This window comes from Patella vulgata, chromosome 4 (genome assembly GCF_932274485.2).
Source record: "Patella vulgata chromosome 4, xgPatVulg1.2, whole genome shotgun sequence".
In the NCBI taxonomy this organism is placed as follows: Eukaryota; Metazoa; Mollusca; class Gastropoda; family Patellidae; genus Patella; species Patella vulgata.
In genome coordinates, this window is record NC_065882.2 from 16,827,226 (window position 1) to 16,936,534 (window position 109,309).

The 109,309-nt window shown below is 33.4% G+C and overlaps 6 protein-coding genes across 8 annotated transcripts; 3 read left to right on the forward strand and 3 right to left on the reverse strand.

The window, feature by feature from the left end:
- Window positions 1-201: 201 nt before the first annotated feature.
- On the reverse strand, window positions 202-6,359 carry LOC126818637 (uncharacterized oxidoreductase YjmC). The gene is made up of 10 exons (XM_050546161.2): window positions 6,075-6,359; window positions 5,239-5,427; window positions 5,036-5,097; window positions 4,350-4,403; window positions 3,816-3,911; window positions 3,347-3,482; window positions 2,942-3,060; window positions 2,389-2,484; window positions 1,723-1,833; window positions 202-1,363 (listed from the first exon to the last, which is right to left on the reverse strand). Exons 1-10 carry the CDS (start codon window positions 6,331-6,333, stop codon window positions 1,307-1,309), a joined length of 1,179 nt encoding a protein of 392 aa, XP_050402118.1. The 5' UTR covers window positions 6,334-6,359; the 3' UTR covers window positions 202-1,306.
- A 190-nt stretch (window positions 6,360-6,549) lies between these two features.
- On the forward strand, window positions 6,550-50,609 carry LOC126818587 (general transcription factor 3C polypeptide 3). Of its 2 annotated transcripts, XM_050546058.1 has the most exons (26): window positions 6,550-6,658; window positions 8,105-8,279; window positions 8,602-8,784; window positions 9,091-9,125; window positions 9,696-9,819; window positions 10,491-10,567; window positions 11,222-11,336; window positions 11,875-12,041; window positions 12,466-12,553; window positions 13,666-13,724; window positions 14,397-14,503; window positions 14,958-15,045; window positions 15,552-15,698; window positions 15,949-16,129; window positions 16,845-17,006; window positions 17,691-17,783; window positions 18,411-18,490; window positions 19,035-19,139; window positions 19,971-20,057; window positions 29,467-29,565; window positions 32,867-32,942; window positions 33,994-34,118; window positions 34,567-34,654; window positions 34,976-35,046; window positions 37,231-37,342; window positions 48,421-50,609. In XM_050546058.1, the coding sequence occupies exons 1-25, from the start codon at window positions 6,563-6,565 to the stop codon at window positions 37,339-37,341; spliced, it is 2,739 nt and encodes a 912-aa protein (XP_050402015.1). In that variant the 5' UTR covers window positions 6,550-6,562; the 3' UTR covers window position 37,342; window positions 48,421-50,609. The 2 variants fall into 2 exon arrangements, with proteins under 2 accessions (XP_050402015.1, XP_050402016.1); XM_050546059.1 differs by lacking the exon at window positions 29,467-29,565.
- Window positions 50,610-51,870: 1,261 nt separating this feature from the next.
- On the reverse strand, window positions 51,871-65,636 carry LOC126818631 (protein DEK). The gene is made up of 11 exons (XM_050546153.1): window positions 65,548-65,636; window positions 60,686-60,902; window positions 60,286-60,441; window positions 60,006-60,082; window positions 59,280-59,374; window positions 58,155-58,297; window positions 57,298-57,491; window positions 56,469-56,648; window positions 55,770-55,853; window positions 55,330-55,398; window positions 51,871-54,984 (listed from the first exon to the last, which is right to left on the reverse strand). The coding sequence occupies exons 1-11, from the start codon at window positions 65,587-65,589 to the stop codon at window positions 54,973-54,975; spliced, it is 1,269 nt and encodes a 422-aa protein (XP_050402110.1). The 5' UTR covers window positions 65,590-65,636; the 3' UTR covers window positions 51,871-54,972.
- A 216-nt stretch (window positions 65,637-65,852) lies between these two features.
- Window positions 65,853-91,638, forward strand: LOC126818662 (E3 ubiquitin-protein ligase RNF144A). Its single transcript, XM_050546198.2, has 9 exons — window positions 65,853-66,019; window positions 75,114-75,278; window positions 77,446-77,550; window positions 78,642-78,702; window positions 81,142-81,260; window positions 82,374-82,468; window positions 83,274-83,418; window positions 85,264-85,353; window positions 87,722-91,638. Exons 2-9 carry the CDS (start codon window positions 75,141-75,143, stop codon window positions 87,863-87,865), a joined length of 897 nt encoding a protein of 298 aa, XP_050402155.1. The 5' UTR covers window positions 65,853-66,019; window positions 75,114-75,140; the 3' UTR covers window positions 87,866-91,638.
- Window positions 91,639-93,498: 1,860 nt separating this feature from the next.
- LOC126818636 (ribonucleoside-diphosphate reductase small chain) lies at window positions 93,499-97,538 on the reverse strand. Of its 2 annotated transcripts, none has more exons than XM_056100122.1 (7): window positions 97,345-97,538; window positions 96,771-96,866; window positions 96,128-96,421; window positions 95,742-95,875; window positions 95,289-95,517; window positions 94,918-95,136; window positions 93,499-94,003 (listed from the first exon to the last, which is right to left on the reverse strand). In XM_056100122.1, the coding sequence occupies exons 1-7, from the start codon at window positions 97,396-97,398 to the stop codon at window positions 93,848-93,850; spliced, it is 1,182 nt and encodes a 393-aa protein (XP_055956097.1). In that variant the 5' UTR covers window positions 97,399-97,538; the 3' UTR covers window positions 93,499-93,847. The 2 variants fall into 2 exon arrangements, with proteins under 2 accessions (XP_055956097.1, XP_050402117.1); XM_050546160.2 differs by having other exon boundaries at window positions 93,502-94,003; window positions 96,774-96,866; window positions 97,345-97,537.
- Window positions 97,539-97,892: 354 nt separating this feature from the next.
- LOC126818671 (O(6)-methylguanine-induced apoptosis 2) lies at window positions 97,893-104,700 on the forward strand. Its single transcript, XM_050546218.2, has 7 exons — window positions 97,893-98,184; window positions 99,734-99,855; window positions 100,270-100,368; window positions 100,652-100,834; window positions 102,654-102,768; window positions 103,542-103,645; window positions 104,632-104,700. Exons 1-7 carry the CDS (start codon window positions 98,082-98,084, stop codon window positions 104,698-104,700), a joined length of 795 nt encoding a protein of 264 aa, XP_050402175.1. The 5' UTR covers window positions 97,893-98,081.
- The last annotated feature ends 4,609 nt before the right edge of the window (window positions 104,701-109,309 follow it).

Sequence of the window (109,309 nt, forward strand, 5' to 3'; positions counted from 1 at the left end):
ACAGCGATGTTTCTGGCTATGCACATTTAGGATGGACCTAGGTTTTTCAATCCAAACAACTAGACAATACCGGCATTACCCCTGACATATATTTTTTTATATCAAATTATTTATAGAAAAAAACACATTGTAATCAAATTTTATATTATTAAAACATACATATACAATAAAAAATTTAACAATTGTAAAATATTATTTTGAACAATCACTTGAATTATAAATCTTATTATATTATCATAAATATTATTTTGAACAATCATTTGAATTATAAATCTTCCATTCATGAAAATACATAATATATAAAAGCATCTGTATTTCTACTTTTCAGGAATAAGAGAGATATATTAACAGCAGCTCATACTCTATTATTAATAAAATGTTTACCAATAGCTGTGTATATAATATTAGTCACTATTGAGAGGTATCATTTATTTGTGTGGACCGTTTTCTCACCTAAAGTTTTATATGAAGGAGCATTACTATTGTTAGTTTCTGTGTTTGTAATTATTTTATTAATTATTTCAGCATGTAAATCTGAACATTTAAATATACACTACAAATTAAAATAACATTCTGAAGAAAATATATTTAATTTCGATGTATATTGTTGTCACCTGTATTCATCGAACTTTCCTTATGAATACAGCTCTTGTTGCATTTTTTTCACACCTGCCGTTTTTGTAAGAAGAACCTGGTCACAAATTTCAGAGATATCTTTGGACTTATGAAATCTTCATAGAATTTTGTTAAAGCACAGTGGGATTGTTGATTAGAGTACACAGCAGAATTTTGGATTATAAATTTCAAATACATTTAATTTTTTTTCTTTATATCTTTCTGGTCAGAGTTTAGGATTGTAAATTTCGAACAAGTTTTGCAAAGTTTTTTTTTCTGTTCACATTTTTAGTTTTAAAACCTAGTACAGATAAGTTCATATGGATTTTCTAATAGTGATTATATTGAGCATGGATGATTTTCCTGCGGGGGGCTGTACATAGGGCCTGACATGCCCCTGTATATGTTTATGCAATTTACATCTTGAAAAGACCAAAAAATAGAAATACTGTTCAAGTATATACATACATGTACATTCAATCATCAATTATTTTACTTTACTTTAATATATTAATTGTAAATCTTTCTCATACAGTTCAATTATCTGTGATAAATATTGGGACACTTTTGTCATATACATATTTTTTAATATAAATTGTTTATTTTTTGTATAGCAATAAATTTGTTTGAAACCCTTTCCACAAATTGATTTATAATTATTTATTATATCAAAATGACTATCAATCTAAATCTAACTATTCTTAATTACATTCATTTCCATTACTCCTAATTTCTTGGCCAAATCAATCTGAAATACAAAAAGAAATCATTAATATCATTTCTGTCCATGGAGGAACATCTTTCTTTTTAAATAGATATTCTAAATTGCAAATTCAGATTTTTCTTGCACGATGAAACCACTGCATACTTTGTAAATTCTATTTGAAACTTTCGGACAAGGTAAATATGCTATTTCTTGACATTTTGGCATTTAATTTGCATTATAAACCCACTTTTACTTTGGGTGTACTGTCAAATCTGGAACTGACCGTTCTGTTCTTGTCAGCGGGTCAGTGTTTGAATTTTCTATGATTATTTTACATATACTATTATTAATGTTTTAAGTATCACACCTTTTAAATATTGAAACATTGAAGTAATACTTACACCAAATTGTATTTGGTTTGGATGATAGGGTATTCCCCCTATTTTATCACAGTTAGACATATGTTGTGTTTCAGGATCACCTGCTACTAGGACCTTATCTTCACCTTCTGCCTATATAGTATAATAGTCATAAAATAATTCCATGTTAACTTACAGTTTTTATTAAAGAACTGGCCACTTGTAATTGATTCGGAACCGCGGTGTCTCAGTGAGTAAAACTTTGGCTTGCTAACCTGAAGGTCCTGTGTTGTATCCTGGTGCTGGCTGAGTAAGTTCATCAAGGGACATTATATAGTTGTTTAAATGAGACGAAAAACGGAGGTCATGCATACACATTCGAATGCACAGAAAAGATCTCTTGACAGTTGGAATTAAATATAAAAGTAGGCTGTAGTGCTGCTGCACGGGCAAAATTTCCCTTATAGCACACTGTATGACTTAATCCCATTATCATTAGCTCAGTCGGAGTAGAAAATTAGGACACTGAACCCCATTTCATTGTCACTGATTAGTAAGTGATCTAATGCATGCACTCATAAGGACTGTTATCTATGACAATTGAGAAAATTGCGCAGTGAGTATTATGGGTCAAAATACTAATTCAGCAGTGTTTATTTCGATCCATAATGTGGTGGTAGGACCAGAGTTAAATTAAGGTCAACTTACTGGTTGTAATGATCTACATGTGTTTATTAAATCTGACATTCTATCTTCAAAACCTGGAGCAAAAGCATTGGGATCAATGGCAACAAAACACTGACCCTGAAACAAAATTAAACAAAACTTAGACAAACACTGAATAATAAATCTGTTCATATCTTTGTTTGATAAAATCCTGAACCCTGATTAGGACAATTCAGTGATTAAATTGCTCATTAAAATAATGTTTGGATTCTGCAAGGCTGAGGCAGTTAGTATGGTGGCTGACTAGAGTATTTTTAAAAGAAAAACTGATACTGATACCCATAAGAATTTGTGCTGTTAATACACCATGTCTCAATGACATGACACATGAGCAGGCAGTCACAACTTGTATGAGCGTGTAGTCATATAGACAATCTATCGTCAAAAACAGGGTCATACCTCCTCCCTAAATACAGCTGTGTCCCTATTGTCACACCTTCCTATGACCATAACTAAAGAGTAAGAGTCACTGCATGACCCATTTGGAGCAGTTATGGCATTATTAAATGTAAGTAGAATTTCTTGCTGGTCTTACTAGATTAGCCACTGTGGTTGTGTTTCTCCATTTTCTTATATTTGGACCATAAGTAGAACCAGATAATATACCACAGAATATTTCTACCAACATTGCTAGTCCATAACCTTTATACCCCCCTACAAGTAGAATAATTATAGTAGAAACAATATATTAGATGTTATGATCAAATGCCTATAATTTACTAAATGACTTTTCTAAAAGGTGCCTTTCCCGCGTACATTTGCACCCCATGGGTGTTTTTCAGGGAATCCAGTTTTTTCCTGATAAGATTTCTTTCCATATATACCAAAATTGCCATACTTTTATTGGAAATAACTACCCTATAAATACTTTAATCATTCTAGGAACTAAAATAATAAAACAATGATATTATTTTATTTCAAAATAACCTAATCACCTAACCTGTTAATTCTGAACCTCCTAATGGCATCAGACCACCACTTTCTAAGACTGGTTTAGGGTCGTTGCATTCTTTGCCACGAGAGTCTACACCCCAGCTATTAGGAATATTGATTCCCTTTCTATCATGAAGCTCAATCTGTGGAAAAAAAAGAGAGCGAGTTGGTAACAGACAGTTTATCAACAACACCAAACACTTGGGAAGACTTGATCAGCCAGCTCTCTGCTGTAATGATTCCAAAAGCTGGTGCTACCGGCAAACAGGGCTATTACTCCATTTTTAAATAAACCAACCACACTTGGGTCACCCAAGGTCATTACAAACTTTCAGTAGTTTATATTCCCTTGAAAGCTAATCAGATATAATGAAACTATTATTCTTAATAATAAACTGTATATTCAGGAGGAAAAGAGAATTTAGCAAATTAATTATAATCAAAGGGTTGAATTTAAACATTTTATAAAATTTTACCTTCCCTAAAGCTGCTGTGGTAGTTGCCATATCTAACACAAAACTATCTTTCCCTGCTGGAGCTGCTAATGATATTGGATTGGTTCCTAGAGTAGGCTAATCGATAAAATATGCAGTATTAAATTTTACATTTTCGTAATTATATAACTCCAGCAATTATTTACCTGATAAAAGACAGAGAAATGTATAGTTCTGTCAAATAGAGTCAAGGGTGGTGGTAACAACTTGGGGCAGGAGTGGGGGGCAGCTTTTCATTTCAAAAAGGACTTTTCTTGAACAGAGGTAGTGACAATCAAATGACAAAGTTTGTTTGCGAGCAAACCAGTTAGTGGTCTGGTGAGTGCACACTGCTGCCCCTGTGCTTATGATGCCCCTGAATAGAAAAGCATAGTAAAATTTGCGATTTATGTCTGCATAAGCCTTGGGCGATAGAACCTTGGAGATGTAATAAATTCATAAATTGCAATTATATCTGATAACGAAAAAATAAATTACAATATAAATGATATAGACGAATAAGCAAACTGACTTTACCTTTACTGCTCTTGTTGGCACAGATAGTGGGGACGTATTGGTAAAAGACATCCCCTAAAATTTCAAACATTTAATATCAATAACATATGGTAGGCATTAAAACCATAATCATCACTAATTTCTATAAAACAAATCAAATAAGAATTATTATAACTTTACATAAATAGGTCAACAAAGTCCTGGACTCTTGACAGATTTATATGTGGCTTAGATGCACAATGGCTTTGTCTTTATGTTTCAAAGGAAAAATAGCATCTTATTAAAGGGGAAATAGGCAAGATTAGATAAAGAGTTGACAGTTCTTGCTATAATAGTTAAAAAATAGATAATGAAAATAGAATATGCTTAACAAATTGCTTAACTCTGAACCAAGATATTAGCGACTGAATTTAATTAGGCTAGTTTCGATCGTCATTACCAAAGTTAATTATCCATCTTTATGTTAAATTATCCATCACAAAATGTATTCAAATCCACTAAATATCGCAAGCTATCGATGGCATTGAGAGTTGATTATGGTCTGGATAAGTTAATTAATGTCTGATTAATGATTTAGTTAACATTTCAGGCCTAAAGAAAGACCTGCAATAGGCAGATTTAGTTCTTGCATAATGTATGTATATGTCTTCAACTATAAAGTCTATGCCTTGATTGTGCAGAATTTAACCCAATATGTATCAACTAACCAATAAACCTTGTTTAGAAGCTTCCATTGCATAAAATCCTGCTATACCATAATGATTGGAACCTGAAATGATATTAATATTAAATATGAGAGATGAACTGGAAAGAAAAGTGTTTTAACAATATCTTGATATATTCATTTTCAGAATTGCCAGAAGAAGTACATTTAAAAAGCAGGCTTTAAATAAATCTGTGACAACAATACCTTTAGCAACAACCCAACCAATTCCAACATTATTTGCTTTTTCAATGGCAACGTTCATTGAGAAATTACCAGTGACAGGTCCAAGTGTATTATTACCATCGACTAATGCTGTGGCAACGGTTTCCTTAACAATACTTGGCTCCTTATCATTACATGTTGTACCAGTTTCTATATCTTTTACATACATATCTACAAATAAAAACCAATATTAACCTTCAAAGATTCCAAAAAGTGACAAAAGAACCATCAAAACAAGTTATGGATTAAATTTTGGAAAGACATTAAACATGTTTCTCGTCCAGGACATTCTAATGACCATATAAAAGTCAGATAAGATGACAATCACAATAGGCCTACTGGTAGCGCTTCATTTATATCAAAATGAAATGAAATGAAATGGGGTTTAACGTCCTACTTTTCTGCTCCGAACATGGACTTAGAGACGGACAAACGCCATACAGTGTGCTATAGGGGAAATTTAACCTGGACAGCGGCACTACGGCCTACTAGCTCTTATATCGAATTCCAACTGTCAAGGGATCTTTTACGTGCAGGCCAATGTGTACATGGGACCTCGGTTTTTCGTCCCATCCAATTTAAATGACTAGACAGCTGTCCTTGTCAGGCCCTCCGTCCTGCTTCACTGACAAGGAGGAACCACGCCAGAAAATCTGGAGGAATTTTCTCGGCCAATGCAATCGAACACCGGACCTCCAGGCTAGCAAGCCAGCGTCTCACCCACTCAGTCTAAAGTTAAACGTGCGTGCATGCTTTTATGTTACTCTTTTATTTACATGCATCTAGAAGATAGCTACAAAATATTTAATGGTATGGACCTAGCCTATTCAATCCATGGCTATAATGACCCCTGTAGTCAGCTGCAACCAAATTTGTAGCCAAATATTTAGCATGTTTAGAGCTCGTTCCCACTTTAACCATGCATTCTTCGATAAATCTCTGGACATCCTTCAAAGGCACTCTGTCCCATGAGTTGGATACTTCAGCAATATTACGGTGACAACCCTTTAGTAAGACATTATCATTAATTTTCCGTAATATTATTTTGACATTTCGAGAATAACAAAAGGTCGACATTTTGTTCAAGGGGGATAACTCTCAAAACTAGACTTTTTAATCTAAGATTTTGTTGTCCTCCCAGTCCTATTATGTACTTGTTCTTTCGATTTCAGTTAGATTTTCTTTTTTCAAACATCACAATATACACGAGATACATTAGATGGAGTGGCATTGTAAGATTAATTATTTTAAAATCGCATATCATTGCGAGTTATCTTCCCGTGGACGGTAGCCTTGGTCAACAAACATGGCGGGAAGCGAAGACTCCGAAAATTTATTTCGAAATCTGGAAGGTGCTATTTCTCACCAACAACTGAAAGAATGGAAGAAAATGCAAAAATCGGTACCTAAGTTTATCCGCTGTTACATGCATAATCATTTCACACGAATTGCAAAATGCCAAAGAAATTTACGCAGACAGAAAACAGATCGAGCGAAATTGTTATCACGCACCAGTTTAGTTTCACATAGAATGTAGAAACAATCCTATCACTTCTCGCCCTAGTACGTTGACCCGACTACTTTTGACTTCAACTACTAACCCTAACCCTAAGTAGCCGGATCAACGTACTGCGCCCACTTCCTTCCGTTCCAGTGGTAATTTAACCAAAAAAAACTCAAGATCCTAACCTAAACTAACCCAATATCTCAAGATCCTAACCCTAAACTAGCCCTATTAATAAAAGGGAGTCAAGTCAACCATCATAGAACATGTAGGCTATTTGTCTGCGATATCACCTCGGTGGAAGCGGGTGTTAAATAAAGCTATTTCACACACACACACACATAATGACCACATAGCATATGGTTATGTAATTGGAATTAAATCAAGTTTCAGCCTCACCTGAAAAATCTGAAGTTGAAGTGTTGATTCTGACAAAATTAGTCAAGTTCCTCCGGACCATTTTCCTGCATGGTTTCCACTTATTGTTAGTGGTAGCCTACAGGACAGAGGAGCGGGCAGATAACAGTTCAACAGAGTCTAGTCATTTGGATGGGACCCAAACCGAGGTCCCGTGTACACATTGACGTATGTACTGGTACATGAAAGAAAAATCAGCGGTTGGAATTAGAAATAAAAATGGACCATAGCACTGATGTCCCATCAAAATTTCCATCATAGCACACTACATGGCGTAAACCCGTCTTCATTATCCCACTCTGTGCAGAAATTTAGGACGTTATAAAACTGATTTCATTGCATTTGTAATAATATAGCGTGGTAAAACGTTTAGAGGCCAATTGTAGCTAAAACATACAAATCAGAATTTACAACCATTCTTGTATCTACAAGAAGGTATAATGATTTGTCCTGCCAATGGTTGAATGAATTTCAAGTTTTATGTCATGTTTGACAGGCTTTTAAAATGAAGACTGTCCTAACTCACTAATACATTGAATTTGTGATTAAATTAAGATCCAATCAGTCTTTACACCATCATACCCAAAGTTTCCACTTTGCATCTGAAATTGAAATTGCTTACTATTATATCATAATATATAGAAGGTATATCACCGACAGAAACAACTTCTGTACGAATTGATATTAATTGAAGCAGGAATACAGGGTTTTAATATACATTGTCACATACAGTATCTATCGAATATTCATTATTTTAAAAAAATACAATCAGAAATGGTAATCTAACAAACTGGAAAATGTCACCCCATACTGACAAATGTGCTTCAAACAGTTATGTCTTATAATTGCAATCAATAAACTCAGGACAACATTAATTATTTGTTCCAATATGATTCATATTTATTATTTATTATATATTTATTTCAGTGTGGAAACCTGATTGTAAATTCGGACGAGGAGGAAGATGAAGAAGAAAGTATGGTAGAGATGTGTTTAGAAAGTTTAAATGTGCCTAGTTCAAGTGTTGTGTCATCAGATACACCAGGATCAAGTCATGATTTATCAGCAGTTGGATCAGATATTACACTTCAATATCTTACAGGTAATCTGATCGGTGATAGCTCCTGATATATGCAAGATCTACTTATTTCACCCCCCCCCCCCTCTAAATCCACATGTCTCCTGTTTTTAACCAAAAATACAGGCATATTGTTGTCAATTGTTGAGTACAATGGACCCCAAATTTTGGTCATGTTTTACTATTTGAGTAAATGTGTATATCAGTCAACCATTCATTAATTATAGGACCGCACCACAAGCCAAACAATACCGATAAGACAAACCTGTGGACACACAGACAATGCAAGAAATAAATAACAAATAAATTTGCAAATATTATTAAAACAGTTTTTTTTTTTTCGCAGGTCAAATTACGTTTGAAGAATTTAGTGCTCAGATGGAAATGAAACAACAAGAGAAACAGGATTCGGTAGCGTTCGATTCAACAGAAGTTGGTGCTGAAGAAGAAGTATCAAGTGAAGATTTAAAGAAAACACAACAAAAGGAAAATCAGGAGAATGCCTTCATACCACCAAATGTTTCTAAAGGTATATTTCAAAGTGGACCCACAAAATGATGAATGCTCTTTTATGTTTTCAAGTTCCTATGGGGATATTGCATTGAATGTTGTGGAATTGAATTTTCTCATTAAGTACTTGCATTTAAAAATATGAGACAGGTATATTTTGCAGTAAATTTACCAATATGATATGTTGAGGTATATTTATTTATGGTTCTAAGTATGGATCATCAGAATGGTTTTTAAAAGTGAGAAGCTTAATTTTGTGTTTATAGACTCCACTAGTATATAGGAAATAAATAGATTGATACGTTCTCTGTTCCCTGTTTTTCAGTTCAAGCCAAAAAATCTCCAGTAAAATTTAAGAAGGTAAATCAACATATTTATCTCAAGGATACTGGAATCGCTGACAGAGTGTCTCTGGTTCAAACCCTTACTTGGAGCTGAGAAGAACCTATGGGATTTTTCCAAGTACAAAAGTCTTTACTCCCATTTGGGGACACAGTAGCTGAGTGGTAGGGTGGTAGAATGTCATGGGTTTGACATCATTCTGATGCGACGAAAAACATGGATCCACCTGTGTACATATCAGCAGGCATGTAAAAGAATACATGACAATTAAAAATTGAAGAAGTCTTTTCCAAAACTTTTCCCCTCGCATTGCACACATAAACCATCAAAATGAAAATTACATGTTAGTTTTAAAATAAGCAAAGTATTGTTTGAACCCCAATCTGCTCCATTTCATTCCTAATTTCCATTTGTCAACAGTAACATTGGCAAAGTGTGTTGAATCATGTAGGGCATGTAAATAATGCCTTGGTAGTTGGAATTTTAAAGACACTAAGCAGAAATGCTGCTCTGAAAAAAAATGTCACCCCTCTGTCCCGAGACAATTGCCTTTCTATAGCTCAAAGAAATGTCTTTATTTATGAACAGCCACGTAGGAAGAAAACAGACATACCTAAGAGCTTGCATGGATTAATGGGTGAAGCTAACTTACAGTTTGCTAGAGGGGAACATGATGAAGCTATTAAAATGTGTATGGAGGTCATACGATTGGGTAAGTGTTTTAACTTTTATTAAAATGTGTATGGTGATAATACTAGTTTGTAGGTGGTTTATCTGTTATTAAAATGTGTATGGTGGTAATACTAGTGTGTAGGTGGTTTAACTGTTATCAAAATGTGTATGGTGGTACTACGATTGTGTAGGTGGTTTAACTGTTATCAAAATGTGTATGGTGGTACTACGATTGTATAGGTGGTTTAATTGTTATTAAAATGTGTATGGAGGTGATACAATTGGTGGTTCATCTGTTATGTATTTGTTGTGGGTCTCTTTTGCTGCAGTAGATTTGTCAGTACATCAGCACTTTAGATCACAAGGTCTGTCATCGAGTCAAGTAACATAGTTTCCATCCCACACTTCTACGTGACAAGGAGTAGGGTGGCCTGCTTTCTGGGTCTTCTCTGGCTCCTCTAGTTTCCTCTCACTGCTAAAGACCCTAACATGCATCAAATTATTGAAGTACAATTGTACCGTAATGTGTTAGTTCCGAAATAGCCTAGTTTGTGTTGAGTGAATGTTGAACCCCATTTCTCTCTCTTTCTCAGTACTTACATTCATCGTAAACTACATGATACTGGAACAGGTTTTAGTTTGTACTTTTGTACTGTAGAATAATTCAAATTTTTATTAAAATAATGTTGTATTATATGATCTTTGTTACAGCTCCAAATGCTTACCTACCATTCCAGACATTAGGTATGTTATATGAAGAATTAGGTAATTCAGCTAAAGCCTTACAGGTAATTGTTTTAAATATATATTCAGCTACAGCCTTACAGAGAGAGAGAGAGAAATGGAGTTTAACGTCCACTCGACACAACTAGGTCATTTCGGGACTAACATATGGTTTAATTTTATTTCAATAATTCGCTTGCGCATAGGGGTCTTTAGCAGTGGGTGGAAACCGGAGTACCCAGAGAAAACCCACAAGGTTGGACAGGCGACCCTACTCCTTGTCACGTACAACTGGGGATTCGAAACCACGCCAGTCGACTCAATGACAGACTTTATGATACAGCGCGCGCACGCTAACCATTCAGCCATCCAACCCCCCTAAAGCCTTACAGGAAATTGTTTTAAATATATTAACAAATTATTTGAGACTTTTCTTTTATTTCTGTTTTGTGAGCATTACAGCATACACAAGCTAAGGTATAAACTATTTGGGATGATTTAAGATCAATCACAATTATAAAAACCTGATCAAAAAAAGTTGGTTTGATGCATTATGTGTAAGTTCCATATCTTATAAATAAACTGCTTTCAGATAATTTACCTGATGCAACTAAGTCTGGGTACATAATCCATTGACATGATATTAGCTACTCCTTGTGCAAAAAAACCCAACAAGACTGGGGACAATGATGGTCCTGTATTACTTTTGTTTATTTTAGTTTTATTTGATTGCTGCACATCTGTGTCCAGATGATTCTGAAGAATGGGTTAGACTAGCTGAAATGTCTTTAGAGCAAAATGACATCAAACAAGCTATTGCATGCTATGCTAAAGGTAAGTTAATGCATATATAAGATGGACAGGCAATACCCTTGTGGTCTTCAGAAGTTCTGATTATCGTCACAAGAAAAGAATTGCCATTCATTGTGTTTACTGTATGCGCAATTCCTCACTGGTGATACACAGTTCCTTTCTAGCGATATACAGATTTTACACTTTAAGGTGGCACTTGCTTGTTTATATCAACTGCAGATGATGCCAAATGTTGAACTATTTTCAATTCATAACATCCTTATATTGATACTGAATGGAATTGGGCCATATTGGACTGATATTAATTTTAAAGATTCAACTTTTACAATATTGTAGTTGGCAAGGGATTCAAAATCTCTCAAATAATGTCACTCAATAACATTAACAGAGGTACTGAACAATATTTGGACCGATATTCGTTTTGGAGATTCAATTTGTAGTTTGCAAGGGTTCATAAATCTCTCTAATGATGATCAGAGGCTTTAATATCTATGTTGGTCAGGTGAAAACTGAGGTAGAAATCTAAGGTAAGAAAATTGATAATTCTTTATTCTTGCAGCTATCAGATTTGCACCTGGTAATATGGAATATGTTTGGCAGAAGTGTAGTTTACATGAACAACTAGGAGAAACTAAGAAAGTTTTAGAAGGTTATCAACATATATTGAGACTTTTACCTAAAACAGAAGGGGAAAAATATCTACATTTAGCCAGAGATATGACAAAGGTAGGCCTACATTGGTTAATTTGTATATATGCAATGATTTATTGTAAATGAGACGTTAATACAATTTGTACAGCTCTATTTTTACATCAAGAGAAACTGGAATAAGATCAACAATTTAGTAGTTATAAAAGAAAATTTTTATCATGACAGGTAAGGGGGAGGGAAACAACACATCTGTTTACTTGCTAGATCTGTAATAAAAAAAAAGGTTCAAAGTGTATGCCATTACATGAATGATGTAAAAAAAAGTTAAAACTTGTGTGTTTTGGGAGGAAGTAACACTTGAAATGTAAGGATAAATGAAGATTTTTGATTTAATAAATCTCCATAGAACTTTTTGAAACTTTGACAGTTTTGTGGTCCAAAGTATCCACCAATTTAAAATAAATTTTGTAAGATTTAATTCTATCCAATTGTTTTCAAGACCTACCATGAAATGGGAGAAGAAAAGATAGCAATTGATATCATGACAAAAGCTTTTGAAAATCATCCATCACTTCTTACTGCAGAGGGTGAGTAATAATATAGTTTAACCCTTTGCACACATGTATACAGATATGTTTGGATTTAAATGTTATGTCCTGTGTTGAACCATTGCAAAAGCAATAATTAAACAGTACTGTTATATTTTTGCTTTAGCTTTGCTCCATTGACTGTGTGACATCAAGAACTAATTGTTCAAAGGGTTAATATGAATAACACTTACCCATTTTGATATTGGGGCCAACATATGATCAAAACATAGATTTTGATGGTGTTTGTATCTTAGTCATGAGCTCAATCCTTTGACAAACAGTGTGTCACCTGCTTAATTGTATGGATATTGCCATATGTTAGTCTCAATATGTTATATTAATCTTTTGGAGGCATTTAGTACCTGGATAGAGCAATAAACTATAACACATACTCTTTTGATCTTGTTGTCGTGCATGGTTTCTGATTTGTTGTTATTGCTTGTCTATATATAATTTAATCCTTGAGTGGCATTTAGCGATTGAGATCATTTGTGCTTGATAACGATAAGAGAATACTTGTCGAAACGTCGTGCTATACTTATAAACCAGTGATTGTATTTCCATATAAACTGGGGTTTTTTTTTTTTTTTGGTTTTTTTTTTTAATATATATATATAATTTGATATACGGCCCCTATTACTTGCTCACTATTTTACTTTAACAATACTAATTAGTTAAATGTGGTATGAAGCCTTCTTAAAACCATTATGGTATATAGAGTTGTTTCCCTTGTTAATAAAAGACCTTAGTGCCTAGAGCATTCTGGGATTGGGTGAACTTTAAGATGGATGTTTGTTTAGATGGACGGTTATAAATAAAACCAATCCAGGATAATCCTAGGATAAACACTCAACACAGCAATAATTGCCCTTTACATTTGTTACTGTAGTTAGTTGACAACGTTGAGAGAATACTCTTCGAAACATCGCCTAAATAAATCAGTAATTGTTCTTCCATAAGTATGTGTTATAATTTAATGTTATATGTTATATCTCATTTTTCTCTATAGCTCTGTCTATAAAATTGGTTGTAATAGTATGTGAAGGTAGACCACAACAAACATATTGTTAGTCATCATGTAAATTGATAAATCTTATTTATATTTACAGACACTAATCTACTGTTAGAACTGCTCATCACTCATCAACAATTCTTTGAATCTGTTCAGGTAAGATGGTTGCACCATACATAAAGGCCACACCCATTTGAACTTTCATTCATCGATTAATAAAAGACGCCGAAGACCTAAACTAGACCTACATAAATACCCAAAAGTTTGTTTTTTGGATGTTGGTCGAGAAAGTTCATCCGGATTTTCTGGTGTGGTTTCCCCTCATCAGTGGTGCAGGACGGATGGCCTGACAAGGACAGCTGTCTAATCGTTATAATGGGGTGAAAAAACTGGGGTCCTGTTTACACAGCACAGTGCACGTAAAAGATCCCATGGCAGTTGGAATTCGATATAAGAATAGGCTGTAGCACTGCTGTCTGGGCAAAATTTTCCTCATAGCACACTGTATGGCGTAAGCCTGTCTTCATTAGCCCAGTCGGATCAGAACAAAGGGATGTTAAACCCCATTTCATTTCATTTGTTTCCTGGATTCCTGTAAATAAAATATTTAATAAGGTTGAACAGTGTGTAATTAGATACATTGTTTCAAGCAATTGTGGCGGTTCCATGAAAATAGAGACTGGAAATGAAATATTTTGAATTTCAGATGTTAGTTTGCTTGCTAGAAACAGGAGACTGAAATACAAGCAACAAAATTTTGGGAGTGGCAATTATGACAATAAATTTAGTATTTGTTAATTTGCAGAGTTGTTTTTCTTTTTATTTTAGTTGATGGTTCGTCATTGTGATGTGGAGATAACTCTGTCTGACCAAACTTGTTGGAATAAAGATAACGATATTGAAAAAGAAAAACTTGAAGAAAATCCACCTACAAGGTAGCTTATGTTTTTCTCTCTAAATCTCTGAATAGTTTTATCATGTCATTTAAAGAGATATGGAATTATTATAAATGTAGATTTGAAATTTTCTATAAGAAAAAGATCTGAAATTGAGTGGAATGCATACTAAATGTTCATAAACAAGTTACCATAGTTAAGATTTTAGTTCTAAAACAAAGCATTTGTACTATTTTTTGCTTAATTATGTAATTTCATTATTTACGGTATGTCAAATGTAGACTAGTAGACTATGTTCCGAGTTGTTAAGTACTTCATCACACTTGTTTATTTAATTGTAATGTAATTGTTTTTGTAAAGTGCCACAGAGCAGTCAGAATTTCTAAATGTTCTGCATGTTTATAAAATGATTATTATTTCTAATAACATTATTGCCTTTAAGTTTTGTTATTAATTTCTTGTGTAACTATAATTTTTCCCCTCTATATTCCAGTTGTATGATACCTGATCTATTAGCAGTAGATCTACAAGCTAAGTTGATTGTTTCATTAATCAGGTTGAAGTGTCTCGATGTAGTCAAGGTAAATTATAAACATATTATATTAGCAAGAGCTAAATCTGCCTATTGCAGGTCTTTCTTTAGCCCTGAAATTTTATACTATTAATTAGACATTTATTAACATAAAAAGACCATAATCAACTCTTGATGCCATCTTATGTGTTCGATTTTCACTGGATTTGAATCCAATCTGCTGCGCGACACTCATTGATGATTAAATGCAAATATGGATAATCAAGACTATGTTTTTTTTTATCATACCGACTTTAGTAATGATGATTGAGGTTCTAGTATCTCGGTTCAGAGTGGAGCAATTTGACTAAAACTTTCAGCACATCCCCTTTACATTATCTAATTTTTAACTGTTATAGTGAGATTTGCCAGCTCTTTATCTAATCTTCCATAATGCCCCTTTAAAATATAGAGTTATAGAATTGAGTGAAAACCTGAGTTAATCAGGACAATCGCTGTCTCCACATGTAGTGGTCTTTATTAAAGCTATGGCTATTGTGTTGTGTTATTTTACAGTCAATAAAATGTTCCTTGTTTGAAGAAACTGTTGAAGAAGTTGGAGATCTATTTTTAGATGTAGCAGAAGCCTATATGGAAGTTAGTTCACATCAAGATGCTATACCAATACTGCAAGATTTAGTCAAGTCAGTTAATTTTAACAAGGTAATTCAGTGGAGTCGTCTAACATTTAAAAAAAAAAAAACCCCAAAAAACAGATAAAAGAAAAATATTTGAACAAGAATTACAGTTACTAGAAATGGAAAACTATTTGAGGATTTTTGTTGAAACGAGTATTTAAATAATGATTTAGAATATTTGAATTGTAAGATCAACTTTTGATTCGACCATTAGCACAGTTTTGCTTTTAAAACTATCTCAAAATAGTTTTAACGCTAAGTTTATCTTTTTTTAGGCAGCTGTATTTTTGAGGTATGCCGAATGTTTAAATTCTATAGGAGATTTACAGGCAGCCGTAGAGGCGTATACTAAAGTAGTAGAATTAGCACCGGCACATTTTGGAGCTCGTGTATCTTTATCAGCTTTACAACAACAATTGGGTAAACATGAAGAAGCTGTACAGATATTATCTAGAGGTTAGTCCATATTACATGATATATCTATTCTTTAACACACAATTTCCTTTTGTGGTTTTCACTTGTCAGTGGTGCAGGACTGAGGGGCTGGCAAGAAACAGCCTCTTGTCATTCTGATGTGATGAACAGCCAAAGTCCCATTGACAGTTGGATTTCGAAATAAGATTAGACGTACCGATAGAGTTGCTCTCAGGGCGAAATACCCAGTTTTCATTAGCTCGAATGGAGCAGAAAAATACGATGTTAAACCCCATTTCATTTCATTTCCTTTGGTTTAACTGGTATAAATGTTTACATTTTGATCATTTACCTTGATTGTCAAGACATGGAGCCATTGTGGCTTGGTCAGTGGGTGTTGGCTCACTTTGCAAGAGTTTCCCAGCTTGCATACATGACCATAGTAAATCTACATGCCATTTAATTAGAATTTCGAAGACAAAAGTTAGAATTTGAAACAATAAAATTAAGTTTCTAGTTTTTGTTTGCAAGAACACTTAATAATATGCTAAAATTGTTGTATTATTTGAAAAAAAATATCTTATCTTGCAAAATTATGTTAAAGATGAATCGGCAGGCACATTTGAAGTGAAAACCCTGGTCAAGCCTATGTTTGTATATAATACATGATTATTTTTGTTTTGGATATGAAATATAATTATTTTTGTTTCTATATTTTATATAATTATTTTTATTTTGTATATGATTGTATTTATAGAAGAACAAGAAGAAAGAGAATTATCACAAGAAGATCAAGTTTTACTTCTACATAAATCTCATTTACTCTACTCACAGAACAGATTCGAGGAATTTTATATCTGTAGTAAAAAACTTCTATTTCAACATTTCCGAGAAGTTTATAGTCCAGCATTTATGAAATGTAAGTTCTTTTTTAGTAGCACATTAATAGTACGGTATGAGAAGGAAGGTAAATGGGGTTTAAATAAAATGAAATGAAATGGGGTTTAATGTCCTACTGTTCTGCTCCGAATTGGGCTAATGAAGACGGGCATACACTATACAGTGTGCTATGAGGGAAATTTTGCCCGGACAGCGGCACTACGGCCTATTCTTATATCAAATTCCAACTGTCAAGAGATCTTTTAGGTGCACGCCAATGTGAACACGGGATTAAAGCGATTGTAATCATGCACATAAGAGATACAAAATGTTTTTTTTGTACTCCACTCAACCCAAATGAGGTTGATTTGGGACTAACATAGGAACCTGCAGCTGGAGAAGAAACTTGATGACCTTGATAAAAGCACATAGATAGGCAGGTGATCTTACTCCTTGTCATGTACATTTTTGGGATCAAAACCAATGAATCATTGACAGGCCATATGGATATTTGAAGTGTGCAAAATAAACTGCTTGGATGCTCTATGCACATGAGAGATCCTTGAATTCAAAGAAGAGTTGGCAAATTGTCCGGCATTGCATACATGTAAATAACAACACAATAACAAATCCATTTTACTCAAGGAGTTAAACAGCATATTCCATACTAGGCTCAAGATCCAAAACACTTGCCAAATGTTTACTGTGTGCTTCAATCTTTCAGTGGTGTTTTCATACAGAGCACATAAACACAGAGCAGATGCATTACGAGCTTATATCAACTTTCATCAAGGCCAATCATCTCTAGAATCATTCTGTAAGTATATACTTCCATTTCTCTAGAATTCTTTTTATTCTAGAAATATAGTGTCCTTTCCTTTAGATAGGAGTGATTCTGTTAGTACAATATCCTTTCCTATATATGGGAGTGATTCTGGTAGTACAATATCCTTTCCAATAGATTGGATGGTAGTACAATATCCTTTCTTATAGATAGGAGTGATTTTGGTAGTACAACATCCTTTCATATAGCTAGGAGTGATTCTGGTAGGACAATATCCTTTCCGATAGTTAGGAATGATTCTGGTAGTACAATATCCTTTCCTATAGTTAGGAGTGATTCTAGAAGTGCTGTATTTTGGAGTGCCTTGTCTTCTAATATACAAACTATTTCTAGACAAACTAGGAAATGATACAAGCTAAATATTAATTCTTTACAAACCCACAAAATCCCTTTCCGGTTACATTCTATTCAATTTTGGGGGGATTCAGGATGTCTCTGAATGCTGTTTAAACCCATTTGCTGTTTCAAATTGCAAAATTGTCTGCCTCAGCTTAGTGCATTTAGTTTAGTTTTCATTTTCAATACATATTCATTTGAGATGGAATTTGTAAAAATTAAATTTGTTGACAATATTAAACTAGATATATATTATATTTATAGTAAACAGTACATCAAGTAAGAATACAGCTGACAAAACAGCAGAAGTTACATCAGATGATATGTGGGGTATTTATCTTAAGGTAATAAAAGTATTCTGATATCATTTTCCGGTTTCCTCCCACTGCTAAAGACCCCTATGCGCAAGCGAATTATTGAAATAAAATTAAACCATATGTTAGTCCCGAAATGACCTAGTTTGTGTCGAGTGGATGTTAAACCCTTTTTCTCTCTCTCTCTCTCTGATATTATTCAAATAAAACTTACTGGATTATGTCCCCTTAGACGACAGATGCTTTTCTAATTTCAGTATCGGTTACATGAAACCTTGTAATTCAAAGTTATCTGCCCCTTGACCACAGATTTTTAATAACATGTCAGGTAGCTATCTTAAAATAATGGAGCCGCTCCTCTAATTCTAGTATTAATATATCATTTAAAACATTATGATTGTAAGTTATCTTCCATTTAACTACAGATAAAGAACATGTTTCTAAGAAATGAAATGAATTGAAATAGGGTTTAACGTCCTACTGTTCTGCTCCGACTGGGCTAATGAAGACGATCATACGCCATGCTTTAGAAAATGATAATGTTTTGAAATATCTTTATGTTTATTTTTTTTAGCTATGTAATGCATTATTAGAAAGTAATAGATTAGAAGAATTATTAGAAATAACAACTCTAGGATTAACTTGTCCACAGTTTATGAAAGATGAAGAAAAAATCAGGGTAAGTCACAGAATCGAAATGTATTTTAATAGTCGATCTCATATTTTGTTATGAAATTTAATTTCACGAATATTGACAGCATAAGTTAATAATCTCGACATTTTTACTCAAAACTCAATGTGCGCTGTTAAAATAAAGGTTTGTAGTAATTGCTGAAGTCAAAATATGTTCCTGTGATTAACAGAACATATATTTTTATACGCCCACATTTTCATGTGGAGTATATTGTCTCTAGCCGTCAGGCCGTCCACAATTTATTTGTGGACCCTCTACAGGTCACAATTTTATCAGATTTTGACAAAACTTGAAATATAGGTTTATCTTGAAAAGATCCAGGCTCCTATTGATTTTGGCATGTATTGGACCTGGATTATGGTCCCTGATTGTACAAAAAATCATGTTTTTAGATTGTGGACCTGTTAGAGGTCACACTATTTATCTGATTTTGATGAAACTTAAAATGTATGTTTATAATCCACAGACCTCTGTTCCTTTTGATATTTGCGCATATTGGACTGTAACTTCCTGGATTATGGCCCCTGATTGTACAAAAAAATCATATTTTTTTTTGTTCGTTCTCTGTCCACCTCTTGCAAAATGTGGGCGTATCTTGCATGGCAACTGCTTGTTATGGAGAGCAATCACTAGTTTTATTCTCAAAGCATGATGTTTCGACATAGTTTTATTCAGCAGCTACACAGAATTACTGGCTGGTCCAGCAACTGTTATACTTTTAAGAGAGAGTTGCCTTCCCTCCTCTATTCCTATGTCTATTATTACTTTTGTTATAGGAAACCGAGTTAATGAATCTTAATTTTTTTTTTAATATAGGAAACAGAGTTTATGTGTCTAATTGCTTGTATTTTAAATAAGAATGGACAGTTTGCTTATGGTTTTGTTAAAGATATATGTTTAAAGGTAAGTTGTCATTACTATTCGATCTTCTTACTAAATGTCTTTGATTTTTAGCGAAGCTGCACTGGCTCAGTGAGTAAGAGTTTTTTTCTTGGACTTACGAGAACCCTTGACAGTTGGAATTTGTTATAAGATTAGGCCGTAGCGCCTTTGTCTGGGCAAAATTTCACCCATAGTACACTGTATGTTGTATACTCATCTTTATTGGCGGAGTTGGAGCAGAAAAGTAGGATGTAAAACCTCATCTCATTTTTAGCTGTTTATTAATATATGAATAAACACACATTTAGTACGAATGTATATCGTTTTATCACCTGTGTCCAGCATTTGTCCTTAAGAATGAGAAATAAATACTTTTATATATCACTCTTTTACCACTTTTCAATGATAATTGTCAATTAATTGCTCGTTATTAGGTAAACAATAATATGCCTTGTTAGAATGTTTACTATATTTATCACCTGTTTATCACTATTCAATGTTAATTGTCAATAAATGACTCATTATTATTATTATTTTATTGTTAATATTATACATACATTTCTTTAGAGCCACTTCCACAACAGTGTTCAGAAATGATTTGCAATATAATACACACAAAGATATGATAAAATACAGAAATGACAAAAGTTAAAATCTGTCAAATATAAAATATAAAATATTGAATAAATTTGATAAATATATATATAAAACAGACAACATTAGGAGCCAGTTATAAGCTTTCTTAAAGGACGCACTACTATGAATAATATAAGGAATTAGCCAATTTCTTACAATGTACTGGAAAATTCTATTTATAGTATAAGCACCCGGTAGCTAGCATCTGAATGGCTAGCCAAATATTACCAAATATCCCTCAAATTTAACCCAATACTACCAAATTCAACCACATGCTACCTTATTATTATCCAAAACTCACAGACTTCTTCAATTGCTTCGAAATCAATGAGTTGATTCCTATAAAGAGACAAACATTTGAAATATCTGTTTATAGTATCAGTGATAAATGGAATGGCTAAGAAATGAATAAATGATTTATTTTAATGAAACAAACGTGTTGTTATTCAAACATTTGAACTTTTATCTCATTTTTTGGCAGTACTGAACCATTAATTTATGAAAATAGATTGTTTTTTTGATAGTATTGGTCAATATTTCTAAGTATGGATCAAGGGAGATAACTGTATTAGTGAGATATTGACAATCACATTTGCCATACATTTTTTGCAAGTTTTCAACAAATTAACTCAATTTTTATGCGTCCACATTTTCATTCGGAAGTATATTGTCGTCGGCCCAGTCTATCCGTACGTCCATCCACAATTTGTTTGTGGACACTCTACAGGTCATAATTCTTATCCAATTTTGACGAAACTTGAAATATAGGTTTATCCCCAAAAGATCTCAGTTCCTTTTGAAATTGACATGTTTCGTATCCAAACTTCATGGATTATGGCTCCTGATTGTACGAAAAATCACATTTTTAGCTTGTGGATCCTGTAGAGGTCACAATTTTTATCTGATTTAGATGAAACTTGAAATGTATGTTTATAACCCAAAGATCTCTGTTCCTTTCGATATTCGTGCATATCAGACTGCAACAACCTGGATTATGGAGCCTGATTGTATGAAAAATCACGTTTTTAGCTTGTGGTTCCCCTAGAGGTCACAATTTTTATCTGATTTTAAAAAATGTTTAAATATATCAGTGTTACAACCTAATGATGGTTTTCTGAAAATCGGACCGAAACTGCTAGACAAAATGGCCGAATCCTTGTACGCAAATATAGTGTGAAAGTATGTAATACCAAGGTTGTGGACCCTCTAGAGGTCAGAATTTTTATCTGATTTGGATGAAACTTTGAATAAATGTTTGTATCTCAGAGATTTCGATTCCTTTTTGATTTTCGCTCTTATTGGACTATAACTTCCGGGATTATGTCCCCTGATCGTACGAAAAATTGCTTCTTTTTTTTTTAGCTTGTTTTCTGTCCATCTCTTGCAAAATGTTAGCGTATCTTGCATGGTAACCACTTGTTTTTATATAATTGAAGTATTATATTACTTTTTCACAATAATGATCTAGTATTTAATTAATATTGGGTGGTATTGGGTAGTATTGGGTGAAACGTCCTGCCCTGTTTTGTCTGCCACGATATTATCGCATCGTTAAAATGTTTATTATACTTATCATAATCATACATTTGTATTCACCAATAAAAATTTTTTTTTAACAATTACTTTCTAACAAACTAAAAGTGAAAATATGGTTGTTTTTCCTGTATGTCACAGATGTAATAGTTTGAGCGATTGTGTGGTTCTTGTTGATATATGTTAGTTGTTATACAAAATGTAATGGCACGACTGAGCATCACACCTTTTTTGGTGTTCTAAAACTGCAACATTTGCAATGGAAAATTATGTACCAATAAACTTACCAAGTATTAAAAATTCTATCGAGAACTTGACATTATTTCTCTTTATGACAAGTTAACTATCTCTGTGAATTTAAATAAAATTGATCAAGAACTCTGACTATTTGAAGAAAATGTTGTTGGTCAAAAGATGACAGGGTGCTAAATGACAGATGGAATGAATGGCAATATACGACTACGTTGATTATGGGAAGACAGAAAAGCCTGTAGGATATTTTCTGTGTATGTATGCGTGAATAAGGGAAGACTATAGTATTGAATATAGAAATCCATGACCATTTAGAGAGCCAAACCAATCTGATTAAAGTACTGGTCTATATTTCGTTTCGTTTTTTTATAATTTCGATGGCCTACACTACATGAAGGTCTGACAAGTTATAGTGGGAGTTCATGTCAGGGGTCAAACGAGTGGTTTTTGACCCTATGACGTCAGACATAAATTAAACTATCAGCGTTGATGTTTCTAGTGGTTTACCCACAGTTCTGTGCACCAAAAGACCCAAAGCTTGCCATAACAGACCGTTTCATTGGCTAATCCCTCACATCAGCTAGAACACGTCAATGATAACAACTCTTCCAGATCCTAGTGTAGTAAAGACAAGTAAAACAAAATTTTGAACTATAAAAACGAAACGAAATAGGATCTGTGTTTTAATCAGATTGGGAGCCAAACCAGCTTTGCAAGTATGGCACTGGCTCAAAAATCATAAAGTCAATGATCAGTCTATATGGCGGCTGAGAAAGATCTTTGGGAGTTTCATGCAGGTACAGTGGCGGCGCCAGGGGGGAGCATGGGGGGGGGGGGCATTTGCCCCCCCATCAATCTGGTCTGCCCTCTGTTTGCCCCCCCAATAATTTTAGAAAATAAAAAAAAGTATTTGTGATACGTTTTGGTAATCAGTGCCTTCTACGGTGAATAAATCCCACATCCCCACTCAGTCATAAACTTGCATGTTGTAGAGCATTTCCGACAGTCTATTTTTCAAAATTTTCTTGGCGAAGTCCCCAAAGACTCGCTATTTGGCGCTCACAAGGGGAATTCGTTGAGGTTCGCAAGTCCGTTCGTTTGACATTTTGTTCTCTAGTCGGAAAAACTAGTGATCAGGCGACAGACAGTATCTGGTCAGATCTATTTATCTCAACAATCGGTGCCTGACAGAATACTGTAAGACAGCATTTCCGGCCGTCTATTTTTCAAAATTTTCTGGGGGAGGACTCCCCACTTTGACGCTCGTGAGTGGGCTTCGTCGTGATTCGCAAGTCCGTTCGTTTGACACTTTACCTCATCTATCAGTGCCTGAAATACTGCCAGGCTGCATTTCCGGCAACCTGTTTTTCAAAATTTTCTGGGGGAGGCCCCCTACCCCTTGTTGATTTGAAGCTCGTGCCTTTGCCCCCTTAACCTTGGACTTTGCCCCTCCAATCACTGACGGCTGGCGCCGCCACTGTGCAGGTAGGAGGTTGAGACAAGGAATAGTGTCTAGTTGTTACTGTGGGATAAAAAAATTGAGGTTCTGTGTATATTATTGGCAGCACGTGAAAGATCCCTTACAGCGCGAAATTGAAATAAGAATGGGTTGTAGCGCCATTGTTCGACAAAATATCCATTCATAGAACATTGCATTATGTAAGAAATTACATCCTATTTCATTTCCAAGACTCTTTACAGTAATAGATACTGAGAAACATGTGCTTTTATACTATTGTTCTCAAATATTATTGTCTTGATCGGGTGTCATTTCCTTCAGAATTGCAAGATTAAAATGTATCTCTCAAACTATATTTAAAATCATCCGTCTATTAAAGATGGGGTCCTGCGTACAAACTGGTTGATTTAATGGTATATATGGACTAAAAACTTATTCAAACTAATTAATTTGTCATAACTTTGCTTCAAATCCTTCTCAAACATTGTAATTGCGAAGGAATGTCCTGCTCTAAAAATTTGATCAAACCAGGTCATGTTTACGCCAACGTGACTTACCTCTTTTGGAAGTCAGAGGAGAATTCATTACATACATAAGACGATGTTGTCTTTAATTGCTTACTATTTATTACAAATATCAAATCCTAATTAAATTCTCGGATTATCCAATACCCCCGTCTTTTTCTATCATTTTTATCTCAGAAAGTGTTGTACGTCTAACTCTTCATTAAGTTCTTACATTTTTGTCCTGTATACGCTCCATGAGTGTTTTTCGGGGAATTCAGTATTTTTCTAGTAAGATTGGATATCTCTACTTTCCATATATACCAAAATTACCATACTTTTATTGGAAATAACCATCCGATAAATACTTTTCTGGGAACCCATCTTTAAAGTGCTAATGGTCATTGCATCTTAATATATATATATATATATATATATATATTACAAATTTCTCTGCATGATTTTGCTAACTAGAGGTGTATTTAAAGGTTGATTTATTACACCTCACTGAATCCTCAATAATTTGGCAGTTTCAGCCTCAAAACTTTTATCTGGCTTTGTACATTGAAGGTCTCCTATAACAGAATCTATGATATCAAACAGCTCTGTCTACTAAGCATACAGTTTTAAACTGAATGCGTTCTTTGTGTAAGATTTAGATAAAGAGCTAGCGATTCTTGCTATAATAGTTAAAAAATAGATAATGCAAAATGAATATATTGAAAATTTCATTCAAATTACTCTATTCCAGGGCTAGAAATTCGTCATTTTTTGCAAGAATCTAAGAGGATTCTCATATATGGCATCTGCGTGAATCCTCCAAATCTTAAATAATAATACTGTCTAAAAAACAAGATTGAGTTTATTGTGTAAATCTAAAACATCAAAATACAAGAACAATGATAAAAATAGAACAATCATATGGATTTTTACGTAAACACTATAAAAGTGTCAAAAGTAATATCCAGAAAATGCCTTAGTCAAAATAAGGTGATATATGGCACCATAGAGCTGGGCGATATTTCGATTTTGATTTTTCTGGATGATATTTAACATAAATATTGAAAAAAAAAGTCTCCCAAATTATGTCATTTACGATATTTTATTACTTTATGATAAATAAATAGCAACAAATACTGTTATAAATTCCTGAGTTTTCATTCCACGAAGTTAGCAAATGCCGATAAAGAGCTTTGTTTACGTCACATGACTTCGCGTTCACTTTTCCACCCGACCAATACCGTTAGAATTAACCCTGCGTGTATTCATTGACAAAATGTTTATACAGATGCTTTGATTTTCCAAAGGCATCATTGATTTTCAGATTGAATTAAATTTTGATAAAGCAGTAATATAAATAATGCCAACTGTATTGAGGGTTCCGGTAGGCTGATTATCTTTCAGCGTTGAACGTGTCATGGCGGTCCGTGATCCGGAAAAAAATATTTGACTAAATCAATGGACACTTTTTGACATACAACTTATGTTTTATATTATAATTTAGTATTTTTGCATTGCATAATGCATTTTCAAGAGGGTATGCGCTTGAATGAGAAAAAAAGAGATTCCTAGGGTAAATGAATAGCATCCAATTGTGTACCCGTAGTTTAAAAACATGCACGGCCGAAAGAACACAAACTATTTTTAATGGTTTTTTTTGTGCATCCTTCATATAAATATTCGTAATTTAAATAAAATATCATAATTAATATACTGGAAATTAAAATTGTAATAAACAACATAGGCCAATATTTTTAGCAAGTCTTCATGGCTATAGATAGATAGATAATTATGTTAAAAACTTTTAATAATATTGGCTAGAAAGTGTCAATCAAGTGAATACTCCGGGGGTTATTTCCAACTTTTTATACATGTTTTTTTTACATTTAAAAAAAACTGATGTTATTGACATTTTATAAAATATCGCGATATAGTGATTATATCGCGATGTTTTTTGAAAGTATCGCGATATCTGTTTCCAGGGATATCGCCCAGCTCTACACCATGGCATTTTTTCATAGCACAATTTGTAGTCTTTTGTCCATCACGTAACTAGTCTCGTAACTTGCAAAAGTTTTTATTCATTCGTCGATGATAGACAAACGGCACAATGATCACGTGACAACCACAATTGAAATTGCGATAAAATCGTACAACTATGATATAGCTTCAATAATATTTTTAAAATTAAGCCTCTGTCAGCATGTGTATAAACGCTATTTAGATGTGGTTTATTGACCTAATTCCAACCAATATGTCAAGTGTCATAGGAATTCAGTATTTGAGATTCAACGGGAAAATACCCACTGTTTCTTTTTCCGTGTATTCGGTGTTCTACCAGGGGATTATATTCAATAAAGATTTAAATTTACCTAACAACTGGTCAGTGAATCCATCAATGTATGATCCAGTTATTATTTTAATATCTACCTGTACCTGCACTTCACACGGACGGAGCGTAAAGACATGCAATTCGCAAACCATGCTGAGATCGTCTTTATTCGCCACGTTGAGTATTTTACTGAACCTTTTATGAATTATCAGCAAGTGTGTTTTGTTTTTTTACCGGATTGTGAAAAATCACCGTTAAATGTGCTAATTGCTCGGATTAAGAACCATACGAGGTATGACCGTTGTTGTAGCCGACAAGCAAATTGATTGTCTTTTTTTATTAACAAGTAATAATTACCCCGTTGTAATTTAGCCAAAAGTAGATTGATTTATGATACCATAGTGATGGATTCATTGTTTTACCAATCCGCTAGATTAAATGTCAGTTAGCTAAAGCCGACAAAATACAGCCGATACTGACCGACATTCAATAGTCAGACTCAACAATTCTCCAAGATTTTTTTTTTTTTGATTTTTTTTAGAAAAATTTTACGCGAATCCTTGTAGATTCGCAGCATAAGCTCTTGCGCGAATCAGATTCGGAGATTCGCATGAATTTCTAGCCCTGTTTTCTGAGCGAAGATATTAGCCTTTGAAGGTTTGACAAGATATGTGCATTGATTGTAACCACCATACTGGTTGTTCGAGGCTAAGCCAAACCGTTCTAATCTACTTATTATCAGAGATATCCGATGGCATCAAGAGTTGATTATGGTTTTGTCATGTTAATAAATGTCTAATTAATAGTTTATGTAACATTTCAGGCCTAAAGAAAGGCCTGCAATAGGCAGATTTAGCTCTTGCAAAATGTATGTTTAACTATTTGTTTAACTGTCTCACCCAGATTTTCCTGCATGGTTCCCCCTTGTCAGTGATGCAGGACGGAGGGCCTGACAAGGACAGCTGTCTAGTCATTCGGATGAGACGCAAAACCAAGGTCCCTTATACACATTGGCGTGCACGTAAAAGATCCCTTGACAGTTGGAATTCAATGTAAGAGTAGGCTGTAGTGCCGCTGTCCGGGCAAAATTTCCCTCATAGCACCCTGTATGGCGTATACCCGTCTTCAATAGCCCAGTTTGGAGCAAAACAGTGGGACATTAAACCCAATTTCATTTCATTTCATGTTTAACTGTCTTTATGAAACTTGATGAAATTTTATTTTTAAACTTGCAATAATCCTGTTAAAGTGATTACCAAGCTTGCATAGATGGAACTGGCGGAAGTTTACATTTCTTTATATTGTTGCCCCCCCACCTTCCAGAGATAACTGGGGACAATTAATATAAAGTTTATCTGTCCACCAAATCTCAAGTTTATATTATTTGATAGTTGGACAAATTTCCTTATAAATGTACCGGGTAACTCTATAATGACACTTTTTATATGATCAAAATGAAATCTTTTGTGTGTGTATATTGAAGAGACTATCTTTTCACATTATCTTGTAGTATGCTTTTATCAAATTGATTATTTTCTATAATCAGCATAAATCTTTAAATAGTTGTATTATTAAAATCTTGATAAGCTTCTTATTATTATTAAAATAGATTCTATATTGTATAAATATTGATTATCATTAACACATTGTATGTTAACAGCGTCACTGACACAGTTGCTCAACTCTGCTATCAGAGTTGGTTAAAGCAAAAAAATTAGTTTGCTTATAAATTGAATTAATGACAGCTGACACAAAATGTAAAATTGTCTGCAATAATTCAATTATTCACAGCAATAATTCAGTTGTTGTCAGTAATATTAATAATTAAATTATTGTACCATGAAATTAATGTAACCTGAAAGTTGTCCACATAAATGCTAGTTGGCTATTACATATGTTTTTGTACAAATTTATAAATTTATGGGAGACCGTGGGGTGGGGGAATTTGCCATGTTCTGATGGCTCTTGTTAAAAATACATTATGTAAGATTTAAATAAAGAGCTGGCCATTCTTGCTATAATAGTTAAAAAAATTAATAATGCAAAATGAATATATGGAAAATTTCATTCAAATTACTCTATTCTGAGCTAAGTTATCACTGTTTGAAGCTTTGACAACATGTGGCAAAGATTGTTTATTATCATAGCATAGGTACTCGTTCATCAATACTAAGCCTGTTTGTAATTTTGACAAGATGTGTGCATTGATTGTTTATTATCGTAACCACAGCACTGGTATATTCGAGACTCTGACTTCCTTTTTACAATTAAATCATTAAATGGCCGAACTGTTCTAAATCTTAAACCTCCGATGGCATCGAGGGTTGATTATGGTCTTGTCATGTTAATAAATGTCTAATTAATAATTTATATAACATTTAGGCCTAAAGAAAGGCCTGCAATAGGCAAATTTAGTTCTTGAATAATGTTTCTTTAATACTAGAATTGATTAATAGTTTGAATATAGTAAAATAAACCAGTATTTGTTGTGTTATTATAACCTATCAATTACTAAAAAAAAGCAATTTAATTTCAACCTTTGTCTTGTGGTCAGGATTGGAAAGAAAAAATTATGAAAAAATGGATCTGGAAAAAAAAATGTACTCTTACTCTTAAGTGGCAATACATTAACGTGAACATTAATATGAGTTCTTAATCATTACCTGTAACCAGGCTAAATGACATATATATTATTGTTAACTCCTGTCATTTCAGCATAAAGATAATAATCAGGCCTGGAATTTATTTCAACAAGTTATATCCTTTGCTAATGATGCCAGACATAATAAATTTGCTTTCCGCTTATTAATGAAGGTATTATTCAACATTTGTTTGCTAATTGAGTTTATTTGTTATGAGGTATCCAGGTGAAAATGTGGGTAGATAATTAATAAAGATACCAATTAACGAATGTCATTATATTCTCTTTATTTGATGAAATATTGTATTTGTTTTTATACGCCCACATTGAAATGTGGTCGTATATTGTTGTCGTCCCTGTCCGGCGTTCCGGCGTCCACAATTGCCTCTAAAGGCTAAAGTTAATATCCGTTTGACTTTAAATTCATAGACAGTGTTTAAGGTCATGAGACCAATAATTACTGCCAGAGTTATAGCCCTTGATTACTTTGAAAAATCTTGTGGCTAATGTTAATATCCGATTGACTTTAAATTTATACACAGTGTTTAAGGTCATGAGACGAAGAAGCCTATTGATTTTTAACTATTTCCTATAATTACTGCCAGAGTTGTGGCCTCTTTTCACTTTGAAACATATTGTGGACGCTTTGGAGGCTAAAGTAAGTTAATATCCGATTGAGTTTAAATTTATACACAGTGTTTAAGATCATGAGAAAAAGAATCCTATTGATTTTCAACTATTTCTGATAATTACTGCCAGAGTTATGGCCTTTGGTTACTTTGAAATATCTTGTGGACACTCCAGAAGCTACAGTTAATATCTGATTGCTATTAAATTTATACACAGTGTTAAGGTCATGAGACGAAGAAGCCTATTGATTTTCACCGATTTCCGCTAATTATTGCCAGAGTTATGACCCATGATCACTTTGAAAAATCTTGTGGATGCTCTAGATACTAAATGTAATTTCCGATTAACTTAAAAATTTGTACACAATGTTTAAGGTCATGAGATGAAGAAGCCTGTCAATTTTCAACGATATCTAATGATTATGGAAATTGATATTAAATGTTTTGTATGCTAAATGTTAGAATAGGGCAGAACTAGAAGCCAAATCGGTTGCTACTCGTAATCAGATTTTAGTGTGTTGTAAATGTTTTCATTTCTGACAAAAGAAAAAAAACATGCGATAACCCTTGATTCCCCAGACGATTTAGCTGCTGTGGGTGTATGTTTCATTGCCTGGCAACCTATGTTTGTTATTTGCCCACATTTTAACAAAAATGTATACTGCTATCACCCCTGTTCCTGTTCAAATTTCTTGTTAGCACAATAGACGAAACAATACTTTATATGTCAAATTTGTGTGTGTCTGTCCATCAAGCCTGGAAATAAGGCACCTGCCACTGACAATGTCAGGCACAGATTCAGGTGTTGTCGGGCACTAAACCTCTGGGGCCTGTCATTTTGTCTGGCACTGATTTGTCTTTTTTATTGATATTATTTATACATTAAGTTGAAAATGTCAGGTACTATTAGTATTTCATTGGTGCCTGACATTTTGTCAGGTATATGTAAAACCGTTATTTCCAAGTCTGCTGTCCGTCCATCTGTTCTTGGTCACGTTTCTCTTTAGCATAATAGATGCAACATTAATCCATACATCATTTTGTTCCCCGCCTTCTGGAGAAGCAGAAGACTATTATTGAAATGGCCGAATGGTTAGTACGTGTGCGTTGCATCATAAGGTCAGTCAATGAGTCAACTGGCGTGGGTTCGATTCCCCGGTTGTACGTGACAAGGAGTAGAGTCCTCTGTCCAACTTCGTGGGTATTTCTCCGGGTCGCCCAGTTTCCTCCCACTGCTAAAGACCCCTACGCGCAAGCGAATTATTGAAATAAAATTGAACCATGTGCTAGGTCCGAAATTACCTAATTACCTAAACCCTCTCTCTCTCTCCCATCTATCTGTCACAATAAGTCTGCTTCTAATTAAGTTAGAATGTTCAATCTTGAAGTCTTGATTGAGGTGGATGATTAGCATTTTCTGCTAAGGTTAAGCAGGGATAAGCAATTTCATTGATCAAGACTTTGGAACTAAATAACTCTGCTTCTAATTGTTCAAACTTGGTGTAAGGTGCATGTCTTGACTTTTGACTGAGTTGGATAATGAACACTTTTAGGTGAAGGACAGATAAGCATTTTGATTTGTTGATGCTTTGATGTTATTTGAGTGAGTGGATGAAACTTTGTGTATGGTTTGATTATATCAATACCGTGACTAAATTCGATAATGAACATTTTCTGTCAGCTTAAAGGCACTGATTGCCGTTTGTATTTTTCATACAATATCTAATTTTTTTTGGCTTAACCCTCGCTAAAATGTACTCAGATTCTTTATTTAACATCTAATTAAACAAACATAATCTAATATGTAATCTAACTGTAGATAGTCTTCCGACTTTCAATTTAATTGGATTAAAAAGAGGCACTGTCTTGTTTTCACTAGATCCTGTGTCAATGTAGGCTTCTTTAGATTGAGTTGTTTCAATGGCATTTAGTAATTGAACTGGAATATACAGGTCGCAATTCTATGGAATACAATTACTGCTTATTACTGAGCAATGTTTCGACTAGGCTTCTCTAGGCATTATGCCTGATATATTCTTTAAAGTGATATGGGCTGTCCATCTCTCGTCTGTCATTGAGTCAACTGGCGGGGTTTCAAATCCCCGGTTATACGTGACAAGGAGTAGGGTCGCCTGTCCAACCTTGTGGATTTTCTCCGGGTCCTCCGGTTTCCTCCCACTGCTAAAGATCCCTACGCGCAAGCGAATTATTGAAATAAAATTGAACCATGTGTTAGTCCCGAAATGACCTGGTTTTGTCGAGTGGACGTTAAACCCCATTTCTCTCTCCCTCTCTGTCCATCTCTCTTAAATGATGAAACCTAATGATTTTCAATGATTTCAACTAGAACTTCCCATTTGTTGTTAGCAGTGTAGAGGCTTTATTTATAATCTGAGCTATTTAAAAATTTATATGTGTTATTTACCTTATAAATGCTTGGAGGATTTTGCTGGTGGTGGGCTTATGTTTCATTGCCTGGCTACCTATGTTTAGGATTTTATTTTATAAGCTTACTCCAGAAGTCTTAGAATAACTGAAATAAATCATCAGTGTTAATATGTTGGATTCTATTTAATATTCAAAAAGTCCTAGAGTTATTGATATAAATCTCCTATTTCTACTTAAAATTCTCACTTACTCCAGAAAATTAGAATAGCTGAAATAAATCATCATTGTTGGATTCTATTTAATATTCGAGAAGCCCTAGAGTTATTGAAATAAATCTTCTATTTCTTCTAAAAATTCTTATGAAATATTGGATATTTCATAAATTGAATAGGCACATCATATCAATTTTTTTCGGATTACATGAAGATCTAAAATGTTTAATATATTTGATTTTCAGAATCCAGAAAGTATTCCACTAGGTTTAACAAACGGTCATAACTGTTTACTGAGTGGATCTTATAAAAATGCATTAGGTTTGTATCTGTTCACAATTGCATGAAAGTGGGATTGGAGTAGCCTCCGATAATATATAGTTTTATTGTGTGTGAAAATTTTATCAACCAATCATCAAAGTTTTTTAGGTTAAAAACAACATCTTGTTGAATGGCGTTAAATAATTGTAATTTTACATTTTGATATTCGAAGTTTGATTTTTTTTTGACAATGAAATACTTTAAATATGCAGCTTTTTAATTGCCTTTGCGCTAAAACCTCCTCTTATCCAATAAAAAGACTACATTTTTAAAATATTTTACTTTAAAGGACAATGTTGGTGTCAGTCATTATAAAATATGTGATAGAGCTCGTTAAATAAATCCCAAATATAATTTTAACACAGAGATCATTGCTATGGGAGTTGTGTAACAAGCACGTGAAGAAACGGGAAGTGACGTCAAACATGACAAACATGAGTTGTCCTTCTATATAACTGACTGAAGTAACGAGCGGTAACAGACAAACGATCGAATTTCATTTCACTGATAATTCCGTTGAAGATGAAAAGTTGTTATATGAGACGATGAGAGGATATCTGACAATTCAAAAAAAGAATTGGCTGTCAGTAGATAAAAGATAACGAACAAATTAAAAAAAGTCTGTGCATTACCATGTTTTAATAAAGAACAGAATGAATAAAAACGGGGGAATGCACGGGTTTTTTTCTACTTTTTCTCGTGTCCCTTATCTAGTGACAGCCAATTCTATTTTTGAATTGTGAGATACCCTCTCACCATCCCATATAATAACTTTTCAACTTCAACGGAATTATCAGTGAAATGAAATTCGATCGTTTGTCTCTTGCCGCTCGTTACTTCAGTCTGTTATATAGAAGGACAACTCGTGTGTCACTTCCTGTTTCTTCACGTCCTTGTTACACGTCTCCCGTAGCAATGATCTCTGTGTTAAAATTATATTTGGAATGTATTTAACCAGTTCTATCATCACATATGTAATAATGACTGACACCAATATTGTCCTTTAAGTTTTTGTAAATAAAGTCCCTAGTTTGATTTATTATTTGAACAGGAGAATATGTGAATGTTTTAAGACAGATACCTAATGATCCAATGGTGAATCTGTGTGTTGGTTTATGTTATATACATATAGCTTGTCAGAAGTTTTCAGCTAAGAAACATTCTCTCTTTGTACAGGTAAACATTTCTACATGCATGATAGACTAATATTATTAGATGAAATCATAATCTTTAAGAGGCATTTAGCACTGAGAAACACATTAACAGAACACAATTTTTATGGGAATCAATCACTGGTTTTATTCTTAAAGCAAGACATTTCAACGAGTATTTGCATTCATAAATGCGTTTAATTAAAGTGTGTATTTATAAAGTTGTTTCGTTACAGGGTATATCTATAGAGTTGATTAATTATAGTTTATATCTATAAATTCCTATTATTATAGGGTATATCTATAAACTCATTTATTATAGGGTAAATCTATAAACTCTTCTAATTATAGGGTACATGTATATCTATAGATTTGTTTATTTATAGGGTATATCTATAAACTTGTTTAATTATAGGGTATATCTATAAACTTGTGTAATTATAGGGTATATCTATAAACTCGTTTAATTATAGGGTATATCTATGTTAAATAAATACATAGAACTACGAGGAGAATGTCAGGAGACTTATTATAACATGGGAAGAGCTTTACATCAATTAGGTAAATTAGATTTCTAATTATCTTTACTCTTTATTTAGTCGTTAGTTAGCTCTTAATATAATCATTAATTAGTCAGTTTATATATTAATCATCAACCCTTTTATTAATAGAAATCTAGCATGTCTAAATATATTAGTATATGTACTGGTAAATAGTCCAGTTTCGTGCCTGAAAATATTGGTAAATACTCTAGTTTCATGATGATTGACTTTTTCTAACGGTTCTTATCTTTGATTCCAAAATTAAAGCCATGACACCATTATTGATTTTATGTCGGTTCTTCCCGTCTGAGGAAATCTTGACTTTCTGATTATTTTACAGATCTGAAATATGCAGCCGTATTTTATTATAAGAAAGCTTTAACGTTTCCTCCTGTTATAGATCATCCTGATGTAAGTTATTCTCTTTATTCTATCACTATGGACTTGACCTCTACATCAATAACTTTATTGAAAGAAAGAAAACATAGTACATAGTTCACATTTTCATTTAAATGTGCATATTCACAGTAAGTAACAAATTTATATTATATAACAATAAGTAACAAATTTATATTATATAACAGTAAGTAACAAATTTATATTATATAACAGTAAATAACATATTTATATTACCAGTAATTAACAAAATTATATTATATAACAATAAGTAACAAAATTATATTATAGAACAGTAAGTAACAAAGTTATATAACAGTAAGTAATAAAATTACATTATAGAACAGTAAGTAACAAAGTTATAGAATAGTAAGTAATAAAATTATATTATGGAACAGTAAGTACAAAATTCTATTATAGTAAGTAACAGTTATGTTATAGAACAGTAAGTAACAAAGTTATATTAATAATTAAATCTATAAAATTAATCATAATTTTATTTTCATACATTGCTCTTTAGTTTTTTATGTCAATCAATAAATTTGACTGTTTTAGGCCAATTATGACAATTTTAACTTGAAATATTTGCTGATTTGGAAATGTGATTTAAAGACAAACAAAAGAACAATTTTAGGAATTATTGCATTTTGGAACACAAAATTATGTTTAAAAATTTGCATTACTATTTTATCAGTGAATTAAGCTTAGACAAACACTACTAAAACCACACCAATTTGAATGTTTGTTTTTTTTGGGAACACTTGTTAGAATTTTGCTTCCTATTTCTGCAGGGGGAAAAAACTAACTTGAAATCAAAAGGTACTTGATTGCTCTTCTCAAAAATTTAAAAAAAAATTTGAAACAAAATATTGTTAACAAAATTTAAGTGGCTGTTTATTTATCAAGACCGTAAAGAGCAAAAAATTAAATTGTTTTGGCCTAAAGGAGGTATTAATGTGTGATTAGAAGATCACACCCTTGATTGTATCAAATTTGATATTCTGATTAATAAAACTCATGATGTAATACTATATCAAAGTTTTAAATGATTCTAAATATTACAATGGCTATAAGTGATAACAGATCTACTCGTTATTGATTTTTTTATTCTGTTTCCATATTCTAATTCTACTTCCAATTACATTCTTATCAAAAATAAATTGGTAAATTTATTTATGGAATTAGAGGGAGGTAAAGTTTCTAATTTAGTCAGAACTGATCAAAAATATGTTGATTCAAGCACTAAACGTAATGTCAATGTTGATAGTATATGACTGATAACGATAATATTGATATCTATTAAGTGCTGAGTTTGTCGTCAGTATCTGATTCTAATGATTAGTAATACTTCAGCTCACATATGATAAACTATATGTAGAGTTGGAATAATGTTTAAATTCAGAAAATTGAAGAAATGATTTTAAATTAAGTAAATTGAAGAAATGTTTTTTGATTAAGTAAATTAAAGGAATTTTTTAAATTAAGTAAATTGATGAATTGTCTTTGAATTAAGTAAACTGAAGGATTGGTTTTAAATTAAGTAAATTGAAAGAATGTTTTGAATTTGGTAAATTGAAGGAATTTTTTAAATTAAGAAAATTGAAGGAATATTTCAAAATTTGGTAAATTGAAGGAATGTTTAAATTAAGTAAATTTAAATGATTTTAAATAAAGTAAACTTAAGGAATGTTTTTTAAGGAAGTAAACTGAAGGAATGTTTTTAAATTAAGTAAACTGACGAATTGTTTTTGAATTAAGTAAACTGAAGGATTGGTTTTAAATTAAGTAAATGGAAAGAATGTTTTGAATTTGGTAAATTGAAGGAATTCTTTAAATTAAGAAAACTGAAGGAATGTTTTCTAATTAAGTAAATGGAAGGAATGTTTTCCAAATTAAGTAAATCAATTAAGTAAATAGAGCTAATGTTTTCCAAATTAAGTAAATCGAAGAAATGTTTTTAAAGTAAATTGAAGGAATGCTTGTAAAATGAAGGAATGTTTTTAAATTAAGTAAACTGAAGGAATATTTTTAAATTAAGTAAACTGAAGGAATATTTTTAAATAAAGTATTGGTTCTGAGAATAAGAGATCCAACAAGAGTATCTAGGACTAATGAACTGTGACAATCAAAGATCTGTTTATACAGTGAGAGTGACAGGTTAATTATAGAAGTTGATTTGTTTTCTTGCGATATTTTCAGGCTATATATGATCTAAGAAGAGAGACGGCCTTTAATCTATCATTAATCTATGAAACAAGCGGTTCTGTAGAATACGCCAGGGTCTTATTACAACAGTACTGTGTTATCTGAGGTAAGCAATTTCATATATCTTATACGCTACAGCAATTTGAATTTAAGTTTTTTGAGAACCTTTATTAAAATTACACTTGCTAATTTTTGAAGTGAGATATTTTTAAAAAAATAAAAACACACAATTTCTCTTAGGAATTTTAGATTTTTTTTAAAAAAAATACCAAAGAAGTAACAAATACATTGGTGAAATCATAGTAGAGGCTTTTTTTTAAAACAGTTATTTGTAAGGTATGGTAGACTCGACAAAATAAGAAATGTTAGTAGACATACAAATCCATGCTATTTGATCTATAGTAGTGGGGTTGGATGGCCGAATGGTTAGTGCGTGTGCATTGTATCATGAGATCTGTCATTGAGTCAATTGGCGTGGTTTCAATTCCCCAGTTGAACATGACAAGAAGTAGGGTCGTCTGTCCAACCTCAAGGGTTTTCTCTGGGTCCTGCGGTTTCCTCTCACTGCTAAAGACCCCTACGCGCAAGCGAATTATTAAAATAAAATTGAACCATATTTTTGTCCCATATTGATAAATGTTATTATTCACAGCATCATAATTAAACCTACATATGTTAATGTGTTCATATAGTGTTGTCAATCTCCCCATTTCTTATTTCACAATTCTTGTTAACATATCAGGCCTTGAGCCTGCAGTCCATGGATGAATTCTCCCCCACAATGCCCTAGTCGATTTTAGATCTCACCATCACATCACTGTTCATTTTATTCAGGTGCAAAGTTATCCTCCGAGATATGGAATTATCAATTTAACAAGCAATTCTGAGGGAAACACAGGCGAGGCTGGAAGGGAAACATGAAATTTAGATCGGTTGTAAAAGATACATAGATGCGCTTTTCTACATATTTATTTCAGAATTTTGCCCAAACTATTTAAAAACATTACTTAAAAGAATATGAAACCAAAAAACATTCAAAATACAGTGAAGAAATGTAATCCTTCTGTCTCTATTACAACCTCTATCTAAATCCAAAAATAGTAGCCAAACATAATTAGCAATTTACCGGTTCATTCAGAATGATAGTAAAGAAATAACACGCATACAAGCTGACATATAGTGGCATAATTTGTGATTGAAAAGTATATCCGAAACCTAGTATTGTATAATCACCGTAAATCGCCGTAATGTATATGTAATTTGAGTTTTTCCCACCATTCTAAAGCAAAACAATAAATTGGTGGAGCTGTCAATATGTATTTGGACATACACATGTATGATATCAAAAGAAATGGAATTATTTTTTATAATGAACAGTTACTACAGTATTACTACATGTATTAAACAGTGATTATTTATAGTTTATACATTTTAAATATAATGTAAACTAGTTATAATAAGAAATTTTGCAGTGTTAAATAGGTCTCGCAAAATATATGGCGAACACATTTTATCAGTTGAATATAAGTTGTTGATTTGGGACACGTATGGTATGGCACGTGTTTCAGAAGGGTGCTTCTAAACCATCCACTTTTATATTGTCCTGGAACACCTCTGCCAAACTCACCCTGCATCTTATCTACGCATGCGCTTAATACACTGAAGAACACTGTAACCCATTAGGAAATGAATTGAAATGGGGTTTTAACATTCTACAGTTCTGCTCCGACTGGGCTAATGAAGACAGGCATATGCCATACAGTGTGTTATGAAGGAAATTTTGCCCGGGCAGCGGCACTATGGCCTACTCTTATATCGAATTGCCAAGGGATCTTTTACATGCAAGCCTATGTATACACAGGACCTCGGTTTTTCATCCCATTTGAACGACTAGACAGCTGTCCTTATCAGGCCGTCCTGGACCACTTACAAGGGAAAACCATGGAAAATCCCAGTCAACTTTCTCGGGCAATCCAGGGACGAAAATGCGACCTCCAGGCTAGCGATAACCCATTAGGGATATTTTTTGAATATATAAGTAGTTGAAAGGAAAAGTCCAGTGAGGCAGGAACATCTCTTATGATTTTTTGTACTGCAGGAACATCAATTAAAATTTTGCTTCCAGTTTGTTGTGGGGATGTGGGTGTGGATGGCGTGATTTTCAAAAACTTTTTGTTCAATATTTTATATTTTGAGAATTTGAACCAGATTTTATCAAGACTGAAGAACTAAAAAATAAATTGCTTTGGCCTAACCACAATTATCAAAACTGCTTCATGACAGTTTGTCTGGCAACTTATGTTTCAGATAATACACATATCAATGTTAACTTTCTTGTTATGTCTCGGAGATAAGAAAGATTAACTTTTTTATACCAAAGCAAAGGCAAGATGTTTAACAAATTCTGTAATGATTTGATAACGGTAACAACTTGACTGAAAAAATCAATTTGTGTTCAAGGAGGTGAGATTTAAATAACTGTCAATCATTCTGAGATTGCTTCCACAAGCAGACGGTCGTTGGGTTTTACTATCATTATTAGTAATTGTGTAAGATGATGAGTTGTTTACGTGTATAGTCAGTCAGGTTTGTAGTTTATTAAAACTGTCTAGTTATATTACTCAGTGTGTATATTGATGTGGAATATATAGAAATACATCAGTTGGCTACTTCACGATTCTCTGGATAATATATCTCCTTCTAGGAGTTTACTATAACATTTATCAATTACTGCTACAGTCGGATACAGATGATTTAGACATTTCTGTCTTCTTCTCCAATAAACTGTTTGAAAGATGTTAAAATTTGGTAGGATTGTTATGTGTGTGGTAGTTATTAAGTTTTAAAGAAGGTGGGCTAATACACCAGGCTGGGACGAATTTAGATTATTTTTATGATCTCTCCTAGTATTAACCATGTAAAGAATCAAGAACTTTTGGTAGGAATGTTATGTGAGTGTTATTAAGTTTCAAGAAGCTTGGTCACCAGGCAGGGACAAATTCAGACATTTTGACATTCTACTTGTACTCCTCAACCTCTTGAAGGAGTGATCTAGATTTGGTAAAAATGTTATGTGAATGATACTTATTGAGTTAAACACTTGTTCAGTCCCTAGGAGCTTGGTCAATACATGATTCTTGAAGAAATCAATGAAATTTGGTAGGAGTGCTGCGTGAGTGACATTCATTGCGTTTTGAAAGAAACCCTCGTCCATAACAGCTGGGCTAGTGGGAGTAATTCAGATATTGGATTTCTGCTCCTGAACTGCTTAAGGAATTAACATTTATAGGTAAGGGGGACTTTTAAGATCAAAAGTTTTACTTTTCAGAATTAACTTGTAAGATTAAATTATAAACCAATTTAGCTGGAATATGAGATGCTTTTGAGATTTGCTATATTTATACATTAATATATCTGAGACTTAGATGACTGCCTCTAGAAAACTGCCCCCCCCCCACTTCTATTAAAATTCCCCCCCCCCCCCAATTAGTTTTTAATGAAAACATTTTCGTAAACAGGCATTATGTAAGAGCTAAATCTGCCTATTACAGGTCTTTCTTTGGGCCTTAAATGTTATTAAACATTATTAACATGACAAGACCATAATCAACTCTGGATACCATCCGATGACTCTGATTTTAAGTAGGTTAGGGTGGTTCAACCATTTAATGATTAGATTTAAAAATAAAGAAGCGAGGCTAAGACTCGAATGACCAGTACCGTGGTTACGATCAATGAACACATCTGGTCAAAACTACAACTGTTGATAACTTCACTCAATTTGAATGAAATTTTCAATATATTCATTTTGCATTATCTATTTTTGAAATTACCTATTTTTGAATACTATAGTGAGAATGACCACCAGCTCTTTATCTAAATCTTACAAAGGGGGAGGAGGGTGGGTGGATGGCCAATGGTTAGCGCATGCGCACTGTAACCACTGTCATTGAGTCAGCTGGCGTGGTTTCGATTCCTCGGTTGTACGTGACAAGGAGTAGGGAAGCCTGTCCAACCTCATGAGTTTTCTCCAGGGCCTCCGGTTTCCTCTCACTGTTAAAGACCCATATGCGAAGGCAAATTATTTAGATAAAATTGAACCATATGTTAGTCCCAAAATGAACTAGTTAGTGTTGAGTGGACATTAAACTCTCTCTCTCTCTTTCTTAACTTTTTACCTGAAGTAAAATCAATGTTTTCTAAACTGAGGGCTGAGGAGGAGAGGAGAGGGGATAATGATATAACATATCGTCACAGAATGTTTTTCTGAATAGTATGTGACATGAAATCAGATGTTCTTTTATTCTTTCTTTCTTTTGTTTTAGTGTTTCCTTTGGTATTGTTTGATATAATTAATGTTTTCTCTCATCAAAAGAGTGGGCAGTTAACCTGCTCCCAGTATATCTAACCTATATACCATTATGATATCAGGAATCAATTAAATTACGAGTTCTGGCAGCAATATCATTTAAGGGAATTCCCCTTTGTTTTACTTGCGTTCATCATTAAATCCAGTAGGAGGTAATTAGAACATCATTATTTTGTCACCCAAAAAATTGTCTATATTTTTTGTGATCTACAATGGAAGAGCAGACAGCTAGATTATGATTTGATGTATTTGATGAAGAAGTAAGAGTTGTTGATTTTTTTAACTGGACGTATTTTCATTTGTTTTATGCATATATATATATAACAAGTTGCACCAAATATAAAATTGATTTGTTAGGGTGTACAGCTCGAAGATATGGTCACGAGTATAATTGAATCAGCTTTTCAACCATCTAAACCAGTGATGACATTATAACACACAGGTTTTTAAGCGACACGCTGTAAACCTTTGAACCAAAAAAGTTACCAGCTTTGTTCAAAATTGCGATCTGACACTTGATTGTGAAGCTCAGCCATTATCTTCTTGAAGCCTAACAATTGGTTGATTGATTCTACCTCACAAAGTAGCAGCCAATCAAAGAGTTAGCCTTTGTTTTGATTTTGAAAGACATGACAATAAGTGTATATTTTGGCCGGTGTAAGTGACAACATCAATAACAGGAATATTCAAATTTCAATATGTCGGACTAAAAACGTTCACCTTCACTGATCTATACCTTTTTCTAACTTGAAGATAATGATCTCCATTTGCTTTTTATTGTCCGATTTTTCATGGCTTAATCTACCCTAAAATGTATTCAAATTGCTTATTAAACATTCAGTTAAGTAAACAAAATCAAACTGAACCGAACTGAACCATTTTTGAAGTGATATTCCTTGAGCCTGATGTTGATTTAGAAGTCTGGCATTAGTCATCCATTACCTTGTTATATCAGGTCATCATCACCTTGCATGTTTTCTACAAAATAATGACTAATATGTTTTCCAATCACGACTCCCAAAGAAATATTCCTTTAAAGTTACAATTTCATATTTTCTAAGAAAGTCAAAACATAATTATTTCTATGTCTTTTGCTCAATAGGTTGTCAACTCACTATTATACGATCATAGGTGTCATTCTCACACTTAAAACTCATTTACACCGGAAATAATAACACAATTACCTCCCAATTACCTCCCTTGTTTTCTATTCTCCACCATGGAGTAGCTATCTTCAAACCTTTGAATTTGAAGTTGAACATGATATTTTTGCCAATTTCTCAACTGGCAATAGTGAATTATAGGATTAATAGGATTATTCTTTAACAAGGTAGGACTGTTAATAGATATCATCTATTTTAGGGCTTTATTTTAATAAGTTTTAAAAATATAACTTAAAAATATGAAATTATAACTTTAATTCATTCTGACAATATATTTGTTTTTTTCATAAAGCTAGATATTACTATCAAAACAAAAAAACCAGTCAGGATCAAAATTACATAAATACTGCCATCTTGTTTAAACATTTGATAAATACCACTTCATTTCAAGTAATTATATTTTAAATCATGGCAATGTGTTAAAGTTCTGTTTAGTTTATATATTCTCTTTCTACATGGGATGTACATCATTGTGTCAAGTTCACATTGCTAACTAGTTTATTGTACTTTTTGTACCTAAAGAACATTTGCCTTGCGATTACTTTCATTCCTGGCCCCAGGTTTAAAAAGCATTATCAGGCTTAAGTTAAGAATTTACTCAAAATTGTTTGCCTTATGTTAACTATAATATAGCTCCATGTAACACTTTTGTTGTTTTAATGTAGCAAATACATCAATAAGAAAATACATGTATGTGCAAAGTTTTGTGATAAACAGTGATTACAAGTCGGGGGGGCACGGTGGGCAAGACACTGGCTCGTTAGACTGGAGGTCGGGTGTTGGATCCCTGCATTGGCCTAGAAAGTTCATCCAGATTTTCCGGCGTGGTAGGACGTTAAACCCGATTTCATTTCCTTTCATTTACAAGTTGAGTAAAGTCTGAGAAGTCTTTGTTAACTTGGGGCCAGTAGTTTCCATGTCTGAAAACAAAACCATCACACCATTCGGTAGTGAACATCTGATACCACTTGTCATGTACTTGTCTAAAACACCTGATACCATATTCATTTAGTAGTAAAGAAGAGGTTGTGTATGTGACAGTGTATGCTTAATAAGTTGCTATTTCTAGAACATCTCATATCATTTGTCATGTAGTAACAAAGTGAGGTTTTGTATGTGTTAGGGTATGTTTAATAAGTTATTTAGTCTAGAACACCTGATACCACTTTCCATTGACTTGCAAAATTATTTTGCACTATTTGATTCCTCTTTGGATTCATATGGTTTATATCTCAACTGACAGGTCTGGTTGGGGATCAAGAAACATTTCTTTAAACATTCAAATTTTTAATCAAATTTTTATTCCTTTCTTTGCCAAAAATGTTAATGGATACATTAGAAGGGGTGTCACTTTGATTTAAAAACTTTATGGAGAATGCTTTTAATAAATTATTTAAACCTGTGTAGAACCTCAGCTGAGTAAGATTTAAAGGCTTTTTTTTTATCTTTGTCGACGTGTTATAAATCCATGGGTATTGGAGTTCTCACAAATGCAGTACAAGATGTGTGTAGTTGTTAAAGAGTCCATATCAGGGTTTTTACTTGAAAACTTTGTCGGTCTATCAATAATTGATGTATTAGATAAAGGGGCGTTATCGGAGATTAGATAAAGAGTTGACAGTTCTCGTAATACTAGTTCAAAGATAGAAACCCTAAATAGAATACGCTGAAAATTTCAATCAAATTGCTGCACTCTGAACCGAGATATTAGCTCTGAATTTTAGGCTAGCCTCGATCATCATTACTAAAGTTGGTATGATAAAAACAAAGTTTCGATCATATATTTTTATGTTTAATTATTTTTCAAAAAATGTATTCCAATCCGCTAAATATCGCAGACTAGCGATGGCATCAAGAGTTGATTATGGTCTGGATAAGTTAATTAATGGCTAATTAATTATTTAGATAACATTTAAGGCCTAAAGAAAGACATGCAGTTAGTGTTTTTACTCATAAAAACTATGCATTTAATTGTATATATTGTGTTTTAAGATTAAATCCTTTTAAATTATGGGGGTTGCGTGGTCGAATGGTTAACATGTGTGCATTGGATCAGAAGGTCTGTCATTGAGTGAAGTGGCATGATTTCGATTCCCCGCTTGTATGTGAAAAGGTGTAGAGTCGCCTGTCCAACTTCATGGGTTTTCTCCAGGTCCTCCAGTTTCCCCCCACTGCCAAAGAATCCTAGGCTCAAGCAAATTATTGAAATAAAATTAACCATATGTTAGTCCTGAAATGACCTAGTTTGGGTGGAGTGGAGGTTAAACCATCTTCCCTCTCTCTCTCTCTCTGGTTTTATGGCATGAAGTGATAGTCCTGAAGGGAATAAACACTACTAGATTATTCTGGCTGTAATTTATTTAAGTTATTGATTGCAAGTTCTGTAATAATATGGGTATTTATCTTTTGTCTGATATTCTACCTGTTTATATAAAGTCAGTCTATCATGTTCGAGACTATACTGTATGTATTGCACATGTAAGAATTTGTTTGATTGTGTAGTGAATAGAAAATAGTTCTATATTATGTGTTAACATAGATGTAATGTGTATGTGTTTTGTGTAATAGATAGGAGATATAGAGTAGTATATTATGTGTTTATAGAATAAGTCTTTATGTGTTTTATATTCACAGTATAATAGAATAGAGGTGAGATTTAACTTGTGTTGTCGTGGCTTGCAGTTAAGTTTGTGAAAATTGATTTAGATCTAGCAGATAAATGTTTTTATCGCAAGATTTATTGACTCTGTGAGTTTATTTAATCATTCTGTTTGTTCATGTATTTACATTTTATTAAGGTAATGATTAATATTATTGACATGTTAAAACTGTAAAGCTTGTGTAAACTGTTAGGATTTGTATTAAGGGATAGAACACACTACTTTCATTTGTACTGTAGTCGTTTATGTCATCTCCACAATAATCTCAGTTATCGATGATGTGTGAATTGACACACTTGTTTGATTTAGCAATGTTTGTTAACATATAATTACATACAATAGACAATAATGAATTATATGGATTTGGAAATTAGCTTTAAAGCTTATATTAAACATGCATTATGCAAGAGCAAAATCTGCTTATTACAAGTCTTTCTTTAGGCCTGAAATGTTATCTAAATTATCAATTAGACATTAATTAACTTATCCAGACCATAATAAACTCTCGATGTCAAGGCTAGCCTTCGATGTAGGCTAGATTAGATTCCTATATGCCGCTAACGGCCAAAGATAATTAAATCAGAAAAAGAGGATAATCGAGACTATGCTGTTTATATTAATGATTTTAGTAATGATGACCGAGACTATGCAAAAATTTCACCGGCTTCTTTCTCGGCTCAAAATGGATCATTTTGACTGAAATTTTCAGCAATTACCTTTACACTATCTAGTTTTTAACTATTATAGCGAGAACTGCCATCTCTTTATCTTATCTCCCATAATGTATCTTTAAAGGAGCTAAATCGCTAACATTTGGGACCTAGAAATTCACAAAAGTGGGTCGCAACGCATATAATACTGTAATATGAATGTATATAAACTGATTTACATTTAATGGTTTCCGTTTTTACTCCAATTTCAAATCAGTTATGTTCGGCGAAATAAGTCAGCAATCTCAATCGAGTGCAAATTTCTAGCGTCTAGTTATTCTAGTCTACATAACTCCATTTGATTTGGTGCAATGTGTCTAGCCTCGTCCCTCGAGTCTCTCAATACACCTGGGGCTGAAGCGCATTATGGTACACGATTCGTGTACCAATGTTAAAAAAATTATTTTATCTTAAATATCGGATATCAGAAGCTCATCTTTTCCCGGTAAGTTTACATCATCAATGTTGATTTAAATTGACCAATAATTCGTGTTTTCGATGTCGAAGATTTTGGAGGATTTTGAGTTACGGAATTATGTCCTTTAATCCATTTCAAAATGACAATTAATTTTACATTTAAATTGCATATGGCTTTAAACACAATAACATGTTATTATGCAACACAAGTACTGATGCCATTTTAAAGCGTCCTTTCAGCGTTATCATCCTTAACGAAACAACGCTTTAATTAAAATAGTAATTGTCTTGTGTTTATTATGTATATCATCAATTGGTAATTGCTGGTTATATAAGATGATGATTATATGTTATTAATATGTATAGTATCAATGGTGACCTTATCATCATCCTTATATCATCATCAACACAATCATTGTGATCGCTGTTGTTGTGTTGTGATGATTACCAATACAGATGCTTCACAATCATCTCAATAAAAATACAATATTCTTCTTCGATCCATCATTGGAACCAAAATGTCTTGTTACTGATTATATCAGGAAATGTTAGCATTCTTATGGTAGCCTATGAATCATCAAAACTTATATAAATTTATTTATTTGGTTTCATCTGACACGTGTGTGAAATAACTTTATTTAATGTCAGTTTCCACCTAAATGATATCGTTGACATATCCTGATATTGTGTTGATAGATTTTAAAACATGTCATAATGTCACTCGGGAACATTTTGTGTTGGAAACTGATCACATTAGTTTTCTGTGTCCATATAGGGGGATTGAGTGACCAAATAGCTGAATTGTCTTATGTGTGCACTATAGATCATAAGGTTTGTCAACATTCATTGAGTAGGAAATGTTTAGTTGCCAAATGGCTGATTGGTCTAACATGTGTTTTAGATCATAGGGTCTGTCAACTGCCATTGAGTCAAATGATCTAGTTTGTGTCAAGTGGACTTTATACCCCATTTCTCTCTCCCTCTCTATGCAGGACGGAGAGCCTGACAAGGACAGCTGTCTAGTCCTTCGGATGAGATGAAAAACTGAGGTCCGGTGTATACATTGGAATGCACGTAAAAGATTCCTTGGCAGATGGAATTCAATATAAGAGTAGGCGATATTGCCGCTGCCCGGGCAAAATTTCCCTCATAGCACACTGTATGGCGTATGCCCGTCTTCATTAGCCCAGTATAGGAGCAGAACAGTAGGACGTTAAACCCCATTTCATTTCATTAGATTTCTTTCCTCTCTCTCCGTCCATATCAGTGTATTCTTTTTAGATTGGAATTTTGATTTACTCTAGAACTGAGCACTTGCCAATAAACAATTCTAAAATTCTTGGTGTTATCTTGGGTTGATTTCACAATAGAATATTCCTATAAATAAAAGTGTTATCTTTACAAGCCAGTGATCACATCATGGACGGAACTAATCTGATTTTGAGCAGAGATGTGAACAATTGTAATGGTAATTCAGAATTCACAGTCTTATTTTACTCTACTCGTCGCTTTTAATAGACAATAGAGATGGATATGCCTGTGGATTGTTAGAATATATTCTCAATCCCCATGACCTCTTTTAGAATAGTACAATTAAATTCAATTGCGATTAATGATGAAAGTTATGTGTGCTTTAAACATGGGAATTCAGAGTTTGGGACATCAAACATTATCATTGAAATGTAATTCAGTGACTGATTTACAATAGGAAAACTCTGAATTTTGATAGTTTTTTTTTCTTATGATGAAATTTATCAAGAGTGTTCACAAACAATTGTAGAAAGACCACAGATGATGGACAAAGGTGACAACAATATACGTCCACAAATGTTAGTATTATATAAATTGTTTTATTTATTTTTCAGATACAATATGCACAGACATGGATAAATGAAATAAAGTGCAATAACTTGATACATTGTGAATAACAATAAGAGTTACATGCTGGAAACACATTAGTGAGAACCACATTAGTGACAAACACAACATCTGTCTGTCAACCTACAGTTCAAGTATGATGTTTTTAAATCTTGCCAAAGTCGCCAACACCACCAACTTTACGTTATTCAATCTAGACGTGAATTCAACAATGATTCCACCAACTGAAGAAAAGGGAATTGATGCATTGTTATATATAATAATAGTACTCATGTTCTATGCCTTCAGTATTGTAATACTAATGGTGAAATACATCCGAAGAGAAAGGGAAGAAGCCAATCTCAGACTTTATTATCGGGAGTTTGTGTCACGTGATAAATTCCATTCTGCGCAGTTTGAAAATAAACAATATATGACACAAGTTCTAAATTTAACAAACTCTTCCAGTTTTGTTAATCCCAAGAAATTAATCAGTGATAAAAAAACAGACAGTGATAAACGTGCACCTACTGTGTTAGTCTCGTCACAACCAGACGCAGATATAGTTACATTAGAAACTCATGTTTAGTAGTGGGCTACGAGTCCGCTACACTAACATCAACGTTAAGCTTGCCTTGTTTGTCTAAAATACCAAATTAATGTGGTTATGTGTAATGACGGTGCTCAGTAATTATGGCACAGGGAAAAAAAAGGGTTAGGGTTTCAAAAGCAACGGTAAAAAAGGGCTAGAGTTGCAAAAGCACCAGTAAAAAGGGTTAGGGTTACAATGGTTACAATCACACAGGATAAAAGAGGTTGCAATAGCACCAGTAAAAAAGGTTTGGGTTACAATGACGCCAGTAAAAAGGGTTAGGGTTGCCATTATTACCACAATTTGTGTAGCAGTGTGAATACAGGAATTGGAAAAGAGGGTGGGGATTGAGGTACGCAAAATAATGAATCCTAGTTCATTTGTTTTTTGTATCAGTTCAATTTTTACAATCTCCTTCACCACAGCAGTAAGTGTTTTTAAATAAAATGCATTCTTTGTGGTGTAAGTGATTAGCTAATTAAATGATCTGTTTATTTGCGTTTTACACAGATTTCTGGAAGATAGGTTTAATATTGGGAGCTTCATGCAAGATGTGCACAGAATTGTTAGATATGTTTGAACATTTTGGGAGTTTTACACAGAATTCTGGGAGACATGTTTAAGCATTTTGGGAGTTTTACGCAAGATGTGCAGTGCATCGAATTCTGGGAGATATGTTTAAGATGACTATTAACAGACGTAAATTGGTTAAAATATCAGGGTTTAACAGTGTGACCTATGAAGTTGGGTTCCATTGACTACACCAATGCTAATAAGTCCAACTGTACAGTGCACTCTGTCACATCCGACATCGTACGGGATCATTACAATATGTCGGATTACGCAGTGTCGGAATACCCAGTTTTCTCAAAACCAGAAATATTGTAACTTCGTAAAACCGGAAGTATTATTATAATGTAGCTTCGAACATAGAACTTCGAATCACCAGAATTTTATTCCCTTTAAAAATGATAAACCTTTCTGTACATTCAAAATTTTATTACATTAATTTTTAATTCATTTAACATGCATAGGCATTTTGAATAGGTCAAGTCTGTCGTTAATTTATCTTCTTCACCGTCTTCAGTTGATCGCACTCTTGTCTTTGCTATCACGTGTTCATTGATAATGGCCGTACTCGATTGAACGTTCCGAATTGAATTCTCTCAATCCCAAAAACAGTGACAATCGAGTGAAAATGGGTATAAATATCTCATCCAACCATGCAGCCGAAACCTGTTCGTCGTGTTTAATTACGTCACAATTCTACTCACACCACCTCCGTCGTCGGGACTGACAGAACTGTGACAGGACTGAATTCTGCGTCACTCAATTGAAATTCTGTTAATTCGGGACGTTCCGGACTGTGAATCGAGCATCCCCAGGTCGTCGTCAAAGGTTCGAAGAGATCCATAGGGTGACCAAACTTAAAATAAATCGGGACATGAAAATGGTGTTGGATGTAACAGAGTGCCGGAGTGATCAGAGGTCGGATGTGAAAGAGTGCACTGTATTTGTTATGCTTAAAATAGAAATTATGAGCTGGTCTCAGTAATTAAATGTTAAGATGAAATAAATTTGATATAAAATATTGAAAATCAATAAGCTTCTTCAATTCATGAACATAAACACTGTGTTTAATTTTTTCATCAATTCAATTAAGACTTCTTCCGGTCCGTACAGCTCTCGAGATCCAGGCCACTACCACTTCCAACCAATAGCAACATTTTTACTCTTTTTTTTTTTTTGTGTCATTCTAAGGATATGGTCAGCAGGCATTCCTGACTGAGGCTCCCTATGCTAGATTGACTGCAGAAGTAATCAAGGGCTATAACTCTAAAGGTAATTCACAATGGGCTTTTTCATCTCACGGATGTAATCCATATAAATTTCAAGAAGATTGAGTGATAAATGTGACCTCTGAAGGATGAACAACATATTCCTGAAGCAATGGCCCGAGAAATCCCCCTCTGGCCATTGCTGGATTGACTTATGATACAGCAAGATGACAGCCCTTTGTTTAATCTGGGGTCTTCCCCAAAACTTTGGACAGTGATTTAAGGTATTAGAAATGGTGAAAGTATTGTTCGTCTCCAAACAGTATTGTTTACATTTAACCTTTGATAGCCTTGTTTGTCACGCAATTAGTTTTTCTGCAATATTCCGCTATGCACTGGTTAATTGTGGGTAAAAATTTCTTGAGACATAATGTAACGTTATGTAAACAATGTGGAGCTCTGTTTAATCCTGAATGACATTGTTAATGTCCTACTCCGAACTGAGCTAATGAAGACAGTCAATAGAAATGAAATGGGGTTTAACGTCCTACTCCTATGCTGGGCTAATGAAGACAAGCATACGCCATACAGTGTGCTATGAGGGAAATTTTGCCCGGGCAGCGGCACTATCGCCTACTCTTGTATCGAATTCCAACTGTCAAGGGATCTTTTACGTGCATTCCAATGTATACATGGGACCTCGGTATTCCGCATCATCCGAAGGACTAGACAGCTGTCCTTTTCAGGCCCTCCGTCCTGCATCACTGACAAGAGTGAACCACGCCGGAAAATCTGAATGAACTTTCTCGGCCAGTGCAGGAATCTGAACACCCGGCCTCCAGGCTAGCGAGCCAGCGTACTAGAGTTATAAAACCTCAAGATGAAACGACTAGTGTTACTCCGCCTTATGGTCTATCCCAGAATCCAGTATTGTGATTTGATCATACTATACAAGTTTATTATTGAAATGGAGATACCAAAAATAAATCCCAAAGTGACCTAGTTTATTTTGCATGGAGTTTAAACTGTGTTACTACTGTATTTTCTTTCTGAGAAACATACCATATTTTGAAGTACCAATAAAATAGTAATTTTCAAGCATATTTTATTCAATATTCTGTACAGACATGATTAAAAACAGTAATAAAAATATGTTTGACCTACTAGTGTACAATGAATAAAATAATAATAAATGCTACATGTAACAACTGAATAATTCCTGAATACTCACTCTAAATGAATATGTATTCAAAGCATTGATTGATTTTCAATAAAATTAATTGGTAGTATAAATATGTATACAGTTAAAGAAATACAAATTTTTTTGGCTACAAATTGATGTGTCATATTACCCTGTAAAATGACAAATGTGTAAATTTAAAGATACATTATGTAAGATTTACATAAAGAGCTAGCCGTTCTTGCTATAAATTACTTAATTATGAGCAAAGTTTTGACAAGATAGTCTTGATCTTCAAGTACCAATCCTATGATAATAAACAAAGTCTGAAGCCACCCTATGGTCAAAAGGGTTGATTATGGGCTTTTCATGTAAATAAATGTTGAATTAATATAACATTTGATGCCAGAAAAAAGACTTGTGATAGGTCGATTTAGCTCTTGCACAATAATACATCTTTAAGCTCTATACATCATTTAGGGAATTTCAATCCCTTGTTTCAAAAATCAATTCTTAGAGGTCGAGATATTACAAAATCAAAATTAATCTTAGTTTCGAAACAAATCATCATTAAGAGTAACCATGTTATTCTATACTCTATGTTTGGAGGAACATCGGCTGTTGTAAATTATATAAGCAAACTACATATAATTTATAAGGAAAACGGAACAGTATGGGCACACGTTTTGATTGTTGCCCTTGTTGCACGTTTTAAGACCGCCTTTTCTCACTGAATATCAGCTTATGGCCCTATGAACAAAATGTACAAATGAAGAACTAAATGAGATGTGTCAGTTTTAAGAGAGGGGGGGGGGGAGATACATCAAGTTTTCTTTCATAATAACTATGAAACAATGGTAGCTATTCTCCTTTCAGTAAGGATAGGAATGGATTTTAATGTCTCGTCAACACAATACTCTGGTTATTTTGAGACTAACTTAATATTATTTTTTTTCTAATGGCCAGATGTCCAATGTTATGGAGGAGAATTTTGTCAGGACACTGGTATTTCTGTCTGTTATCTGAACTCCAGTGTTGAGGTTGACCGTGCCTTTTCTTTTCCTGACTGTAGCTTGTCATTCCTGACAACTGGTAACCCGGCTAAAAAAAAATCCCACACTTCTTGACCTATGCCTCTAGGGAAAATACTTTTCACATTTATATATGGTTAACAAAGTAAACATGCTTAACAATCAAACATCTGATATTCATAGAATACTTATAAAACAAATCAATCAATTCAATATTATCATAGATTCCCACCATATTAAACAAACGGTTTCCATGGCCTTTAGTAACAGGACACAGTTTTGTGGAGTGACTGCACAGTAATTGCATTCTATAGACCTGTGACTTTATTCACAAAAACTTCTTTTAAGGCCCCAGGCCCCCAGTTCACAAAGCATTCTCAGACTTAAGTTAAGAATTTACTCAAAATTGTTCGCCTTATTTTAACTAAAATATAGCCCATTATAAAACTTTTGTTGTTTTAATGTATCAAATACATCAATAAGAAACTGTGTGCAAAGTTTTGTGTTTCTGGATCAAAGATATGTCTCATAAACAGTGATTGAAAGTTGAGTAAATTCTTAACTTGAGTCTAAGAATGCTTTGTGAACTTGGGGCCAGAATTTTTACAATCAAAGTACAGATCTTAGTTCTTAACCAATAAAAAGACTGGATTCTTAAAATATTTTAATTTAAGTAGATATGAATAAAGCTGCTGTGTATAAATTAGACCAAGTAATTACACATCCATCATATCACCCCCACTTAATCAAACTGAAATCTGTGAATTAAAGTCTCAATATACCATTTTATGCAATAGGAATACTTTGTGAACTAAAATATTGGGAAAGATGAATCTCTAATACGAATCAGTCCAAATACGGTTCAATTCTATTCAGTAGTTAAACAAATATGTGGAATTGAAATTTCATCGATCTAAGTTGCTCGCTATGCAATAAGCCTGTTGCCATTTTGTTGTAGAAGAACATTTATTAACAGGCCTGTTTTAAATCCTCTTGAATCCATGCCAGGACAATATCTAACGTTGGTATCTTGATATTGTTTTCTTAATTAAATGTTAAATAATCAATCTGAGTACATATTAGTGTGTATTAAGCCGTGATAAATGTGATATTTTAGTGATAAATGCAAATGGCACATCAGTAATTTAATTATTTATACAGAAATTCTTTTGCTCTGAATTAGGAAATCAATTTGTACATTTATTTGGAACTATATTTTATTGCCCATTTGTAATTCTTAAATGAAATGGTTTAATTCTTAATGGAAATGGTGTAATTTTTAATGGAAATGGTGTAATTCATAAGTGAAATATTGGTCACTTGCATTATCAAATCTACAATTCGTTTTCAGGAAGATGATATTCAGACAATCCTACAGCAGACTTGATAGAATCCCAGCCACAAAAAGAACATGACAGGTCGTTTCTAGCTTAAAATAAATCGCCAATGGAGTCTTGCCTTAATGATAGCTCCCAAGATATTCATTTTATTGATACACCAATATCTTGAAACTAACATGGCAGTGGAGTAAACAAATGTACGACAAATAGAAAGTACTATTCTGTCTTAATAACTAAACAATACACAAATGAGTGAATCAATACATGATTTAATGAAACAAATGATCCTTTTAAGGTGTTCGTTAAAATGTTGATATATTAGTACAATGATTAACTATACAAATGCAATCTATATGCATGATTGAAAACAACTTAAAACTGGATAGATACAACAAGGAAAATCAAATGAACCGATAATGTGTTAATTATACCACAACACAATTCATTTAACATTCGAATTCTTAACATTGTCAAACTCATCATAAAATAAATCGCCCTGTTTTAAACAGATTGGACTATATATAACTTAAAACTAACAAGTTTTTATCTTTCATTTGTGGTTCATTCTCCTCAATTATTGTTCATCTTCATAATAAGCTGCCCAAAATAACTACCATATAACTTCTTTATTATACCCTCTCACGATATTATCTGGAAAAAAAGATTGAATAATGAGAAATTATATACAAATGAATTATAGACAATTGGGAGCACTTAGTCTAATGTAACAGTGAACTTAATCTAACATTGTGAAAACCTTTTCTTTGAAAGCCATTACAAGTTAAAATTGAGTAAGCAATGATAAGACAATTTTTCCCCCCAATCAGAACAGCTGAGACATTTGATTTCTTCACGATTCTAAATTTTTGATTGCAATGCTGTCAATTAGGAAATGTTCAAGGTTTTCTGTATTATATAAAATAAAAGACATTTATTTCTGAATTTATTTTACAGATATTGTCCAGTAGGATGATGAACCATTTTGACGATACTTACTTGTTTAACTGTGCTTTTAATAAAGTCTTTTCTATCAGATAAATCAAAGGAAGGATATTTAGCATAAACCTGGAATATAAAATATTTATTTTAGAAAATATATTTAATGATTTCAGACGTGACACCCAATCTTCTTCGAACTGATAAATGATGCCTCATTTTGGGCTACCCTACTAGAAATTTTTAATAAAGTAGATTGAATTAAATCCCTCATCATTAGCCATCTATTGTTAGAATTTAGATATAGGTGAACCATAATCTTTCATCAAAAACATAAAGGTACATTAAACTGTACAGGCACCTGCTGAGGCCTGGATACACTATAAAACTGTGTGCAGGTAGCACAAGATGAGGCCTAGATATAGTATAAAACTGTGTATAAGCATGAGTCAAAACCAAGAATATAGGGAATATAACTAGTATTAAAGATAACTATTTACCTGTTTAACTACTGTTTTCATTGTAACTTCTTCTAAATCAGCTCCATCTAATATTTTCTCTATAACTACTTTTATTTCACTATTCTATAATATCAATTAGAAAATACAAGTAAAACAAACATGTAATTAAATGTGTTCCTGAAGCAATCTGATTAAAACACAGATCCTATTTCGTTTCCAATTTTGTATTTCAAAATTTCGTTTTACTTTACTTGTCTTTACTCAACTAGGATCTGGAGGAGTTGTTATATTACCGACGTTTTGGTTGAAGTGAGGGATAAGCCAATGAAACAGTCCGTTACAGCGACTTCTTGACGTTCCAAGCACGGAACTGTGGGTAAACCATTAAAAACGCCAACGCCGATTGATTAATCAATGTCTGACCCCTGACACGACCTTAGAGTACAACTTGTCAGATTTTCATGTAGTGTAGGGAATTGAAAGTATAAAAAACCCGAAATGAAATATAGATCTGCATATTAATCAGATTGTTCCTGAAATTACTAGCAAGAAAAGGACACTAAGACGTCTTAAGACATCCAGACATTATGTAAAGTCTGCAGAAAATTTTGCTTTAAAATATAGTAATATGGAGATAAAAGGAAACAAATATTGCTTCTGTTGAATATGAAAATATGTTCCTGACTTCCAGTTTATTATCTGCTCAATATAATTTACAATAGTAGTAGTTGTACTTACAGTTGGAGGTTCAGAACTTATTTTACTTAATGGTTCATCATCTGAACTTTCATCATCAGACTCTACAACCACTTTCTTTTTCTTCGCTGCTTTTTCTTTTTTGCCATTTTCTTTACTTTTATCGGCTTTGGGTTTTACTTTTTTCGGTGTTTTATTATGTTTTACTTTCTTTTTTGGTGGCTTTAAAAAAATAAGAGACAGACATTAAATATACAGCACCGAGCCTAAAATGATACAACCTGACAACAAGTGAGCAAACCACAACATGCAAAACACAAAAAAGGACCATTTTCCAAACAATGTATTATTCTAATCCTTATTTCATGATCGACTGTTTGTTTACAAAAATTCTCAATGTCAGTACATGAAAGTAAATCGTATAGATCTATTCAATTCGTAGAAATGAGGTAATTCATAAATGCAACCCGATTTCATTAGTCCCGTCGGAGTAGAATGTTATACCCTATTTTATTTCATTTTACATAAATGCAAAACTCTAAACAAGGGAAGTAATCAAATGACTTTAAAAAAAACTGGACATACAGTTGACTACTTCCCAAGTATCAGTAGGGTAAGTTAGATCAGTATGTGAAATTATTTAAACAGGATTATGTTAGTAACTTTCCCTGGCCATTGTTGAGCATGTTGACACGATTTAGAAATGAACAAACAACACTAGATTTGCTTTTAAAAAAGAGGGGGACCAAAGTAAAGATGTCTGAGTTACTATAAAAATGAAGGGCAGAAGTTCTTTTTCAAAAATTACAACTGCATTACAGCATTGGCAATGAAAAAGGGAGATAATCAGGATAAAATTTCAAAAGCATACCGCCACTTCTTCCTCTTCCTCTTCCTCACTCACATTCTCATCATCATCCGCACTTTTATCTTCATGATTATCCTCTTCGTCATCATCATCATCTGATAAATCAACATCTTCTTTAGATTTCGTTTTCTTACCTTCTTTTTTACTTGATCGTTTACGTTTTTCTCCTTTAGCTTTCTTACCACTACTTGAGCGCTCTAAAATGACAATATTCAAAATTAACAACTTAACACTTGACAAATTACAATAAGGCACTACAGTTTCAACACTTTTATAATTAGTCATTTGGGCCATACATAAGTGCACATATATACATAATTAAGGTTCAGGGGCTATGAATTTCTGCAGAAAAAAGATGGAACTGGAGGGATCCCATCAATGAAACAGAAATGCCATATTAATGTTTTGTTTAAGCTATTATTATAAATTCTGATTGAGATTGACTATTTACAATTCTGTTGACCCATTCAGTAATTAACAAAGACTCTATTTTTTTTTTTTTTTTAATCATGTGTAAGTAACCCATTTTTTATCATTTCTCTTTTTTAATCATGTGTAAGTAACCCATTTTTTATCATTTCTCTTTCACTAGAATAGTATTAGCTAAAGGTACCAATACTCAAGTGGTTATTTTGGAACTAGGGTAAATTTACAGACCCTAATTGTTGATGTTTTCTAGTATGTAACCGGTTATAAATCTCTTATAACTAAGTGTTGCAGTTAACACATTCAAATTGTTTTTCTCTTGTGAGCTCACTATCAGAAATGATTTTTCTTAGCTGAAACTGGTTTTGAAATAGAAACAGGCTTTCACATCAATAGGACTGCATGATTTTGTGAATGACTCTTAACAAACTTACTGGGCTTTGGTTTTGGTAATGGTTTCCCCGAGTTTTCTGGATGAAGAAGAAAAGCCATTAATCGATAAACAATATCCACTTTCTGACCAGTTCTTTCCAAATCTAATATACCACAAGCTGACTTTAACTGAGAAATTGTACATCTGAAAATAAATAATAATATAATTATAGTACACTTTCTTCACATGTTTTTACTAATTATTCCATTTAGTAAGGAAATAACTATCTCTTACGACAAATTGAGACGAATCTGACAAATCATGACAGATTTTAATTAAAATGTATGTCCTATATATATTATTCAGAATAGGTCTGAACTTGGACTTTCGTTGATAAGGTAGGTCTAGCATTATTTTGAATATATTATATAAAAACATAGGTTGCCAGGGAAAAAACATAAATCGACATCATGTAAGTTATTTGAGAAGTCCATGTAAACTTTATACTGTAAACTACCATAGGCACATCGACAGTCTTGTACAAAAAAATCAAAGGCAGTAACTTTAGCTAGAAGTAATTATTCAAAAGAGTTACTGTTATAATCGCTATTCATTGCAATAATCGAAACAAAGATCAACAATAACTCTACAAATTCTCATCAGAAATAGCCTAATGAAATTCAAAACATCTCTAGGGCTAACTAATGTAAACATATAAACTCAGTTGATAACTGCAGAGAGAGAGAGAGAGAGAGAGAGAGGGGGGGTAACCTCCACTGACACAAACTAGGTCATTTCAGGACTAACACATGGTTCAATTTTATTTCGATAATTCGCTAGCGCGTAGGGGTCTTTAGCCGTGGGAGGAACCAGCGGACCTGGAGAAAACCCAAGGGGTTGGACAGGCGACCCTACTCCGCAATCGAAACCATGGCAGTTGACTCAATGACAGACCTTATGATACAGCACGCACATGCTAACCATCCCGCCATCAACCCCACCTGATAACTGCAGTATGTGATTAGTCAAAGACTAACATTTATACAGACTGGGGGAAGGGACGGCAATATACAATCATTAATCTCATTTTTATGTTGGTTTACAAAAAAAAATTATTTTCTTGTTGAAAAACAATACTCTAAACTAATCATAAATCTATTCTTAAAGTAAGGCTATAGTTACTTACTTGTTTATAACTGCCATCTTTTTATCGTATTCTTTATCTCCAGATTCAAACGCATACCCACAAAACTGTTTGATGTTCTTTTTTATCTCCTGAGCCTAGACAAGAAAATATAATATTCAAAGAAATCACGAGTCAAATTCAAGCAAGATCTAGGGAATGCGCATTTAACATTCCGGAACTGTACTGACAATCGTGTAAAAAGGGGGACTTTTGGCTACAACACAGCCAACGCCTGCATAGGATAGTACATGTATCCTAATCAACCATGACAGTTGAAACATAATATTTGTAGGTACTAACATAACTGTTATAAGGCCGAATAAGGTGTCACTCGATTGTAATTCTGTCAATTCAGGACATTCCATTTTGACAATGAAACATCCCCCTAATGAATTCTGTCTTTTATGGAGAATAACTCTACTTTCTTTTCTAATAATTTAGTGGACTAAAAAAGTCGATGAAAACCAGAATAATCTTAGATACATTAATTTAGAAATCTTAACCATCTTTATCTCTTGTTTACTGTATACAACATGACATTTTTGTCACCAACTAATTAAGGAAATGGACTTTTCAAACCCAATATTCAAATAATGTGGGATTTTGTAGTAGACGCCTTACTTGCTATTGTTTGACTGTCCTGAAATTGTCCAGTAGCCTATTACGACTACCGGTCTGGATCATTTGTGCTGTAGTCTGAGAATACAAATTTTATGGAATACTTACAGAGCCTTGTCTGTTAAATAATAATCTGTGTAAAAATTTGAGATCATCAGCTTTATTTTGTTGTAGTTTTTGTTCAACTGAAAAGAAAATATTGGCACTCAGTAACTCGAATTCTTTTAAAATACTTTGTTCTTTTGAGTTGTATATTTTTCTCAAATCTAAATAAATGACAATTAATACATGATGATGTTAATAAAAACTTACTTCTTGTTGAGTTGTATATTTTTCTCAAATCTAAATAAATGACAATTAATACATGATGATGTTAATAAAAACTTACTTCTTGGACATTCTCCTAATTTTGTTCCCTTTCCTTCAGGTATTTCAATTTTCTTTTTCTGACTTGGTGTAAAGTTTCCTCCAGCTGGAAGTCTATCAGTCTTTTTCCTTTCTCTTTTTCCTGATTCTATGATAACTGGTCTTTCTAATAATCCGGCTAAACGAACAAATATACTAATTTAAGTTCATTTACTTTCAGAAGTCTGACATTAGTATTCAAGATTTTTGCGCAAGGTCATAAACCCTCTTTGACTGTGAATGAAACAATGGTTTATCATCATAACATAAAGGTAAAAACTAAAGTTTCGTTAAGTGAATTCATTCCTGCAATCTGAAATTTGAACTGTGATCAAAGAAATCCATCAAGCTTCATGTACAATAAAATAACTTAAAATTCTTACGAGGCAATTCTTCCTCTTCATCTGGTGAAGTCACAACTTTTTTCTTTTTGGATTTTTTAGGTGACGTGACAGGTGTGTTGTTTTTATTTGGAGTATTTGGTTCCGATGATGGAGGACTGTCGATCGCTGGCATATCATTTTTAACTTCTTCCTTAGAGTTACTGTTGTCACCACCTCCCACATCCATACTAACAGGCTTCTTTATGTTTTCTTCAGGCTAGAAATAAATGAAACAGAGTTTAACCTCATTTGAATAAGCGTTTAGATACATTGTATCATTATACAATCTACACAAGCATCCTAACAATGTTTATAAAATCAAAAGGCCTAAGGACTGTGATAATATGTATTGTCCTTTTACTTTAGCATTTTGTATTTCTGAATATGAAAGCATATTGTAAGGCAAAGGCAGTAGTTATGGGGTAATTTTGTAGGCACAATATTCCAGACTCAACAACAAATATAAGCTTAGACATTTAATCCATGTACATTAAAAAGTAGTTTTTATTCATAATCATCATTCATCATTAGATGGCATCTAACCTACATTTTTTTTATTTATTCAAACATCTAAATTACTATCTAAAGAACATCCTTCAGTCTTTTTTTCTAGTTTAGATTTAAATCAAGAGTATCAGTGGAGCACTGCAAGGCTTTAAATATAAGATTGAAATGAATACTACTGTAATTTTGGTTCAAGTCTTAGTTATTGAATCAATATTATTTTTACCATATTGCAGTTTCTTTTATTGAAAAAAAAAAAGAGCTAATCTAGGGTTTAGAATGCCGATTAATTCCTGCACCCAGCAGAGTAAAGAGAAACATTGTAGTGCCTACAGTACAACGTAAAATCCATTTTCGCATATGTAGCATATGTTAAGGTAGAGCTGGACGATATTGGTAAAATCAAATATCGTGATATTTCCCAAAAAAACGACGATATATCACTATATCGCGATATTTTAGTTTTATTATAAAAAGCTAACGATATACCGCGATATATCACAATATCCCGATATTTTAGTTTTATTATAAAAGATGTGATTATATAAGTGTTAAAAACAGGTCATTCCCTCCCCCCCTTAGGGTACATTATCCCTGTTTCAAAAGCACAGACCGAGAATTAAGTTCAAGGGTTACTCGTGCAATGTTTTTTTAGGCTTTATTACTGTTCGATCAGCTTGAGCTTCGCAATGTTCCGCAAAATGTTGAATAACATGTGGGTATGAGTAGACTCAAAGAACCAGACGTAATATTTCCTATTCCGTACACTACAACAGCGTGTAACTCTGGAGTTTGTCTAAATCTCGAATATCTAGACGCAATTTAGTTTTATTTACAAATAACATTTTACTTTTATTTAAATCGGCTTCAGTTTAAAAATTGGCAAAAAAAACCCATCCAAACACACACACAAAATGATAGTTAACTAACAAACGGCATCATACATTAAATGAAAATAACTGTTTCCCAACAGTGCCAATGATAAATCGACCGAAGACGGCGAAGAGAAGATATTACGCAACGACTTACTTGGCTGGTCATTCGAGTGTTGCACAGCATTAGTGACGGGGTTGACATTATAATGACAAATTCCAACGGCAAGAGGGGAATGCCTCTATAAATTAAATAATAATTTTTCAATTATGAATTTATTTATCAAGTTTAATAATCGAGAAAACTACTAGACTAGTCATGTATTTAGTAGGCCTTGTCAATGAACAATTAAGTGACAAGTCATCGATCGTGACGTAATGCCGTAAATTGTTGGATGTCAATCCCATCCCAAATGCAGCACATAATATCGTGATTATATCGTGTAAAATACAGGTATATTGATATAAAAACACACAATACGATATATCATTATACCGCGATTTTTTAGGTGGTTTATAAAATATCGGAATTCAAATTTTAATATCGCGATTTATCGAATTACCGAAAATATTGTCCAGCCCTATGTTAAGGAGAATACGGTACCATAATGGCAAACTGCCCTGCCTGTATGATTTGTAACGTAAGTTTGATCTTGACAATACAATCATCTGTACATAAGTCATAACTGAGGATCCAACATAGCATGATGCAAAGACACAAAGTTAGATAAAAAAAAAAAGTAAAACATTGATTTATTAATTTATCAATATTAATGAACTAAACATATGTAACTGCCACTACTGACTACAGTCTCTGGTAATCGACATATCAGTGAACAGGAGTTATCTTCAGAGGCTGGATTATTCAGTCTAGTCAGTGAGAAGGACAAATAGATGGGTAGCATGTTTCAGTCCCCCATCCTTTCGAACTACACAAAAATGACAGTTCGCACTTAGACAACTTTTTTTGACTCAGTTTAAGACAATAACAAATGATAAATAAATAAAATATGGTTGTATATTTAGCATTACTTCATTATTTATCTGTTAGTGTTATCAAATAGTACACGAGCTTGATTGACCGATCACTGCGTGAAATGGAAACAACACACGACAACGATAATCGCTGATTGGCTACTTGTGTGTTTATACATCCACCAAAGGACTGTAAGATTTCTTTGCACATACTACAATAAGCTTTATTTGTGTTGAGTGGACACCCCATTTCTCTCTCTCTTATCAGCTTTAATTATCCCGTTTTGATCGTTGCCATTTCTAATATTTTCCGAAAAGACTTTTCTTTATACAAACTAATTTATCGATTGGTACTGCTTTCTACTGCAAGCTTGTCAAGGAATGCATATCAAAGTGCAACTTACAGATTATTGTTAAAATTCTGAGTGCCTTATAAAAACTGTGCATGCTGTGTAAATATTTTCTTTTGAGGTTTGCGTACATCATTTTCAAATAAATTTATCAACATATTATTCCTTTTTCTAAAATATATATTACCTTTACTGGAAATGATGATTACTTTATCAAAGAACCATTACTAATGTTTTATTGTTTGGATGAGCCTTTTAAATGTGTTTTATGTTAATATTTTCTTTCATGGATTGAATTGGCCTATTTCAAATAAATTTATCTGCTACATTTTTATTTTATTTATATCAAATACTGTGGATTCAAAAATAGTACAGATACAAAGAAATACATATTATATAAAACATTCTTTTCGTAAACATTCAAGATTGAAAATATTGGAGTGCCCTTAGAGGTCGATACAGTGCATGATCCACGGGCTGTAGGACAACATGATAACAAAGGATAAATTTTACCTAGTTCATCGTTTTTGGCTTATTTTAAAGGAGCTAAATCACCAATATTTCTGACCTAGAAATTGGGCCAAATTGGTTGCACCGCATATAATTATGAAATCTGAATTTATATGAACTGATTTAAATTCAATTGTTTCTGTTTTGACTCTAATATCAAATCAGTTAGGTCCAGCGAAATACGGCAGGAGTCTCAACTGAATAGAAATTTCGAGCGTCTGGTTATTCCAGTCTATTGCGCATGCTCTCCAGATAAGTTATGGCGTCGCCGTATGACATAAGTTGTGGAATATGTCTAGCCTCTCTCTTTCTGGTCACTTGTTACAAATGACGATGAAACGCACTATGGTACACGATTCGTGTACCAATGGTAAAATGTTTATTTTGTCTTAAATATTGGATATCAGTCTGTCTTTTCCCGGTAAGATAACAGCATCAATGTTGATTTGAATTGACAAATAATTTGTGTTTTCAACGAGTAAGACTTTGGATGATATTGAGTTAGATATTTAGCTACTTTAAACTAATTTGACTGGGGAAATCCTTTGATGGTTGTGTTCAATATTTTTTTTGGGGGGGGGCCGAAACTGGAGAGATTGAAATGTATGTCATATGTACTACTTAGCTACGAGAACGTAACTAAAAACGCTGCTACTGATGTGCTTGTTTTTAGCTACGATTGGATGCCTTTAGTTCAAAGTGGCAAACTCAATTTCTTTATTAATGTATGTACCATCTTAAAAATAAGTTAATTTTATACTATTAGTACTTATTACACATACGCAGTCCAATCTACTGAAACAACAATCATTTATCAGCAAATATTGACAAAGTAAAACAAGCGTTGTTTTTATTAAAATTGATTCAGACGTTCATAATTACGCCGTATTACTACAGCGCAACTCTGATCAGATTGGTACTTTGATTGGCTATTGCACACGAGGCCCCGCATTTATACAGACGTAAATTTAAAATGTCGGAAAAAGCAATCTAGACTGTCGCTTTGATTTAAAAAAGGATTTGTACCCGTTTCAGGTAGGATGCTTAATTGTAGTTGGGTGTGGCAGAAATATTATAAATAACAATAACCAATTGTTGTTTTGATTAAAAATATTGTCAATTTTGTTTACAAATGCCAGGTGCAAATCGCTCCCGCATGTGCTACACTGAAGGTAATAGCATCATCCCTTATCTTGAAACACGGAGGGTTGAGAGATTAAGGTTTGTTATCTAATGTACTACTATGTTATGTAATTTTGTAATTGAATAGCTATAATAGGCCTACTACTAATAATGCCATGGCAGGCACTCGATGCGATGGCGATTATACCAAAATCAATCTTGTCAACATAGTCTCTGCATTTCTGATTATATTAATTATATATATGATTGTTTTCTTTTAAATATACCACCGATTTAGTTGAGGAAAATATTATAGTCTTTTTTTTTTCTTATGTCGTATCGTCTCATCACTCTGGTTCAGTTCTAGATTGAGATGAGAATGGAAGCATTAGAATTTGTTTATCTATTATTGTCAACTTTTACAGGATAATTTACGATTTGATAGACGCAGGATACGCTTACAGCTTTGCAAAATATTTCTTTGTCTATATCTTTTTACAAATAATTATAAAGGGGACCTCTTCATTACCTCTGGAGACAGGTCTGCATCTTTATTTTCGGAATCAGACATTGTTGCAAATGAATCGAATGGCGGCAAAATGGCGTACTACTTAAAACTATCCAATCAAATTGACCCTTACAAAATCCAAACAAAGGTCAAGGACATATTTATTGATATTGAACCAAAATAATAAAAAAAAGTTTGAAAAATTAAAGTCTTAATTAATTATTCCATTATCTCCATGTTATACCGCTCTGAATATACAAAAATTGGCTTTTAATTTAATATTGCATAAATACCAAATTCCACGAGATTTTGCGAGATTTGGAAAAAAAGCGAGAAGAAAATGGAAAATGTCAAATGGACAAATGAGATCAGTGCAGTACGGATTGTAAACAGGATCTTTGTCTCTGTACCAGCCAAGAGAAACTGTCTTTTGAAGATTTTCTACACCTAGGTTGATCTTTGCATTTAGGTGGAACAAAAGCATTTCAATTATGTAAGTAGAGCACAGGCACTCTGTCACCCGTGACTGTCGTCTGTTGATGTTTTGTCAGTCAAATGAAATGTCTATTTTTAGTTTATAGATTTGATATGTGTTTTGTTTTCAAGCACTTCATTGTAATCTAATATCATCTTTTTAGAGGTAGCTCTATAAAAGATTTGATTTATCAATATAAAAAGAAATATGACCATGCTATTTTTATAATATGCGAGATAACCTCTGTAATGTAAATGCTTTTTCTTTTATTTTTAATTAATTTTTATATAAAATGGTCTGACAGACCTATTTCGTTCCGTTTTTTAAATGTCAAAATTTCATCTTATTTGACCACAGATCACTAATGATTTCCCCATTGACTTTAATGTTATTTCTCATCTCTTAGACCAGCTCTAACTTTTTCCCCAATTTTCGTTGGTTAGAATGCTTTCTACCACAGATGTAGCTACGAGAACGTAGCTAAAAACGTTGAGATATACTGACATGCTTGTTTTTAGCTATGGTTGGATGCCTTTAGTTCCAAGTGGCAAACTCATTTTCTTTATTAATGCATGTAACATCTTAAAAATAAGATAATTTTATACTATTATTCAATTACTAATTAAAATTACAGAGGCCAATGTACATGTAGTGGCACAACTATCACCTAACTCCAAATATTTGCGTTTAAATTAATGAAGCGTTGTTTTTATCCGACATACACAGCCATCGAAGTCCATTCATAGTTACGATGCTTTAGACATGCGCTAACCCTACACACCCCTTTTACAATAAAGCAAAAAACATCCTTCTTGCCATTTATCAGGTCCCAAATAATTTCTTGTTCGGGTTTTAATTCAACGTTAACGCCGTAATTTTATTTTATTTTCCGAAATGATTCGCCTTATATTTAGCCTCGCCTTCATACGTCTCCCGTGGCGATCCTAGTAATGGCTTAACGCCTCGATTTGAAATACGATGATTTATACCTGTTTCAGGTAGGATTATATGCTTAATTGTAGTTGGATGTGGCAGAAATGTTTTAAATAACCATGATCAATCGTTTTGATGAAAAATATTGTCATTATACATTATGGGAGATTAGATAAAGAGCTGGCAGTTCTCACTATAGTAGTTAAAAACTAAATAATGTAAAGGGAATTTGATGAGATATTACCGATTGAATTTTAGGCCTAGTCTTGATCATCATTGCTAAAGTCGGTACGATAAAAAAAAAAACATGTCTCGATTACCCATTTGGCGTTAAATCATCTGAAGCGAGATTTTTGTGATTGAATTTTTTGTCCTAGCGTCGATCATCATTACTAAAGTCGGTACCATAAAAAACATAGTCTTGATTATCCATTTCATCATGGACCTTATAATACATAAGGTCCATGATTTCGTGATTAATTCATGAATGAAAGTTGAGCAGCAAATCGGATAATAATCTTGCGTTGACATCGAGGGTTGATTATGATCTGGATAAGTTAATTAATGTCTAATTTTAATTTAGATAACATTTCAGGCCTAAAGAAAGACCGGCAATAGGCCGATTTAGCTCTTTCTAATTAATCCATGAATGAAAGTTGAGCAGCAAATCGGATAATAATCCAGTAAATATCGCAGGCTAGCGTTGACATCGAGAGTTGATTATGGTCTGGATAAGTTAATTAATGTCTAATTAATAATTTAGATAACATTTCAGGCCTAAAGAAAGACCGGCAATGGACTGATTTAGCTCTTGTATAATGTATGTTTAGGGAGCAGATTTTTTAATATAAATTCGTGGTGTAACTTGAACATTGACGTGACAAGCCGTGACGTGATGTGACATCCCAAAACACGTCAGTACTCCTTAGGAGTTCTAGTTAATGAAATTGTTATTGAATATTTATTGAATCGAGTGATTTATTTTGTTGTTTGTTATTTACTAAACCACAACAAAAGCACTTAGTGATAATCGTATCAAAACTATGAAAATGATGATAAACGCTTCACACAGTAAGCAACCAAATGTAGTAAATCTTAGTGCAAGCCGCACTATACGGAAATGGATCCAGGACAAGTCATAAGCATCCTCTGCACTGTAGAGTCCTGGGCCTTCAGACTTGAAATGAAAACAAATATTGATAAGAATGACATAATGCTACTGCTTGAGAATAGCGATAGTCTGCTAATTGACGTCATCCATAACATAAACATTTTTATATTTGTGGACGACTTAACTAGACTTTTCGTGTGGACGATTTAACTGACATTTGTTAGAATGGGCCAAAAAACATAAAGAATCCTTGAAAGTTGGCATTCGAAGGCTGTAATGCCGCAGAAATGGTTCAGCTACTGATAACTTCCGTCTATGACTTAAGTCACAGTAGTGAAAGCTTCTAAGGTCAGGTCTACACTACAATATTGCAGCTATTAACACTGCTGTTTAGGTAAAATTTCCCTCCTAGCAAATAGCATGACGTATGTCTGTCATCATTCGTCTGGATAGAGTGGGAAAGTAATAGGGCACTAGTAGTACTTTAATTTAACCCTATACATTTATTAAGAATTATTTTGATATTCTGATAATTACAGATAAATATTCTAATGAATTTTAAGGTTTATTTGGTGTCACTTCCTACTGAGAATAATCCATTTATAGAACTTAACATCCTGTAAAGGCGTAGTTTGTTCTAACAATTGAACTATCAGACATTTGAATTGATGTGTGTTGTTCACAGTTTGCCCTCCTTCACGAACTTTGGATTAGCAGATGTTAAATGGGGAAAAACACCTGCCACAAGTGACATGAATTTCTGCATGTCATGAAACTTTCTTAAAAATCTTACTTATTAAGGATTTTATTTTTGCAGCTGATTACTTCTCAAGGTTTGTTATTTATTTTATTGACAAACAACATTATTTGGCATCAATAAAAACTTGGGGCTATGCACTCATATTACACTGGCTCTATTGAAAAGGATAATCAAGGTGATATTCATACATGTAAATTTAATAAATTGACCATGGACTGAACTGTATAGTGTCTCAACTCCCATTTAATAGCCCCCAAAACACTGGAACACATTAAAAAGGCCTTGATACTGTATCCTGGTTTTATTTCTTTCTTCACAATATATACTAGCAATTTCCATTAGAATGGTATCAGTGTGGGTAGGTATTTCCATTGGTTAGGGAGGGAGGATGGCCGAATGGTTAGCATGTGCGCGCTGTATCATAAGGTCTGTTATTGAGTCAACTGGCGTGGTTTCCATTCCCCGGTTGTATGTGACAAGGAGTAGGGTGGCCTGTCTAACTTCGTGGGTTTTCTCCGGGTCCTCCGTTTACCTCCCACTATTAAAGACCCCTATGCGCAAGCGAATTATTGAAATAAAATAGATCCATATGTTAGTCCCGAAATGACCTAGTTTGTGTAGAGTGGAGTTAAACCCCATCTCTCTCTCCCATTGATTAGATTTATGTCTGATCGTCAAGTTTATAAAAAAAATGGCCCTTAAAGTTACAGTTTCATATTTTTAAGTTATATTTTTAAAATGTATTAAAATAAAGCCCTAAAATAGATGGTATCTATAAACAGCCCTACCTTGTTAAAGAATAATTCTATTAATCCTATAATTCACTATTGCCAGTTGAGAAATTGGCAAAAATATCATGTTCAACTTCAAATTCAAACGTTTGAAGATAGCTATTCCATGGTTGGGAATAGGAAAACAAGGGAGGTAATTGTGTTATTATTTCCGGTTTTATGATTTTTAAGTGTGAGGATGACACCTATGATCGTATAATAGTGAGTTGACAACCTATTGAGCAAAAGACATAGAAATAATTATGTTTTGACTTTCTTACAAAATATGAAATTTTAACTTTTAACATAATTAGATGCAAGGACAAGGATATCCTGCATGGCTGTTAGAATGTTATCAACAACAAACACTTGTCTCTGATTTATTGGTTTGAATGCAAGATAGGGCCAGGCAACTGGATAGGAATTTACATACTATTTGAATCCTTGTGAATTTTTAGGAATTGAACATACCATATTCCTATGGATCAAAATTAGAACCAAACAATATGAATATTGAGTGACCGAAGAATGAAAGACATTTTGTAAGGAATTGATTGTTATTATTAATTTGTGTGCATTATTATGCACATCATTGTCATTTACTGATCTACAAGAGCAATTGCATAGTATGTAAGTGACTCATCATACATGTACAGTGTATGTATAATATAGATAGAATATATCCTAAGTGCTTAATAAATCACGATTTTTTTTTACATGAAGATAAAGTTTATGGCATTTAGTAATTGAACTGGAATATACAGGTCACAATTCTATGGAATACAATTACTGCTTATTACTGAGCAATGTTAGATATAAAAAAAGCTGTACGAAATTCTAATAATGACTAGAGAAGCCTAGTCTAAAAAGTTGCTCAGTAATAAGCAGTAATTGTATTCCATAGAATTTTGACCTGTATATACATGTACCGTAAGTGTTTTCTAATGAGATACACAATTAGATCTTGGAAGTAACTGTCAAGTGCAGAAAAAGATATTGTATCTTATACCAGATTCAGAGATGCTCAAAGTTTGTTAACAACATACTGATTTAGAATAATGCTAAAGTGTCAGTATGACCAGTGCTGTAACTATGGACTTGTACCGTAACGTGAATAAATGTCTATATAAGATTTGAAACCAGAAAAATGACCTTCGGTAGGCAGATTTATCTCTTACATGATGTATTTTTAACAGATTTGAATAGTTTTTGGTTTTAGATAACTGGGATCAAATAGGTCTGTCATTGAGTCAAGTGGCTTGGATTTCTCTGAGTCCTCTGGTTTCCTCCCACTGCTAAAAACCCTGCGCTCAATCTATTTATTAAAATAAATTGAACCATGTTTTAGTCCCTAAATGACATAGTTTGTGTCAAGTTGATTTTTAAACCCCATTTTTATACGTCCACATTCATAATGTGGACGTATATTGCCGTCGCCCCTGTCTGTGTGTGTGTGTATGTGTGTCTGTGTGTCGCCTACAGGCCACAATTCTTAAGTGATCATCTTCAAACTTAATATACTTATTCCTTATACCCTAAGGATGATCCCTATTGTTTTTGGTGCATGCCCGACCCCCAGGGGCAGAGCCACGCCCATTTCTTGTATTTGTTTGTTTGTCGTCTACAGGCCGCATTTCTTAACGCATCATATTGAAACTTTGCATACTTTTTCTTTGTACCCTAAGGAACACCCCTATCATTTGGGGTGCATGCCCAACCCCCAGGGGCAAAGCCATGCCCATTTTCTCTTTGTATGTCTGTGTGTTGCCTACAGGCCACAATTCTTAATCGACCGTCTTGAAAAAATTTCATATGAATTCCTTATACCCTAAGGATGATCCCTATTGTTCTTGGTGCATGTCCGACCCCCAGTGGCAGAGCCACGCCCATTTCTTATATTCATTGTTTGTTATCTACAGACCGCATTTCGTAACATATCACCTTGAAACTTTGCATGCTTACTCCTTCTATCCTAAGGAACATCCCTTTTGTTTGTGGTGAATGCCCAGCCCCCAGGGACAGAGCCACACCCATTTTCTTTTTGTGTGTCTGTATGTCACTTACAGCCTGCAATGCTTAATCGATCATCTTGAGAACTTTTTTATACTTATACATTATACCCCAAGGCTGACCTCTATTTTTTTGGTGATTGCCCAACCCCCAGGGGCAGAACCACACCCATTTTTTCTTTGTGTCTCTGTGAGTTGCCTACAGGCCACGATTCCTAATGGATTGTCTTTGAACTTGGGATATGTTTTCCTTATAGCCTAAGGACGACAACTGCATGTCACGACCCCCAGGGGCAGTCACGCCCAATTTTTATGTTTATCGTTTACAGGCCCGAATTCTGGATGGATCAACTTGGTATTTAGCATATGTATTCCTTATAGCCTAAGGGCATCAACTATTGATTTTGGTGAATGCCCCAACGCCCAGGGGCAGAGCAACGCCCAATTTTTGCCTTTAACGCCCAAAGGCCACAATTCTGAATGGATTATTTTGGAACTTGGTGTACTTATTCCTTATACCCTAAGGACGGTAACTAGTGATGTTGCCATTTCAATAACAGGATGGTACCTGTTTATATTGTTTCCATATCCAACCCCCATGGGCAGAGCCACGCCCAGTTTTTGTATTTATCGTCTACAGACTGCAATTCTGAATGGATCATCTTGGAACTTTGCATATTTATTCCTTATACCATAAAGACAGCAATAATTTATTTTGATACTTGCCCGGACCTCTTGGGGCAGTGTCACACCCACTTTACTGTTAGTATTTTGTCTGTAAATTTGGCAAAACAAACCCGACGCCTAGCCTTCTTTGCCTCTGATCATATTACAGCCATTTCATATTTCATTTTCTTCATTTTAAAAAGTACCATATCAATCAAAGCTGGAATGTGGACGTATATTGCAGCATTAGCGATGCTCTTGTTTGGAAAACTTAGTGCCTGGCAACCTATCTTTTTATACATGTTCAGAAGTATTTCTTTGAATCGTATTACATGTAGGTGCATACATGTTTCTCTGTATAACGAACATCATAAGTAGCAGTGGTCTTAATTGCCTAGGTGCATGTACATTGATTTGTAATTAGTGAGCTCTGAATGTTACCAAACTGCATTCCAATGACTGCTGTGGTTGAACGAACTCACATAATGCAGTTATGGTTTTGTAAAGACTATTAAAGATACATTTCCATGTTCTAATTGGGTGATTTGATGATATATCTGGACTAAAAGCATATTCAAACTACATGTAATTAAAAATACGTTCCCGCGTACAAACTGGATGATTTAATGATGTATTTAGACTAAAAACATATTCAATCAAACTAATTATAATCTATCAAAATTTAGCTTCAAATCCTTCTCAAAACACTGTTTTCGTGAGGGAATACCCCTACTGTAAAAAATCTATGAAAAAAAGTCATGTTTCTGTCACATGACTTAGCTGATGCACTACCTAGCAACAGGCGGAGAATTCATTGCATATACAAGACGATGTTATCTTTAATCGCTATCCATAAATCAAAAATATTGAAGCCTAATTAAATTTTCGGATTATCCACTGCCCATGTCATTTTCCGTGGTTTTTATCTCAGAAAGTGTTGTACGTTTAACCCTTCATCAAGTTTATTAACATATACATCAAGTGCTCAATCTTCGCGTGCTACCTTTGAATTGATGCCCATTAGGGAAACCCTTAAATTTTTGTCCTGTATGCATTCAATGGTTGTTTTTAAGGGAATCCAGTATTTTTCTTGTAAGATTGGATATTTTTACTTTCCATATATACCAAAATTGCCATACTGGAAATAACCACCCGATAAATACTTTTCTGGGAAAGTATCTGTAATCTATCAAAATGTTGCTTCAAATCCTTCTTAAAACATTGTATTTTAGAGGGATACGACTGTTATAAAATATGTATTAAAAAGAGGTCGTGCTTTTCTCACGTGATGTGGCTACGCGCTGCAAAGCCGGAGGAGAATTCATTGCATATACAAGACGATGTTGTCTTAAGTCGCTGTTTATTTATCATAAATTTCAAAGCCTAATTAAATTCTCGAATTATTCACTGCCCACATCTTTTTCTGTGTTTTTTATCTCAGATACTGTTGTACGTTTCAGCTCACCATCAAGTTTATCAACATATACATCAAGCGCTCACTAACGCTGAGCAGACATCCCTAATCGTCGGGTTGCCGGTTAGGGAAACCCTTAAATTTTTGTCCTGTATGTGTTCCATGGCTGTTTTTCAAGGAATCCAGGATTTTTCTAATAAGATTAGATGTTTCTACTTTCCATATACACCAATATTGCCATACTTTTATTAGAAATAACCACCCTATAAATACTTTTGTGAGAAAGTATCTTTAAGACCCTGACATTTGTAATGCAATCAAAGACATCCCGACCCTTTGAATTTAATATCAAAAGAAACTTAATAGGCAAGTCATTTTATTTGAAAGACTTCAAAGTTCTGTCAAGGCTTGACAGTCAAGCATATATACATATGCAGACATATAAATTGTAATTGTCTTTTTCAGTCCAGTGCATCATTATAGTATGTATGAACTGACATTAAATAAATTGCCTGGAAACCTAGTCTATTTTTATACACTCGCTGACATTAATTTGGTTGTAAGTTTATATAATAGTCTGTCTATCTTCCATCTGCAAAGTTGATGTTTTGACAGATTTTCACATCATTAATCAGAAATAATTAGTGTTGGGGGTAATTCATAATACTAAGCAATTTTTAAAAAATTGTGCAAATTAGTTCTAGGGCTATAACCCATGCCCGGATTGATTGTATTTTTGTCATTTTGTATTTAGGCCTTTTAAATTATTTTGCACTGTGGTTTTTGTAGCCTATATTTATTATTAGTAGACTAACCTTAGCAGGAACTGTTGTTTAACACTGCAGTATAATTAGTTGAATCCCACACAGACAGGATGTTACACTTAAAAATATAATGATGTATCACTTGATTCAAAGAAATCAATTTAGTCCCGGGAATTAATTGACAGTCCCGGTATTTCTCATGTAGTAATAAATGATAGTATATATATTGATTTTGACAGCTATATTGCTTAATAAAGCACAGTTTTAGGAAACAGCTGGTTGTGATATATTGGTACATGTTCATCTTTATTTAATTTGTGGTTTTATCCAGGCCTGATGACATTTTCGATAAATTGTGGAAATAAAGTGGCATTCTACTCTTTTTCTAAAATTGCTGTTGATAATGATAAATTTATAATTATATCTTCATATTTTTTTATTTGATATACTCTTTTTTTTATATATATACTTTTAAGACAAACAGAAGAATACAAATGGCAGCCTACTCTTATATATTGGTAAAGGACAAGGCTCTTCAGTTTGATACATGTGGGATTACTCTCAATATTTTCAGATTTGAAGAAAACACTACCGGTACTCTACTTTTTAAAGTTACAGATCATATTCTATTTATTATACTCTAGGTTTTGTAATAAATAATCTCAATATTTTTATATTTTTTCAGATTTGATGAGAATTTAGAAAGAAGAAAATGGCCACCTACTCAGCGTCTAAAAGTACAGTTGAACTGGCTATTGATCCACTTATTATGTGTAAATTGTGTTTAATGGAATGTCCACTTCAAGATATGTATGAACTACATGATTGTAAATGTCTGTATTGTGAGATGGTAAGTTTAAAATTTTTTAAAGAAAAGTTTTACATTTTTTTTATACCCTCACATTTTTAAATACCTGACATATTTTTACATACATGTAGCAACAAACACATTTTCAGTTTCAGTATTTCCAATAATTTTGTGAAATGGCTCAGAAGTAACCACCATTATTTTGACAAATTTATCAGTGTCATCATTATGTCTCCCTTCAGCATACTCCTCACAGTATTTCATTTGATTAGACCTAATCCGACTCAAACACTTCCATACTCTGCGCAAATTTTTGTCCCAAATAATGACTGGTTAACTGTCCTATCAACACTTCAACCAGTACATAAATCGTAACAAAATCAATCAAAATTAACCAGAGCTCTATATATGTTGACTTAAAAGTATAATGACAGTCATGGCAACATTACATCATAACGTGCGAAATGTATTACGCTCAATTAACTAGTACATAACAGAATATTACAGAGAAACTAATTGTGTGATAATTGTTAATACTGATAAATGAGGCTATCCAAAATAACTACAGTGTAAACATTTGGTAATTGTCGTGCATGTGGAATCTTTTTGTCCCCCTTCTTTCGAAGAAAGCAGAGGACTATTAAAATGGGTTCGTCCGTCTGTCTGTCTGTCTGTCACACTTTTTGGGACACAATAACTCTCCTTCTAGAATGTTCAAACTTGGTGTAAGTGTTTATTAGGTCAATGCCTTGATGGATTTCGAAGATGAGCATTTTCTGCTTAGGGTAAGCAGAGATAAGCCATTTGATTGGTTGATGCTTCGGGGCACGATAACTTTAGTTCTAATTAAGTGAGAGTGATGAAATTTGGTGTATAGTTTCATTACATCAATACCTTGACTAAGTTCGATAATGAGCATTTTCTGCTCAGGGTAAGCAGAGCAGTAAGCAGAGCAATAAGCAATTTGATTGGCCGAGACTTTGGAACACAATAACTAGAAGTAGAATGTTCAAACTTTAAAGTGTAGGTGCTCATTAGGTGAATGCCTTAATGGAGTTCGATGATAAACATTGTCTGCTTACGGTAAGCAGAGATAAGCAATCTGATTGGTTGATGCTTTGGGGCACGATAACTTTGGTTTTAATTAAGTGAGAGTGATGAAACACTGAGTATAGATTCATTATATCATTACCATGACTAAGTTCGATGATGAGATTTTTCTGCTTAGGCTCAGGAGCGATATGCAATTTGATTGGTCAAGACTTTGGAACATAACAACTCTCTTTTTAATTGTTTAAACTTGATGTAGATGTTCATTAGGTGAAAGTCTTGACTGAGTTCAATGATTAATATTTTTGAGCTAAAGCCTAGCAATTTCCTTGGTTGATGCTTTGGGACAAGATAACTTTGATTCTATCTGGTAGAGAGTGATGACACTTAGTGAATAGTTGATAATCAGTTTGATTGCTTGAAAAAAATAAATGTACGATTAATTAATATGTGTCATCTATTTTTGGGGGGATTTTGGCGGGGGACATCAGCCTCACTGTTGGCTTGTTAAACATTAATTCACTTGACAAGCCTATAATCAACTCTTTAGATTATCGAATGACGGAGATGTAAACATGGTTTTATTTAAAAATAGGGAATCAAGGCTACATGTAAGTCTCGATAAACATGTACTGTTGTTACGATAATAAACAATCTTTATATACGTACCACATGATCTTGTCAATACTTCAAACATTGATAACTGAGCTCAGAATAAAGTAATTTGAATGAAATTTTCAATATGTTCATTTTGCATTATCTATTTTTGAACTTTTATAATAGCAAGAACGACCAGCTCTTTATCTAAATCTTACACAATGCATCTTTAAGTACTTTTGGGCTTTCTCTATATTCTCTGATTCATTCTCACTGCTATTGTTTCTTGTGTGCGACCGAAATAACTTATAATGAAAAATATGAAAATCGCATATTGTGATAAGCATAAGCCCTCTGTTTGTTGATAAATGTTTTAGAAATATGTCAATACTTTCCTGTTAAGTTATTAGAAACCCTTTGTTTTTTTAAAATTCATTTGAAAGCTATTGTTTTCACCCTCTTACTTTTAAGTAATATGTCAGTACATTCCTGTTACATTTTCCCCAAAGCTTTATTAAAATATATGACTGTAAATGTATAGATGTATGTATTTAAATTTCAGTGTATGCGACAGTATTTAGATGTGATGATAAAAGAAGGAAGTGTGTCCGATATAACATGTCCAGATGCTCAGTGTAAAAAACAAGGAAAATTAGAAACACCAGAGGTAGACCTTTTTTCATATTCAGCATACTTATCTGTACCGTATATTACCAAGCTAGCTGCTAGACAAAGTAATCACTCCTGCTATGTTAATTCTCTGTATATTCACACAGGCAGTTCATCATTTTGTCACTCTGTAGGCACACTGACACTTGGTGGTCATACTGGATTGAGTAACATGTATTATCTGATTACTGAATATATTTTGTTAGCACAAGGAAGAACTAGGAGCCAGCCACATTTTAATTGTTCTTGATAATTACTTCATGGATTGTCACTCTTGATCAGTTTTAACTGTCTTTTAAATGCCACCCTATTACTACAGAAGATTAAATATTTGACAAACTTTGTGGACTACCCTATGGCGGTAAATTAGAATAGATTCAAAATTCTAAATTGTTAATGTTGTATAACCACCTTATTTCTAACTTCTATTCATGTAATTTCTAAATTAAGAAGATGTATAATCCAATTGTGGACTGCCCTATGGCGGTATATTAGAATAGATTCAAAATTCTAAAATTGTTAATGTTGTGCTATCACCTCATTTCTAACTTCTATTCATGTAATTTCTAAATTAAGATGATGTATAATCCAATTGAGCCAATTAATATGTATGTTTTGTTGATCTATATCTATTACTTTATAGTGTTAGACAATGTCTAGAAATTGTTCAAAGATATACCGTTTACAAACCCCAGGAGATTGAGGAAATCTGTTTATGTGGATCGCAATAAAGTTTTGTATTTCTTATTATACATGTACCTGTATTATACCTCTGTCTTAACATCATGGTAGTTTTTCTCCACCATATATTATTTAAGTTGCATGAAGCGATAGAGAATTTCATACATGTACATGTAGATAGCAATATTCTTGGCGAAATTAAACAAAAATGAAATGTAGTTTAACTGCCTACTTTTCTGCACCAACTGGGCTAATGAAGACAGGTTTACGCCATACAATGTGCTATGACTGAAATTTAGAATTTTGAATCTAATACACCATCAATACTGCCCAGGTACTACTGTGGTACATCTTTTGTTGCTTTGGCAACCTGTGTTTAAAACTTTCCCTATCGTCTGATCTTTTCAGATTCAAAAATTGGTTGACAAAAGTAATTTTGAGAGGTACAAACGTTTACATTATATGAGGGGTAAGTTGTTGAAGTCTTTTAATTTACAATATTTGAATTAATTAAAGACAATTTTGCTTCTCACACATCTGATTTTTGTTCAATATTAACTTCCTTGCTATGGTTTGGAACATTTTGATTGGATAGACATTTGAGCGAGATTTTATATCTGCTTAAACATCAGCTCATTTCAAATCAATATAATGTGTTTGAATTGTGGTAAATCTATATAAATTGTTTTAATACCATTAATTTAATTCTTATAGATCTATATGAATTGTTGTAATTGTAATATCATTAACTTATTTATGGTAGATCTATATTAATTGTTGTGATATCATTAACATAAACTTAATTATGGTAAATCTATATTAGTTGTTGTGATATCATTAACATAAACTTAATTGAAATCCTTATATGGCATTTAGTAATTGAATATATAATAATAAAACAATGAATAATAAAACTTGTTGTTCTCAAGTAAATAACGACAGTGTAATGTTGTTATTGTTGTTTATTACAGATTTAACATCCAATACAATGAATATGATATTATGGACAGGTTGATTTAATTAAATTATTTACACTTGAAAATTGTTAAAAACACAAAATAAAAAAGGTCCTCGGATTCCAAAAGTTTCTTAAAGCACACTTATAAATTCGCTGTCGTGAGAAGAGAGGGCGGGTTATTTTCTCCCTTTGTCATAATCAAGTTAAAACAGGAGGTCCAACTGACTGATGTTTGGTGTCATCAGGGCGGATAGAAAAAACCCTGTGGGGAAAAAGAATCCACTGGCTTTATGTGGAAAAGCGAAGTGCTCTCAGTAAAAACCACATAGCTGGACCCGTAGATTATTTACATATTAAAAGTGTTCGTCCAATAAGTTCCATGTTGTTAAAAATTAACTAAAAGTTCAAGACTTCAAAGTTTAAAAGTTGTAAGCATTCCATTAGAGTTTTCCTTGTGTATGGCTCTCCACAGATAAAAAGTTACCTGAAAAGAGAAAGAAGAGCCAGCAGCAACTCACAGGTTAAATTAAATTGATTGATGTGCACTGTCATTGTTAATAATGGTTGTGTAGGTCCCTATTCCTTTATTTTGTCATTATTTTTCCTTTGTATATTATTATATGGCAAGACATCAAATTATGTACAAGGTAACAAAAACAATAACTAATAGTAATATGAAACCATCAAAGGAATAATAATAAAAAGAACAATAATAACATTTCAAAATTGACATCAAAGATACTGATTAAGTTCAGGTTCAGGTCATTATTTACTTGAGAACGACAAGAGGAACTTGTTGAAACGTAGTGTGAAATAAACTCAGTGATTGTTTTCCATATAAATTGTGATTTATTATTATGAACTTAAAGGGACAATAACATTTGCTGGCTTGAAAGCTCTAGAAAATAAATAATATCTCTATCTAAGTACTAGATGTTTACAAGGCTCTACACAGCATTTTGAACTTACTTGTGCAAACATAAGTAAATTTTCAAAACCACTAGCCAAACAAAATTTTCAGTTGCCAATTCTGAAGATTAGAATAATTTGTCGTATGATATAGCTAAATTATATTGTGAACATACATAACACTTCAACTTGTCCTATAATAATAATAAAAGATGTTTTAAACATTTTATTCCGACTGGGACTCACTGCGAGACGAAGACGGCAAAGCTTGTAATTTTGCTTGTTTGGGTTGTGTAGCGTCAGTAGCATGACTATCATCATTTTTCCCCAACTGAGACTCACTGCGAGACGAAGTTACTTTACTAGTAAAGTAAGACGATATAGGTTTGATTCGTCTGCTAGCCATGCTGTCAGCTGTCTCAACTTCCGATAAATACAGTGCATGAGCAGAGGACAATGAGATTGACCCAATTTCAAACCAGGAAAGAAACAAGAGTGACAGTTGACCGGGATCATTTCCGATTACGTTATCTTTACAGAGAAAAGTTCAGATAGCTATAGTGTTAATTGGGGACTTCAAGATATATGTTTACTCGCCAGAAACCTAGCATTTATAAATATCTAGTCGCCATTGTCAAAATTCACTTGCAAATGCGAGTGTTTCAGTCGCATTGTAGAGCCTTGGATGTTTAAGTGTCCTACCTGTTGTGTAAATTATCCATTACATCCTATTTTCCTTGTCCAGAGGGTTCGAAAATATTTTTAAATTGAAGTTTCATTTGAAAAGGTTTACGTTAGACGTTTCAAACCATTATGTTGAATTTTTCAAAATTTTTAAATAAGGTGTGTTAAGATGGAATTTGTATCATCAATTAATTGAAATATTGTAAAATAGTACAATTTGTTGACCAGAATAAAGATTGGGACATATTATTCAGTTACAACAAAAGTGGTATTGAGCCTTTAATTATGGTAATGTATATTAATTTTTGAGATGACATCAGATTATTAATTAGACTCTATGTTTTGTAATTGTTACAGAAATAGATATGGATCCTAATCGTACTTTCTGTCCAGAAGCTGGGTGTGAAACTGTGTGTCATGTATGTTCAAACAGATTAGAAGAAAATGTTAATGCTACTCCAGTACAATGTCCAACAGTAGGTTTATTTTATTTTCATACGCCCACATTCTATCTGATAGTATATTGTTCTCTTCTCATCCCTGTCTGTCTTTCACAGTTCCCATAAAAGCTTTTAAAGGTCAGAGATTTGGAGATTTTTTATAAACTTGCTAGTATTTTTAAGCTAGTGATCTTATTGAAATTTGTTACGATGCCTCTGTCAATCTTGTAATGTTCTTCAGATTTTTTTCTCTTCAGAATTACTGGGATTAAATGGAAAGTCAGTTGAAGGAAATTCTGACTCGGGCATCAATTCTACATGTAGTTATTGAACCCATCATTGAATCCATGTAAATGTCCAGAGTTTCTAACTTATTTTTTTTAAATCAGAACATTACAGGGCTTCATATTTTGAAGATAAGTAAAATGACGCTATTTTATCTGTCACTGTACAAAAATGTGTAGATTATCATAAATAAAAAGGGATTATTCTTTCCAGCTAATTTGGATTTGTGAAACCTTTCCTCCCAAACAACCAAATGTACATTTTTTCAATGATATTTTAGCAACTCAATAATCAAGACTCTGCTATAAATAAACATCATGGCAACTTGACCGTTATCATCGGGTACCGTATTGTAGTCGATTCAGAGTGTTTATGACATTTTTTTTTGTCTTCAAAATTTGCATATTTTTTCCTTTGTGTATACAATTTTTTTTGTGAGAGCATCTCTACTGTGTGCACTGCTCTATCTATCTATATGTTTTTCATAAATCTAGAAAGTATTAGTTAATGGTGTAACACCAAAGATGATTAAAATTGAAATAAGTGTACATAATTTCACTTCAATATGCTTAATTTGTACTATGGGCGCAAGGCTCCAATACATGAATAAAGATTATTATTATTATTAAGCACTCACCAAGTCCTGATGTCTCTTTTCACAAAGATAAGCCCAGAAAAGAAGAATGTTGAATCTCATTTCATTTCCTTTCTTTCACAAAGCTGTGGGCGTACATGTATAAATATACAGGATCTGACATGGGAGATTATTTTTTTATTGCCCTGTATGTAGTTTATATATCGCAGAGGCCGTTATGATCACATCCACTTGTATGTCATATTTAAAAATTAAAATTTGTTCTTCAGTGTGGTCTTCAGTTTTGTTCAGTATGTAAGTCAAAGTGGCATGCATCTAAAAGTTGTGATGAAGCGATGACAAGAGGAAAGCAAGATGATCAAGGGTAGGTTTATTTTTTGTTAGGCCTTACTAGACATACAAAGGACTCTATGCATTGTCCTTACAAAAGTTGTGCTTTATTGAAATCATTTAAGTCTGATAAAATCTTATTCCAGTTTGTATTGTCGCTGCTTAGACAATATAGAATGGAATGATTGAGACTAAGATTTGACAACAAAAACCTTTTGTTAATTTTATCTTAAAGCTACCGATTGTCATTTGAAAGGGGTTGAATCCCTCTCAAAATACAATATTGTGTAATAAGAGACTTAAAGAGAGAGAAATGGGGTTTAACGTCCACTTGACACAAACTAGGTAATTTCAGGACTAACACATGGTTCAATTTTATTTCAATAATTCGCTGGTGCGTAGGGGTCTTTAGCAGTGGGAGGAAACCGGAGGACCCGAGAAAACCCACGAGGTTGGACAGGCGACCCTACTCCTTGTCACATACAACTGGGGAATCGAAACCCCGCCAGTTGACTGAATGACAGACCTTATGATACAGCGCACACATGCTAACCATTTGGCCATCCAGCTCCCAAGAGACTTAAAAGGAATATCTATCCAAAAATGATTCATTTAGGTTAGCTAAGGTATTTACAAAGATGTGATGAATAGAAAATTTGAAGCATTCAATATCCTTTGCTGACAAACAAGCCAGTGCCATCTATAGGTATCTGATAAAATCTATTGATGGCTCTTTTTAATTCAGTTAATTCCAAGTGTGGAGATTAATTACAGTTGGTATTTTGATTATTAAATGTAGAATAATCAACTATTTTTTATTATTTACCAAATTGTTTCAGAATTCCATTTAGTAGTGCTGAAGATGCGAGAATCAAACGCTGTCCAGTATGCCATGTGCCTATAGAAAGAAATGATGGCTGTGCTCAGATGATGTGTAAAAGGTGTAAACATGTCTTCTGTTGGTATTGTCTCTCATCGTTAGACGTACGTACACACTCTTTATTTTACAAATTAAAACATATTTCAGGGCGACCTTCGGTTATCGTGATTTTTTTACTATGGTCAAACTAACTGAACCATAGTCCGAACATAATGAACCATGCTATCGTGTCATGGTCAAAGTAGTTCCAAGATGGCGGGTGTCGATGAAACATAAGTATAGAATATTTAGACTGAATCTCTTTGTTTAGCATATGATTTTAAGAAGACTTGAAATAATTTTAAATGGTTGCTACTTCTATGAGCAGATATTTTTTGTCTCGTTTGTTATGTTTGAATCTATGTAAGTCTAAAAATTACGCATTATTTCTATATTTGTGCTATGCAAAAAGTAATGTTAAATTATTAGGAATTTTTTTATCTCTAAAAATTAATTTGAGTCGCGCAAGTTTAATTTCATGAAGGTATTATTTGTTTATTAAGCAATTCATTATCCTCCATGGAGAGATGTATATACCTTCCTTGAGCTTAAGTGTTTTTTTCCAGGGTTATGATCAAGTTCGGTGATGATGGGCAGCCTACTTTGAACAGACAGTGGTCAAAACCATCTGCGTTAGGTTTCTAGTTCCAACTACTAGTTGCGAAAAAATTATAACTGAAGGTCGCCCAGGGTGTCTATACTTGTATTGTATTGTATTGTACATTGCTTCGACTTGTCTATGGAAGGGGGTCTGAGAAAATCATAAGATACTACAATTCAACATATACTTCCAAATCGACTTAAAAACCTTAAAATACGGTATGATAAAAATAAAGCAGATAATTCCTCCATATTGCAATTGTTATTATTGGAAGGGTTTGGATCACTCAATGGTCTAACACATGCGTTTTAGATCATAAAGTCTGTCATTGAGTCAAATAGCATGGTATCAATCCCACATGTGACAAGGAGTACAGTCGTCTGTCCAACCTGTGGTTTTTGTTGGTTTCTTCCCACGGGATTGAACCCTATGTTAGGCACAAAATGACATAGTTTGTGTTGAGTGGACATTAAACCCAATTTCTCTAAGACTATCTCTCTTATCTTGGAACACAAAGAGTTTACATCTTGTACATTATGCAAGAGCTAATCTGCCAATTGCAGGTCTTTCTTTAGGCCTGAAATGTTATCTAAATTATTAATTAGACATTAATTAACTTATCCAGACCATAATCAACTTTCAATATCATCGCTAGCCTGCGATGTTTATTGAATTAGGTTCCGATTTGCTGTTCGACTTCCATTCATGATTTAATCATGAAATGGATAATCGAGACTATGTTTTTTATCGTACAGACTTTAGTAATGATGATCGAGGCTAGGCCGAAAATTCAATCGCTAAAGGGGGGGTTGGATGGCCGAATGGTTAGCACATGCGTGCTGTATCATACGGCCTGTCATTGAGTCAACTGGCGTGGTTTCGAATCCCCGGTTGTACGTGGCAAGGAGTAGGGTCGCCTGTCCAACCTCGTGGGTTTTTTCCGGGTCCTCTGGTTTCCTCCCACTGCTAAAGACCCCTATGCACAAGCGAATTATTGAAATAAAATTAAACCATATGTTAGTCCCGAAATGACCTAGTTTGTGTCTAGTGGACGTTAAACCCCATTTCTCTCTCTCAATCGCTAAAATCTCGGTTCAGAGTGGATCAATTTGACTGAAATTTTCAGTAAATTCCCTTTACATTATCTAGTTTTTAACTATTATAGTGAGAACTGCCAGCTCTTTATCTAATCTCCCATAATGTATCTTTAAGTCACATCTAGTTGAAGGTGGCATGTGCAAGGGTTTCAAAAAGATTATGGTTGTAATAATGGAGAAAAGCTGTTTTATCTAACTCTTCTTTATTGTAGGATGACTTCTTACTACGTCATTATGATAAAGGACCATGTAAAAATAAACTTGGACATTCCAGAGCATCTGTTATATGGCACAGAACACAGGTTAGTTTTATCTTCTGACTGTCTTTTGATTTTTATGGAACAGCATTAAATTGAGATGTATCACAAAGTCAAATCATCATTTGAATGAATGATACTTTTTTCTTTTCTACAAATATTTCATTAGTTAATTATCAAAATATCCTTAACTTTTCCAAACAATTTTTCTGTATATGACAGAGCATAGTAATTATTTGACCAGATTGTTGGAATAATCATGTCGATGTCCTATTCATTGTCTTTTCAATATTAGTCCTGTGTATACATTGGTGTGCATGTTAAAGATCCCTTGCAGTGATGGAATTTCTCCCCTATATTCCAGACAAGTGTGACGCTATTTTCCAAACGTCCTACAGAAATATGCCCAAATCAAACATCAAGACATGGTGAATAATATTCAAAATTCCTAAATCAATATAGTGTACTAAGTGTATATCTGTCACACTAAACCCGATTATTGTTGATAATAGGCTGGATTGATTAAGTAATTAAGAGATCAAGGTATTTACCGTGTGATACCGTCTATATACTTAATTTGATTATCTACTTAATCTGTCTTGATTGACTGACTTAATCCTCTGTCAGACAGTTCATCAATCCAATCCTGAACAGAGGTCATGGCTTCTCCTTTGTCAGACTATGTATCAATCCAATAAGAATGATTATACACTTGCTCTGTGTTATTAACTTGGGGTTTCTCCATTGACGGACATTTTAATCACCTTGATATCAGTCGACAACATCTAAAAACTAGTCATATATATCACATATCCAATTATATCCATTAACTTGTCACACACACACACACAAGCATGTGATTATAATACAATAACTGAAAACTAAAGTAGAAATCTTGCGAGACGAGTAACATTATGAGAGATGTAATCGTGACAATTATAACATGCAAAATGTCGGAGAAAAGATTCTATTTTGATGCATATTCTCAGGTTTATGATAATATTTTGAATGGGGTTTATATTTTTGAAAATGATATAAACAAGCTGAGAAATGTCGACAAATTTTCCGAATTTGATTGTAGTGAAAGTAATTAATTGTTTTACACGATAGCGAGCGCGATCAGAGTCGAGCACTATTATTTAGCAGATGATATCAATCGCTCTATAGACTATCAGGGAGCAACGGTTACTGCAAAAATTTTGGGAGCAACGGTTACAGCAAAAATTTTGGGAGCAACGGTTACTGCAAATTTTTTTACCTCCATCTGTATATTAGTCGAAATGGCATGTAAGACGAATGCTGGACTTATGCTGAAAAAAGTGTCTACCTAAACCCTGAAAAATATGTTAATTTTGGAGGAATATTACTGGCGTGAATTTGATAAATAGTACGGGTTGGCAGGAGTCAGCACGCTTTCATTCTATCTTATTACGACAACACATAATTTTGTAGGAATATTACTGACATAAGTTTGAATACCATACGGAAATTAAATATAAAATAATATGAAAAATAATGAGGTGCACCTATTTTTTATTATGTACGAATTTGAATATTTTATTGACATGTGATTTTTGTGGGTGGTCTAAAACTGCCTACTTAAATAACAAAAAGAGTTATGTCCCTTTATTTTCTGTAAAAATGACTAACAAGAAAAATTTTGAAATCCCAACATTGATCCCTTGGCAGCTGGAATTCTATATAAGAGTAGGCCCTGTCGGAGCAGAACAGTAGGACGCTAAACCCCATTTCATTTCTTTGCACTATTAAATTAAATTAAACCCATTTGTTACCTTATAATTATATGCCTTCTGTGCATTTCTAAAAAAACAATTAGACGAAAAATGTCTAATACTCTGATAAATGACTAAAATATTGCACAATTTTCACATATTGCAATATATTGAGATATTGCAATACAGAGCATACAAATATTGTGTTATGAATTTTGGCTGAAATACTCTGGGCTTATTAAAGTAGTTACTTATATAAATTCTGTACAGTGCTAATGGGCCAGACTCTCAATCTGATTAAAATACAGATCTAAATTTCGTTTCGTTTTTTTATACTTTTGATGGCCTACACATGAAGATCTGACCGGTTGTAGTGGTAGGTTGCATCAGGGGTCGCACTAGCAGATTTTGACCCTATGACATATTACATTGATTAATCAATCAGCGTTTCTAGTGGGTTAACCACTGTTCTGTGCACCGCATGACAGGAACTCGCCATAACAGACCGTTTCATTGGCTAATCCCTCACATCAACAGGGACGCGGGTTATATAATAACTCTTCTAGATCCTAGTGCTGTGAAGACAAGTAAAATGAAATTTTGAACTATAAAAAACGAAATAGGATTTATGTTTTAATTAGATTGGGCTAGAATATAAGTTTTAATGTTTTATGTTCCAGGTAGTGGGTATTTTTGCTGGATTTGGTGTTTTATTATTGGTAGCCTCACCATTTCTCCTGTTAGCAGCACCGTGTATTTTGTGTTGTAAGTGTAAAATGTCTAAATGCTGTGAAGAGGAAGAAGGTGAAGGAATACCAACATGACCACAGTCCAGCCAAGACGCTGGCTTCTTTTAAACATTTCATCCTATAGAACACATCATAAGACACATCATGCTACAGCGCCAACAGCTAACAACATGACTTGCTATTTTAAAAAAAGAAAGCAGTTACTGACAATCATTTTTAAATAGCCAATTCGAAAGTTTTAACCAATGAGTGGATTTATTATATTTTGAACTCCATCAATGCTGTGACATCATACATATATTTTTGTAATGTTTTAAAATGAAAGTAGGATGAACTTCATTGTTATGCCATTTTATTCATAATTTTTACGTTCTTTTTAGAATTTAAAATCCCAAAACAAAGTTGATGTATATTTGTGGAAGGTTGATGTTATATTTTAAATGGTTGAATTTTTAAATGTTATGTTTTATCCATTATTGTCATTCGGAAAAAATTTGTATTCCAGTCAGATTTGCCAGAAAAGTCACTGGATGACTGGAATAGCAGGAATTTATTTCCAAATCAGTGTTGTAGAACACAAATTAAGTTTTGTTGAACAGATCCGGGTGACTGGTATAGGAACTCATTCTCATCAATGTACACAGCAATAATGTTGTTCTGTCCTCTTGTAAATAGCCCTTAGTAAATAAACGAACATATCCAATAGCCTGGTTTAAACAATGCAACATATCAAAGAAATACGAGTACCGATTCTTGTGTTTTGGTTGGATTCGTCACACAATTTGTAGAATTTATATAAGAATGCAATAGCTGAATTAGATTATATAAAAATAAGAAAACTATAGCCATCATAAAAAGTAAATACTTATTATAGAAAAATTTCAAATTATAAACTGCTTACACATGATATAAAAATTTGTCCAAAACAACAGCATATTTATCTGATAGAGAAACTATTTCCTGTCAAGTGCGAAGATTCCGATAAGAAATTGTATTTTGTCAGATGTCAGATTTTCACCCCAAGTTTTATTCACTAAAGTATATCTTGGACCGCTCCTTTAAATCTGACAGAAAAACACTTGTTAATATATATGGTGTTTTTTACTAATAATACTAAACTTCCATAATGTAATGTATATATATCGTATTGAATGGTCATAAGTCCTATATTTGTCCAAGGCATGAATTCCATAGTATTTCTGGGCCTAGGGACATATACCTTTTCTTTCCTGAACTCAACTTTTGTTCAGATTTCAATCTCTAACTGCTAGTGCTCAAACATAGAATATGCAATTCATATTATAATTATTAATATTTTCAATTGGACCTAATTTTATCAAAACCATTTAAAAATGGGTTTAAGCATAATTTTAGTTGCAAATTTTTTTAATTCTATTTTTTATGGCAGTAGAAAACAAAAGGATTGGATACAAGTTTTGAATTCTAAGGTTGAGATTTTGAAAAAAAAAAGGTTTATGCCCTTCAGCTTACACTTACATTTGTAGATATAGTATTGGTAGTCAGGGTAGACAAAATGTATTATACACATATATATTTACAAAAATATATGCACAATTTGGAATACATGTATAATAATTTTGTTTTTGTAATGATTCTGACCTAGAAGTAATAATACTGCATAGGCTAGAACTTATGAGAATGTGAATGAAACCTGTTTTTGTGTCTGACTTTAAAGTTACGACTTGTAACATGATGTTGATGATTTAACACACAAGTTACAAGGTTTTAAGAGGAATAATAGATTTATTTGAAGAATATTAAGGAACATTAGTGCTACTTTAAAATAGTTTTTGGAAGTTTTTGTGTGTGATGTATATTGTATGAATGAGTATATTTATGTAATGAATGTTGTTTTTACTCTATTTCTATGTGGAATTATATATCGTTAAAATCCCTTTGACCACAAAATATTCCTCATTTTAAGATAACATGTGGCCTATGAATGTATACCTCTCTATGTTTTAAAGCTAAACTTGTAACTATTTATGTACATTTTGGTAGGTTACTACAGAGTGTATTCATGTTATTGTTTTGAATATTCAGTACAATTGTGATTCTGTTACCACAGAAACAAGAACTTTTCTGTTGCCATAGAAACAAGAGCAATGATCATCATTAAAAAACACAAAACATAATTTATATGGATTGCTAAAGTATGTTGAAATGTTACAATTAAATACACTGAATTTAAGTAATCCATTGAAATTTTGAACTTTTAAACCTCATGAATTTGGATAGTCTGTAAGTGGGCCAGGACAATAACAGGAGAAATCCTGTCCTTGTCAAATATCTCATAGAATGAGTCAGAATTGTTTTCACAAATGGAAAATATCCAAGAGAAAACAGATGAGACCATAAGTGCTCTCATACATAGAAAATATTGAGAGGAATATATGAGCAGACAATAACACATTGAATGGCAGCTAATTGTGTCTGTATGAATTCTGTAAGAATCGGGATTCAGGGCACATGTTTATCAGACTGTTAAAAATATTCCTACAATAAATAAAAGCAGGGTTAATGTTGATTTTTCACTTAGTCTGTTATAGTAACCAGGATAACAGTACTTTTAACCTTCCATAGAATTTTTTCGGGTTGATAAATGTGGGCCCTGATATTTATATTTACTCCTAAGTAGTAGATAATATTACACGTATAAACTTGTATCAAAAGTAATCAGTGATATAGTCAGATGGGTCTGCCAGGGGACATGAGGACACCCTTTGGGGGCTGGGAGCTGAAGAAGGGTATTTGATCTTTGAAGAATATGAAATATTTGAACTAATAAGATTTAAGTTCAGAGACCCCTCTTTATAAAATTCTTGACTATGAAACTGAAATAGAACATTTTTAATATGAAATATAATGTTCTTTTTAAACATATTGACTGTGATATTAATAATGTATAAAAAAAAAAATAATATTGTCATAATACCTATATTGTATTATTATTATGTAGTGACATGTTCTGGAACGTGGTGCATACCAATATTGGAGATGAAAACATTTCTTTTTAAATTGGGACCGCAGTTTGATTTGATGTATAAGGCAGGGCCTGGTTCCTATAAAAAAACAGCTTTGATCTGTCTATTTCAACTTAAGATAGAATTATCTCATTGAATTCATAAGGAAGTCTTGTTATAAATTAGATCAAATATCTTGTGTATATTAGCAAGTAGATCTTGGTCTCCATGCCAATTATGGAAATATTGGCATTTATTTTACTGTGACATAATCTTGACTTAGAGGAAGCATGAAAATGGATTTTAGATTTTTCTAGGAATCAAGCTACCGATTAGACTAGTGCAGACCTTGCATATGGTATATACGGCCTTGCTTTTGTGAAGCTATCCTTTATTTTTCCTTCTTAGTTACCCTACATTGTTATTATTTTGGTTTTTAAAAAAAAAATTTAAAATTATTATTGAAAAGCATAAAACATTTTTAATTTTAACATAGAAAATCCCCTTAATAATGAAACCACATACCTCCAAATATTACATCTGTTGAAATTTTAAAGTATAGACCTCTTACAACTAATTGCATGTTTTGTAGCTCTCTAATAGTTTGTTTCTAGTCAACATTCCATAAAGAAGAACTGTTATTTTAAAAGATTTTTTTTGTTTTGATGTATTCTTGCTTCGTGATCTGTTCACCAGTAATATTGACTGTGTTTGAAATAAAATTATTACTAAAAAAAACACCAGTCTTTCTTTGGGATTTTAGAAGTTGGTTGTATTCACTGGATTTAAAGTAGCTAAGTCTCCTAACTCAGTATCATCTAATGTCTTTGACATTGAAAGCATGAATTATTTGTCAATTAAATAAATAAAAGTATGGCAATCTTGGTATATATGGAAAATAGAAACATCCAATCTTATTAGAAAAATACTGGATTCCCTGAAAAACACCCATGGACCGCATACAGGCCAAAAATGTAAGGGTTTCCCTAACTGACAATCCAACAATTAGGGATGTCTGCTTGACTGATGTCAAAGGTTGCACGTGAAGATTGTCTGATCTCCCAGCTTAGTGAGTGCTTGATGTATATGTTGATAAACTTGATTGTACAACAGTTTGAGGTAAAGACTTGGGCAATGGATAATCCAAGAATTGAGACTTCTATTTAGACATGATTTTCTGGATAATTGGTCCTAGTCAATGAACTCCTTTTTGTGTGTGTGATGGGGGGGTATATGCAATGTATTCTCTGGCTTGGCATCCATTACTAGGTAGCCCATCAGCCAAGTCATGTGACACAAGCAGGACTTCTTTCGATAGATTTTTTTATAGCAGGGGTATTTCCTGATGAATGCAATCTTTTGAGAAGGATTTGAAGCAAAATTATGATTAATTAGTTTGAGTATGTATTTAGTCCAAATATATCATCAAATCACCCAGTTTGTATTTTACCATTGGTACACAAATTGTGTAGCATTATAGTAGTAGTTTGTTGTATTTTACGTCCGCTTCCACCGAGGTGATATCGCAGACAAAGTAGCATAATGCGCTTCAGCTCCATTTGTAACCAGGGACTCAAAGAACGAGGCTAGACATTTCACAAGTCATGTCAAACAGTGACACCCAGTCTTATCTGGAGAGCATGCGCAATAAATACTATCGGTGTAGACTGGAATGAACAGATGCTAATTATTGCTATTTGATTGAGACTTTGTCTATTTCGCTGAACATAACCAATTTGAAATTAAAGAGTAAAAACGGAAACAGTTAATGTAAATTCATATAACATATGCGTTGCGACCCATTTGTGTCAATTTCTAGGTTCCAGATATTTGCGATTTAACCTCTTGAATATATAAGGTTATTCCTTGCAACATCTGCACTAACTATACAGGGTTACCGTGGCTTCGTCAAACATTTTTCCAAGGATATTCAAGGATAAATATACGTCAAATTCAAGGATTTTCAAGGACATTTTTTAGCCTACAGTTACAATTTTTCATCTTAAAAAAAACCAAAACATTACCAACTATCGTTATAATCTCATATTTAAAAGGAATTGAAGACATTGGAAACAAAATTAAGGATCTCAACTGAAATTCAAGGATATTTTCCTATTTCCGCGAAATTCAAGACCTTGAAAATGAAATTTTAAATTTAAGGATATTCAAGGACCGCGGGAACCCTGCTATATTGAGGATCCAGTTATTGATTATATATCAATTAACAGACAAGTTTTCATATTGTGACAGCTGAAGCTCCAAATAAATTTTGAAATAGGTTCGGTTCAGTTAAATATACACAAATGTGTACTGTGTAAAAGGGGATGGGGAGTAAATTGGGAGCCTTACATGATTGACCAAAGGACATCTTGTATTTCAATGGATACATTATCTAGGAAGAGTATCATTATGCCCACGTGCAGGACCCAGAATAATATTCATCCAACCTATTTCCAGATGTCTTAATGGAGTGATGATCCCAAAAATAATATGAACATCTGGTTGACACTTTGTACATGTAATGCATATCGCAAATTATTGACGATTTTCAAGGACCCCCCTCACACACAAAAATGGTGTTCATTGACTAGGACGATTATCCAGAAAATCATGTCTAATTCCGAGACTTGTACATGACAAGTAGGATCTAAGGTGGGGGTGTTTCTCCAAATTTTAAAGATCCAGTTGAAATAAATAGACATTTTATAAATTCAATAGATGATTTATTGGAACGATCATATATAGCAAAATAAAATCAACTAAAATAGTACAAGACAATAAGTGAGTGAAATAATGAATGAGTTATGAACAATGAGAGACAAAATTATAAAAATCATTACACACACTTAATACAATTTACAATAAATAGAATTCACAAACATGTACAATTTTTTTTACATTTTTCTACAATTATTTAAAATGAGTTCATAAAATACATCATGTAGCTACTATTCTTTCATGAGATTTCAGACATTGATAAAACAAATCTTATAAAACGTGATAAATTAAAACGAGTGCTATATAAGACAGTTAACAATGATGACAATAAAACATTTAAAATAGTTCTCATGTTTTAAAAATCAGCATCTAATGTGAATTCGTGGTTATTTTGGCTACCAGACATAACACCCATTCTTTGATATTCTCCAACACGTTTTTCAAAGAAGTTAGTTTTTCCTTCCAGGGAAATTTGTTCCATAAAGTCAAAAGGATTTTCTGAATTGTAATACTGAAAAGATACAAATAGTGGTATTTTTTAAATACAAGTACATGTATACTAACAAAAAATTAATTATAAATGATCTGATCATAGTTAACTCTTTTCATCCTCATCTCAAAATGGCACATAAACAGCTTGAAAAAAAAAGGTAGCTTTCTTCTGATAGCAACTAGGAAATATCTTCGATTTCCAAAAAACCCTAGGAGATATCTTCGATTTCCAAAAAATTCTTGTGAATAGAATTTAATGTCTTGTCAACAGTTTGGTCTTTGGAGACGAACATGACATTCATTTCCATGGATTTAAAGGTAGAACATTGTCCACTTGCACTCCTACATGTATTTCCAACAGTCAAGAAATCTTATGTGTACATGAGCAGACCTTTGGAGTTTGTTCCATCTGACTAGGCACTTTCCATGATAGCCTCGTAGATGCTATCCCTGGTATGTGAAGGATGGGCATAAGAAAAATTCTTTTGGATCTTCACAGCCAATACAATGACTGAAGCAGCTCACAAATTTCAAGGTCTTACTCTTAATCTACCCAACAAATTAATTTACATTCAAGATGTGATTGTGAATCAATTCCATAAATAAACAGGCACCGAGTTCACAAGGCATTCTCAGACAGACTGAAGTTAAGAATTTACTCAACTTTCAATCAGTGTTTATGAAAAATATCTTTGATCAAGAAACACGAAACTTCGCTCCTTATTCGTGTATTTGATACATTAAAACAAAAGTTTTATAAAGGGCTATATTTTAGTTAAAATAAGGCGAAACATTTTGAGTAAATTCTGAACTGAAGTCTGAGAATGCTTTGCGAACTCGGGGCCCCGATTCGTAAGTACTTTCTATTTTCAAGAACCCATCCCATTTACATTAAAAGGCCTTATAACATAATAGAAATTCCCAATAACTTACCTTATCACAGCCTAATTCACCTAAAAGTCTATCTGCTACAAACTCAATATATTGCTTCATTAAATCACAGTTCATTCCAATTAATTTACATGGTAAGGCATCTGTAAGGAACTCTTGTTCAATCATTACAGCATCAGTTATAATGGAGTATATTCTCTCTTGTGTTAATTTATTTTTAAGATGACGGTACATTAAACAAGCAAAATCACAGTGAAGACCCTGAAAAAAAGAAATTTTGATTTACAAAAAAAAATCTTGTGGGAAACTTTTTATATAAAAGAATTGAAGATCATTCTGTCTCTTAAAATGATTGTCACTTTGGGCAAAATACTGAAATTCATTGAAATAACATTAGTTGGTGTAATAAATACCTCATCCCTGCTAATAAGTTCATTACTGAATGTTAAACCAGGCATGATACCCCTCTTCTTCAACCAAAATATAGAAGCAAAAGATCCAGAAAAGAAAATTCCCTCCACAGCTGCAAAAGCTACAACTCGTTCAGCATAATCAGCTTCCTCATCTGAAATCCAGGTCAGGGCCCAATCAGCTTTCTTCTTTACACATGGTAATGTTTCTACAGCATTGAATAAAAAGTCCCTGTAATAATAAATCAATATATTTTTAATTATACATTTCATTACATCCATTGTAACCAATGCTTCACCAAATTTACACAGCCAGCAATTATCAGCTGATCAATAATACAGTCTTATAAAGATAATTATATAATCAGTTTATGGCCAGTGTTAATGTAATAAACAATGACCTACACAACACATTGGTTAAATATATCAAATAATGATTTATTTTAATTTAGTTACCTTTGTTTAGGGTCTTTGATGTATGTGTCTATTAATAAACTGTACATTTCACTGTGAATATTTTCCATTGCAATTTGAAATCCATAAAAACATCTGGCTTCTGTGACTTGAACTTCTTTACTAAACCTCTCAACCTGAAAACAAAACAAATCATCAGAAATTATAATTAGTCTTAATGTGGACTTCTCCAATCTATTAGTTTCCAAACAATAAAATTAAATAAACTGATTATTATGTTTGTAGAGATTTTACATCATCTAACCTAAAGTTAAAACTATGTTCTAAAGTTATCTTGAAAGTAAAATCAAGTTAAGAAATCAGAACAGAAATGTACAATAGCACTCTTTTGGAAAGGGATATACTTCAAGAACAATTATACAACTTACTAAATTCTCATTGACAATACCATCACTGGCAGCAAAGAAAGCTAAAACATGAGAGATAAAATGTTTTTCATCTGCTTTTAGTTGATCCCAATGTACGAGATCCTTGGAAAGATCAACTTCTTCAGCAGTCCAAAAAGAAGCCTCAGCTTTTTTGTACATTTGCCAGATATCATGATACTGTATTGGGAAAATAACAAATCTATTAGGATTGTCTTTCAATAAAGGTTCTTCACTGATGTTGATTTTTCTTCCGGATTTTTTAGTAGGTTTTTTGACAATTGGCTTCATGCTTTCCTGTAACAAAAATATAAACACTACACTTAAGTATCATTGTGCTACATATGGGTAGAATTTGAAATAAAACACTAGTTAAATATATATACCATGATGCAAGAGCTAAATCTGCTATTGCAGGACTTTTAGGTCTGAAATGCTATATAAACTATGTGCATCAATTAGAAATGACAAGACCAAAACAACTACATGTAGATGCCATCTGAGCATTTCTCGGCTCAGCATATTCCTGTTACATTGATCTATTTTGTAACTTGGCGCTATTGCACTTTAGCGCCTTGTAACTTAAACTAGGCCTATTATAGCAAAAACCGTCAGGCATAATGAAAAATATAATAAATCTTTAGCTTACTTTTTTGTCAACATTGATAATATTCTGCTTTTGACTTTCTCCTAAAACTTTGGCCTTCTTTGTGTTTTGTGAATTTTGGAGATTTTTCGGTTTCTGAAAAAGAAAGAATTCTTTTTTATTTTTTGTTTTTGTGAATTTGAGATTTTTAGGTTTCTGAATTACAAATAATTTTTTTAATACCGTAATGCAATTGTAAATTAAAAATTCTTTGCCTGCTAGGCTACATTCCTAGCCAATAATACAACAGAGCAGCAAGTAGTACTTAGATTTAGATGTACTGCAAAGTCTAAAACTAGAGACTATATATGACAGTATGTTATGACTATGTGAGGCAGGCTCATTGTACTTCTGGCGCTCTAACTTCTACATCTATTCTAAGTGTGAAAATGGTTTTTGAAAATAATTTTTAAAAAATTAAAAAGTTAGCTCTCATTTACTTATTCAACATCAGATAACTGGAATATATTTGGAAATATTGGCTTACCAAGTAAACAACGTGTGTTCATTCATTCCCGCCATAATATTTATAAGTGAAAGAATGAAGAAATACCGGCAGAAGTGAACAAATTACCTCATTTTCGTCGTTTATCTTGACGTTTTTCATCTGTAATGCCAATCCACTCATCTTGGTAATGTAATGTTTCGTAAAAATCTAGATGCTTGTTTATAAAATAGTACTTTGTGAGAACGTTTGAAAATATAAAATTCAAGAAAAATTTTGTACAGCTGTTTACAGGTTGAGGATAAGCGAGCCAATAACCAAAAGTTCGGGAAAATCTTTCATAAAATCGCGCACTTTGCAAGTGTAGCCAATCAAAATTAGGTAATACAGACGCGATGCATTTCATTGGCCGAAAACAATTTATTTTGTAGGGGGGATTTAATTATCTGTTTACTCATTTTTTGGAATCACAAAAACTTTAAATGATTTTTTTTTATTTCAAACGCCGAAACCAGTCATTTTTGTAATGGAAGGTAACCCAGAGTGCTATTTTAAAACAAGGCGATAATTTTCGTAAAAAGTTTATTAACTTTATAAAACTTGTCACTTGCCATTACCCCTATATTTGGACGAGTGCACTTTCCAACGTAGCAACCAAAATCGCTTGTTTGTATTACTGAGCAGTATTTTATGTGCTTACATAATTACTAATCCGATTATGATTTGTTAATTAACGTTTTCCTTGATTGCAATTGTATGTAATAGAACGATTTTGTGGTCTGTTTAACCATTGTGGACTAAAAAAACACTATTTTGATGTCACTACTTCATGAACTATATTTTGTACCGTAGTGTTTTCCGCTGGGATGTACTTAGCCACTAACAACATGGCCGACAGCATCAAAGTTGTGGATGAAGATGCTGTAAAAAGATTGCATGCCAAGCACCCTTCAGGACATTTACACAAGGGTATATATAATAATGAAGCAGTACTTTTTAATATTTGTTGTAGAGACATTGTCAATTGATATTCTATTAAAATTGCTTAAATTTTCTCCATTAAAGGAGCTAAGTCTCTAACTCAATATCATCCAAAATCTTCAACATTGAAAACACGATTTATTTGTCAAATTAAATCAACATTCATGTTGTGATCTTACCGGAAAAAGATGGGCTTTTGATATCCAATATTTAAGACAAAATAAACATTTTACCATTGGTACACGAATCGTGTACCATAATGCGCTTCAGCCCCAGTTGTATCAAGAGACTCGAGGGACGAGGCTAGACACATACATTGTACCAAATCAAATGGCGTATGTAGACTAGAATAACCAGACGCTAGAAATTTGCACTCGCTTGAGACTGCTGGCGAATTTCGCCGAACATAACTGATTTGAAATTGGAGTAAAAACGGAAACCATTGAATGTAAATCAGTTTATATACATTCATATTACAGTATTATATGCGTTGCGACCCACTTTTATCAATTTCTAGGTCCCAAATGTTAGCGATTTAGCTCCTTTAAAGATGGGTTCCCGCGTACAAACTGGGTGATTTAATGGTATAATATATATGGACCAAAAACATATTGAAACTAATTAATTTGTCATATTTATGCTTCAAATCCTTCTCAAACATTGTAATTGCGAAGGAATGCCCTGCTCAGTGCTATTAAAATTCAATCAAACCAGGTCATGTTTACGTCACGTCTTGGGAGTCAGAGGAGAATTCATTGCATACATAAGACACAGGAGGTCAGTTGTTTGTATTTGGCAATAGCTATCATCTGTTATTGGATTCCAATTAATCCTCACCTTATAAATTACAAACCATAAAAATCTGAGGTGTTATAATAAGTTGTTAAGATATCACCATCTGTTAAGATATCACCATCTGAAAAGCTCTTCGAAAATTATGAGCTATGAAAAAAGGTAGCCTTCACATGACAGTTATTCTTACCCAACACAACTGGATTGACCTAGACTAGTAGCCCGTTCAGACACCTAGTTTTAAACCAGTTCATAAACGCTGGTTTTTTTTAAGACAGCATCGTGTTGCGTTCACACGTACTATAAGCCAAACCAGTTTAACTATTCTGACCTCTTCGGTCGGAGGTTAGAGTTAACTACGCATGGGTAGCTTCATATTCTTTATTCGATTCTCGCACGCTTTCGATAACATTGGCACTATTTGACCCCGATATTTTCACGGGAATGTAACTAACTGCACATGCTCAAAGCAAGCTGGAGCCAGGGTTTTTAAGCCAACCTGTTCAGACGGCTAAGATGAACCAGTTTAAAATAAAAAGCCTTCTCGAAGACAGGTCGCAAGCTGGGTTTTTTAAACTGGTTTATTTGCCCCACATTTGCATTCAGACGCTCAAGTTAAACTGGTTTAACCATCCCCGAGGTTTTTAAACCAGTGTAACTTAAGCGTCTGAACGGGCTATATATAAAGACTATCAATCATGGTTTTGTAAATGATATCAATTAACCCTCCAAAAATGCATTTCAGGACATGGAGTAGTTGCAGCTAATTCGTCAATTCCCAGTAAATATCAGACCATTGTTACAGATAATTCTGATAGAAAGGGTTTCAGTTCTAAAGCCAAAAGGTTTCAGTTCAATGCTTTCTTGGTATGTATAAAGATGCTTTATTTATTTTGGGGTGAAACTGTTCTGCTGATAATTGATAAAATCATGAAATGAAATGGAGTTTAACGTCCTACTGTTCTGCTCCTACTGGGCTAATGAAGACAGGTATAAGCTATAGAGTGTACTATAACTTACTATAAGGGAAATTCTGCCCAGGCAGCGGCACTATGACCTACTCTTATATCGAATTCCAACTGCCAAGGGATCTTTAACATGCACGCCAATGTATACACAGGATCCTCACCTCTGTTTTTCATACCATCCGAACGACTAGGCAGCTGTCCCTTTCAAGCCCTCCGTCCTGCACCACTGACAAGGGGAAATAAGATAAAATCATAATATTAATTATTGCCTAGTCATTTTGTACTGTATTTTTTATATTTTGTTTGTTTGCAGTCTGAGAATCCTTCCCCCTGTAATTATGTAGGACATAGTCAGTATGACAAGGATGGAGTCTCTTTTTCCAAAAAAGGCACAGGTAGTTTCGCATCTAAGGTAAATACTGAATAGTTTTTGGAGTCTGGAAAAAAATTATTTTGAATTGGAATATTATGTAGATTTGACAGAAAAAAGATTTGGATCAGTATGTTGTTTGAAAAATGGTGAATTTTCTTCAGACTTAGTACCGTAGTTCTCTTATTCCTGTTATGACACTGTATCTACCGGTAATTCATAGGATTGTCATTGATGAAATGTTTGATGCCTGATCGATTATGAACCAACAAAGAAATGTTTTTAAACTTATAAGTGAAATGCAACTTTTACTTTTTATTTTCAGTCAAAAAGATCCTTACGATATAATGATGTGTCGAGTGCACCAGGTCCAGGTATTTATGGTTTACCAGATATGTTATCAAATCGACATGATTTTAACAGATCGGGATCAACAAGCACCTTTCAAAAACCCATAGCACAAAAAAGTAACAGAGTCAAAGGAAATCCTGCACCAAATTCTTATGATGTATGTATCTCAGTCTCACTAATTAATATGAATGATTATTGGGTATTATTCTGATATGATTCCACAGTTTGCCAGCCTCAAAAATACAGAACAAACTGCAAACAGAAAGAAAAAAAAACTGGGGGAGTGGCCGTATGGTCTAGTTTTTAACTATACTATTCAAAAAAAGTAGGGGATATTTGATTTTTAAGTGTTATTAAAGTCACCTAATGAAACTGACGAAGAAACAAATGACAAAATGAAATGAAGTTCACATTCATCGATTTATTCCAAATGATCGTTAGACTAAGTAAGGCACAGACTGACCATTATAAGGGTAAAATGATACCCGGGGTCAAACAGCAAAGTTACCACAGCATCACAACCAAGTCAGTAACGGGTAAATCCTCCTCTGTTTGCCAAACAAGCATTGATCCGACGTGGCATACTCCTAATGAGACGTCTAAGGTCATTTTGGTCCGGATTGTCCCATTCCTGTTGCAACGCAGCAGCAAGTTCTTGGACATTGGCAGGACGTTGTTGACGTTGACGTAACCTCTGTCCAAGCATGTCCCAGACATGCTCGACTGGGGAGAGGTCGGGACTCAGTGCTGGCCAAGGTAATGTGGTGATGTTCTGTTGTTGGAGGGAACCTGTAACGATCCTGGCCCTGTGACATCTTGCGTTGTCATCCTGGAAGATGAAACGGCGGCCATGACGTCGTGCGAACGGCACAACATGGACTGCCAAGATGTTGTCCCGGTAGTACTGGCCTGTAACACGCCCTGCAACAACATGTAAAGCCGTTCTTCCAGCAACAGTGATGCCTCCCCACACCATAACAGAACCACCCCCAAATCGATCATGTCTGATGACGTTAACGTCTTGGAAGCGCTCGTTTCGACGACGCCACACCCTCCTACGTCTGTCCAAAAAATCAACAGTGAACCTTGACTCATCTGAAAACATCACATTGCTCCAGCGTCGATTATCCCAGTGTTGACGATCCCTACACCAACGACGTCTTGCCTGAATGTGATGATCTCTCAAACAAGGGATCACGCGAGGACGTCGGGCGCGAAGGTGACCCCTATGCAGTCGATTCCGAATCGTCTGGCCACTCACTCTCACACCGGTGTCTGTTTGAAGACGAGCGCTGATCTGATTTGCTGTGATGACACGATTTCTCAAGGCCAAGGTACGGATAAATCGATCCTGGGCTTGAGTTGTCGCCCTTGGTCGACCTGAGCGTGGTCTGTGCTGTACAGATTGTGTATCACGGTATCTGGACCATAGCCTGCTTATGACAGACTGAGAAACATTCATCGTCCGCGCCACAACCGCCTGTGTTGTGCCGATCTGTAGCATGCCAAGGGCACGTAACCTTTCATTTTGGGTAAGCCGACGCATATCAAAATTTGTTTTCTGGTCACTAAAACAATTAAACTGATGTTTCCACCCTGGAATTCAATGCCACAATGACTGTAACATTCAAAGTCAGAGTCGTGCAAATCTTGGGTTGGACCCCCATGATGATCCCAAGCATCACCTGCATTCCATGCGGTAGCTATTGGTGCGTTTGGGCGTCACATGTAACTGGAAATGTTTCTTCTGTTAGGTTCTATAGTGACTTTTTTCGTAGTCATTTGCATATTTTAGTATTATGCCCCCAAAATCAAATATCCCCTACTTTTTTTGAATAGTATATTATAGTGGGCACTGCCAACTCGTTATCGAATCTCCCATAATATATCCTAAAAACTCTTTATGCAAAAATTGTTACATCTTTCTTTCTTAAATTATTCATTCTCTTTTATTTATTACCTTTTTTTTTTTATAGATATTTAAATCAAAAGTTGGAAAATGTAATAATGTTAGTGCAGATGCTGCATTTAAATCTCGATCTAAACGTGAAATTATAAATGTGGCCGAGTCGAAACAGTTTCCAGCACCATGTAAGATATATATTTAGCTATATTTATTTAAAATTTTCTACCAGTGCCCAGGCAGAGTTTAGGGCCAGATTAAAGCATAAGCCAACTAGACCATGACCCCACAACACGCTTAATCCAGCCCTAGCAATGTTTAATTAATTTTGATCATAGATTTGCTACTAATTTGGTTATAGGCCTACTATAATTACACCACACAAGGTATAAGTGATTACATTTTACACATATAAAGGTTAGGATTCAGTTACAGAAACCTTTTATAAGCTAGAACCATGTTCCATAAATACAATGGAAAAAAAGGGATACAATTCAAAATGTCAACCCATCTTCAATAGCTTAGTCAGTGTAGAGAAGTAGGACTTTAAACCTCATTTCATTTCATTTCCAAAATGTCAGTGTGAGTGGCAAAAACATTTACAAGATCTAAGTGATTAGATTTTGCACAAAGAAAGTTTAGGATTTAAGATACAGAAACCTTGATAAGCTAACAGAGTTTCATAAATACAATTACAATGAAAGTAAAGAGCAGACAGTCCAAAGGTGAATACATAACTGTCTGCTGAAAGAGTGATTTATATTTTTATTTTCACAAAAAATCATTTAATATCGTGTTTAGTAATATCAATGATTAATCTTGGGTCTGGGGAAAACAGTTAAAAAATTTCTGTTATTGTAAGAAAAAAGTTTTAAACAGAATTATATTCCGCTCAATTTTTTAGTTGTCACATCTTTTTACAGATAAATCAGGCATGATATTTTAATGGCTTATTTTTCAGGGCAGTACAATGTAAAGGATGAAATACTTCATAGTAATCCAAGAATACCAGAATCCAGTTTTAAATCCAGAACATTAAGAAGGATTGGATCCAATCCAACTGATGTAAGTTTCATAATAATATTAAAGCTATTTGATAATACCTGTTCAAATGGCCATTCCCAAATTAGGTGACCTTGATATGTTTTACTATTAAGTTTCGGCTATACAGTATGATATAATGAAAAATAACAAGTATAACAGCTTACCATGTAGATTTTGTTTGAAAATAAATAGAATGTCTTTCAAAAGATTTCAACAAAAGATTTAATTAGTATAAATTGTACACTAATTACGCCAGCCATATTTGAAAATAAATGTTACATGGAAAATCTCTGATATATTATATGCCCTATATGGTTAGTAAGTTACTTAAATTAACTTGGGCCTACCGGTAATGTATACACATCAACGATCTCTCTTTAAGAATTAAGACTATAGATGAGAAACCTACAAATACTATTTCAACCATCTATATTTCGGCCATTGACAGCTAACAACATTTTTTGTCTCCGTGGTATAATGACGACGTCATCAAACACTGCTGTAATATTTTGCAATACTTGTTCAAGTATACTTATGAGACCATTAAATTATAATGATTCTCTATGTCCTACAAGAGAAAGGTGTAATAATACATTGAACATACATTATGCAAGAGCTAAATCTGCCTATTGCAGGTCTTTTTTTAGGCCTGAAATGTTATCTAAATTATTAATTAGACATTAATTAACCTATCTCGACCATAATCAACTCTCGATGTCATCGCTAGCTTGTGATGTTTATTGGATTAGGTTCCGATTTGCTGTTCGACTTCCATTCATGATTTAATTATGAAATGGATAATCCAGACTATGTTTTTTATCGTACTGCATTTAGTAATGATGAGGCAGAAAATTCAGTCGCTAAAATCTTGGTTCAGAGTAGATCAATTTGACTGAAATTTTCAGCAAATTCCCTTTACATCATCTAGTTTTTAACTTTTATAGTGAGAACTGCCAGCTCTTTATCTAATCTCTCATAATGTATCTTTAAATGTTTTATTTTTTTAGGTTCCTGGACCAGGCACCTATTTCTCACCTGAAGATAACAACATGCCTCTTAAAGTTATTTTCCCGTAAGTAATCTTTGGGATATCTTTTACCGATGGTAATTTAATAGTGCAGCTCCATCAACAGTAATGAGAATCAAGATTACTTAAGCTATTTCTTGTCAATCTTTAAACAGTCATAGCTTTGCTCAGAATTATGGGCGTGGATTTAGGGGGGATGGGTCCCCCCCTCAGAATCAGAAGGGGGGACGAATAGGTCTCTGTCCCCCCCATGATTTTGATCGCCAGGACAGATTCTCAGGTTTATGAATGTCCCGTTCTGAAGGCTATCAAACCACTGCCTTGGGTCTAGCCACAGTAATTGATCTTCACGATATCTTCCTCCTTAATTGCAGGTAGTCAATTTTACTATATCGTCATCATATTACCCCTGGTTACAGCTTTCATCGAAATAGCACTGGTAAACTGTTCGTAATTATTATTTTGGTTTGGTAATGAAAGGTTCCAGGGTTCGTCCGTCCCCCCCCAAAAAATGACAAATCCACGCCCTTGCTCAGAATGGAGTAATTTGACTGAATTTTCCAATATTTTAATTTGTCATTATCTATCTTACATAATGCATCTGTAACTGAATGTTAAAGCCCATTATATATATATTATCATACATGATTATAGATCTATAATGTTGTTATATTTACAGGAGAAAACATTATTTATGTATATCAGCACCTGCTATGCCTCTACCAAAGACCCCACCTCTACCCGGACCTGGTAGTTATGAACTCGTAGATTTTGAAGGTTATCCTAAACACTACATGTCCGGAGCAGCATTTGTTTCTGGTACCAGTCGCTGGACATCAAGTGACAATTATCAGTCCCCTGGACCAGGTATTCACCATTTTCTATTTTTTTTATTTCATTTCCCTTTTTGTTATTTATAATTCTCCAGTAATGGTGATCATACTATAAGAAATGTGGACAAGTATTGTCTGTTTTTGCTCTCATCTGTGCACAAGGAAGAACCCTGTTGAAATTTCAATTATTTTATTTTATTGTCATGTAGTATAGACCCATTATTTATTTATCATCATCATCATCATCATCATCATCATCATTAGTATACATGTAATAAAGATATGTTTCCTTGACAGTGCTATACTAAATATAATCTACCGGGATAAATTTACTTCTGTTTTATTTATTATTACATCACTGCACTGAGGATTTTTATCTGACAAAGTCTGAATTGTTGTATAACATTTTCAGTGACAGGTGGTTTATTTCCAGGATTGCTTATTATTAGGCAATTTGACTCTATAATCTGATTTTTACTGGTCATTACAAATATTATACTTTCAAATAAAAATTTGGGGGGGGTTGGATGGCTTAGTGGTTAGCATGTGCGCGCTGTATCATTAAGTCTGTCATTGAGTCAACTGGCGTGGTTTCGAATCCCCGGTTGTATGTGACAAGGAGTAGGGTCGCCTGTCCAACCTCGTGGGTTTTCTCCGGGTCCTCCGTTTTCCTCCCACTGCTAAAGACCCCTACGCGCAAGAGAATGATTGAAATAAAATTGAACCATATGTTAGTCCCGAAATGACCTAGTTTGTGTCGAGTGGACGTTAAACCCCATTTCTCTCTCTCTCTCAAATAAAAATTAAATCAGAGCCTCAAGCTGATCACCCAATCATTCTTGTCTGAAAATAATTTTGAAAGCTATCAAACACATAATTACAAATATTTTTTTTAATTTCAGCTCAGTATAAACCAAGCTCAGGAACAAAACAATCCTTCATTTACAATGCTTCTGGTAAATGGATCTGTTAAAAATTATCTCTGAACTCCTGTTCTGGTTCTTCCTGGCTGGACACAAATTCTAAACAAGGTGTGATGCCCCAAAGAGTTTGTTTGTTATTTTATGTGGTTTTATAATAATATTAAAGACAAAGACTGATAAATCCTGGATTTGAAAGGTGTATGGAGAAATTGAACCTGGCAAAATGTTTAAGTTTAGACTCCACTTACCTTTAAAAAGAGGTGAACAGAATTGATTTAACCGGGTGTATAAAAGATACCTTTTGAAATAAAACTGTATAAAATAAAACTGTTGCCTTTTGAAATAGAATTGAGTGTATAAAATAGAATTGTTGCCTTTTAAAATAGAAGTAACTTACAACAAACAATTAAATTGTTATTGTATTGTAATAATTATAATTAATAGTTATGACCTGTCCATCAGTATTTTTTATATTGTTAATTATGTTATTAATACTGTGTAGTTTATGATAACTGTGATATATGTCAGCATTTGTTAATATCTGTAGTTTTATAGTCAGCATTATCTGGAGTTTTATTAATTAGTGTGATATATAAGTCGGCATTTGTAAATATCTGGAGTTTTATAATCAGCATTATCTGGAGTTTTATTAATTAGTGTGATATATAAGTTTGCATTTGTTAATTATGTGAAGTTTTATTCATGAAAACCTAAATCACTTGAAGCCATTGATTGTCATTTGCATTTTAAGACAATATCTAATTTTTCACGTCTCAATACATGCTAAAATATATTCAGATTAATTATTTAAAGATATATTATGTAAGGTTCAGATAAAGAGCTGGCCGTTCTTGCTATAATACATGTAGTTTAAAAATAGATAATGCAAAATGAATATATTGAAAATTTCATTCAAATTACTGTATTCTGTTGTAGTTTTGACAAGATGAGTGTATTGATTGTTTATTATCATAACCACAGTATTGGTGTATTCGAGACGTAGTCTCGCTTCTCCATTTTTAAATTAAATCATTAAATGGTTGAATCATTCTAATCTATATAAAATCAGAGCCATCCGATGATCTAGAGAGTCGATTAGAGTCCTGTCTAATTAATAATTTATATAACATTTAAGGCCTGAAGAAAGACCTGCAACAGGCAAATTTAGCTCTTGAATAATGTATCTTTAACATTTGATTAAAACTAAAAATCAGAATATCTACTGTACATATGTATTCTCCTGGCTTGGATTCAATCGGATTTAAACTCGGCCTGTCAAAAGATTTTACTTAACACTTGTTAGCGATGCTGCTGCTTGTTTGTCCGCTCAGGATGCTGAATGTTTCAAAATTGTTAATCCTTGATATTTTTGTTGATACTGAATGGAATTTAGCCATTTTTGGATGGATATTCCTTTCAGAGATTCATCTTTTACAATGTTGTAGATTGTAAGGGATTAAAATCCCTCAAATGATAATCAGTATATGTTGATTTTACGATTGACGTAAATATGGATATAAGAATTTTTTGAATTCATTCATTACTGTGATAGTCGGTATTTGTAAATACAGAGTTTTATACATATTCAGTTTTTGTAAATATTGTATCTTATATTATAAAATTTTTGATATAACAAAAATATATACAAGTATGTGTGATAAACTTAGTTTGCTTATTGCCTTAAATCTGATGGGGGTTGGGTTGCCAAATGGTTAATGTGTGCGCTTTGTGTCATAAGGTCTGTCATTGAGTCAAGTGGCATGGTTTGGATTATCCACTTGTAGTAGGGTCGCCTGTCCAACCTCGTGGGTTTTCTCCTGGTCCTCTTTTTTTCCTTCCACTGCTAAAGACCCCTACGGGCAAGTGATTTATTGAAATAAAATTGAACCATATGTTAGTCCCGAAATGACCTGATTTGTGTCGAGTGGATGTTAAACCCCATTTCTCTCTCTGCTTAAAATGTGCCCCAAGCACATTGAGGAGCACATCAACGTCTAGGCTTGTCTTTATTAGCCTAAGTAGTGCAGATAACCAGGATGTTAAACGGCATCTCATTTCGTTTTCATTGAATTGGTAGTCCTAATGAAGAGTAGTTTCCCTTTTATCATAGAACCAGACCACTATAAACGCGACTCGCCCTATTTTTGCTGATTTTATATTCTATTTGCTTTAGACCATGATTAATTTTTCATTGAATAATTTGGAAGTACCTTTTTGAATTTCGTAGTTAGAATAACCCACTAATTTAAAACAAAAAAAAGACAACTTTTTTAGGTGATCGTTTACAATAGCCACCAAATTACAAATTGCACAGATGATGAATTCATGTCGGCAATTAGAAATAGTGTACATTAATTTCTTTGTTCGAGATGAAATATAGTGCTGACAACACCAGATAATCCGAGGCTCCCTGAAAAACCAATGTACAGGACCCCTATCATGTTCAAATTGAGTTTTGTGACTGTAACTGGGAAATGAGCAACATCTCAATGCATTATAATTAATCTAAAGTCCATGTTTTTTTAGAAAACTGCTGGCATATTTGAGAAAGCAGATTCAACTGCTGCTGTCCCATTGTTCTGGAAGGAGGTTCCGATTTCACATCAAAGACACTGCTACTTAATATAAACCTTTCGAAATTGATTTCCCCAAATCGTGACATCCCCTTGCAACTGCTGGGTGTGTTCCTACGATAAGACGACCCTGCCCACAAACAAAACACAAGATACCTCAGAATTTTTCATAGTGTTTTCGCCATTGTCAATGGTGCAGGACAGATAACCTGACAAGGGACATTGTCGACGGAAACAAAAATCTTTGATTGCAGCAATTTAATAAAGAGTAAGGCGGACATGCCATCCGTCATAGCTCAATGCATTTCAATGACCATCTTCATTAGCCC

Coding starts and splice junctions, on each gene's coding strand:
- LOC126818637 (XM_050546161.2), bottom strand. CDS start 6,333: ATGTCGACCTTTTGTTATTCTCGAAATGTCAAAATAATATTACGGAAA. Junction 3,912..4,349: donor TGCCAACAAGAGCAGTAAAG/GTAAAGTCAGTT, acceptor TTTATCGATTAG/CCTACTCTAGGAACCAATCC. Junction 1,364..1,722: donor CAAACCAAATACAATTTGGT/GTAAGTATTACT, acceptor TTTGTATTTCAG/ATTGATTTGGCCAAGAAATT.
- LOC126818587 (XM_050546058.1), top strand. CDS start 6,563: ATGGCGGGAAGCGAAGACTCCGAAAATTTATTTCGAAATCTGGAAGGT. Junction 11,337..11,874: donor TATTGCATGCTATGCTAAAG/GTAAGTTAATGC, acceptor TTATTCTTGCAG/CTATCAGATTTGCACCTGGT. Junction 34,655..34,975: donor AAGAGCTTTACATCAATTAG/GTAAATTAGATT, acceptor ATTATTTTACAG/ATCTGAAATATGCAGCCGTA.
- LOC126818631 (XM_050546153.1), bottom strand. CDS start 65,589: ATGTCTGATTCCGAAAATAAAGATGCAGACCTGTCTCCAGAG. Junction 57,492..58,154: donor ATTACCAAAACCAAAGCCCA/GTAAGTTTGTTA, acceptor TTGTCATTTTAG/AGCGCTCAAGTAGTGGTAAG. Junction 55,854..56,468: donor TAAGTTCTGAACCTCCAACT/GTAAGTACAACT, acceptor TTGATATTATAG/AATAGTGAAATAAAAGTAGT.
- LOC126818662 (XM_050546198.2), top strand. CDS start 75,141: ATGGCCACCTACTCAGCGTCTAAAAGTACAGTTGAACTGGCTATTGAT. Junction 77,551..78,641: donor GAAAATTAGAAACACCAGAG/GTAGACCTTTTT, acceptor TGATCTTTTCAG/ATTCAAAAATTGGTTGACAA. Junction 85,354..87,721: donor TTATATGGCACAGAACACAG/GTTAGTTTTATC, acceptor TTTATGTTCCAG/GTAGTGGGTATTTTTGCTGG.
- LOC126818636 (XM_056100122.1), bottom strand. CDS start 97,398: ATGAGTGGATTGGCATTACAGATGAAAAACGTCAAGATAAACGACGAA. Junction 96,867..97,344: donor AGATAAACGACGAAAATGAG/GTAATTTGTTCA, acceptor TTTCTTTTTCAG/AAACCGAAAAATCTCCAAAA. Junction 95,518..95,741: donor ATCAAAGACCCTAAACAAAG/GTAACTAAATTA, acceptor TTATTATTACAG/GGACTTTTTATTCAATGCTG.
- LOC126818671 (XM_050546218.2), top strand. CDS start 98,082: ATGTACTTAGCCACTAACAACATGGCCGACAGCATCAAAGTTGTGGAT. Junction 98,185..99,733: donor TTCAGGACATTTACACAAGG/GTATATATAATA, acceptor AATGCATTTCAG/GACATGGAGTAGTTGCAGCT. Junction 100,369..100,651: donor CAGGTAGTTTCGCATCTAAG/GTAAATACTGAA, acceptor TTTTATTTTCAG/TCAAAAAGATCCTTACGATA.